The sequence below is a fragment of the Centruroides vittatus genome, unplaced genomic scaffold, assembly GCF_030686945.1.
Source record: "Centruroides vittatus isolate TY-2023 unplaced genomic scaffold, ASM3068694v2 contig_18, whole genome shotgun sequence".
NCBI classification, from domain to species: domain Eukaryota; kingdom Metazoa; phylum Arthropoda; class Arachnida; order Scorpiones; family Buthidae; genus Centruroides; species Centruroides vittatus.
The window spans coordinates 6,452,321-6,557,030 of NW_027121101.1; the positions used below are offsets into that span (position 1 = coordinate 6,452,321).

The following is a 104,710-nucleotide window of genomic DNA, read 5'->3' on the forward strand; positions in this document are numbered from 1 at the left end:
ATTGAAAAAAGGTCCGAGGTGTCGAATGAGTAATCACAAAACCAAAAGTCAAACAGTGTGGAATCGTTATCAAAAAGCGGCGAAAAATTGTAAACTAAACCAAAAACTCGGGCGTCTAATCGTTCTTAATTGGTCTTCTGATTTAGAGCGTGCCTTTTGTTTAGTCCCCGTCCAACACAATAACTACCCAGTTTCTGATTGAGATTGCAGAAGAAAGAGCAAAAAAGTAAAGGAAAAGTACGTCCACACAATGAGCTGCGTTATCCTTCAGACTGCTTGAATAGGGGTCTGCTTGAACACAAAAGACTTCCTATATGACGTCACTAGCCAATAGGTGATGACGTCAAACAATGGAAGTTCAAGTGGCAATTTCAAACGTGCTCTCTCTACTTCAGCTGCTGTTCTAAAGAGGCTAGGGAAAATTAAAAACGGTAGGAGACCAGAAAGGGGGTTGGAAGAGATTGACGGTGGCCATCTTTTTGTCTTTCGTTTCCTTCAAAATCTATTGTTCTTGCAAAAGCGGTTCGTTAATTTTGCTAAAGTTTTTTCTTCCGAAAATTAAATTGGATAACGCGTAAGAAGGCGAACCGGAAAGAGAATCGATACAAAGTAAAATGCGGATACGTAAACTCTCAGGTATCGAACGTAAACGTCCATTTTCAGCTAATTCATCTACGATTAAATTTTATTATTCTAATCGTATAACAAATCGGTGATAGGATCACTTCGGAGACACGATTTCTAAAAAAAAATATAACCGGGAACGTTCTACAATAATCGATATTTCTTAAACACTTTCTCTTAATCTACAAGTTTCCATCCATTTGGTAAATACTCTCCGAATGCCCTCTAAACACGCACGTCTCTCCCAAACCATCGAAACAGTCTCCTATAGGAAGAGGAATAGAGAAAGATGAAAAACTACTTAATGCTGTCTCCATGTCCAACTAATGGATGCGCCACAGGGAATGTGCTTGGGTATGGATGGGTTATTAAAGTTAAATCGCACAGATCCTACCGCGGATAGATATAAATGGATACTAAATACCCTTTCTACTCACCGGATCCTACATTCTACACAATATAATTATTACAAAAAAATAAAAAAATGATCGAAGACAAGATAAAAATGATTTATTATATATAACAAAACACATCCATGACGAATTTTGTTCATTTCTATCTTCGATAGTAAGTGGAATGGACGTTTGGGTACCGTGCACCAGCCGCTCCCTGCAAGAACAGAACGAGTTTAGGAAAGAAAATATGGCATAATTCAGCAATTATAAATGATTTACCGAATATGGTTGACGATGTTCGGGATATTGCTGATTTCTGGGATCCCAATGTGCCTGTGTCGAATAATAGGGACTGAACTGCTGACGATAAGGATCGGTCCACTGAGGCGAACCCCTACTGTAATAATAATAAAAAACAAAACCCTTTTACAGAGTTACAAATGAGATTTCTAACTTGCATCGCAGCTAAGTGGATTATTCGTAGCTTACTAACGAACCCACTTTTCAGGCTCTCCAAATCGCGATATGGTGAAAAACATCCTTTAACAAATCTAACTTACCTGGCTTCCGTAAGATAAGCCCAGGAATTTCTTGAGTGATTCGAGTATCTCGAATGCATGCTGTTATCTGAAAAAAAGGAAAGGGAAAAAATTGTTACTTATGGTACATAAGTCGAGTTCGTCATCAGAACCGCTTTAATTTCCGGACATTCGCGGACCTTATACACGTGTAAACAATGGTTGACCGCACACGTTATGACCGGTTGATATTCCGTATCGCGAGCCGTACTTTACGTTGAGTGTTCAGTAAACAGGTGTAACTGTAACATCACATAGTGTAGAGGTAAACGCACCTCTAGTTAACTTGTGATGGATGGAGAAGAGGGGTGGGAAGAGAAGCAATGGGGGGATACCAGTCCAGATGATGTGGACAGGGTACTGAGACCGTTGCTATGGTTACAAAAGACGGATCCACTTGAGGAAACAGTAGCCCGGACGGTTAGGACCCAAACCTAAAATGAATCATACAAATGAATGGGGTTGGTTGGGGATGCAGTGAGGGAGGAACCGTCTCAAGTGCTCTCGACATCTCTTTCTGGCTATGTTGTTGGGACAGTATGTACACGACAACCTGGAGTCTCTTCAGATCGAGGTTGGAGGGAGAGAATGAAAGAAAAGTATTTTTCTGTTTCTCAGTCAGGAGTTTGTGAGGGGGAGAGGAGAAAAGATGCGGAATTCATAAAATCAATTCTTGAAAATCAGAATACGGAAAACACCAGATTTTGAGGGGAATTCAACAACAATTCTGATAGAATGTAGCTTTTCCCCATAAATCCTTTGATTTAATCCTCGCATTTTTAATACTATTGTGTCGGCTGTCCCGCACCGAAACGGTAGGGAGTCTCGCTCTACAATCGAACGAACTACTTGTGGGTGAAGTGGGTCCTCGTCGACGAAATTTTCCACGCGGACAATGTGGACATCTGGGTGAAAGGGGACATATTTGATGACATGAATAAGTACTCGAATCGGAGGGTAAACAGGATCCTGTGGAGGATAGGACAATAAGGGCCAGCTGGCCACAGGATCCGCTTGTTAAAGACTAAACAAAATGACAAAAAGCTGTCACTGGTAATCCTTCGATACTGACTTTGACATTTCGGTTGGGTCAGGTATGTTCACGCCCATTTGCTAGCTGGCGTTGGCAATGATGAACTGCGTGGTCATCTGGCGTGGACGCAACCCTTCGTCATGGAAAGTAGAAGAGGGCACTTTCCTTACAATGCCTACACTGAACATGGGAGGATGGGGCGTGATCGCTTAATGGATTTAACCATTAAATTCGCTAATAGAACAAGTGATTATGGCCCACAAGATCATTAGGTAATTCCTTTAAAACCGAAAAAATAACTTTCGCTGCCATTACTGCTTGTCACTTATCATTTAATTATCAGTGTAACATTTAGTAATTATCATTTTCGTATTAACAGTATTTGATTAGTATTTGTCTACATTAAAACAGGTTCTGCATAACAAATTCGGAATTAGAAGGCAAAATAACGCATTAAGCTAGTCTGTAAAAGTATTTCAAATACGGTCTGTAAAAATTTATTAATAATTGATAAATAATTATAACATTTTCCAAGAAATTAACCACCACTATTTAATTATTCATAATTGATTTAACGAAGTTAAATTCTGTTAAATATAAAAATAAAATAAAGGAAAAGAAGCCACTTTATTGTCAGCTATTAAAATGCTTAAAACTTATATTCTGGAATTAATTTTATTAGTTGTAAATTACATAAAATATATTTAACAGCCCTTTATTTTTTGTCTAAGTTATATTATTGAAAACTGAAAGAAAAAACACATCTTCAAATAACTTGTTATTAGAATGTTTTAATAGTCTACAATATTAAACTTTCAAGTTTATAAAATAAATTCTGAAAAGAAAAAAAAAAATAAAATCCTAATTTTGATAAATTAAAACAGTAAATTTATGGAATGATATTCCATTTAACTAACAATGCACACACGTAGCATTACACAAATCACAGACAAGATACATTACAAGATATTTTAATGCTATGTCAGTGATGAAGTAAACATTTTGAATAGTCATATAAAAGATCCAAACAGACTTATTAACGATTTCTTAATTTTTTTTAAACTTTAACACAGCACGATCAATACTTCAAAATTACCCCAGAAAGCATAAGGTCACAGAGTAAATTTCATTATATACTTACATAATTAATTTATTGATTAATAAGAATATATTAATTATTTTATAAATTATTTTTATAAAATAAATTATTTATTATTTGCAGTTTTATGAAGAAAGTTGATCTTAACTTCTTGGCATTACCTTACTTTAAAGAATGTTCCAAATTCAAAAATAAAAAAACCTGTTAGACGTTTTGTTCCACATGAGTTAAAGACTACTAGTGATAATCATAGCAACAAAACAGCATTAGTGATTTTGATATAAAGAAGAATTTATAGAATCTTACATTCCTTCTGCAACCAGGAATGGAAAGGTGACACGTGTCCCATACAAGGTATTCGGACTCAAAATTTGAGAAATTCTTCTAACAGAAGGTTGCATTCAAAAAAAGAAAAGCGGGACAACGTACAGAGGGAAGCGGTCGCGTAGTCGGTGAAGTCTGATATTGGATCCCAACCACTTGAAGTACCACTCGTCCATGTAATGAAGTCGCAGTGAGATTATTAAATGGCTGCCGTGCAAGAAGACGGGTCTTGGTGCATGAACCCAATCTAGCGGCGTCGGATAGGCAAACATCCCAAAATCAATAGGAACTGTAGTAGAAATCGATTTGATCTTCATCTGTTGTTTGTGGAATGCAAAGACGGTTCGAATTGTGCAGTTTAAAAGAACCGAAGGAATCTGATTATACGCTCTGTATAGACAATACAGCCCGGATCCTCCAATTAAAAAAAGCTACCTTGGGAACGCGGCGCTAATGATGGGGGATCGGACAATGACTGGTACTGATGCTGTGGGTCTCCCGTATCAGATAACCGACAGATAAGTCACGAACCAACGATGTTAAGTAGCCCAATAGGATGCTACCAGCACATCCTCCTGGTCTGCTACAGACATGTTTGCACACAAACCATAGTCTCGACTTCGGTTAAGCGTCGAACAGAAGTGGATTAGTGAATCCAGAGAACACGGCCGATTGAGCTTCCGCCGGATGTAATTACGACTACGTAATTACCTTAAAACCGTTTGCTAATCCATCCACTTAAGAGTTAAGAGAGCCAATTAAATGAAAACCGCTCGGTGCGTATTGGAAACTGTTCTAACGTGCGCTATGTCATACGAAGTGTGTCTGACGTTTTTAATTACGGGAAGGCGACTGTAGTACTGTCGCCACTCGAACATTCGCTTGATGATTTGGGGGTCGTGTAACATCAGCGACGAGAGGTGAGAAGAGTCGTCTCAGTGACGGGATAAGAGCATCGGAAAGACCGTGGAGCCTTCCTGGTTATCGGGTGCACGAGTACCAGGCTGAGTACATCTTCACTTTTATGAACAACACTTGATTAAGACCGTCCGATCAGTCGTTTTACATCTCCGAGAACCTCGGGCGAAACCCTTACCTTTAGTAACTAGCGACATCTAGCGTCGCAAAAAAGAACTACGGATGCTGTACCCGGGATAGTCTATCGTACAGTACATCGTCCCACTGTCCTAACCAAAAATATAATTATTAATTAACAATGATCGACGCGAATGTGAATCGACTACTACTCTTCAAAGTATGGGCGCAGCAGAGCAGTTGGGGAAACGATAGGGAACCAAGTGACTCACGTTCTACAGACGATTCTTATGGGGGAGGAGACGGGTACATGATGTTGCTAGCCGTCCGATGAATGGACCTGCAGACGTCTGGTTAGCAACGGCATGTACGGAGGCTTTAGCCAGGTCCCCGGGTGCCGCTTGGAGTGGCCACTTGTGCCCGGCTCACGATCGATGAAGGCTAGGGACGATTGGTTCGACGAGGCACGTAGCCACAGCAGTGACTATTTTATGGAAACATCGTCGCAAATTAGCTGTATAAAGGGCAATTAAAGACTTCCCGGTGGATACTAATTGTCGCACACCCGCGGGATACTCGGGCAGAAGCTTCTTTTTTTCCCCTCTTTAATAATTGGATAGAATTCTTTATATGGAGAAACAGACATGGTCTATAATAAACAGAAGAATCCAGTCTAAATCCAACTGGGATGTTCGATTGCCAAAATAAACACGGGACTGACTAGGATAGTGACCTGTTCTGTCCTAAGTAACGGAACAATGGTTGGTGGACGGGTGAATGAAAGGAGAGAGTGTGAGCGCTGAACAAACACCCCCACTCCTTTCCCCCGCCAGTGGACGAGGTAAAGACAAACAGGTCAGTCCACGCTATGAAAGATCCTTATTTGTGTTCCGAGCCAATGACGGAGGTGGACCGTGAAGTACAGTGGGTTCTCTAGATTTTGTATATCATCCTAATAGAAAGAGCATTGAAGCAACACTTAAATAAATTATTCATTTGGATATATTAACTACAAATAATTTTTAGTGTTAATCAATCATTTAATTAAATATATTATAACAAAAATATAAAAGTTTAATTTTATTTAAACTAACTAAAATAAAAATAAAACATTAGCTAGGAGAAACATAATTTCAACTCAAATAAAATCATTTTAATACTGATTGCTGTTTATATCACTTTCTATAGAAGTTCATAAAAAAATTAATTTTTTAGATGTCTCAAGAATCCAATTATTTTGAGAAAAATAAAAAATTTCTTTCTAAACTCCAGGAGATAAACCAACCATTTTTATTAAAAGTAAATTGTTCTAAAAATAAAAAATGCCATTTTATTCAGTTCAATGGCTTCAATTATCTAAGAACAAAAAAGTACTTAAATACAGTAAGTTGGATCTAATTTGAATAATAAATACAGGCAAATAAGAAATGTTAACAACAAAAAAATAATGATAAAGTGAAAAAACAGTTATAAGTTTTAAATTTTCAAAGATATTTGTAACTTATTAACATATAAGTATTTATCAGAAAAATGATATAATTCAATTATTTCTACCAGTAAAAATTTAAAAAAATCATCTTTATAAAAAGAATTAATTCCATAATATATCAAATAAAAATTATATATGAAACTGACTGACTAAAATGAATTTCTAAAATGATTAATTTTGTATTATTTATTCTGTGAAATTATATTTAATCACGAGTTATTACATTTTAAAAATTAAATCAAAAATAATAAATTCTTCTGTTATTATTAGCATGCATTCATTTGAATTGTTATTGAAAAGTCTATAAGATATAATAATGCTGTCAAATACAAAAATACATAGCTACTTCTCTTTAAAAATATTCTGCCAGTATTGTGAACTAAATGAAAATGAATATGGAAAAAAACAAATTCTATTTTTAATATCTATTTTCCTCTATTTAATTAAAAATTTTTCAGTGATTTCATAACTGCTAATATTCATACATTGAATATTCAAATATACCCTTAAGGGGAAAATTTATGCTAATGATTTTAAATCAACATAAGTTTTGAACAATTTAGTTTAAATCAGTATAAACCATTGCTTTTAATTAAATTTGTACTGATTTAAATCAAATATAATAAAACTACAAAAATAACAATTAAATCAGTATATTTATTACATACGTTTGGGTAATCAAATATTAATCATTTAAACATTAATTATTTGATTACTCAAAAAAATAATTAAGTATTATTTATAATTTAACAAATTTTATGTAATCATTTTTAAAACACATTTAAAATATAACTTCTTTCTTCTTGTTTAATTAACAAAAGAAATTTTTTCCTTCAGTCAATAAGAAATTAAGTTTCTTCCCATTATCTATCAGCAAATAAAGAATCAAGTTAGGCTTCTCTTTATTATTGTTTTATGTGTATCTTAAAAATCAAAAACTTTCTACAAATTTAAAAAAAAGTACTAATAAACAAATAATGTTACAATACATTATTAATAAAGCTATTTTCTTCAATTTATAAAAATGTAATGTAAAAAACTAACAGATGTAATAAAACATAAACAATTTAAATATATATTAATTTAATTTAATCTACATTACACTGTAATTTTGTATTACATTAAGATTTCAATCTAGAATATCAAATTATTTCTTAAAAATAGTGCATGTATCACAAAGAAAATAATTTAATCAATAATTTAAGTTATTAATTTTCATAAGTTAAGTTTCTTTGAAAATGTTAGCATTAATGCAAACAATTTAATCAAGTTGATTAAATTATTTGTTCCATAATTTGTAATTTTTCAGGTCACATTTATGATATTCTGTTATATTTCATTCCATCAATTAAGTTACTTATTTAGAACACACAGTATTTACAATAAGATTAAATATTAACCCCCAATCAATATCTTTATTAGTGCCATCTATCATCGAATATTGTAAATATTAAATAAAAAAAATTATTTGTTATAAAATATTTAATAATAATATTTTATTTTTTAATACACTTGAATCCAAACCCTCTTAGACTCATTTTTATTTTTTAATCTTAATAATAAGAAAATGGTATTAAAACTACAAAAATTAAATCTGTATTATATATTCTATGTTGATTAAATCAGCAGCTGAAGTCATTAATTTCATACTTTTTTAATATTCATACATAGTATACTGAAAACATATGAATAATCATTTAAAAGAAAAATTTTAAACAACTAAATATAAATGATATTTTTCTAGCTAATCCTGATTATTTTAATTTAGAAACAACTTGGTTAATAAACCAGTTAATAACTAGAGAAACTTTCTGTTTGAAGTATCAGTAAATATGTCCCCAATATCTTATCTTATTGATCTTAATAATTAGGTAATTTAGTTTAATTTGATTAATAATTTAAAATTTAGAAAAAATTCCTATCTCCAGAATCTAAAAAGTCTGAAATTAAATCTGTAACATAAAAGCACATTGTTCAATTACACCATCTAGATGCTTCAAGATGACCTTTTTTCAAAAACATACAATCCTAGGCTGCATATTTTCAGTTCATAAAGGCTTATCAACTTTGCCAAATTTGAAACCATGTCTTCTTATTTATTTTATTTATTCAGCACAATGGAGTGCAATTGATAGGACACAAGGCATTTATTACATTATTTATTCATTGATATGCTTATTAACTTATTAACCTGAAAATTTTTTTATTGTGTCTAAACAAAATTTAGATGTTATTACTTTATTTTATTTTAAGCATAAGGTAAATTCATAGTGATTAGAATTCTTTAATATGTTTGCTTGTGATAATATATATGAAATTACGTAATATGGGCAGGATAATGAAGAAACCTAAGCCAAAAAGCACCTGTATGATTTGGAATTACATATTTAAAAATAATAAATTTATCCAATCAGTTCTCATTCTTTCTTAATGAATTAATTATGTCATGTTTAACACCAAAAACAATAATTGAAAGCAATAAGTCAATTCTGAGGTAAGATTTACATGTTATGAATGTTCTATATTAAAACTTATTATCCAATAAATTTTTCAATAATCATTATTTTTTTTAAAAATGTGGTTTTGAAATATTTTATTATAAATATTTATTGAAGAATTTTAATATTAAAATTGGCAGAACTGAAAATTTAATTTAAAATTATTGATATGTAGCACATAAATCAAATGCATCGATAAAAAAATTTTAATATTTATTAATATAAAGTTTTTTAAAGTCTTATATTAAATATTGAGAGCTTTCGCTTATGGTTTTCTTCAACACAATAATTAATAGAAGAAAGTTAAATAAAATTAAAGTACAGTACATAATCCAATTATACTTAAAAATAATTAAATTTCATGTTTTATGTTTAATATATAAAGTATTAATAAAGCATACATTATGTATGTTGTGTATTAAATATAAAATAAAAATGTTGATATATCTTAAAAAGTATTAAGATATTAAAAAAGATCTTAAAAGTAATCCTAATTCTAATGTTAATGTTTTTTATTTATTGTTTGATGATGCTTATGATGATAAAAGCAGATACAGTAGAGCATCGGTTATCCGACCCCCGATTAACCAACTTATCGGTTAACCGACCGCGTTCTAGTCGGCAAATTCAAATGTCCGCTAGTGATGTGGCACTACAATATTTGGTTATGTCTTGGCTACTTTAATATTATTTTTGTTAAATTTTTGCATGTTTTAGCTGGCAGCACTGGCTCGACCATGAAAGGGAGGCTAGTATTTAAACCAGGCCTAATACACTATACTAATAATGTATTTTTTCATACTTTTCGGTCATCCGACTTTTCAGTTATTCGACCAACCCCAGTCCCCAATTAAGTCGGATAATCGATGCTCTACTGCAGTGTTTCCCAACCTTTTTTGTGCTATGCCCCACCTAAGCCTTTCAAAAATTCTTATGCCCCCTAACATATACACAATTTTTAATATTCGAAAATTGAAATTGGTTTTAGGAAGAAATCACTAGGAAATTATTGAGAAAACACAGTAAGTAAATTTTCAAAACATATAATGGAGAACTGAAATTCAAGTACAGTGTACAAAATAATTTTAATGAAAGATTTTCTATAATATTTTAATTATTAGTAATTATTTATTATTTAAATTCAGTGAGACACTTGCTCTCAATGCTTGCTGCAGAGAGATTTTATGTCAGGTTCCAATTTAGTTAACTTTAGTCTCGAGTCTTCACGTTTAGTTATATCCGGCCGATTTCTTTTTTTTTTAGCAGCAAATCATTTATGGCACTAAATCCGCATTCGGATAAATATGAAGATGGAAAAGGTAACAATAGTTCTTTTGCACAATTGGTTGCATTTGGATATTTGTTTTCGGTTTCCTCACAAAGCCATGCCATTGCACCTTTTATATTAAATAATGTTTTAATTGACTCATTATTTTGCATTTCTGCGAGATCTTCTTGGTACTGCAAATTTGAAATATCAGACAAATCCACTAACATTGGCTGCATCATCCAAGTTGGGAAATCAATTTTTTTCAAATCGGAAAATCTTTCTTTTAAATCAGCCAATAAAATTTTCAGATGATCGACAATAACAAGTATAGCGGTATCAGTAACTTCACACTTTTGGAGCCAATGAAACTTATCAAAATTTTTGTTGTAAATATTTGTGACATAATTCAATAAAGGTAATGAAACCAAATATCTTCACTTTTGCATCGACAAGAATTTTGGTAAGTTATAAGTATGGCCTCACTGTCTCTCAAAGTCGATTCATCCATTTGCGCCAAGAATTGTCTTGATTTCAGCTTTTCGACAAGTTGTTTTTCAATATCCTCACTCATTTTGTCTATTCTTCTGCTAACAGTATTGTTACTTAGTGGCATAGCTTTAACATCTTTGTCATCTTTGTCCAGAACCGTTTTAAGAAATGCTGATATTGATGGTTTGATTAAATTCTTCCCTATAGTATGACTTTTCCCAGATTTAGTGATGAGTAATGAAATTTGATAACTAGCCTCCAGAGTACGATTGATAGTTTCTTTATGAGCAGCAAATAGGCATAGAGGCTTTAATGTTACTCTTTTTTCAAAATCTTTCTTCAAAATTTGAAAGTAATTTAAATCTGAATTAATATGAGCATTGTGTTTTGCCTTCAAATGTGCCTCAAGACGACCTCGTTTCATTGATTCGTTGGTCAAGCATCGTTGGCATAAAAGACAAAAAGGTGACCGTTCATCGTGGACAGCGGGTCATAAAACCAAATTTTAAATATTTCTCCGAATACTGATGAACTTTTTTTCTCGCTCGCACCACTTATTTCCTTATGGGCTAGAAAAATGTATATAAAATCAATTAGAAACTAAAAAAAGATAATATGATGTTGGATTCATGTGAAATGGTGTAGAGCTGTAGACCGACAAAAGAAACACGTTTCAAAGACTATGTGACAGTATGGTCAACAAAGTAATTTATTTTGCATAAATGTACAGGTTTTATTTTATATTCCAACTCCACGATATTATAAAATAAGTAACAATAGTACAGTGCAAACAACATATACCGTTTGCAACAATATAAAAACTATAACTAAAACTTATGTACTAACTTAAAACTAGCGATAGAAAAATTAGTAGGAAAAAGATAAGATAGGAAATAGAACATAGAAAAGATTGGAATACATGGGTTTTTTCTTGCTGAACTCTACAATCTCTGGGTAGGATACCACGTTGGACATTTTTGGAAGGTCTCTCGTTGTCGTGTTCGTTGAAGTTTCTCTTGCACTTTTCCGTCATTGCCAAATGTGACCTGGAACAACACAACTCGTGTCTGTCCACCTTGACGTCTGGCAAAGAATGTCCTTTCTCCTCTTTCACCAGCCTCGGGGCCTCGTTTATCTCTTTGTTCTCAGTGGTTCCCAGAATTGTTAATCCCACCCCAAGGGAAAAGGGTTATAAACGAAAGTTCTAGAAGGAAAGGGAAACAAAGAAGAAAGAAAACTAAAACTAACTTAAATCAATATTTACAATAAATATGGCGTACAGCAGCTATACGGTTAACTTAAACTCTAAACAAGTCCATTTTGAATTGCCCCCCTTAAAGATCAAATTGCCCCCTTGTGGGGCGAGGGCCCCACGTTGGGAAACACTGCTCTACTGTAATTAGATTTATAGAAAATCATATATTAGAATAAAAAATAGTTTTTATAATGGTTAATCTTTTTAACAAGCTACATGCAGTTGTGTTTGCTCAAAGAATTTGACAGCATATAAGGCAAATTTATATATATAAGAATAGTGATTGATAGAACTAGAGAACTAGAAATGACAATAGTCCGTCAGCGCTCACAACCGTCTTGATAGAGCAACAATGTTCCTCGTAACGTCTTTCGTCCTTTCTTACTTTTGCACCGTCACCAACTGTCGTTTTTTCTCACTTCTCCACTTACTAGTTCTCACTCCCTCGTTCTCCTCATCTCCTGCAACCCCTCATAAATCTTAACGGTTTAGGAATGTTACTCGTCCAAACCCCACATATATATATATAATTTGTGTCTTATATTGTCCTTGTTAAAACTGCCCTGTCTTACATATGAAGTTGTGATCTCCCATAGGCTAATGAATTTCTCAAACTGCCTTCAGTAAGCTACAGGTAGATATACTAAATTTTTGCTTTCTAAATATTTGTGCTGAAAGAGGGAACATTGTCTTATATGCCATAAAATATGGCAATTGGAAACATTTTAAATTAATTTCATTTTTTCACCATCAATTCACATTACACACAATATCTTTTGTATCTTTAAAACACTCTCTTTGACTTGGTTTCAAAGAATAAGAAACAGCCCAAAGATGATAGATTAGAGAAATAAAAATAAGAATTTAGTTTTGTAATCATGTGCTCTGCCAAAATCATAATTACTAATGTTGAATAAGGATGAACATTCCAAAACAGTAAGAATCAATTTATTTTTTCTGAAACTAAGAATTTATTTAGTGAATTATTTCATCAGGTGATTCAAAACAGCTGTATCATATTCCTTATTTATTATCTGACCTAGTAGAATAGTCTTCATAAATATTTCCTCTGCTTGCAAAGAGCACTATCAACCATCATCATTTTGAATTTTGAAGTCAAAATGTTTTGTTTTCAAAAACTTGATGGTTGTCATTCCTGATTTTATCATTGTTTAAAGATTATGTTTAAGATGCATTTTTACCCCAAAAGAAAATTTAAAATTTGTCTTTGTTCTATTATTAAAAATGACAATTTTCACATATATTTATTCAAACTGCTATTATATAGTGAATATGTATTAGCTTAAAAAACAGTTGTTTCAATATCTGGGATCATCCATAAATTACATAACACTACTTTAATACTTTTCAACTACCACACCACACCCTTGTAATGCTGTCACACATACCCATCTCCCAAAATTAAACATATATCCTCAAACAACCCTTTTAATTGTACTAAGAAATAATACACAATAAGCAGGTACTGAATGTTATATTATTAATTACACATATAACATAAATTAGTGGCATAAACAGTAAAGAACAAAAATAATTCATTCTGTTATCCAATGTCAATACCCTAGCATTACATATGTTTTTGTAAACACCATCAATCTTTGTAAAACATTGTAATAACAATTACCTGCACATCCACCCACAGCTTCATTATATAATTTAGGGACAACACCTCTTATTAATTACTGTATATACAGATTTTGAAATAATACGTAACAATTATATTATAATACTGAATTAATTTCAAACTCAAATTAAAATAATAGAAATATCTTCCTGTCAGGTAGATGAATTAGATAACATTTATATACCATATTTACTCACATATAGGACAAGGTGTGACTTTAAAGATAAAAATAAAGAAAATTAGTTATATTAATACAATTTAATTTTATTTTGTTTAATCACAAATAAAATGTCAAATGCATGTAAATGCACACATTGTTCCACAAAAATTACTGGAATTTTAAACTTTAAGGAAAAATCTTGTAAAATTGACAACATAATTTCTTCACGTAAAGCTCGACAATTGGGAACCTCTTTTGCTAATTCTTAACACTCTTCATCGATTACACTTATGAGTTTCTCCGAATTCTGATTTCCAAATAATCATTTGTTTTCATGTGGGAATGAATTAAAACTTATAATTTTAATCCTGTGTAATTTTGGAATTCAATTCAAAAGCTTTGCTTTTCCTATTGCTATTCATCTTTACTCCTGACAATGTACAAGAACGATTCAAACGACCCAGATAAAATACTTTTGTTTTTAAACACAGAAGGTGAGAATCTGGTAAAAAAATGCAAATACACAGTTCACAAAAATTATTTCAAAAATGAAAAGAATTCTTTGCTTGTGTGTGTAGGACGATCTAGTTTTTGAAGCAGTGAAAAATGAATAAAAACCTTGTCTTATATGCGAGTAAATATGAATATTTAATATTTCAGAATATTTATATATTCTGTATATTTATATATATTAGTATATATTTCAGAATTCCAATATATACAGTTTAACAAATATTTTTATAAAAATTAAAATGTTTTGTTAGTTCTCATATATCATTATCACTACCATCATATTCCCAATTAAAAAATATGAAATTTAAATTTTTTTGATATTATAATAAAAATTTAAAGTTTTATAACTGATAAAAAAATTACATTAGATACTTACTTGCATTATAACTATTATACATATTTCTGTCTTCTTCATAATAAGCAGAATGATAATGAGATCTAGAATTATTTCGATACTGATTCCTTCCTTGTGATCGAGAATCATATGAGGGAGGTACTGCATTATAAAACTGTGCTCCACTTTTTGGTAAATGCCAACTAAAGAATAAATAAAAGAATAAAAATTATCGAAAATAATCAACATTTATTTAAAATTTTGAAAACAAATTCATTCTTTTTACTAGAATCTCTATAAGAACTTCTAAACACAACAAAAGTTAAAAATGTTATTTGTATTTAAAATCCTAATCTTTGATATAATGATAAAGCCAAAGTTAAATATTTTATTTATTGAAAATAAAAAGAAGAAATATTAAGAAAATAACATCTTATCAGGTTAATTCTCATCATCATATGAAGGTATCTTAATTTTAATGATAATTTCATACAACTTTATAAATAAAGATTTATCACTAAAATTTTAGAAATCTTTCAATACAAATATTTTTCACATTATCTATTTTTACACCAAAACTTTTATTTTTAAACTAATCATCACAATAAAATCTTTCTATATATCTTATTTTAGCAAAATATTACCTTTTCCTACTTGTTTCAATTACAGCAATGGCTGTTTAAATAAATAACACACTATTTTAAAACAATCAAAAAATGTTGAAGAAAATGTATCTTGAGGGACCAGTAAGAATTTACAAAATTTTTGAAATAGAGGTTGATCACCAATTTTCAAATACAGTAACCTCCCACTAACTTAAACAAATTTTTTTTGAAAAATTACACAGTAATTTAAAATTTCTTAACAATAGAAAACTTATAATTAACAAGGATTTTTCAATATCTGGAAGTCTTTGGGATTTCAGGCATTATATTTTTCTAGTCAGTAAGTCACTAAAGACTGTATATTGCTGATACTGGATTCCAGTAACGTACAATCCACAACTAAAAACAATATATAATGCAATTGCAAAGAAAAAAGGAATTAGAATTGCATACAGAAGAAACTCTTCCATATACAGTTTATTGAGAAACGGAAAAGATGCCCATAACCTGAACAGACTTCTGGGAGTATATAGTATCCCTTTGAAAGACGACAGATGGCAGAGGCAATTATTGTACATAGGGTCCACCAAACATCCATTAACCACTAGGGTAAAGGAACATAAATCGGATATCACTCACAATAAATGTACCACAGTATTGTCCATGTATGCAACAAACCCAGACATAACACTGAATTTTAATGAGGCACGGGTTATCCACACCCCCCAACATCAAGAACATCTAAGAACTTTGGAAGCGATGGAAATTTTCAAGACCGATCGCAAATCAACCTGCATCAATTTTAAGGAGGAAATGAAACTCTCAGCAGCTTGGCAATTTTTATTAGAAGATAAATCATAAATTGTTAAACGATACATGTAGTTACTATAGGATGCGCACATCTATTTCCTAACGGTTTAAGAAAATTAAAGTCTGGAACGGCACGCGGTTTCATTACCTATTTGAACTTTAAGAAGCCAAACACATTATTATTTAAAAGCATTCGATTGCTGGAATCCAGTTACAGCAAATTTGGCCTGAAGAAGAGCCCAGGAGGGGCATCGAAAACATTTGCCAATTTATAGATAACTCATGCCAGATATTGGTTATAGAAGGTATATAATTTTGTTAAAATACTGTAATACTCAATTAGCAGCAGAACAAGATAACACAATTAATAAAATAATAATAAATTTTATTGATAATAAACATAAAGAAAATAACAATTTAAATACTGAAAGTGTAGTGTATAGATTCCAGTGCAGTTGTCCAAATCATAAATTTTAGGGAAACAAAAATAAAATTATACCAAAGAATAAAATAACATATACATATGCAATTAAAATTAATCAATCTATGTCAGCAGTTGCAAAACCAAAACACTGCAATAATACTGAACATGAAATTAATAAAAACAATATAAATAATTAAAAAGGAGAAAAATAAGATTAAAAGAAAAATGAGAAAATTAAACAATAAAATAAAATAAATAATGATCGTTTTGGAGTTTGTGTTAGATAGTATAAATTATTGTATAACAATAGGAGTAATAACAGGTGCATTTCATAAAAGTCAAATTACTGTTATGAAAATTTGAAAACAAACTGATAATAAATATTGTAAATTAAATTAGTAATGTGATGTAGATAGGTAATGTCTAAATAATAGTACAGTAGAGTCCCAGAAACTTTACATTTCATGTCATTCAAAAACAAAATAAATGTAATTTTTACATCTATAACTTAAACATGGGATCAAACAAGTTATTGTTCTTTGCCAGCAGCACTTGTTAATATCATCAATTCCATATTGATGCTATTATCAAGTGCTGCTGGCAAAGAACAATAACTCATTTGAACCTTGGTTTAAGTTATTGTAAGTTGGTGTTAACAAAGAATATAACCCCTTTTCCAAGGTGCCACTGCAAGATGTCATGATACAAACATCACTAACTCAGAAGTGTTCACTGAATAGCCAATATTTTTTAAAATTAAAATTTTAACTGCAAATAGAAATAGTCAATAATGGCACATAGTTGATACATATATGAATTTGCACATGTAATATATTTATGAAAATTCCACTATTTAGATTATCATCATAAGTTTCTCTCATTTTACTGTTAACACAGGAGTCTGCAAAACTCATCATTTTCAGTAACTCACCACCAGATGTTTAGAGTCCTACAAACTTGACTTAATGTGATTTGTAGGACTCTAAACATCTTTAAACACTACTGTAATGTTTGTTAATTAAGGAATATAATTTTGTTCAAACAGAAAGAAATTTGTATTATCTTGCAGATGATTAAAGTATATTAAATCTATAAAGTAAGTAATTGTAAAAGTGCCATAACAACAGTTATATTTTGATATGAGTGCAATGTTAATGATTTATAAATTTATGTAAAATAATTCTGAATAAATAAAGGAATTAGCACTATTATGTAAATAAATTACAAAAATGAAAACAGTACAAGCAGTTCCAAACTCATTATACATTTATAAACTGTAATTATTTTATTATTGCAAACTACAATATGTAAAAATATTTTGGATAGTAAAAATTTTTACTACTGTTTATCGATTACAAATACAGTATTATAAATTAAATACTAGTGTTGATGTTTTGGTTTATGTATTGATCCTTAAAAAATTGCTAACTGAAGAGGGATTTTAAATCTGAAATGCATTTTATCAAAAAATTTTTATTGTGTATTCATTTATGAGAAAAAAACAGAGAAAAATAAAAGACGATAAAATTTCATAATTGGTTACTAGCTGGTATGATAAAAATAAATATCTATAAATGAGAGCTTATCAATTTAATAAAAAGATACAAATATTTCAAATAATGATATTTTAAGTACCTTGAATACGCTTATATCTATAATGCCTATTAATTGGGAATAATTCCTGTTAATAATTTAAATGAAGACAGAATTGTAATTTTAAGTTTAAAATGATACTAAATAAAACTTCAAAGACTAAAAAATAATTAAAAATTATATTTTCTTAATATAACTTCTTCATTTAAAAAAAATCTAATTTACAATTCACAGTAAAGTTTTTTTTATTTTTTGAAATTAATTTTTATGCCATATGAAATTTGACTTTTCATAGTAACACTACCTTCACTACAATGTATTTTCAACATTTTAAGTACCGTATTAGGATAAGAGGTATTGATATTCAATGTTAAACTATTTATCATAACAACATTCTAAATGCGAACCTATTAAAGAATTTACCATAATTGTTATGATTTTAATAGAATAATGAAAGTGACTATTTAAACAAATGAAGTAAAATAATTACTTTAAGGCTTTTCTTCCTGATATATCCAGCGATGCTCTCTGATTCGCAGGCGACATGCCTATCTGAGGTCGCCATTCTCGATTACGTTCAAAATCTTCTGGTTTTAAGGTGGGTGGTGGTATTCTAAATAAAAATGCAAATGAAATATTACAATGTATAAAATAATACACAATATATTATGATCAATTTAATTTAATTTTAATATATACATACTTAGCATTTGGTAACAACACAGATTTGAAAATATAATCCTCTTCATAAAGTGGATTTCTAAATCTCATGCTATAACAAATACAAAGAAATAAAGAAATTATACTTTTACAATATTATTGTAAGTTTTTATTTATAAGAATAAAATTATTTACCTTAGAACCATATTATTAGGGATGTCCTCTACATTTTTAATTGGGGAATATACAGTACTGAAATATATTAAAATGTCAAGATTCTAAAATACAAGTAAATTTAATTACGATCTTAGCTTTAAAATGTTCATTATATAAAAATTAAACTTCATTAACTGACACACATTTAAATGTAAAAAAGACATATTTTCAATGTTTCAGAAAAATTCATAAAAAAAATTTATAATGTAGAACTTTGGAAGTCCAACTGTATCATACTAATTACATTAGATGAGAAGGGAATGTATACAAAGAATAAATAAAAGATAAATGTATATAGCATTAAAATAAGATTTTCTAGATAATTTTATAATGAATTATAATTACTTATAATAAAAGATATGATAAAATGATGTATATTTGTTGTTATTTAGAAGGGAAGATGAAATGTAATCTTACAGATCCAAATATATAATATAGTATATAACAATTATTTGATGCTCACAATATACAATGTACATCATGGAATGTTTGCTTAAAAAACTGTTTTGCAAATTAATTATTTCTACTGTCCCAAGACAAAAGATTCCAAGAAAATTTAAATCAAGTTGTGTACTTAGTATTGTACTTTATTAGGTTCCTTTATTGATACTGTATAATATCTAGCATGAAAAACATTCTATAATTACAGAATGTTTTTCATGCTAGATATTGTACGGTATAGATAAAGAATATTAATTGTAATGGCAGCTCCAGTATCATGATGGTACTGACTGGAAGTAGGTCACAACTTCTGATAGTAGGTCTAGGTAAATGCTTTAAAACATGTTATCATTCAGTGACAAGTTACTATCTCAACAATTTGAAATAACTTTCTATTAATTATATTTACCAATCATTAACTTTATATTTTTTTGCCAGTAAATAGGGTATTGCTAACGCATGTCTGTTTTCTATTGTAAGATATTTGTAATATCTTTTAAGTAGTGTAATGACTCAACTTTAGTGTATAATTTACATATAAATTATTTTTTAAATTCAAACTTACTCTCCAGGTCCAACAGCTTTTTCAAATAATAAAATTTTTCCACTCATTCCTTGAAATAACTGAGGCGATAAGTCATATTCCTATTAAAAATATATTTAAGATTTTATTTTTAAAACTTATTAATTATTATAAAAACTATAGATATCGATATAGTTAATATTTAAAATTCTACTCTCCTAATTTATGGCATATAAATTGAAATTACAGTGTATGCTTAATTAAATCAAATTATATCAAATATAAAATGAATTTATATTTATTGTAATTTGAAGAATAATGTATGTATCCCAAAATTATCCTCATAGTAATAAGAATTGCAGTAAGGTCATCATCATGGAACTGGAACAATTCTTGAATATCTTCCTAATCTATTTTAGGGTGCATTTACTTTTGTACTTAATAGTGCTACTTCTGAACACCGGAAGTAAAGTCATTAGCATGTGTATTCGTGCTTACATGTCCAATTCAAAAGTAAACGTGAACACTAACAAGAAATATGGAGGTTTCCTGCAAATAATATTGTCAAAGCTGCTATTTTAAATATTGCGATAGAACTACTTGATTCTGAATCAGACAAGAATGATATTATTGTGGATATAATTGTAGAAAAAATGAAAGAAGAAAAAAGAAAAGTAAGGTCAAATAAAAAAGACAAACTTTTATTGAAGAGACTGTACTTTTTTATAATCCAACCGATTTTAAACAGCACTTAGACTTACAAGAGAATCTTTTGAAAGTCTCCTTTATAAGAACTTATGTAGTTTTGGATTATTATTAATGCTGTTCATTTCTTTACGATTTATTTAATGCTCTGAACAACATTTCTGAAGATTCCAAATGTGTATAAGGTAAACTTCACTTTTAATCATAAACAATGAGCCAAACTTAATTTTTTTCACATCTGTTTATGAAAAGTCATCTAAAGCTATTGAACCTTACACAATAAAAAAATATCATTGTAAACATTTTATACAACAAATAATTGAAATTTATTAACAAAAATACTTTCTGCCATTTATTTTTCCAAAAATAATTCCATTTTCATTACTTTGTACAGAAAGTAATTTTTTCATGGGCGCAGCCATATCGAATTAGCACAAACCTTGACAATGAACTAGATAGCACTCCGAGCTTACCAATTTCACTAAACATGATGTCACATAGCTCTAAAGTATACGCCAATGAGCGTGGCGCTCGGACGAAAGAATACAGGCTGAGCGTGCTGAGAGTAAAATTAGCTCAGAAGTAAATGCACCATCACTTAACTCTAGATCCAATACAAGTTGCATAATTTCTTCTTCAATAATACTGTTAGTTCTGGAGTCAAATTCTTTGGAAATCATTTGCACATTCAGAAATAAATTTTTGCCAAACAGCTCTCACATTAGTAATTACAACAACTTCTTTTCCATTTCATCAATGTTTACAAGAGCATTTTTTATGCTAAAGTTTTCCTAAAACTCTAACAAAGATTTTTCTCCTGTTGTTTTTTCAATTGCCCGGTAAAATGAGGTGTTATGTAGGTAATGCACTTTATATGTTGAAATCATTACTCTGGTCCATAAGCTAAAGTAATGAAGTCATATCACACACTGAAAAATGAACAATATTTTGATTCAAATCATTAGGTTTTGTAGGGTGACCAGGAGCATCATCTAAAATTAACAAAATTATAAATTCAAGATTTATGTAGCAAAATGAATTGTACACTTTTTAAATTTACTTGATCAGAAAATTCATTTTTTGAATCAATTAGTTCAAACTAAGTGATCCAAAAATGTCTGGATGCTCACCCAGTATGTTTTAAAAAGCTGTTAATAAAATGTACAGGTAGAAATCACAAAAAATCGAGTAACTACTCAGGAACTCATGATAAATCTCAATGTATCACAAATATGCATTGTTGAAACCCTTTGTCATCTTGGAATGCCTGCAAAAAATGATTTTTGGGTTCTGCATGCCTTAAGTAAAAAACAAATTGGACTTAATGGAAAAATGTATCACACTGTAAAACTGCAATAACTCAAATTTTAAAACAATAACTGGAATTTTAGTATCAAATCACTAATCATAACAACTCAAAAACTGCATTAATTGAAACTGCAATAACTGGGGTTTCCTGTACTTCACAATTTTAAAATTTACATAAAAAAAAAAAAAAAAAATATTCTGCATCTATAATAATATAGTAACTATCCTTATTTAAATTTTAGTTCAGCAGCTATCACAGGACTTTTCATGATAATTACTGGAAAAATATGTATGTGTACTGAGTTAAAATGTAGTAAATTGGCCATTTCTTTACTTTACAATTTCAATGACTAAGATAATACAATAACTAGATAACAAAGATTTACACTTTAGTAGTTATATTTTTCTTTTGACACTTTCCTGTCTAGTCCTAAAACATTATTTTTCCAATCCAATAAATACTTTAGACAGTTTGTGGATCAAAGGTAGCTAAAACATAACATTCTATACACTCCTTCTAATGCCAGTAACTGAATTAATAGCAAGTTATTATTGTTCAAAGAAACACACATACATCTGTAGAAACTTTTTGAATTTAACAATTTTAAGAAAACATGTCTATAAAACTTATTATTATTTAAATTTATTAATACAGAGCAAATTAAAATAAATTAGTATTTTTAAATAAATGCATGTTTGAATTAGTCATTATTTATAACAAAAAATTTAAATGACAGTAAAACAACGACTTACTGTTTCATAATTTTCACACTCGTAAAAACCCTTCATATAATCATAGCCTAAATGATCTTTACTAGCATATATAACATCATCACCTTGAGTATTTCTTCTTTCTATATACAAAAATTTATATAATAAACAATTTAGTAAATATTTTAAAAATTAATTTTATTAATTAATGCTATTATGCTGTGTTTTTGTATTACACTTATATATACAGAATGAGCCAAAAGTCACTTTCTAAATTTTTCTGACAATAACTTTTCTAAAAATCAATAAAAACACAAACTAAAAATAAATTCTTTGTCAACTTAAGGGTTTTTTTTTTTTTTTTTTTGAGTTAAGTATATAAAATTAGGTCTGGCAAATAATTGTCTCAAAAATATTCACAAGTTCAGGTCCTTTCCATTACTGCCAAATACTTCCGAAACAAATTGTTTATTTATGTGAAAATATTAATAAACACAGAACTTTTGATATTAATGAGTATGTCCTGGATTTATATGTTATGTTTTTCTTGCTGATATAGAGAAAAGTCTAACTTTGATAATTGATTTTCCCATAAATTTCTGAAATGATTTATGCTAATTTTATGTGACATATTTTTCCATACTTCTCATTTTTCTGGAATATCAGCAGCAGTAGAGTAACTGATTGGTAATTACTGTTAAAGTGCAAGTTCTGTATATAAAGTTTTGTTGCTCTAAGAGAGTAACAAAAACAAAATCTTACTGATAGGAATATCTTTACTCAAATGGGTAAAATCTAAAAGTTATATAAGCTTACAAGTAATCTTACAATGCTAAAAGCATTGTAAGATTACTTGTAAGCTTATATAACTTTGTAAAGATTACTTGTAAGCTTTATATAACTAGCATTGTAAGATTCTAATCTTACAATGCTAAAAGCATTGTAAGATTAGAATCTGCAGTGCAAATAGGAAAGAAAGTAATTGTTTTATAAATGAAATAAAGTACTTCACATCTGGAGAAACTACCTTCCCGTACAGTATCTTATTGTAGCTATATGAAAAATTGACTGCACCTCTATATATATAAGTTAGTTGCTTTGTGACATAAAGCCATAATTACAACAGTTACTAACAGTCAGACAGATTTAGAAAGTTAAAGTACCAATCAGAGTTTGAGTTAAAGTATTCCTTCATATTTGAATTTTTTACAACAAATCTTGTGCAATCATTTATTCAAGTCTGAGTTTATTCAAAGTTTTTTGTATTTAATAAATTTACATCAGCTGTTATACTTTCTATATAATACACAGTTTTATTCAGTGCCTTGCTGATTCAATTATAATGCTGAAAGATTCCTTTTCATGTAAGTTGAAATTAAATACAAGAGAATTCCAACACAATATTGTGAAAAATAAGTATATTAAATACACTCATTTATCTATCAATAAAAGCTTAAAATTAAATAATTTATTGATGAAAACTAAAAATATCTGATAATTTGAAAATGATGTAATTGACAAAGCAGCATAAGAATATGAGTGGACTACTGTGTCTGGATAGCTTCCCTTTCCTGAATTCTTTATTCTGGATTAGGGTTATAAACTTTTTCATAAAATAAAATTACTCTTCACTCCGACACCGGGGATGAAATACTAAATACCGAACCTGTTACCGGTGTAATTTGCGTGAAAAAATCTTCTTTCCACAAACGTTTTCGAGCTTTCCAAACAGCTCTTCTTCAGGTAGAGAAAAAAGGTTCCGACGAAATACTTCGAAAAAAGACGAAAAAAGAACGTAGACATTTAAATAAAAACGGAATCTAAAAATAGAATGCAGATGTTTAAACAAAAATTACAGAACTCGCATATCAAACGAACATTAAGGTGGACATGCGCATTCGTGCGCCGATGTTGCTATTTATAGATCGTTGTTTATGAGGGCCTGCCACGCTATAGAAAGATTAATCTCATCCTTCCGATTTATACATGTGGTCCGATGGTTAGCCTTACAGATGGATATAGCTTCCCGCCATTTTAGTTGGTCCAGGTGGGGCGTAGTGTCGATGATGTCAGCTTTGTCGAACTCCGGTTCTATATCGGGATCAGATGCAAAGGTGGTTAGCAGTGGCGTGCCGTGACATTTGATGATAGGGAAGCTGTGTTTCTGTAAGAAGCCGACTTCCAGGGGCAATCAATTAATTGCGTGTCAGTAATGGTCTAGGGTCCATTCGTACATAGGTGGTGGCTGTAGAGACAAAGACGACAAGTATCTGACAAAAACCGTTTATTTTAACATAAAATAAACATACACTATGTACAAAATAGTTTGCTTTAGGACAATCGGCCGTTCGGACGTCCCGAGCGTCGATGTGGTTCTTTGATGGTCGATCGAAGGTGGCTCCGGGAAAGTGGCGTTGACGAGTCCGTAAGGCACGGGGAGGCTTTGTCCGTTGGAGTCGGGGACACGGTCTAAGTCCGAAGTGGTGCGGGTTACAGGTTGGCACAATAGACGAGAAATTGTTTTTTTTTTTTTTTTTTTTTTTGCGCGTTGACACACGGCGTTTTGGTTATTCGGAACGTTAACCGAGTGCCAGGTGTCCTCGATTGTCGGAAATTATATCAATCTCCGTTCTTTCTTTCATCCATTTTGATTGGTCGTTCTCCCTAAATCACGCTTCCCTAGTGGTGGGTCCCTGGTTACTAAACGTAACGAGACTCTTACCTGGAAAGTGAGAAAAGTCAAAATCGAAGATAAATTCGATCTTCCACCGATCATAGAACGATTCCTTCCGCGATTTATGGTTTCTGCCTGGCAGTTTGATATAAACAATGGGTGTCCGACTACAAGCGACTTTTACCTATGTTTTTTTAAACTAATTAATTTTTCTCTAAATTAACCATTTTTTCGCGTCTTTCGTGACGGGTCAGACCTGTCCGGTACATGACATTTCCATAAAAGTTTTAAACAAATACTAGAAATGACAAAAATAAACAATTTATGTATTTTAGTTCTAAAATACAAATAATACATACATAATACAAATTAATACGATAGAAAAACAATGATAGAAAAACTTTTTAAAATTTTTTTTAAACTAATGATATAAACAATGGGTGTCGGCGATTTTTTCCGAAAAGTCGTTAATTACTTTATCATAAAAGTCGCTGGTCGTCGACTCCATCGACGTATTTAAAAGCACTTTTTCTATTGAAAGCAACGCCAGCGATGACAATTTTTCCTCTGACCGAGTGTTCCTGGCCAATGTATGAATTTGCTTCGTGGTCGAAAAACTGCGCTCAGCAAACCCACCGGTAAATGGTACCGTAAACATTAATGATATTAAATCATATAATTATTTTATTACGTCTTTGTTCAGATCGACATTAATTATAATATGTTTTATGTTTAAGAGTTACTTGTCAATATAGTCTGGACACAAATATAATACTGCGATTCTCTACGTAATTTAGATAAATCAAAAAATTTCCCATAAAATTTACATAATTTAAAGAATTAAAACACGCTCGGAAAAATTGTTAATAATTTCAATATTATGAAAAACATCTAAGAGTGATAAAAATTTTAAAGATTTTGTCTGAAAATCTGTCAATATAATTATAATTTTCTTTTAATTATACTGTAATTAAATATAACTTTGCAATAAAACGTACATAATGTACAAATGTACAAAAATGTACATAAAAATAACATTGAATACTTTTTATTTTTTAAATCTTAAACAATTCACTTAGTCAGATAGCTCCCTACCCAGTGGCTAAGAGATAGAATCATTGGAAGCGTTACACGTGTGTAGTTTCCACCAGCTAAACCGGCTGAGGTTGGTGCTCTGTAAAGCGCATGCGCCAATGCCCTTTGGCTGCTTTACACCATTCAGTTATCCTCGCCTTGAAAGCTGTCTCGGAAGCGCTTCCATTCTGCCACTGACATTCGAATATACAATAGCAATCTTATCGTTTTTTTCACATATAGTATAAAATTTTTTAATAAGATACATAATGCAGTTATAACAAAATATTAATTTTAATTAATTCAAAGTATGTTAAAATATGAAAATTTATATTTTAGAAAATACAAGGGAAGGTCATTGGAAGGGGGATGCGGCGCTTCCACCGCTTCCGATGACGGCACGCCACTGGTGGTTAGGGCCGTGGTGTACCGCCCGTGCCAAAGGTCCGCCTGATGTTCTTGCACTCTGGTATTTAAAGATCGCTTGGTTGAGCCGATATATACAAGGCTCTCGTTACATCTGTTATCTTTCAGCGGGATAGAGTACACGCCAGGAAGCCTGCCACGGACTGGACTGCCTTTTTCATTTCTGAGGATGTCGTAGATTGTCGGGCCTCTTCTATAGGCTATTTGTAGTTGTTGTTTTCCAGCGATCTCAGCGTATATCGCTTTAACATATGGGTTAAAGGTGACTGGGAGGCGTGTACGTTCATCCTGGTCAGTGTTGGTCCTCGTACGCGTAGTGGGTGCGTATTGTGAGCGTTGAAGTCGCTCAATTAGACGGTGTGTCAGACCATGGTAACCGTGCTTGGCTGCTATCCTCTTGATATAATTCAATTCGGTGTTGAGGGCTTGCGTGGTGGACGAGTGGGAAAAGGCCCTTTTAATCAAAGTATTAAATGCTGCAGCCTTGTAGGTGAATGGGTCAGATGAACCTACCGGTATGTATATAGGGTCGGCATAAGGTTTACGGTATACCGACGTGACGATGGCGGATCCTTCTACTTTAATGTTTATATCCAAAAAATGGACCTCAGTATTGCTAGATTGTTCCATTTCCAGCGTTAGGCCGTAGGGATTATCGTTAACGGTTTGTACGAAGTTAGAGATGTCAGGTATTGTCCTCCACATGATGAGGATGTCGTCCACATACCTCCTATAGAGTAAGATGTTCGGGAGGAACAGCGGAAGTATTTTTTGTTCCAGTTGCCTAACGACCATTTCGCATAGGTCCCCAGATACTGGGCTACCCATGGGGACTCCTCTTTGTTGTTTGTAGACCTCTCCGTCGAACGCAAAGATAGAATTATAACAGATCAGATGGGCTAAGTCAATGACTTGGTGGTGTAATGCTTGATCTTGAGTCAAATTAAGCAAAATGTCCCTAAGGGAGCAAAAAGCTGGAGGGAGCTCCACCGACGGGTACATAGATTTAAAGTCTAGCACGGTAATATACTGCGGCGTCGAAGGCACAACCCGAAGGAGGTGGAGGAGCTCAACTGGGTTATCGATGGTGTATGGGTAGTCCTTGAGGTGGGGAGAAAGTAGGTTATGAATGGCTTTCTCCAATTTTCTTGTGGGAGCTCTGATTTTATCGACTATTGGACGTAATTGTTGGCCCATTTTGTGTGTTTTGGCAAATGCAAAAAGTCTTGGTGTGTCCGGGGAATCGACCACTACGCCTTGCATTGGCAACGTAGTGGTCGATTCCCCGGACACACCAAGACTTTTTGCATTTGCCAAAACACACAAAATGGGCCAACAATTACGTCCAATAGTCGATAAAATCAGAGCTCCCACAAGAAAATTGGAGAAAGCCATTCATAACCTACTTTCTCCCCACCTCAAGGACTACCCATACACCATCGATAACCCAGTTGAGCTCATCCACCTCCTTCGGGTTGTGCCTTCGACGCCGCAGTATATTACCGTGCTAGACTTTAAATCTATGTACCCGTCGGTGGAGCTCCCTCCAGCTTTTTGCTCCCTTAGGGACATTTTGCTTAATTTGACTCAAGATCAAGCATTACACCACCAAGTCATTGACTTAGCCCATCTGATCTGTTATAATTCTATCTTTGCGTTCGACGGAGAGGTCTACAAACAACAAAGAGGAGTCCCCATGGGTAGCCCAGTATCTGGGGACCTATGCGAAATGGTCGTTAGGCAACTGGAACAAAAAATACTTCCGCTGTTCCTCCCGAACATCTTACTCTATAGGAGGTATGTGGACGACATCCTCATCATGTGGAGGACAATACCTGACATCTCTAACTTCGTACAAACCGTTAACGATAATCCCTACGGCCTAACGCTGGAAATGGAACAATCTAGCAATACTGAGGTCCATTTTTTGGATATAAACATTAAAGTAGAAGGATCCGCCATCGTCACGTCGGTATACCGTAAACCTTATGCCGACCCTATATACATACCGGTAGGTTCATCTGACCCATTCACCTACAAGGCTGCAGCATTTAATACTTTGATTAAAAGGGCCTTTTCCCACTCGTCCACCACGCAAGCCCTCAACACCGAATTGAATTATATCAAGAGGATAGCAGCCAAGCACGGTTACCATGGTCTGACACACCGTCTAATTGAGCGACTTCAACGCTCACAATACGCACCCACTACGCGTACGAGGACCAACACTGACCAGGATGAACGTACACGCCTCCCAGTCACCTTTAACCCATATGTTAAAGCGATATACGCTGAGATCGCTGGAAAACAACAACTACAAATAGCCTATAGAAGAGGCCCGACAATCTACGACATCCTCAGAAATGAAAAAGGCAGTCCAGTCCGTGGCAGGCTTCCTGGCGTGTACTCTATCCCGCTGAAAGATAACAGATGTAACGAGAGCCTTGTATATATCGGCTCAACCAAGCGATCTTTAAATACCAGAGTGCAAGAACATCAGGCGGACCTTCGGCACGGGCGGTACACCACGGCCCTAACCACCTTTGCATCTGATCCCGATATAGAACCGGAGTTCGACAAAGCTGACATCATCGACACTACGCCCCACCTGGACCAACTAAAATGGCGGGAAGCTATATCCATCTGTAAGGCTAACCATCGGACCACATGTATAAATCGGAAGGATGAGATTAATCTTTCTATAGCGTGGCAGGCCCTCATAAACAACGATCTATAAATAGCAACATCGGCGCACGAATGCGCATGTCCACCTTAATGTTCGTTTGATATGCGAGTTCCGTAATTTTTTGTTTAAACATCTGCATTCTATTTTTAGATTCCGTTTTTATTTAAATGTCTACGTTCTTTTTTCGTCTTTTTTCGAAGTATTTCGTCGGAACCTTTTTTCTCTACCTGAAGAAGAGCTGTTTGGAAAGCTCGAAAACGTTTGTGGAAAGAAGATTTTTTCACGCAAATTACACCGGTAACAGGTTCGGTATTTAGTAAACTTTTTCATATCTAAATTTCAGATAATGGAAATGTAAAGATTTATTTGTAGGAAAAAGTAGTAATCAATATTTTTTCATGAAAACCTTCTTCAAAATAAGAAACAAAATGAACTATTTTTGAAGTTTTTAGGTGTAATATGTGCTACCAAACCTCAGAATGAAAAGTGAAATATGAGACCTATAAAAATCCTACAACAGATAATAATAATAGTAATAATAATAATAACAATAACTTCTTTTTCTGAAACATATATCATGCTTTTTTACTACATATTTTAAAATTAACATATAAATCTGGGTGTTAATACTAAGTGTTTATTTTTTAGATGATTATTTTTTTCATAATATTAATTCTATATTATGGAAAAAATATAGTAAAATTATATTGGTTTGTATGTAATTTTTTGCATTCTGATGCAACTCTCTCTGTCAATGCTGACGAAAAAATGACTATTTTTTTCACAGATTGTTGAATTAAAATGAATTGAATAATTTAATATATTCATAAATTATGTATTATTATTTAAATATAAATTAAATCAAACAGTTGTTTTTTCTTTTGAGATAGTCTGTTAAAATTTTTAGTTACAAATGAAATTAATTTGCAAACCTCTTTTATCATTCTTTTATTGCAAATTTTCAAAAAGTTAATGACTAATTATATAATATATTCAATTAATTTATTTTTCTTTATACATTAAAACTGAATAATAGTACTTGTTCTGTTTATTAAGAGTTTAATAGATAAAAAGTTTCTTACTTTCTTCTTCAGTAAGAAGTGAATTTACATTTTCCAGTGTTCTTAATAATCTTTCTTCATTAATAAATGGTAGTAAAGCAACACCTATAAGAATAAAAGTAATTAATAATTTATAGTTATTTTTAAAAATATGTAATTAAAAATTATAATTTATTTTTGTATAAAGTCAAATTTCAATTAAAATTATGAATTCCTTCATGTTAAACCTATTTTGATTCAATTGTAAGAGAAAAAATCACTCATACATAAAAGTCTATACATTTTATTACTAGAAATGTTTTCAAGTCATCCAGAATTGTCATGAGTTGGTTTAAGTACCAGTTGATGATCAATCAAAATAGTTTGGAAAATGTTTCTTGTAATAAAATATGAGCTTCTATATATGAGCCCATTTTTGATGTAATCATATAATTACGGAATCATTATTTCTTGCTTTAAGTGTATATCTTGATCTCATAACTATCAGGAAAGAAATACACATCAGTTGCATATATATTCCTATTCCCAGTACACCCTTCATTTCTTTGTAGGCTTGCTATCAATTAAATCTTCTATAAAAATAATAAATCATTCATAAATGATTTTCAGTAAACACAAAATTCATTTTTCACACTTTTCATTGACTTGCATAATTTTAATAAATTAGCATGTTTATTAACAATTATTATATTTTCTCAACTATTACTTGCTTTTTGACAAAAGTATGTATTGAATTTTTCATATAAAAATTTAAAGCAAAAAAGTACTTACTAAAATAGTTTTTAATTTCTGTCAAATTCAACAATTTCAAAAAAATCATACTTCAAACTCTTATCATATCAGGATTACTAGTCTTATATAATAAAATTACAAAAGACTTCAAAAAAATTATTATTTTAAATTAAAAAGAAGTTATTAAATAATAACAACATATTATAACAATCACAACCGACTTCTTCACAACATTAAAAGAAAAAAATAATAAAATATAGATAAAAACAATAGTTTTAATAACTGGCAATAGTATATTGTAATAAACTGTGAAAATTTTTTTATTAAAACACAAATTATGAAATGAATGACAATCATAAAATAACGCAACTATAATTGGGAACTATTAAAGAAACAACTAAATACATTGAATGTTCAATATATATCAATAATAGATGCTTCAACAACAATTATTTTAATAAAACTGTAAAAAGGATAGTAATGTAAATTTAAAATTTTCAAACTGAGAAAAAAAAAATCATCATCTGAGTAATGTAGATAGCATGTGGAATAAAGAATAGGAAATTGTAGTCCAGTCTAGGTGATAGCCAGAATAAACATATTAGATTTGAAATATCTGTGTGAGTTTTTCAATCAATTGTTAAATTGCCAAAATAAAAACCAATTTTTTATTACACTCTTAGCACGTCCTTATTTGTATTAATAAGTCATACTTAAATTTGAAAAACTGACCCATTTTAAACATTAACAGATCCACTTTAGCATTAACTATGTTCAAATTATTAAAATAACTTATTTTTTACTAGAAATTAAAATTTAACTATCATTTTTATTGACAGTACAAAACTTATAAATGAAAAATTAAATATTTGATTAATGCCAAATGAACTGTCAGATTATTAATCAGGCTATAACAAGGCTAATTTAATAATTCAATATAAAGCAATTTGGTTGAAGGTAGTCAGTTAGGCTGCCATCTAATAATAAATTTAATAATTAGAAATAAATTTAACTTTAATTCGAATCTAGAATATTTTGAAAGTAAAGATCAGCCCACAATGGGATTCAAATCCACAACTCTATAATAAAACTCAGAAAAATAAAAATTTGTTTACCTTGCCATGCAAATTTTTTCCCATTTAAGTCAACACTAAAATCTTCTGGATAAAAATCAATGATAGGACTTTCCTATAAAATGGAAAGTTCATAATCAAATTATTAAGAAATAAAATTGCAAAACTTGTATATAAAGTAATTTATAAATACAGGATCAATCATAAGTTCTGCCCAGGGTTCTGGAATATGTTGCCTACTTGCAGCGGGAAATACAGCCATTAGTTGTTCCAAAGGTCTGAACTAAAATTTGAAGGAAAAAAAACCACATATAAAACACAAAATAAAAATAAATAGAATTAGAAGAATCAATGCATTAAAGTAAATGTAAGGTTTTATAAATTACACAATTTATAAACAAAATAATTTACTTAAAATAGTAGTTTTTAAGAGAATTATCTGTCTAATTAATACAAATATATAAATAAAATTTATATTAATTTGATAAATGCAAAAGATTTAGTTATTATTGCTATCAATAATTAGATTTTCTATTTAATATATTGATATCAGTTTGTTTAACTAGCACAGTCAGACCTGCTTAAGGTAAACCATACTCTATAAAGTCAGACCCTCTTTTAAGCCACTCAGAATAATTGATTCCAATTTGGGTCCTGTAGAAACCATTAATACTAAAATCATACCATTGTAATGTCTAAGATCACAGTAATTTGCTAGCTCCACCTATACCATACAATGTTGTATGAAGTCACTTGATGAAGCAGTTAACATTATATGTATCAGATTTGGTTTTGTTTCCAAGACTGAAATTGTTGTGTTATTGTGACTATAGATACAATTTTAGCTATTTTCATTATATCACTATGCTACTATATTGCAGATATGAGGGGGGGAAAAACTAGAAGAATATATCATTATTAATTGAAAAAGCTTAGGTATGAGTTTTCAACAGGATGATGCTATTACTGACAAGCTAATTGTAAAAGATACAAATTAAGATTCAGAAAATTTGGATAAAGAAATAAAACTTTCTGCTAATCAAATGGATAAAGATAAATCAGAACTCACCCCAAAAATTTCATTTAATGAAGCAATGAAAGTTCAAGAAATATTAACAATTTCCAGCCAGTAATCAAAAGAATTATAATAAAGAAATTTTATCTTTATATAAAAAGTCAAAAATATAATTCAAATAATAACATTACAATTTAAAACACACATCAAAAAAAATTTTTCAGTAAACAGGTTCTATTTCATTTATTTTTTATTAAATTTACTTTTATATAATTTAATGTATGTTAAATGTTATTTTAATTATTATTAAATTGTACTTGGATGCAAGAAGAAAAAAATTTCACTTTTATCTACAAAGTCCCTATTTCTAAAGTCATACATCAAAAATTTTAGTCCCAAATTTGCTTAGAATACAACTTGGAATTTCTACATTGTCATACTGTAAAATTGAAGGAGGAATTTTACAGAGATTTATTTCAAATGGATCCTATTATGATAGTAAGATTATATAATTTCTTAACCAAATATTTTACCCTCCAAGAAGATTAGCAAAGAAACTAATGATATGGTCTGTTTGGCAGTTGTTAATCACCCTTTATATAATAGGGAAAGTTTATATTTATTTTCACAGAGTCAAACTTTAATTTATGAATTTCTTTATGTTTGTTATGACTCTGTTTAGAGTTCCCCCTGTAACAGGATTAATTCCTAAATATGCTAATAAATGATTTGATTTAATCTGAAAAGAGGTATAGCATATATTATCGGGTTGTTCGGAAAGTAATTTCATTTTTTCCATAGAAAAATAAATGCAATATTCTTATAATAAATAAATATTTTATTGAATTATATATTGACCATTTTGGTCAAATACCTGTCGTCATTGTTTCTGGTAGTAGCATGTTTCACATTCATAAAAATTTTGATCGTTGTTTACAAAAAACTGATCCAAGTGATCTTTGACATTGTCATTTCAAGTAAATGTTTTAGTTAAAAAAAATTTGTATAGACCGGAACAAGTAATAATCTGAGTGTGCCCGATCTGGCAGATATGGTTGGTGTGATAACACATCCCATCTAAGCTATAACAGTTTCTGACCAGTTACCAAACTTGTGTGAAATTTGGCATTATCATGGTAAAACACTACACTTTGTTTGTTGATCAATTCTGGCCTTTTCTGTTTGATGATATTACTCAATTTGTTTACTCAATGGCAGTACACTTTCAAATCAATTGTTAAATTGTCTGGTAAAAGCTCGAAACAAATTTCTTTAAAATCCCACCGTAGAGAGCATCTCTTGTTAATAACATGTGGAACCCATATATCGAGCTTTAAAACGAAACCAATTCGTTTTAAGTAATAATAAATGGTTCAATTTAACAGATTTAATCTCAGTGATTTCACATGTTGTTATACAACAGATTGCTTCAATCAGTACCTTTATTTTGTTTTCATTGGCTTCAAATGGCCATCCAGAATGAGGTGTATCTTCGATATTAAAATTGCCAGAACGCAATTTTGTAAACCAGTTTTGGCACTGTCTTTCTCTCAACACATCTCCAAACATGTACCACAATTTTTTTCTTGTTTGAACAGCATTTTGGTTTTTTAGTTATAAAAAAGCAAAATATGCCTAAAATGATGCTTTCGATTTTCCATATTTGATGGGTCACCGAAAAAAAAAAACAATTGTACAGAATCAAACAAAATTTTTTACAAATAAGCCTTAAAATGTCAGCTGTCGAAGTATATAATGAAAATGTGGTTTAAAATAAAATTGGCTGGTAAAAATACATCTAATTCCTCTAGTAATAAAAAAACGAAATTACTTTCTGAACAACCCAATATATTATATAAGATAGCATTATATACATTTAAAGAAAAAAAAAAGAAGATTGCACATTTTCAGAATATGATATAGCATATTTTTTCTACAATATTATTGAATAACTAATTAAATGTGTATAAGCACACAGTACATGAGCAATATTACACAGTATTAACGTTATACAAATTAAATATAAATTAACTTACAGGTTTAGTATTCTTTGGGAAAATAATACTTTCATCACCAATATTTATGAAATCAGAAGCAAATGGAGCATAATGATATGGGAAAAACCATGTCCATGATGGGCAGCCCTAAAATGATAAAACAAAATTCAAAACAGTTTTACTTTCAATTTAAAATATTTATACAACTTCAATAATCTAATTATTAATTTAATTTACCTTTAAATTACTGACAATAAATATAAAAAGAAACATACAAAATGTATAACTTATGAAAATTTAAAACAATCTATAAATTCTTAATTACATTTTAAACAAATATAGAAATAAAAAAATATTTATAAATTTTGCAATATTATGTATAAATATTACCGAAAAATGCACTTTTAATTCTAAATTTTTCTAAAATATAAATTCTTATATGCAATCACCATAACTAATGTTAAAGTGAATGTTTAGACCAGGCCATTTCCAGTATTATGTTCTTAAGCTATAGTTTCTTATGATACAAAGAAGTCTCCTTTTACAAAAATTTATATCATATTTTATTGTAATAAATTTTTCTTTCACTTGTATGCTAGTTTCATAAATTGAGGATGCTTGATTAGATAAAAAGTCAATTTATCAAAAATTCTATTACATTTATTTAATAAATGTAATAGAATTTTTTCTATTTGTGTAGTAAAATAATCTAAAAATAACTGTTTAAAAATGGTTTAAAATGCTCATTTGTATATGCAAATGTTAGAAGAATATTAATGTACTTTTTTAAACGGTAATTAATACAACAGTATTATATATACAAAATACAATATCATAAGTGAAAAAGTTTCTCTGCTCTTAATAAAAATTTCTAGAATTTTTAATGTCATTAAAAAATACAGCATAACAAATAAAAGGTACCATCTGTTTCAGTTTTTACATAATACTGTTTTCATAAAATATTCTTGTACTGCTGAGTGTGCACAATAAACTTTTATTACTATACATTTGAAATAGTTTTTACCTGATAATAATATTTTAACACCCAACAAAGTCCTTTAACATATTCTTGAGCCTAAAAAAAATTTATTATTATTATTATTATTATTTAAAATAATATAACATAATAAAAGTTTGTTAGATATTTTATATGAAATAAGTCTTATAAAATAATCATTACATAACAAAATAAATTTTGAAATTTCATTATATAATTATCTGCTTGGAGATATGTAGACAATTTTTAACTACAGAAGAATCTTGTTTTAACAAATTGCTCAGGCCATCAAAAATTATCCATTGTTCTGTAAATCCATTAAATTGCGAACAACAGATTTCCCCATACACCAGGAAAATATCCATTATTCGAAAAAATTTCTGTTTTTTAACACCTGTATATAAGAAATACAAGTACTTGAAATTATTCAGTCTCTTGAGATCTCTATTCTTTATCCTATAGAAACACATGTTTGTAACATATGTGTATATTATGCCATATATGATTGTACAAGGTAGCATCTTCACAACTTAAAAATACTTGATGGCCTCACTAAATTTTGCCACTACACTTGAGCCAGCAACAGTGTTCACTAGGTGACTCCTCCTCAATCATATGAGCTTGTGATTCTTCAATTGTACATATCCCAAATGTAACAAGTATATCATCAAACTCTACAAATTTCCAGAAACACCCAAATATTAACTAAACATTGAAAAAATGCAAAGTTTTCAATAGATTTGGGGTATAAAAAATCCGTTATTCCGAGAAATCCATTGTGTTACGGTCCGTTAAAACGAGATTCTACTGTATAAGGCATTTGTTCTCAACAATAATGTATGTTTTCTTAAATGATAAATGCTTCTCTAATTTATATTTACATCAAAAATTTCATTACCAAATAAAACAACTATACTTTATGTCAGATTATTAACTACATCAAGGACTTTGAAATCTATTTGTAATTTTATCTTACAAATTTAAAAGTAACAAATCATATTAAAGTAAATGTTTGTTTAAATATAATTGTTGCATTTCATACTAACAACAATATAGAATTATAAAATTTTTAACTGTTACTAAATATTTGACATAAAGTGTATATATATATTTACAGTAAGACCCTGCTTAATGTGGGGGATGTGTTCCTAGATGACAAAGCACTAAACAAAACACCATTAAACGAGATCGTTTTAACATAGAGTAAATAGGGATAGAGGAACATGCGACTAAAAATAAACAAATTTAAAGTTATTTTTATATTAATTTGTATAATAATTTATGTTAAATAACACAAACATATGCACACACAAATGTAAAGTTCATTTTTTGTGATGAAGGTCCTGACCTTTCTAAAATTCTTGCTTTTTTGCAATAAAGTCGTGTGAAGTTTCATTTGTCACCATTTTCTTTCCTTAAGCAAATGTTGGTAGCAGAAGATTGCATCCAAAATGCCTTGTTTTGCTTTTGCACTCCTTTCAAAATCTGGATCATTCGCTACAATTTCATCAACAATTTCGGTTATCATTACCAAATTTTTACTAAGGAAATATGTAGAGAAATTTTTTAGTTTCTTCATTTTCAGAATCACTGTTTTCCAGTTCTACATGAATTCCTTGTTATGCCAGTTCTTGAAGGTTGTCATTAGTAAGACTCTTGCCAGAAACCTGTGGTAACTCAATATCCTGCTTGTCTACATCTCCTACTTAATGATACAGTGATAGCTCTTCTCATTGAGAATTCTTGGATACCTTCAACCATAACTTCTTTCACACTTTGTTTGAGCATTTATCAGTTAATTCTTGCCAAGTGTAACTGATATTGTCTATGGCATCCATGATGTTATATTTTTTCCAAAATTACACCAAACAAACATAGATTTAAAGAAAGTACACCTTTTTGCCACTTTTTGCTGATCAGATTGTGTCGTAAATAATCGTATTATATATATGAATCAATAAAATGCCGTGATAATTTAAATCAGCGTAAATTTTGAGCTTTTTTTAAGGCTTCAAGCAGACCACATTATATCGAATCAGTGTTAAGCGAAGCAGCATTAAGCAGAGTTTTATTGTATATATAAGGTGTTTCAAATTTACACAGACACAAAAAAATTAAAGTGAAACCCAAATTTGCTGCATTAAGTGACAAATACTTTATTAAAAATAATGTGGATTTACATATTTCCACACTGCAAAATAAGAATTTTAATCAAACATTTTGTCACTGAAAATAATATTTTTGAAAATTTTGTACAAAAAAACTGTTACATATTTATCTGGACAGGTTTCAAATTGCAAAGTTTTCTTACAATTTAATGGCCAGTGTAACCACAATTTAATTTAATCACATTAAATACTCAATTAGGCATTGTTTCAATTAGATTCTGAAGGAATTCAATCTTAAGTTTATCCCAAGCATTTGAAATTGCTGCCTTCAAATCATGAATTGTGGAAAACTGCTTTCCATTGGCATAAACTGTATGAACCATCATCCCCGAAAGATTTTCCATTGGATTCAGGTCAGGGCTTCTAGCAGGCCATGTATCAGATTAATATTTTTACGTTTAAACCACATTTTTGTTGATTTAGAGGTATTGTCTTGTTGAAAGATCCAATTTGGTCCAGCGTCCAATAAATGATCTTCAAGCATGCCTTGATACTTCTCTGAACTCATTCTTTTAGTTATAAATGCTAAATATGTGGTTCCATTGAATCCAAACACACCCCACACCATTATTGATCCTCCACCCATTGGTGTTTTGAAAATATTTGTTTTTGGTTCTTAAATCGTGCCAATAATACTTTCAACTGTCTGGACCATCTAAGTTGAATTTTTTTCATCACTGAACAAACTTCAAGCCATTCTTTGGACCATGTCATGTGTTTTTGTGCCCAATCAAGTCTGTCACTTTTGTGCTTTAATGAAAGTGGTGGAATTACAGTTTTTTTTCTGAATTTTAACATTGGAGATTTATTTAAAACTTTCCACACTGTTGTGCTGCTACAAGGCAAGTCTAATTCCTGTTTTATTTTTCTTACTGATGTTTGTTTTGTGGAGCAAACCTTGATGATTTGTCTACAATCTCGAGGTGTAAGCTTGGGTTTTGGACCTGTCTTGAATTTTGGTACATCCTTGCCATGTCTTTTTGATAAATAATCACCAACAGTTGATTTTCGACAATTTATATATGCTGCAATTTCTCTTATTGACTTGCCTTGTGATTTATAGGCATCAATCTGCCCTTTTTCATAATCAGATAAATTCTTTGTTCTACCCATTTTAGAGCTTTGAACAATATAAAGAATTTGTATTACAATTAGATAGGAAGCTAATTTGCATATTTCAATGATTGAAACTAAATAATATTCAATTCAAGTTATGAAATGAGTGCCTGTCCAGATAAATATGTAACAGTTTTTTTGTACAAAATTTTCAAAAATATTATTTTCAGTGACAAAATGTTAATGTTTGATTAAAATTCTTATTTTGCAGTGTGGAAACATGCAAATCCATGTTACTTTTAATAAAACATTTGTCACTTAATGCAGCAAATTTGGATTTCACTTTAATTTTTTCGTGTCCGTATAAATTTGAAATGCACTTTAATTCTTGTTCAATTGATTTTGAATAATCTTAAAACTGATTTTTATATTAATTTTCATACAAAATTACATCTCAGTTCTTTGACATAATGAACCAAAATTAACTTCAACATCCCTGCATCTATTTGATATTGAAAAATAATCCTTTGGTCTATCTCTAAGTTCAAGTTTGTAGCAGCATTCAGAAATGAAAATTTTAAGTGAAATAGATAAATTATTTACAGTTCTAATTAGTCAATCTAAATAAATTATAGGCGATTTAATTATAATAATGGAAAACTTTACCACATCCTGACGGAATTTTATATTTTCAGGAGAAACTTGAAATTTTTGTGAATAATATCTGTCTTTCCAACCGGGTTCCCATAATCTATAAAACAAAAATTTTTTTTGTTTAATTCTTAATATAAACTAAAAATTACATAGAAAATATTAAACAAACAATAAATTTAAAAAATTTAATAATAATTTAAAATAATAATAATAAATTTTAAAAATTTATTATCATAAGCTGCCATTCATTTGGCAGCTTTTGTATCACATCCAGAAGTAATATAGAATGGTAGCAGGCTAAAATAATACATTTGCAGGGCTTAAAGCAGTCATGGCAATAAAAAAAAGTGAGAAAAGAGAGTTCACACTGAAAAAAAGCTAAAAAAGCTAATAGTGTTAAAATGAACGAAAACAGGCGTTATTAAAAAAACACACAAACGAACACATATTTTGTATCAATAACATTGCATATGATATTAGATTGATTATTAAGTGGACTGATAAGATTAAATATGAAAATAGTTAGGCTGAGTTTATACTCCAGAAAAGTGACCAGTAAGACTGCATTAAGCCAGAATAGGCCCGCATTAAGTTTTCATGTGCCCCGTACAGAATTCCCACCGTTACACAGCAAAGCAAATGGAATAGTAACATAACTACCAGAATGTGTTTCCATATAACATGTCAAATTTCAAATGCCATTTATTTCAAGGTACATTTTTTGATTTCTTCATAAAAAAAATGTAATTAAAGAAGAAAAAAACAACTTCTGGCAGAATCAGTGGGTTGCATGTTCATTATATAGCAGGGGTGGGCAAGCAAAAGTGGGAGCTGAAATGTAGGTTTTGCAAAATGCATGGGAGCCGCAGTTCTGTACTTTTTTATTCTGTACTGCAGTTCTGTACCTGGATTTTATTATATAATATAGAACAAGTATTGAATTTTTTTAATAAACATATTTTCACAAAATTGTGGAAATAAAACTGTAAAAATAATAATAAAAAGCAGAAATTAACACTTTCAGCAAGAGCCACATAAAATTCAAAAAGAGCCGCATGCGGCTCTCGGAGTCTCATTTGCCCACATCTGTTATATAGCAATACCACTAGTAATTGTGACCCAATCATTTATTTGGTAATTTTATCAATATTTTTTAAATGATTAAAAATAAAATTACAGCATTCATTACTGGTAATACTAGTCTCCAAATCTATTCCCCTGAATACAATAAAACAATTTGTTAGTCATTCCACCCACAACTGACAGAGAAGAGAGTTTATGAAAACAATGTAATTAAACATTTAGCAGTTTGTTGTCCTTCACAGTGGGGAACCGGCAGAGTCTATTACTTTCACGGGAGAAAATATACAAAGCTTTCTACTACCCTCAAGTTGAAAAATAATACAATCCCATGAAATTTAACAAATCTGACTTTAATAAGTAAATGATGAAATTATTCACAGAGAGTTGATATTTGATAAGTTTAGTTTTTTGCTCTTATAGATCAAATTACAGAAATTATAAATGAAAATCTCATTTTTTAAAAATTAAAATCATAAAATTTCGCTTACAAAAGATCGAGATGGAACGCACACTTTTCATTTTTATAATCGCTTTGTTTTATTAGACACAGATATTATTCCTATATAGATTTATTAATTATAATAAACATACATTATGTATAAAATTACATTAAAATAACACTGTAATTAATGTCTGAAATGAAAAAGTAATTGAATCGAGTCTTGCCTCCATATTAATTAACGTGTTGTTATGGGGGCCTAGTAGAAGCTGTAATTTTCTGGGGAAGGGCACCAAGTTAACTGCATGGGGGCCAGGCTGTAATTTTCTGGGGAGGGGCACCAGGTTAACTGGGGGGGTGCCCACCCATGCCCTTTCCTGGCTACGCCCATGTTAACACGCCACAGTAATTAATTGATTACGTTGCATCAAATTAAATAATTTATAAAAATTGAAATAATAAATACGTTTATAAAATAATTGGCTGTATCTGTTCGCAATGATAATGTAAAACACACTGTACTTATAGTTTAGCATTTCCGATATTTAATTTATTTTTGAATTTTAAAATATAAGAAAAACAATTTTTTAAATAAAGTTTTACGCATCTATATCTGCAACTTTAGATAATACAAAGATATAAGAATCCATCAAAAAAGTTAATTAATAATAATTAAAATCAAGAAAAAATATGTTTCTTTCGAGGTAAGGAAACTTGTAAAAAGTCAGGTATGCGATCACATGATGCCCGTCTCCCCACTTTGCGTAACCAAATGGTCGAGGTTGAAATAAAACCCCAGCAGAAGTAAAAACAAACATTGGCGCGTGTATAGAACAATAAACTTGAACGGGAGCGAAGATGAGACATGACACCATGTAATTTATGCTAATTACTTTCTAATATTAAAATATTAAAATCTTCAATAAATTATAATTAAATTAATTTTTTGACTGAGTTCGACTAAAAGCATATCGTAAAGCTAGATTAAAGTGAAAATAGCAGTTTTTCGATGCTAAATATTTACAAATTAATTTTTTAATTTGGTGCCGGATTGACCGCAGCTGTTCGAATGCGCACGTGCATGAAGAGTTTTATAGTTTGTCGAAATGGAAAATGAAGGACACCGTTAGAATGCAGAAAACCATGGTGCATGCCAAATATATAAGCACCCACTTAAAACCAAACTTTTGTCTTTGTCTAAAGATTGTCTCTACAGAAGTTATTAATATTTAGGATATTAGTTTAAAATCTTGTATTTCCTGGCACGAGATTCGCTCGATCTTTAATTTTACAGAGTGCTAGAAAGATACAAGCTTTGAAACGAGTGTCCTACAACGTTTTATTTAATAATAACAGTAGAAATCAAATTTATTATCGCTCAACAATTATTTTTTCGGTTTTTCTACGGTAGTCAAAAACGAGTAAATGTCATCGTTTAAGCTAAAGAATAGCAGGCGGTTGGGAAGAAGTTTGCTTAGCAACTTACTTCAGAAAGTATTGGGTTCTATACGATTTTCCGTTGCTAAAACATGAGTTTCTACTGTTAGTATTAAATAAAATCTATTTCTTTCTTTTGTCCACTGCACTTAAATAAATACAAATGCTAAAAATAATGCTGTATAAAAATCACTCTTAACTCAAACTAGAAGTGTACTTGACTTAATGCAGCGTGATTATATCGAAGTGCTGTGGAGATTGGTATTTCACAAGGATACAAGCAAGAAGAACCCACGTGCAAATTCCTACAGCATGTGCAGAGTATCAAGCTTTGGGAAGCTCCTCGTTTTGTTAGTCTATATAAATGCAGTACACTACATGTGTATACAACAGTGCCTTAACATGTCGCGCATGGTCCATAAGGCATACGGGGAAGTGCTGGTTGCTATTTCGCTCCTGAGCGCATTTACGAAAAAAAATTTCACATGGGAAGTGAAAAAAGCTAAAAAAAGTGCGTTTTTCTCAGAAAAAGCTAAAAAAGAGAGGAGCTATGAAAAAAAGCTAAAAAAGAGAGTCACTTTAAGCCCTGCATTTGGTACTGTACATGACACAAGGACAAAACTTTGGAGATGCAAGAAATATACAAGTTTGTTAGGCAGGAGAAATCAATTTTTATGATGCTGAGAATATTTCTAAGCTATGGATGTCAGTATTTGAAGTGGTGAAAGGAAAAACAGAACATATGGTGAGTCTATGCTCATTAATGCTGATTAGGTTTAGCTTTGTTCTTGTTAAAAAATTTTTTGTCTTATATTTTTATATGAATTTAATTTAAAATTCTGTATTATCCTATATAATTTTAGAGATGGTTTGTTCTTATTTTTGAATTCATGAATGTGTGTTCTTCTTTACACATTCTATATATATTGATACATTATTTTTAATTGTATGGTTTGATTCACCTAATGATGGTCAGTTAAATTCATTTAAAACATTAGTCTGTTATTAAAGCTGTTTATTGCAAAAAGTTTATATTGATATATTTTAAAACCATAAATTTGACATATCCAATATTATTTTAAAAATTTCCAAGATAATGTTAAACAATTTCAACACAATAACTAAAAAAATCAAATCATGTGTTTTTCTTAATTGGAATTTATATTTTTAAATCCAAACATATTACATATTTTCATCAAAATTTCAATTTTGAGATTAATTTTTGCATTAAATCTTTACATTTCAGAATCGTGGCTAAATTAAGTTTTAAGCACAAAACTTTTAATTTACAATTTAATAAGATTTATACATTAAAAAGACAATCAAATCTTGACTCTGAAATACACATCAGATCCAATTTTAAATGTATATTCTATTTATGGAACTGACATTCTTTATATGAATTACTTAAAAAACTAGACTAATGCTTACCTTACGGGATCGTAAGGTACTTCCTCTTCATCACTATCATCATCTGGTTTTTTCCTCTTTACGCCTTTAGATGTAGATAAACTATCATCAGACTTTTTGCTATCATCTGGCTCGTCCTATATTATTTTTTAAAAAATTATATCTAGTAAAGTAATATAAAGTAACTATAGCCAATTGAAAACTTACCGATTTTAACATTTCTTTTAGAGCTTTTGCAGCATCTTTGTTATCCAAACTACTTCCTTGACTATCAGTTGAATATTGATTATATTGCATACCTTGTACTCTCATTTTATATGCTTCTTGACGAGCATTTTGAATTGGCAAGGGAGATTTATTAATAGGCTAAAAAATTATAATTATTATTTCATTTCTAAAACCACATATAATTTTTAATATTAAGTACAATTTAATTTTACATACATTTGGTGCAAACTGTCCTTGAGGTGTCCAAGAAGGACGATCCTGCATCTATAATAATATATTTGACATTTGTTATTATTTAACTGTTAACAAGTAGTAATTTAAAAAAATATAATGAATAAATAAATGTACATAATATATATGTGGAAGCTGGTATCTATCTATCTATAAATATCAAAGAAAACAAAAATAGCTTAAACAGAAAACAGTTAGCAGTTTTAAAAACAAGAATATTTATTTGTATTATGAAGGATGAAGGCCGGTTCATGTTCAATAAATGATATATCATCTGAATCAAATTCTTTGAACACATATCTAAAAAATTAAGGCCAGTAATGCTAAAAGAAGTATTTAAAATGTCCAACAGATCATTTTTTTATTCAACAAATCATCATCAGGTTCCATTGTTACAAATTGCCACCTGTACTCCTTAAAAACTTGTTTTAACATTACTGAACTTCACTTTATAACTTTGAGTTGATCATCATAAAGAACTAGCTAAAAAATAGTAGCAAGCAAATAAATTTTTCCACAAAAGAATTTTTACTAAAACATTCAATGTAATACTGAAAGTTTTAATTAATAATTTTCAAAGAAAAGAAAAAAAAATATATGTTAAATTTTTTTATAAACTGTAATTAATTTCTAAAAAATTTATAACAAAATCAACTTCATATTACAAACTAAGAATTATAAGCATAAGTTTACCAGTTTTTTTCTTTTATTTTCTTGTTTTCTTCTTGCTCGAAACATTTCCTAAAAAGTACAATTAACAAATCTTAATTTAAAATTTTTATGCGAAGAAATTCTATAATTATTATTACAAACAGTTTCACACACACAAATTCAAGCATATTTATATTTGGTTACTGTAATCATTTTTTAAAAATTATCTTACTACATCACTTTTTACAGTAATTGTTCTATAAGTGATCTTTTAACATTCAATAATTTTTTAGGCTATCAACTATCAATTTATATCACTATACATTTTCTAAAATTTTAATGATTTTCAATTTGTATAGTTATTTTCTTTCTTATTAAAATATGTTAGCTTAATTGTTTCTGATTATGAATTTAATAAATTTATAAAATATTTTACATTACATTAAATTATCATTAAGTGCCTCATTAATACATCAATTTCTACAGTAATTTTTATTTTTTAGTAAATAATAATAAATTGAAAAAAATCAATATTCCTTAAGATGTACTCATCAGATATGATTTATATATGAAAGTTAATTAATTAATTTATTTATTAAAAAGATATCTAATGCACCGTTTAATTGAGCAGCATCACTGCTTGCAACGTATACCCACCACGAATGCAAGGGCCAGCATTGATCCTAATGGTCTAACATGTGTCCCGATCACATTTAACCCATATATTAAGGCGGTGTACACAGATTGCCAACAAACTTACATCATATGCAGATAGCATCCAGGAGATGTCCAACGATCTTCAACATCCTCCGAAATGGAAAAGACACTCCAGATTGTAACAGACTTCCCAGTGTCTACTTCCCGCTTAAAGACAACACATGGGACAAGGACCTGATATATATTGGTTTCACCAAATGGTCTTTAAATACCTGAATAAGAGAACACCGAGCAGATCTTCAGCATGGGTGACTCACTACTGCCCTTGCCATGTATGCATCAGATCCAGACATCAAGGCAGAGTTTGACAAGGCTGAGATCCTCATCAGTACACCCCACCAGGAGCATCATAAATGGCTGGAAGCCATAGCCATTCACAGAGCTAGCCACAAGATCACCTGTGTCAACTGGAAGGAGGAGCTTAATCTATCGGTAGCCTGGCAGGCCCTCATAGATGCCGACCCTTAATTACCACTATCCACACATGAATGTGCATGCCTGTCTCAATGGATTCTGTGAAACAGGCATTTGATTTGTCTTTTTTTTTTTTTTTTTGGAATATTCATGATCCATTTTGAAGCGTTCCATTGGATTTCACCTGAAGAAGAATGGTTTTAAAGTTCAAAAGCATTTGTGATAACTCTGTAATTTCATGAAACACACTGGTAACAGGCTCCAGAAGAAGTGCTGATTTCACCTTGGTGTTCAGGTGACGTTGAACTTTGTATTTATTAAAAAGATAATGCCATGAGCAAGAAGTACCACCCCCAATTAACATTACAACACCCCTTTAAAATTATATAAAAATACAAATAATAAAAATATTATACGTTACAACAGTGGTTCTCAACAGGGGTCCATGTAACATTACTGGGGGACCACAGGAAAAAAAATACCGAATTGGGTGTTCACGGTGATATTTTAGTGGTCTATAGCAGGGGTGGCCAACTTTTGTGCACATAAGATCTACTTTTTATCGTAAAAATGTGTCGCGATCAACTTGTTGTCATAGGCATAGTCTAAGTGGGGAGGGGGAGTGTGAAATACATACTATGTTTATACACTGTGTTTCAGTACGAAGTGCACTCACTGCTTATGAGTCGAGTCATAACTGCATGCATACAGTTGCGTTCGGTTACAAATATAATACATTAAGTCAAGACATCGCTTGCGATCGACCAAAATTGGCTTGGCGATCGACCGGTCGATCGCGATCGACTTGTTGGCCACCCCTGGTCTATAGGGTAATTTTACTTCAGAAAAATTGTTTTACTGAGAATTAAATTTCTACAGTATATATATTGTCAATTTCTTTATTACTCATTTCTTGCATAAGGGTTAAAATATAAATTATTTAAAAATTGAATATGTATATGACATATATATCTCATTGACAAAGGTCAAAGAGAGATTATAAAGCCGGGGTTTGTTAGGAGAATCTTATACCATCAGCGTCAGGTCACTTGACAGTGACATTTCTAAAAGTTTTCCTTTCTTTTTTTATTAGTGATAAATATAAGGTTTTTTTTTCTATGCCATGTCTATGGGGGTCCACAAAAAAAATTAAGAGGAAAAGAGGTCCATGGGTAAAAAAGGTTGAGAACCACTGTGTTACAACATATAAAAAACAAGTATTACTACAGTGTAATGAATAAATACAGAACATATTAAAATACAAGGTAAATTTACAAGAATACTATGTGTAGAAATAAGCAATAATTTAAAATACATGTTTTTAAAATATAACTTAAAATGTAGATTGCACAAAATATTAAAAAAGCCTAAAAATAATAAAAACAAAAAAGTCTTACATCATATAAAATTATATATTCATTGTTTACAAATACTCATAATTCTTAAAGTCTATATGTAAAATATATCCATTATTGCTCATATTATCAAGAATTCTAAAAAAATAAAATCAACAGGAAATGTCATGCTAACTGTATATAAACAAGATTAATTGCAGATTTAGCAATGGGAACACACAAGTATATATTATCTAGGACAAGTATTCCATTAAAATATTTGAAAAATAAAATGCATTTCAAAATATACAATTCTCTCATTGAATTTAGGCAATTCTAGTCTAGCCCTTTCCAAGTTACTGAAACTAGTGGCAAGTAAATTACTCAGTTCATTAATCAATAAATAAACTTTAGATAAAGCTAAATCTACTTTATTCAAAAGTGATGGGGCTGTTAATGTCCATATTGAGAAATGACAGTCAACAATGAATTAGAAATTAATAAAAAAAATTGATCTGAAACAGTTTTCAATGACTTGGTTTGACAATGTCGCCATAACATTCTCCACTGAATGGTTAATTGTTTAACTATCTTATCTATATAGAGCTTCTATATATAGAAATATATATTAATTTGCTGTTTGGAACACATTAACATATATTATAAATTGTAAGGTTCCATTAAGATTCCATTATTCTATGCCTGAAGAAGACAATCTATAATTTGTCAAAAGTATTTGTAGTAATATTTCAAGTAAAAAATAATAATGCCAATAGACAGTATTAATATTTTTCTTATAATTGCTGAATTATTAAAATTAAAATGTATTATTAGAATTCTGTTATTAATCCATTACCATAAATCTATATGGCTTTGAAAAAAAGAAAAAAACAATTATTTTTTATTATTCATTAACAAATTCTATATAATCCATGTACAGAAGTATATATTTATTAAATTTATCTCTTAATAAATTTCCTGAACTTTATAAAATATTAATAAACAGGAAGAAAAATCAGGAAGAGTTTTGTTATGCAATCAAACTTATTAAAATGAAAAATGATAAATATTACCATTCAAATTATTTATCATTGTGTGTGCCAAGGAAGCAAATTTGCTGACTTTTTGACAATTTTTAACAAATTCCCTAACATTCCATGACTTTTTATGAACACTAATGAAAATCCCTGACTTCCCAGATGTGTAGGAACCCTGAATGTATTTACAGGCAACAGTCTTGAGATAATAGATTTTTGGTTATAATGAAATATATACAGCTCAAAGATTTTTAGCAATGTGGATGTTATAGTTATTGGCCAAAAAGTATTAATATTTGATTGCCTTTTTTGGAATAGGCTATAATATAGACCAAGGGTGGGCAACCTTTTTTATAACATAGGCCAGAATAAATTTTATGTTTCTTTCGCAGGCCGTAGTAGTTAATTGACGCCTTCTTGTGACCTGTAATGTTTTAGTCTGCAAATATAAAATAAATAAATAAAAAATTAATTACTACATTTATTTCTCTTATCATTTTCGAAAAATTACAAAGAATTGGAAAAATACCAATTAATAGTTATTTTTCCAATTTAATAATCTATTAAAGTTCTCACAGGCCGGATAGAAACTTTTCGTGGGCCAGCTACGGCCCATGGGCCTGGGGTTGCCCACCGTTGATATAGACATCAATCATTGAAAAGGGGTAAAACTGTACTTGAAGAATTTTGGAGAAAATATGTAAAAAATTCAGCAATGAGTTGCATAACTGTCCTGGCAAAAAGATTAAAATTGTGTGTGCTGCCATCTGTTATGAGATTTTATTTTATTATATTATATATTTGTTTCTGTATTAAAGTGAAGTAATTAAACTAAATTTAATTATAATAATGACATAACAAATGTTAAAAATTAACCTACTTCTGTTTGTTGTCTTTTCTTAAATATTTCATCTTCAACTTCACCAAGATCTAGAAAAAGAATTTATTTTTTACTATGATTACTAAGCAATAACACTGACTGAAATGTTGGGGTAAAATTCTTTGTTATATTACACCTGTTAGAGGTTAACTATAGCCTGCCAAAGGCCATTTAGGAAATTCATTAGCCTATGAAAGATTGCAACTTTGCAATATAAGACACATGGTAATTTTTGAGCCTTTTTTTGTGACAGAAGTCACTTCTTATATGCCATAAAATATGGTAAGTTTTAAAATATCTATCTATATTTATATACTTACTTGTCATTATAAGTTGCACTCTACTGAGATTTACTTCACCACTGTTTGTTAAAAATCCCTAATTGTAAAAAAATGATATTAGTACAAGGAAAAATTATTTTTTAATTACAATTTTAACACATCAAATTCTGTAGATTCGATATTTTAATGAGAGTACTAAAATGCATAATTGTCACTACTTTTTTGACATTGTGCTAGAAATCCTTTTATAAATACTAATATGCTAACACAATACAGTAAGACTCCACTTAATGCGGGGGATATGTTTCTAGATAACAAAGCACTAAACGAAACAGCATTAAACGAGGTCATTTTAACATAGAGTAAATAGGGAAACATGTGACCAAAAATAAACAGATTTTACTTTAATTTTAAGTTATTTTTATATTAATTTGCATAATAATATATGTTAAATAACATATGCACACAGAAATGTAAAGTTCCTTTTTTGTGATGAAGGTCCTGGTTTTTCTGAAATTTTTGTTTAATTTTGTTTTTTCTTTCCTTAAGCAAATGTTGGTAGCAGACGATCACATCCAAAACATTTCGTTTTGCTTTTGTACTCCTTTTAAAATCTAGATCATTCACTACAATTTGATCAATTTTTTCTGTTATCATTATCAAACTTTTACTAAGGAAATCTGTGGAGAAATTTTTTGGGTTCTTTGTTTTCAGAATTACTATTTTCCAGTTCTACATGAATTCCTTTTTCTGCCAGTTCTTGAAGGTCGCTGTTGGTAAGGCTCTCACCACAAACCCTGCAGTAACTCAAGTACTTACTTGTCATTATAAGTTGCACTCTACCTGCTTGTCTACATCTAGTCCTGCTTTTCCATTTTTTTTTTTTTTTTTTTTTTAACTCTTTCCGTCCTGTGGGCACTAAGAGGGCCTCTTTTAGCAAGCCCATTATGGGTTCAGTCAGGCCCCCAATGGGGCGGCCAGGTGGTGAGGAATGGGACTCACCATATCTGAAAAATTCCTGGGAATTTCTTGACTCGTCTGGATTTAATCCCGGGTCACCCAGAGTGGTAGGCTGCCACTCGGCTGTCTTCCCAGTCCTGCTGTATAGGTTAGGTTGACAATTTGGTCAACTTAACAATACAGTGATAGGCTTTTCTCATTCAGAATTCTTGGATACCTTCAGCCATAACTTCTTCCACACTTTGTTCATGCATTTATCAGTTAATTCTTGCCAAGCGAAGTCGATATTTCCTATGGCATTCTTGATATATTTTTTCCAAAATTGCACAAAACAAACAGATTTAAGAGAAGTACAGTGCTATGACGAATTGCCACCTTTTGCTGATTGGTTCGTATTTGTAAATAATTGTATTATATACAAATCATTGAAATGTCGTGATAATTTGAATCGGCATAAATTTTGAGCTTGTTTTAGGCTTTCAAGCAGACCACATTATATCGAATCAGTGTTAAGTGGGATCTTACTGTATTAAAAAATCTTTGGAGAATACTACTTGCAATAACAATACCACAGTTTGAAACGAGTGATCTGTATCATCTACATAATGATAATATTTTAATGAAATAAATATACAGAAGTACTATTATAAATACTTAAAATAAATCTCTCAACAGATAAATTGTAAACATTTCAATATCCTATAATCTAATTACATTTTTTCATTTATATGATGAAACCATTACAATATCAATTATTAAAACTTAATCATTAGTGAATATTTTTTAATCAATAAAACATTAGCAGTATGAAAATATAACTGATTACAAACTTTTATAATTATATGTAATTTCAAAATGGTGTTATAAAATAATACAGTTACAAAATACATTATATGTTGTGTATAGCTACACAACTTATTTCTGCCAACAACAAACATTTACAAATTAAAAAGGAAATACTTTAACAAAAATTACTCTTTTGTATATGGTTCAATTATTCAAAATACTTTTACTCAATATTTCAGTCATTTCTTACTTCAACATAATATAAATATATTTTTCAGTACTTGATTAAGAAAATTAATACTTAAGCTATTAAATTATAAATATAAAGAGTTTATTTCTAAATATTAAACTGTTAAGTTATTAAAGACCCTGAATTTTATCATATTCTAATTGACAAAATTACAAATAAGATGAAATTAGCTATAAATATAGAAAACATACACTAAAGAATAAAAAATAAATTGATACTATTCAAATAAATGATGAAAACAACTTCAAATTATTCAAATAACAACAAAAATCTGCTTTATTGAAGCTCATTTAAATTAAATAATAGTCTCTCTAGTACTTTTGAATAATCAAGCACATTATCAGGAGATAAACAAGTGAATCAAGCTTGATGACTAAATCATCTAAATTTGTTTACAAAACATCTCAATGTTACATAAACTACTGACTTTACATTGACAATGATAACAATAAAACAAGAACAGTGAATATAATTAGGTGAGAATAAGTAAATATAAATAAAATAACCACAAGTATTTGTTCACTTTATATTTATATCAGTTGTAACTGTCTTTTCAAATGTTTACAATGCATTCAATTTTTAAATTATTTTTCAATGTTAGCTGATGGTGACTTGTAAAGCAAATTAAAAAATGTTAGTTTTGAGATTTTGAGGATAAATGTTTCAAATTAAGATGCTACTGCTATTTCTATTATTATTTTCACATGTGACAACATTTCATGTAATATGTTCTATAAAAACTATATATATATATAAAATTTAAGAATTATTATTTATAGATATATTAATTGTATATAACTATTGTATATCAATGTATAACTATAATAATTACTACTAAAGACAATTTTCAAATGTTTAATTAATATTTTAAATTAGTTTACATATACTATATTTACTCACATATAAGATGAGGTTTTTATTCTTTTATCACAGCTTCAAATTCGTAGGTTGTCCTATATGCATGAGCGAAAGATTCTTTGCATTTTTGCAAATAATTTTTGTGAACCACGTATTTGCATTTTTTACCGGATGCTTACCCTCTTGTATTTAAAAACATAAGTATTTTATCTGGGTCATTTGAATTGTTCTTGTATATTGTCAAGAGTAAAGATGAATTGGATTGAATTCCAGATTGAAATTCCAAAATCATACAGGAGCCTGATATAAGTTTTAATCTATTCCCATGTGTAAACAGATGATTATTTGAAAATCAGAATTTAGAGAAACTCATAAGTGTAATCAACAGAAAGTGGATTCAACTGTTAAAAATTGACAAAAAAGGTTTCCAATTGTCCAGCTTTATATGAACAAATTATGTTGTTGATTTTACAAGATTTTTCCTTAAAGTTTAAAATGCCAGTAATTTTTGCAGGACAATGTGTGCATTTATGTTCATTTGGTATTTTACTTCTGATTAAACAAAATGAAATTAGAATTGTATTAATAAATCTAATTTTCTTTATTTTGATCTTTAAAATCACACCTCATCCTATATGAGAGGTCGTCTTATATGAGAGTAAATACGGTATTTAATATGACAAATCTTGTCATAATATGAATCAATTGCCACTGTCTATTCGAGGACAATAAAACAAATTGGAGACAATAAAAAAATGCCTTTATTTAACAATATTCTCTTTTATAAATTATCATATGCAAATTAATTTAATAAATATATGTAAACTAATTTAAAATATATTAGCCACCCTGTAAATATAAGGCAACTTTATTTGTCTTATTTATTCTAGTTTAATTAATATTTTAAATGACATTTGTGAAATAACATTTGAATAATATATTATATATAAAAATTTAAGCAAAATATTTGATTAAAATATAATAAATGGAAGAAAAACTAATGAATTGTTATCAAAACTTACCCCTGTTTTATAAACTGTATCTTTGTAAAGTGACACAAGCCTGTCAATAGCTCCTTCTCTAAAGATTTCAATATAATAAAATAACATTTGAATTTTCAGAAACTTAAATATTATTATAATATGTAGTGTGTCCGAAAAGTAAAGATACATTGCATAAATAAGTAGAAAGCTAATATTTTAGTGTGCATATCGACAACAGTTGATTTGACCTTGAACCTTTCACACTCTTTTTACAGTTGTTTATCATTGCTATGCTGAGTCTGATTTGAGTAGCATGTGTTTACAATGGCTGTGCTGCAGAATCCTGCTAAATGTGAAGTGTGCTCTGTCACATTTTCTCAATGCAAAAGGTGAGTGCCCAATAAATATCCACAAACAAATTTTTCCGCTTATGGGAACATTATGAATTGACAAAATGTAAGAAAGTGGTACTGTGCATTCTTTGGAGGCAGGACTGATGTTCATGATGAACAAACACTGAAGTGGTAGGCCACCTGTGCTCTCTGATGAACTTCTTCAAAGAATTGAAAAAACAATTCGTGCAAATTAGCATCTTACATTAAGAGAATTGCATGAAATCATTCCAGATAGTCCATGCTGCATGAAACTGTGACTGTAACATTAGGTTATAGGAAATTGTGTGTGTGCTGGGCAGTGGCGTAGCAAGGGGGGCAAGGGGGTGTATCATGCACCGGGTGCCACTCGCAGAGTGGCACCCAAATGGACCCCAAGACAAACTATTTGTGTTTCTGGAGGGGGAGGGGCTCCAATAAAGTGTCGTGCCCCGGGCACCAGTTATGTTCGCTATGCCACTGGTGCTGGGTACCCAAAATATTAATGGATGAATACAAAATGGAATACATGGGTTTTGCATTCGACTTCCTCACACACTACGCACATGCAGGACATGAGTTTCTCTATCACATTGTGATGGGTGATTCTGGGACAGAAAAAGCATTCTTCTGACTGACTTCATGCATCCCATCACCACAATTAATACAGCTGCATATTGCCAAACTTTGCAATGCCTTTGATGAGCCATTCAAAACAAACAAAGGGGAATGTTGACAACTGGTTTCCACCTGCTTCATGACAATGCTTGGGCTCACATAGCAACTGTCACCAAAATGCTTCTCAAACAATTCAAGTGGGAAGTTTCGACCAGCCACCATACAGTCCAGACCTTGCTCCCAGTGACTTCCACTTATTTCTCTATCTAAAGAAAATCTTGCAGAACAACAATTCCTTTATGATGAGATCAAAAATTAAATTAAAATGTGGTTCTGGCAGCAAGTGGCAGAATTCTATGATTGGTATACAGAACCTAATACCCAGATTGAAAAAATGTTTGGACAAAGGCAGCAGTTATGTAGAAAAATAATGCGTGTACCAGTAAATAAAATGTAGTGGACATTTGGTCAAATAAAATGTTTTGAATGATACTAGCCATCTTTACTTTTCAAACACACTTCATAAATATAAAAACAAATTAACAAAGAACAATTATTAAACTTTAAAATAAAAACAAAAAACTATGAAATGAAAATATCACAGTACATAGTAAAAGTGAAAAAATGTAAATAATATTAAACAACTAATATAATTTTTTTTTTAAATTAATAATTTATATATTTATTTGTAAAATATTAAAAATATAGCTGATATAGCTTGTTGATAAAATTTAGTTTATTAAAATAATTTATTGTGTATTGTGCAATTAATATATATATATATAAAATCCTGGTCATAGTTAAGATATAAATCACTAAAGCAAAAGTTATCATTAAAAATCATATTTCTTATTCATGATGACAGTTTCATATTAACATAACAAGTAAAACAATTCCAATCTACTCTGTATTACATTTTATAATTTACTAATGTTACAGCAACATGAAAAATTAATATTTAATATTACCTGATTTCTAATGAAGGGAGATGTGGTAAAAAATCATTTCCAACAAAAAAACACATGAATACCCAATCATCCACAGCTCTCTATATATAAATATTTATGTTAAGAATGTTCTATTTAATAAATAATCAGGTAATTAAATTAATTTTAAATAATTTTATTTAAGATTCTCACCTCAAAGTCATATTCAAAAGGAAGATTTGGCATTCTCAGTTCTCTTGTTAAATATTCTCGTAATACAGTAAGACGAATAAAAATAAATTCAGTTTCTGGTGCAATTGGCTTTTCTAATTCATCAAACTAAAACAATTTATTGTAGTCATTAATAGAGTAAGGTATAATTTAATCTTTATATTTTACTATCAGCTACATTTATTATAAATTATAAATATATTTATCATGATAAATAATAATAATAATTATTAATGATAAGCTTATATTTTAGAATGATTATTAGTTTATATCAAAACATCCTAAACTAAAAGTTTAGGATCTAACTTAGAATTAAAATAAAATTCCACATTCATCATTCTAAAATAATGTTTTAATATAATTAAAGATAATGTTTTAAACATATACCATTTTCCAAACTAACTCCTAACTGAACTAATTACTGCACCATGATGGGATATTTGAAGAATGCTAAGCTAATTTTTGAAAAAAGCTTTAGTGTTCTTAAAAATCAATTGGTAAACATGCAGTAATTAGTCCAGTTCTCAGTTATCTCAGTGGCTAGTATGTCATTGTCACTAACTCTTAATCTTGGTTTTATCATAAAAATCAGTTCCATTAAAATTCAATTCCATTCATTGGTAACTAGTTTTGTTAGATAAATATTTGTTGATATTTTTGTAATAATGCATCATAAAAATATATAACTGATAATGTAAATTAGAAAAATAATTCTTATAAAAAAATATCATTCTTGGAAAATTGGAATTGATATATTCAATATTTTATACAAATCAATTTCTAATAAAACATACAGTGTACCTGGAAGGCTCTGAGAATAATTCAATAAAAAAATGTATTTTTTGGACTGCAATTTTCAAACTGCAGATCTATACATTCCCAATGTTGTCCATCTGTGTCTGTCTTTCATTAGAAAGAAGTTGGATAGATGAAAATTAAGACCAGATGTGGAAAGCTTAGGGGACTGTGGCCCCAACTAACCATACACAAACTTCTGGTCTGAACCAAAAATCACACAATTTTTTTTTTTAAATTAAAAGATGATTAAAAATTGCAGCATGGCAATGTGATGACATCACAATAAATAATTGCTTGTTTTATATAGAAAAATGTTATTGATTTAAATTTTTAATATCTTTCCTTTCCTTTCAATATATAGCTTGTATCATTGGAATACCCTGATGAAGTCCTTTTTTACTATGATTCTCAAGTAATTGAATACTGCCTTTTAAATTTCAAGAATAGATCTATAGAATATCCCTTCAGGGAAGTCATTGAGTTTAATTAACTTTCACATTAAAGTAACATATAAAAACAATCAAAAATGTAAAATTTGAAGATTATTATTATTATTATTATTTATTAATTAATAGTAATTCATTCAGTGTTGCCTGACTGCTGGATTTTGCCGTACCATCTTTAACAACAGCTAACATGTACTGTACTTGAAGTACAAAATTCCAGAAATTTGAAGTACAGGAATACCTTTAGTGTGACTTCATTTAGTATAAAATTTACACTGCTAGACCAATGTATATAAGAAAATTTTATAACTATAGTTTTAAAAAATAAATTTTAACAAAAAAAGGGCATAAATGTAGGTGATAACAACTGCATAGAAATTCATACTTATGTATATGTACTGTACCTATATTGTGATAAAAATTTTAAAGAAAGGAAATATTATATTACACAATGCTAGAGGTAACACTGCCAATTTAAATGAGAAAAATTGGTAAAATGGCTAACAGAATTCAATCTAGTTGCTCATCCCTCATTTTCTACTTGCTACCTTTTGGTGCCACACAATTTGGACATTTTTCATGCTTACTTTAAAAGATCCTAGTTTCTGGCATAATTTGGAAAAATACAATAATTTCTAGTGTTTCCTAAGCCAAACAATTAAAATTAAATTATGTGAATGTTTCTATTGTACAAGATGAATACAGAAAATGTCTGCAATCATTTTCAAGCATTTAATGCATTGTAAATTGATGCAGTGCATAAATAATTATATACAAACGAAAAAATCTTAAAAAGTTTTGATTTGTAATTTGAAATGATATTTAATGCAATATATTTAATATCAAGTGTTGCCATAGTGTATAACCAGTATGAGAGGGAGAAAGCCAAGGCTGTAGTCCTGGGCTTGGACCGGTATAAAGGACCTAAGGCCAGAATCTGTATAATAAAATTTTAATATAAAGTCTAGAAAATCAATTTATGTAATTTCAGGTGCATAAAGAGAAAAAAAATGAAATGTAATAAACTGAGAGCTTTACATCAGAAGAATAGATACAGAGGTCCTGAAGACATTAATCTCAAAGTCCATCATCATTCTCTATATACAACATTCTAACATGGAAAGAGATTGGCGATATCAGATATTCAAACTTTCTTGTTACTTGAGTAATATATTTAACCACAAACAAAATTTATTTTATTTACTTTTTATTCTAATTTATTTTACTGGCCATACTGAAATAAAATTAAATCATGACAAGCTAGTGTAAAGAATTGAAAATTTTTCAGAATATGTTATAAAATAAACTGATTATTAGAATTTTTCAGATATTTAGATGCTATATAATAAAGATTTATTCTATAAAAATATTTATTTATAAACATTATACTAATGTAAAATATCCTAAATTCCAAAAACTTTCAAAAATTTTGAAAAATTTCAAACGATGCATTAATTAATTACTTCAGACTTAATTATTACTAAAAAGTAAAATGTAATTTTAAAAAAGGAGAGGGAAAAAATTTCTATAATTAACACTCGATTTACCTCTCCAGTTTTCTCTTTAGGTAATCCAATACACTCTTTCATTTCATGACCTATCAAAAAAGAAAAGAAAAAATAATTACAATATAGTATTTAAAATCTATGCAATATAAAAAACTATCCTACATTTTTGTATGACAAATTTTACTTATTTAATTAATAATAATCATAAAAAATGAAATATTTTCAGTTAAAATATAAAGTAAGTTTTTATTAACAGTTATTATATAACAGATACAAACAACAGTCTTAGTTTCAACATGCAAAATCTTAAGAGTTCTGTTTCATTTAATACATGCCAACTAATTTCAGATGATATTTGAGCATATAGTATAAATCACTTTCATCTAATACAAGTCGAAAAGTCCGATGCAGGCATCGGGGCATACTAAATTACAAATAAAAATAATAATATACTGAATATTATTATACTGTAAAAATATAAAATAATTTATATTGTTAATTTAAATAATAGCTAGGGGTGCTCTTAGTGGCCGTTTTTGGTATAACCGTGACAGAAAGAAAGAGACTGCCCATTTTTTCAGCTTTATATAGTAGATATATTAAGTTGTCATATGTTTTACATAAAATTATAATTTAATTCACAATTATTATATATTTTATTTATTTAATTTATATATTTAATAGATAAAATATATAACATTATTATAATTAAAATAAATGTATATACATATATAAATATGGCTAAACAATTTTTTCCATAATTTAAAAATTATCTTCAAAAAGTTATAATTCTGTGAAACAGTATTTTATGTTCAGAATTTATTTAGCCCTATTTATAAACAAAAAAGTTAAATTTTAATCAACAAATTAACTATACATATTCTGTGTATGACATGATGTAGGATAAGAACAAAATCACAAAATACAAATTCTAAGGTGTTTTTGATCACTTATTAAATTCTCTATAAAAAAATACAAACTATATACACAAAACAGTTTTATCAGAATGTCTTACAAAATTATATAAGATCAAAATTATTTAAACAAATAATTGCCTTAAAATTTCTACTTCTATGATTTCCATTCTTACAATATTCCATCAATTTATCAGTTACAAGACATATTTGATTAACATTTTCATTTAACATTAGTGGTAAATTGTAAAACTAAATTATCTATCATCAATGTAGTTTGTTGTGACAGCAATTAATTTTTTAAATTTAGAAGCTTTTTATAATTATTGTACTTAAAAACAATATAAAAAAAATTTTTTTAACTTCAATTCCTACTTAGGTCAACAAAGAAAAATTTTATTCTAGTTACTTTTTATTAAATAATTACAATTAATATAAATATGTATATACATATGCTAAATATCTTATATAAGAGAAATTTTTTTCTCCCATATAAAACTAAAATTAATTAATTAAATTTAATTAATGAATTAATATTTGAAAAAAACTGTATTAACATCAAGTGTCATCCACTACAAGTTTAAAAAAATGAGTGGATGAATAAAAAGTATTTTATTAATGATTGAAAATTTGAACAAGATATATAAATATATATAGGGAGAGTGTGAACTAATAGTAGGAATTTAAAAAAATAATTATGTTGTTAAAGTGTACTTTAGTATAGTAAATAAAAACATTAACATTTATTAACAAATTTAAAGAACATGACAACTGTTTATTTAAAAAAAAAAAAAAACTCAATTCAAATTACTCTGTAAAAAATGTGAGATAATGATTAATTCCATCAACATTTCAACTAATATTTTATCCTTTTTTTGTATTAAATAATATATTTAATTATAACAAAATTATGAAATAAAATCTAAGAAATTAAAATAATAAAAATAAATACTTCTAAATTAAATTAATTACTATACTGGGAAAAACTCAGTCTAACTATTCAAAATCAAATTTTGTGCTTTATTTGACAATAAAATAGGAATTCATTTGAACTAAAAGCAATATTAAAATTAGTGATAAGAGGATTAATCAGAATCAGAATAAGAAATTGGAAAAATTCGGCATTTTCCAAATATTGGAATCAGAATAGAGAAAAATCTTGTCACGATTTCTGATTCTTAAAAATAATTCTTCCGTATTTTATAAGAAATATAATTATTTGTTTCAGTCAAAGATTAAAAATTTTAAAAATTAAGATATTAACAATTAAATATTAGTTTATTGGAAACTTTCACGTCGACAAGCAGACAGTACATAACACACCATACATGAGGTGACATCTGTCATGGTAGACTTTTCTTTTGTATAGTCAGTGATGAGAGATTGCACTTGGTCAGTATTAACTGTCCCCATTTTAGATGAGATAGAGTGACTTTAGGGTTTCCATCTGGTTGGCATTGGGCCAGCTTGACTGGCAAATTGTATTCTATATCTACTGTATATTCTATCTGTATATCTTGTCTATATATTAAAAGCAAAATGTCATAAATAACATAAATATAAAAATTAATTTGATTTACAATTTGAAATTTCAAAATAACTTTAATATGGTTTTTAAAAACATTGTTTTAATTTTCAATTGATTTGATTTTTATTTTTAGTTTTGGTGTAAAGGCCAGAGTTTTAATTATTATTTTTAATAATTTTTCCTGCAATCTTGAATCCTTAATTACAATTTTTTAAATTAATTGCAACTCTTTTTTTCTTTTATGACATAAGTTTAGAAATTGTTTTAGAGTTGTTTTGCACAAAAGATTACTAAAAAATTAAAATAAATTTAAATTTGATTATTTCTTTAATTTCTATTATTTAATTATTTCATTTCATAAATTTGCTGGTTTTTTAAAAATTTTAATTATAATTGAGTTAACATTAATTGAACTATCGGGCTATCTAGTTTCAAATCAAAGATGGTGGTCAGCAAACTACTTTAAAATGTAAGTAAAATTATGTTTTAATTTAAAAATATAAAACTATTTTAAATATTTAGTATGTTCACTTATAATAATAATAATAATAAAATGTTCACTTATAATAATCATTATTGTAATTATGAAAGTGTTTGTTATGATTCACAGATGATCCTTTAATACATTAAATTTTCAAATGCAATTCATGTGATTCTGAGTAAAAATAATTGATAAGTTTGATGCTGTTTTGAGTTTTAAAAATTAATTTTTTAAGATGAGTCTGTCTAGATATTTGTGGCTTGAATGAATTCAAAAATTGGTTAACTTGTGATGATGATATTTGTTTGGCTCTGCATCATTTGCCAAACCTCATTTAGTATTAAATATGATGGAGTTAAATCATTTACAAGACATGCCCATTGCGAGAAGCATGAAAAAAGTGCATATTCTCATTTACCTTCCTCCCGGTCATTGTGTTGGCCAATGAAGCAGTTTCCAAAGATAGTGACCCTACATGACATGATGGGATAGTTTGTTGAGTAAAAGGGAATTAGCTGCAACTTCTTTGGGATAGTGTTGCAATATTAACTTTATCTGAAATAAGATTACAAATTTATTTTATAGTACACAGTAAAAGCATGTGTACCCACATATAAATGGAGATTTTTCATGTTTCTTTCGAAACATTGATTCTGCATTTCCCAATCATTTTCCATTCTTAAGCCTGATGTTTATTAATTAACAAATATACCGTGCTCATAATCCAAATTATTAATTTTTCTAAAACTAAAATAAACTTTAGAAAGTTTTCAAAAGAATCAAAATCAAGAGAAACTTTGGTATCGTCCCATCACTAACTAAAATATTAGAAAAACAAAGTTAAAATAAAAATCAAAGTAAAATTGAACCTGATTGTAATGAGTCCAATTACAAGTTCATGGTTATTCTGAGCAAATCTTCATTTTGTTTTCAGTTGGGACATATTTTCATGTAAATATTCATTGTTATAACAAGTTTATTTCAGAGCTATAAAGAGCAACTATTTGTCCTGTATAGTATTTTTGTCACATGAGTAGAAAAATCATTATTGCCTAAGCATACTGTCGAGTTGCCAAAATATAATCCCTTCTATAACTCCCTTCTAAAAATTTTTATATTTTTCCTTCCATTTTCAGTCTTCTTTCACAATAAACATATTATCTAATGAAAGTGCCTCTCAATTCATAAAAAAATTGAAATCATTTGAGAATTAAAAAATAGATTGAAAAATGTGAAAGTGTAAATCATCAACATTAGAATTTACTAGTGAAAGATAATGAAATGTAATTAATTCAAGTATATAAGTTTTTTAAAAATAATATCAAGTATGCTGCTTTAATATTTAATAGTACAGTATAGTCCTGTACAATGCAGGAGATGCATTACAGGAAATCGCGTTATCGAAACCTGCATTATCACATGATTTATGAAGTTTAAACCTTGACCTATAAGTTGAGAAAAAACATATACCTCTGATCGACAAAATTCAAGGGTTGTTGTTTGCTTTATTTGTGCATTGTATGGGACTCTACTGTACATCTAATATATATAACTAGTAGCCCGAGATGCCCCCTAGTGGGCATTCTAGCAGCAGCAGTCATTCCATGGTATAAATAATAAATTCCTATTACAAATAAAAATAATAATATATACTATTAATAAATAAATTATACCATTAATTTAAATAATAGATGAAAATCATCGCTACAGATGCTCCCTAGTGCATGTTCTAGGCATTCCGTGACAGATATACAAACAGTGGGATCAATGGCTTATATAAGTAGATAATTTTTTAATATTATATATACTATACTGTATCTTGTCTACTGCATTTAGTTATATTATGAATACAACAAAAATTTGCAATGGATGAATTTTTATTTATTGTCTATTCCCGCATTAATCTATTACTATAATAGTATCATTTATGAAATGACAATAAGTGAATTTTACTAATCACAGATATTACAATTGTATTAAAAAGCCAGATAGTGATAATGGTTATTTTTTTAAGAAAAGGGGGAAATAGCATAATATTTTGAATGACAGTAAAAGAGCTAGAAAGTTTCTTTGTTTTATTTTAAAATTTTATTGTATTGAGTTAAATAAATAAATAAAGAGGCTTTGATAAAAAGTATAAGTTACATATACAGTAGTCATAGACTGCTACTATATCCGCTGTTAATAATATACAGTAAACCACTAAAAATGGATAAGTAACAATTACAATGAACAAATGCACTTATTTCCTTTGTGCACATTACAACCAAGTTTTACTGTATATCATATAATAATTACAATTAAAAATATACTGAAAACTTGATTTCATACAAAGCAAATATCTATATAGAAGAAAATGTAATTTATGAATTAAAGTGATAATTATAAAAACTATTGAAAAATTAATCCAGAGTTTCTAAGATTGGCCAAATTAAGAATTCTGAAAAAATTTAATAATGGATATAAAGCATTCAATTATAAATAAACTGAGTAGAATAAAGTTTAGAGTGAATGAGATTATAAGAATTTTTGAAATTATATAAAAGCATTGATTAAACTAATCAAAACATCTGATTGGAATAAAATAAATAAAACAACAATGTAAAACTAATCATGGAAATTATTTAATTTTTTTCATTTGACAGTTTGTTTGACATTGCTTTCCTTTGCATCAAACTGCATATACTGATGTGCTTCATTGTGTAAGAATTGAGAAAATAAATATGCTAAATGAAAAATATTAAATTAAAGAACACTAATAAACTTTCAAATTTCAGCCCAAACAAATATAACAACTATAAAGTTCTCACAACTTAAATGTTAATTGTTGATATTGAAGGACTAATGTTTGTAAACAGGATTATTTGTTGTATTGTCTGTAAGTACCCTGCCTCTGGGCATAAGAATTTTCCCTTTGTGCTAATAAAGTTAATAAACAACAACAACAACAACAATAATAAATAAAAAATTAATACAAGCACATGGCCGGCGTTATTCACATTTAATAAATACGACTTTACAAAAGTAAAACTTTGCATTTTGTCTTTCCTTTCCGCCGTTCACACCATCAGCAGTCTTTAAAACATTCATAAAGTTTCGGAGGCAACCTTTCTTTTGAGGCTACTGCCTCCACAAAAACATGTAAAACAGGTAAAGCGAAAGGAAGGACAAAATGCAAAGTTTTACCTTTGTAAAGTCGTATTTATATTTATTAAACAATAATAATTGTTAATATTTAGATATAAATGTATTCATAACTATTATATTAGAATTATTACTTTCTGTGATTAATAAAGGCATATTTTTTATTATTATATATCTTTTATTATATATTTTTTGTTATATAGTGGGCGATTGGTTAATGAGCATAATCCGTTCCAAGACTTTGTTCACTATCTGAATTGTTCATTAACTGATTATCGATTTACCATTGGTTTTTATGGGAAATTTGATTAATTTGTTCTGGAGACCCAAAAAATAAAAAATATATACTTTCTTACTACATTTATTTATATGTAATAATAAAAGTACCTATATACACAGTCTTGCATTTTTATTAGTCATGTTTTTTCCGTTTGTGGGGTTAAAGAATCTGTCTAATGTCGATTGCTTTTCTTTCTTTAGGATATTTCAGAAGTAATTAATAGCATTGTAATTGTAAAGATCCCCAAGCCTATTAACCTCAACCTGGTTTAGATGCCATTCTAAGACTATTGTTCTGATATCCTCCCACTTCTTCAAAAGATGTTTAAGAGCAGATATCGGCATTAATCCTCTTTTTCAGAAGAAAATATATTTTGCCGAGTTTCTTGGTGTTCTGTCATCAGATCAGTTTCAGGTTCCATTATGAGCTCTTCAATATTCTTTATTTCTCAGATGTGATTTTTGTTACTCCTTTAACTGCTTGAGTCTTCTTGATTATACAGTATCTTCCTTAGATAAGATTGAACTGTGAGGTGTTCATTGTCCGAACATAAAAATCTTTTGTGAAAGTGTTCGTTATCCGATTTGTTCATTAACCGATCATCCACTTATATAATTTAATATTCAAACAACAACAATAGCAAAAATTTTGTTGTTACCTAACTGCCAAATTTAGTTTCATAAATTAAACAAAAGAAATTAATAATTAAAAATTTTTAATGCACAGAAGTATTGCAAAAGTGTCTTCTTTAATTTGAACATCCTTTTACACACTTCAGGAACAAACAGTCTTTACAGCAGAGTCAATCTTCCTTTATAGACTACTTTCTCCACCTCAATATGTAAAAACAGTAATAAAATATTCCCAAGCTACAGCACAATCATATAAATTAATTTACATTTAAACATTAATTAAAAATAATTAAAACTTGCCAGGACAAAATTAATACATTACAAATTTTTGATGCACAGAATGTTAGAGACACAGGACTATTTGTCTCCGAAGTGTGCAAAAGGATGTTTGAATTAAAGAACACACTTTCATGATAGTTCTGTGCATTAAAAATTTGTAATGTATTAATTTCATCCTGGCATGTTTTAATTAATGTTTTAAATAGAAACTAATCAATTCAAACTAAATGATCAGAGAATCAAAGATAATTTAAACAATATAGAAACACAACACAAAACATTTCTCGTCTCTCCATAATTGTCAACACACAACATTCTTATTATTTTCAAACATCATACCAAAACATTATTATTATTTCAAAAATATAAGCTTTGACAAAATATCTACAATTTTTTCTAGATATTTTGTCTTTCAAAAATTCTAGGTTATTTTTAACATTAAATTACATATTTTGTTTATATCACACAATGAAGTGCAGTATAAAATAGAAAGACAGACATGGTTTCAAATTAAGAAGATTACATAATTTTATAGTTTCTAATAAATTTTTCATATAAAATAATACACTAATTATTTTACTAATTTTAAATTTTATTTAAAAACTGATAATTCTAATTCATGTTTTTGATTAAACCATATTAAATATATTTTATATAAATAATGAACATTTCTTCAGCAACTAATTAAACATTATACATTTAATTTCTTTATAAATATTAGAATATATTTTATTTTACAAATTCTTTGAAGATATATCTACATTTACAATGCTTATTTAATGTTTATTATAAAAATTTTCAATTACCATATTTTATAACATATAAGATGCAATTTTTGTCCATAAAAAACCTTTGCCTTACATGTAAAACTGCAATCTCCCACAGGCTAATGAATTTCCCAAAAGACCTTCAGTAGGCTATAGTAACCTCTACCTAAACTAACTCTTGAATAAAAATGTTATTGTTTAATTAAAAACATTATTATTAACTATTTGCTACAGCTAAGCAGATTTTGCATGTTTTCATATAGAATAATACTTTAACTGTAAATGACTTCTTTAATCTTCTTTTTTTCTCTGATAAATGAAAGTGTGCATTTCTAATTTTACTTTTTTAACCAGAATAGAGTAAAAAAAAATTAGGGTCGAGTGCCAAAGGCACCAGATAATTTAAATATACTAAATACTTTATCCTAAATATTCTGCACTGAAATGGAGGTGCATCTTATTTGCCATAAAATATGATAATTTAGAGTCTTATTACTTTTCTAGTTTAGTTTTATCTTGGATACTACAATTCTCCAGTTTTCAATTATTTTAAAAACATTTTGAATTTCCATTAAATTCAATTTATTCATATAATAAGTTCATTCAAAACAATTTTAATTAATTTTAATAATGGATATTCTCATTTTGAACACACATACTTTTAATTTTTGCTATTAACTATTGAATAAAATATACCATTTACATTGATAGCTTTTAAATCTTCCTTTCAAGACATTTAACTACCTATTGCTTAATCATACTCTTAAAGATTAAATTGAAGACAAAATTAAACTCAGTTAGTAAAGATAAATACAAACTAAAATTTTAATTATTATTAAGATAAAAAATGATAAAAAATTTATTACTATGTTGATGAAATTTATCATTTTCTTCAAGTTCATACAGTTTTATAAGATTAAAAATTAGTCTATCATTATTACTCTGTAATATTGATTAAATTTATTCAAAATGAATTTGGTTAATGTACAAAAAATATCTTGTAGATGTATAAGCTTTCCAAATTTAAACTGTGTATTTTTGAAATTTAATGTTGAAAAGTGATATTAACTAAAAAATCTATTTTAACAGAGTATGTTGTTTTTAAAAAATGTAAAATTCATCTATACAAAAGTTATTTAATGTATATTTGCCTATCTTTATGGAAAAAAAATCAAATTTTGAATTAATTGTTAATATTGGAAAAAGTAATGTACTTTGTAGCCAATACATTAATGAAATATTGCATTTCATCAACTATGAATATATTTTATTACTTTTTACCTTAAATATTTAAAGTACATTGTAAAAATTTAAGTTTTCTTCTGTTAGAGAAACTTGTCATCATTTTCAAGTTAGCTTCTCTAATTGTACTAAAAATAATACATTTCATTAATAATTACGAAATATATTTTAATAAACTTGTATCTTTAAAATAAAATAAATGAAGAAAACAGTACTGTCTAAATTAATAAAATAGAAAAGTTTAATTATAATAAATTATTGCTTATTTTTATGAATATCATTATAATCTATTTGCAAATTCAACTTTTGTTCATTTATTTAATATATGATCAAGAAAAACAACAGTATAAATTTAATGATACAAAAAAAAAAATAAGTTTTTTTCACTCCTAAAAGAAACGCTGTTTCTCTTCACTGAAATTCGATTTTTCATTTATTTAACATTTCTCATTATTAATAAATAGCATAACATATATAGATTTTCCATGACCCTATCATTTTTGCATTAAATTTTTCAAACAATAGTCCTAAAACACATTAAAATTAATTTAATAATTTTAACATTTTAAAAATTCCATCCATACTTCAAAATAAATTCCTAAATTTTAAAATGGGCATTTTTATTTTTTCCTAAATAGATGCAAAAAATTATTTATACATCAAAAAACTGACAGTACAATTTATAGAACATTGTCCAAAATTATTCTATTAACTGTACACAAAATTAATTTAATCAACTAGTAAAAACATCTTTTATATCTGTCTATATATAACTAATATTCTCCAAACACAAAAAGAGAAGGACAGTTACTCAATAGAAGAATTGAAGTCGTAAAAATTATTTGTTGCGTAAATAATTCAATTTTGTTTTTAAAGGTGCAAATTACAATTTTATAAGAAATTCCATTTGTTCACCTCTTTCATCAATATTTCTTTAATGAAAAAGATGAACAAATTAACCAATTAAGTAAATGATTAAGTCAGTTCTTCTTTTGCACATTCAATGGAGTGTATTTTATCAGTTTTTCATATAATGTTGATCAGTTTTTATTTTCAGTCTGTGAACTGTTTTGAATATTGGAAGTTCATATCTCTTTGAAACTTCTATATATAAATTAAATAACAAAAAAAAATAAAATTCTATATCCTTTCAATTAGAAATTTATTATAAGTTCTTTTATTATATCCAATGATAAGAAATACTGTTTAAGTCACATATCATCTAAGTCTATGTAGAAGTAAATATCAGACCATTTAGGAAATTATTCTATTCAATAAAATTTAGAAAAATATTTTCATAATGATGTTATAATAAATAAGCTGAAGTATTAAGAAAATTCATAAATATCAAATTTATAAATACAGTAGAGACTTGTAAATCGGCACCCCAGTAATCAGAATCGCCAGTAATTGGCACGATTTTCAGTCGGACTGTGTTGTGCTGAATCGAACGTTTTTGATACTAAATTTACTTCTAAAGTATAATTTTCATGTTTTTTATATTCTTCAATATATTTATTTTGTTTGTACAAAATGCAGAAATAATTTTTAACAATACGATAGCCTTGATTATTATTATAAAAATTTTCATTAGGCTTAAAATTGACGAAAATTCAACATGAAGTGACACGCAATGGAGGAAAATTCAACAGGAAGCGACACGCAATGGAGAAAAATTTGAACATCGGACAGGTTAATATATTTTTTCGTACATAAACCGTAATTGGAACAAATCCCTAATCTGAACAACCCCAGTCCCCAATTGATTCCGATTTTCGGTTCACTACTGTATTTTATACATCCAATATTTTTTCATAAATTTAAAAAATATTCTTTAGAATGATCATTTACTATAAAAATTATAATTTTGTCATTTCAATATAGAAAATAATTTTCACAATAATTAATTTGATATTGAAACAAGCATGAAATTATAATTCTATGAAAAAAACTTAATTCATAGAATTAAAACAATAACATTAAAATATCAAAAACATGGATTATGAAAACATTAAATTTGCATTAGGAATGTGAAAATACCAAAAAGTACACATAGCATATATAATTACTACATATACAGTATATTATTTATCCTCAGATAAATAATATATAAGGATAAAAAATATCTCAATAAGAATTTCAGAAGAATTATGTATCTGTGCTTTAAGTCAACACTGTTATATTAATATATAAGATGCATCTGAAATTAACAATGCTTAAGTATGATTATTAAATTCCTTCAATTTCTTTTTTTTGAATTGAAGGCTAAAAATATAAAATAAATAATAATAATAATAGTAATTTATAGGTTGAATGCAAAATTATGTAATAACAGAAAAAATCAAACTTATATAAAATAATAGTTTAAATTTAAATAATAAAAATATAGTAACTTTACCTAACTGTCCACAAATGTCACATGGCCTTGGTTGATTAGGTTTGAATTCTTCACGAATAATTGTAAAATTTGGTTCATGTGTAGCTAAACCTAAAAATACCAAAAATATATATTTAAAACAATAAATATAAAATATGCTATTGAAATACAAATGCTTATAATTTAAAAAATTTATTTTACTATAATTATTTGAGTATTTTAATTTGAGTTTTGTTATAACAATTTTAGCTGTATTCAGTTATTTGATTGCATCATTCTAAGCTATTATATAAGTTATATTTCATATTTAAACAACATTCCACAAAAACTCATGTACTCATTAGAAAAGCTAGCTTTTGCTATTTGCCAACAACCTTCTTTACAAAAGTTACTTAACAATCAAAGAAATCTTTTATCATTATTTAAAAAGTTGGAAGTTTACAAAGTTCTCCTTTATAACCACCTTCTACACACAGTTAAAGGATCACCAAATGGAGTTGTTTATATCAAAACAGATTTACCAAAACTAATTCAGCTAAGCATTCTGCATGCTTAGTATGCCTAATGCCTAACTGAATTAGTTTTGGTAAATCTGTTTTGATATAAACAATTCAATTTTAAATAGAATATAAAATTCAAAAGACAAATGCATGAACAACTGTAGGAGTCAGATGTATGTATGAATAAAACATTTTTCAAGATCTTTCATCTCAGCTTCATATCCCCAACCATAGTCTATTCTACAAGTAAAAGTGAGCCAACCTGTCTCACCCTTCACATGTGGTTGAAATAATGTTTCTTCTTTTTTAATTAAAAATCTACAAGTGACAATTACATTATGACTTCTTCCTAGCTCCAGAAAATACCATCAGTGAACAGATTAAATAAATAAATAGTGACAATATACACAAATTAGAATAACTACAAAGCATATTATAGGAGATACAGTACTGTACATATTTAGACATGTTTAACAATATACAGTAGTATATTAAAGAAACTACAAATATTATTGCTAATTGGTATATATTGTAAAGTAGCTCTACATAAAAAAAATGTTAGAAAATTAGTTGTTGGACAATTAACTAATATAAACAAAATGAAATTATGGAATGAATAGCTCATAGTAAGAAGACCAACAGTATTATCTGTACATAATCTTGTGGGTTTTATATTCTAAACTATCAGTCTATCATCTCTTGTTTGCCATATTGAGGATACAATAGTAATTACACCTTTATTATAATATTAAAAATAAATTAAAAAAATAGGTCTAATGGATCTAATATTATGATTTATTTAGGCAATTAAAACAAATTAACTTAAACTTACCTAACATAATTAGATCAGCTGAAATGTAAAATGAATAAAATTAATAAAGTAAAATGCTACAAAGATATTAGATAAATTTTTTATAACTATAATTACTTACTGTTTTTATAAAAGTATTTTTAAAAGAAAATAAAATAACAAAATGAACAAATAATGAATGCTGAAGATATAATTTTACAATAATCATTTTTTTTATATTTAAATGAGTTCATATTTATAACTAAACATGATCATTTATAATAAAATTACAGTTTACATCTCGTTTTAACCTTAGAATATATTTTCTCTCCCCCACCCCTTCTTTTGCGTATCTGTATGGCCACCATATTGAGGTGATCTAGACCAGTGATTCTTAACAGGGGGCCGTGGCCCCCTGGGAATCCGTAAGAAGATTGCCGGGGGCCGCCAAATTATGCAAAATTTCCTTCATAATATAATAAAAAGAAAATTGATGTATAACCGAATATCATATTGAAAAGTGAAATAAGAAAGATAAAGTTTTCCTATTTAGTTTTTTTTATTTATTTCTTATTTCTTTCTACATACAACTTTGTTAGTACATAAGAAATAAATGCAAATATGCTACTACACCCCAGTATTTATTTCTTTTATTCTAAAGTAATTCCAAGAAACTATTAATACTTAAAATTTTAAAAATAATTAGGAAAAATAGTAGGCTTAGTAGTAGGCTTTGAAAATTTAAATACTTTTGCAAAAGATATGCAAAATCTTTACAACAAGTTGTGGGTGTTTTAGTTTAGTTTTAGCATTGACTTTGGATCAATTTATCGACATGTTTCTTATTTTATTTTCTGTTAAAAATTAATGAGTTTTTATGTTTAATTGTGAAGTTCGAATGTTATTTAAATAGATAACGAAATAATAAAGTTATGATTAACATTTATTATATAAAAAATAAAGCAATAATAAAAAATCAATTATTATAGATAATTTAGCAAATACACTCATGTTTGTGAAAGTTGCAACACCATGAAGGAATTGTCAGAAATTAATGAAATTTATTCCACATATTACTGATAGTGGTACAAATAAATGATCAAATTTACAAGACAAAAAAACAAAAAGATCGTCGGAAATCAGTACTTTGTGTGTCCGCCACGCTGAGCGATGAGAGCTTGTACACGTCATGGCGTTGAATCATAGAGGTTCCGAATGTAATCCTTGGGAATGGCATTCCAGGTGGCTTCGACTTGACGCCAAAGTTCAGTCTTATTATGTGCCCCACCAGCTGTAAGAGCGAGTTGCCGACCAATGAATATGCTCGATGGGCGCCATATCCAGGGAATAAGCAGGCCATAGAAGAAGCAAAACCTGTTGTGCACTGAAGAAGGCTTGTGCAGTCTGAGAAACATGTGCACAGGCATTATCCCGCTGAAATACAGCACCCGGATTGCATCAGAAAAGGGGGAGGACCTCCACAATTTCCCATATGTAGCGATCACTGTTGAGGTTGCCCGCAGTGTGCACTAGATGGGATCGACAATTATACCCAATAGCTCCCCACACCATGATGCCAGGCATTTGTGCGGTATGATGCTGTATAACACACTGTGGGAGCAGATGTTCTCCTCTGTAACGTCTGACACGTACTCTTCCCATCATTGTACTGCAGGTTGTAGCGAGATTCATTGGAAAAAACAACTTGTTGCCACTGGGCACGCCACGTGCTATGTTGCTGAGCCCACTGAAGTCGAAGGTGTCTGTGAATCAGCGAGAGGGGAATCCTGCGTAGAGGAACCCTTGCACGCAGTTCATGCTGCAGCAGACGGCGACGAACTGTGGAGCTAGACAACAAAACACCTGTAGCTGTGCTCCAACGTTGTGCTAACACACGAGAGGATGCTGTACGGTCTGTCACAGCCATGCGAATAAGGTGTCTGTTGTCCCATGCTGTTGTGCTATTGCTTGCCCCACTGCCAGGTTTTCGCCTTATTTGGTTCTCCTCTGTCCATTTCTTCCAAACACACATCACTGTTGTGGCATTATACTGTGCGCGGGCTGCGATTTCTCGACATGAAAATCCACCCTCTTGCATACCGACGATGCAGCCTCGTACGAACTCCATTAGTTGTTGGTATGGCTTCCTCCGCTTTTGACGAGGCATATTGACCACCAATGAAACGTTTACCACAGACAGAGGAAGATAAATGGATTTCAATGCCATCTTTACAGTCCTTTATATACCTGGAACAAGCAGCTGATAAGGAGCCGTTTCTCGTTCCACGCATGCACAATTGCTTTGTAATTCTAATCATTTGCATGTCTTACCTCACTTTACATTTCCTGTAAGTTTGGTTCAATTTGCACAATTCCTTCATGGTGTTGCAATTTTCACAAACATGAGTGTATAAATTATTAAAAAAATGGGGGTCACAAAAAAATTATGAAATATTTGGTGGGCCGCGAGTATAAAAAGGTTAAGAACAACTGATCTAGACAATGGACCTGGATTAGTTTCTATCCCCAAAATAAACAATAGATATAATATCAATAGCAGGGACAGTCTATTTTTGTAGATCCATTTCAATTGAGGTTGCATATTCACCTGAGAACAAACCACTATTACACAAAGTAGTATCGATATCGATAATTGGAAGAAATACCTAGAGGAATCTTCTATTACCTATAAAAATAAATACAAACAGCAGAAACTACAATGTATTATGACTACGATTCAACCACTAACAGAAATATTCAATATAGAAAATTTACATAGATGTATTAAAAAATTAAGAGAGAAAACGGCTCCTGGTGCTGACTCTATTACCAACTTAATAATCAAATATTTTTCAATAAAGATATTCATGTATTGGCTAACCTATATAATAATTTTTATTACACAAGTACAATACCTAAAGATTGGAATAAAGTCATTTTTCAAATGATATTTAAAAAAAGGGGTAAGAAACTGCCCAGCCAATTATCAGCCTATCGCCCTTCTGTCTGGGTTCTGTAAACTCTTTACAGCAGTATTAATGGAAAAGTTTAATGACTTCAGACTTCTTGAACAGTATATCTCATCTGTTCTGTTCAAGTTGAAGTAACACATTTCTTAAAGCACTTTATAACTGTGTCTTCACCAACAATCTTTTATAATTCTACTACTGTTCTAACTTTTACAAAAAATATGTAAAATTTTCATTACTTTTTATCTATGTGATTATGAAAATTAGTTATGTTCAATTCCATTTCTATTACTTTAGTTAAAAATATATTTTTAAAAACTTTTATCTACAAATATCTGGGTGAAAATAAATTTCTGATTGTTTTCTTAGTGATTTTTACAAATTGCATTTAAATCATACCTAACTGATTAGAAAATTGTACTTAAACTGTTTGTTTTATAGAAAGAAATATATGCATTGGGCAACTAAGTTATAGGTAACAAATTGTAACTTATTGCTATTTTTGTTGATATCAATAAGAAATAAATAAGTTACAGAGTAAAACTGAGACAATGTCCTATATGCTGGTTAATAGGCTGCTTGGAATATGCAGTACATTACACCAATAGGCTTTCCTGCATATTTCATATCTATTCTGTAAAGTATACTTTCAATAATGCCAAACATTTAATTCCCATACATGACCTGTCTTGCTGCAGCCCACAGCAGGACAGGTCACAAGTTGGCTGACTTTTAACATCGTTAAGCAATTGATGTCTAAAAATTTAGCATCAGTTTAATTTTGTATGATGTGTATCATAAACAGTTATTATCAAAATCAAAACAAAGTAATCAGACTTGAATATAAGTCAAGATTTTTTTCCAGTTTTAAAAGGACAAAACTAGAAAAAAAAATCAACCAATAATCAGGGCAATACTATAATTATCCCACTTAATGTTATCAATTGGTTATCATCATCAGTATAGTAAGTCTCAAAGTGATTATTAATACAATAAGATTTTACCATATAATTTATTGTGCATATAAAAAAATTTAAGTATTCTATCTATAAATGTAAAAAACTCTTTCTATTCAAATTTAATTTTTTTTATTTTTTCAAGATTTGTTCACACATTCTTAAATTAATTATTTTTTATTTTTAAAGAATAATGAGAATACATACCATCAGCTCCACACAAACAATGATGTGTATTTGGATCATAGTCAGGATTATCTAAATATAAAAACAAAGTTCAGTTATAATTTTGATTATCATCATAAAAAAATGCTAACAAAATATTTTTTATTATATATACACAACTCTTAGTTATATAATAATCTTAGTATTTTGAGAGATCAAGGGGGAAAAGTATCAAGATTAAAAGCTGATCCTAATCTTTTTCATAAGCATTTCAGTTTAAATGTTAAGTTGAAAAGATACAAAAGTGTATGCACATACTTTTATGTACTAATTTAAAAATAATTTTATTTTATAAATTAATATAATAATTTTCTTACTTCTCTGTTTTCGAATATAATCCATAATTTTATGTTCACCTTCTCCTGGAACACTTGCATCAGATAAAATTACATTAATTTTCTTCCAGCCTGGATCATTATTTAAACGATCATGAATATAATAATGAAGGCATGTTGCTAATCTATCCATAAACGGTGTACCCTAAAAATATATTTTCAATGATTTATTGCTTTAATTATAACAGTATAAACAATTATAATATTTATATGACAATAAAATAATACTGTTTTGGATTATATTGTGAAATTGCAATATTCTTTAAAACACAAGCAATATAATACATATTTGAATTCCTTCATTACTGTTGTAATTGTTAAAGTCAGAATTCTTCATATTTTAATAAATATACAGTACTGTCATACCAAGAGTATTGGAACATGCCTCTAATTTGCTGAAAAAGTAGTTATATATGGTAATATTCAAATGATATATGCTTTAAAAATGTGCAGGTAATAAACTGGATGCAGTGTCTTCTTATCACTAATGGCAAACACAATATTGTCCCGAGTATAACTACTGCATCACAATCAAGGCCATCAAACACTTATATGAGGCCTAGAGATAAATCAAGTTTCCCTTTTGCCATTTTTTAGAATGTTTCTTTATTAATAAAATTCAGTCTTAAAGATTTTAGTTTTTGTTGGTAAAAAACATTAATTTATAGGGGAAGTAACCACTGTGGGCCCACAGTTTTCTCCAGGTCCATAAAAAATCCCCAACTCTCCTTCCCTTTCAATGACCCTGATCATGATCACAATTACATTCACATATAAATTCAGCAAAGGTGCTTCTCTGGCAATTCACCCACTGACCACTGAGGCCAGAAAACCATGCCAACAAACAAACAAAAAAAAAAAAAAAAAAAAAAAATTCATCAATCTGCATATACTACATCATTACAAAACTCAAAACAGAAAATAACTAAATGGCAAATTCACACAAAAATACCCCATACTCAATGCACAGAATAAATAATTGTTGATCAAAAAAGAACAATAACAGGCACTTCATACTCAATGACTGGGTTTTGTTCTTGTGACTAGGTCTTTAAGAAAACTGGCCATTAAATGAACAGATTTATCCTTTTTATTTATTCTGGATAAAGAAAAGATCTAAAGGAAATTCCAATTGAAACTTTGTTTTAATTTGCATCTCTTACATATTATAGAACTTAAAAGTACAATCAGCAAAAATTATAAAAATGATGTACAAATACATTAAAGTTCATTCATAAAAAAAGACATTCAGATTAATATTTTAGTAATCAAATCCTTCAAATGTACAATAAAGCACAAATTTATAAACAAAACTAGCTGTTACCCGCAATTTCACCCGTGCGGATTTTGCAAGCAAACACCATTTATCATTCAGTACTTCAATAACTATAGTAATTGTTATAGAACACCTACCCACTGAGAATGATGATATTGCTGAAAATCAAACAAACTGTTTTCAATTTGATCAATTTTCTGGAACGTTTACAATCATTCTATAATCGAACCAACATGCAATAACAAATTCGAATTTAAAACGGTTCGAACATTTGGTTAAAAAATCAAAGTATATAAAAATATTTATAACAATGTCATCAATTTAATACACCTAAGTACTCAAATAAAGACTAAATGTAGTTGAAAACAAAAAAAATCGCATCTAAAATAGTACAGTAGAAGCCATTCTTCCGGTTAAGCCTTAATGCTCTCCCTCTTCCCTGCGAGGGAATTTCGAAAAATCCCTTCTTAGTGTGTGTTTCCATGATGTACCTTAACTGTGTATCAAATTTCACCTCTTTAGGTTCAGCAGTTTGTTCTGGACAATGATGAATCAACCAATCAGTTAGGACAAGTAATTTTATATATTTAAATATGTAGTCTTGGAGATTGCAAACACTTTGTGTAGTGAATACTGACCAAATGCAAGAACTAGACTGAGGTTAAGAAAGATTCCCCACACTGGAAAGCTGATCTTAAGTCCAAACAGGCAGGTTGTTAAGTGAGGAGTGGTCGTATATGTAATCTTATTCCACAAACACTTAGACATATCAAACAAGTTACAGAGTAAATATACAAACACTATCATCACACTGAAGATCAGATACTCCAAAAATAGCTGTTAACAAAAACATATACAGAATATCAGCAACACAACTGATGACATTACAGACACAGAATTAATTAACATACAAATTTATACTATTTTATGATATATCAGATGCACTTCCATTTCAGCACAGAATATTTAGAAAAAAGTATTTAGTGTATTAAAGTCATCCTGCATAATAAGATAACTGTGGCAAGAATACAATATAAATAGATAGTAACATGTACTGATACAGGTATTGAGAAAAGGTTACTGCTTAACTTTGAAGAGTTGGATGCACATGATAAATGATTGAATGATTGATAATCATCTTACAATTATCTAATATTTACAATAATTTTCATTTTATAATAATTAAAATTAGAAATAAAAATATTATTATAATTAAATATATTATATTGTTATTATATATTTAATTAAACAATAACTTTTTCATTCAAGAGTTGAGCTAAGTAGAGGCTACATTGTAACCTACTGAAGGTTGTTTGGAAAATTCATCAGTCTACAGGATATGGCAACTTCACATATCAGATGCAGGGAAATTTTTTTAAGCATTTTTGAATAAATGTTGCATCATATAAGTCATAATATAATAAATACATCAAAATAATAAGAAAAACCTTACACATATCTAAAATACACATACAGTTTAGGACTCCCATTAATCTAGCCATTTCTTGGCACAAAGAGGTGCCAGAATTACTTAGTGTATAGGTCTAAAGACAATGAATGATGTGTCCTTTACCCTACAGTATTGATTTTTTGGAGGCAGGAGGGCAAATAATATGGTGCAGAGACATGCAAGACTATGCAAAAAAAATAAAACTGAGTAAACAGGAAAACAGGATGTGTTACATGACTAACATTTTCTTAGGTGATCATATTGCAAGGTATGCTGGATAACTGAAGTCAGATTAGCAACACACTGCTGTATTATCAAATAAGAGGGCTGTTCTGAGACTGATATTTTTTCTCAGGTGGTATTTATCATTGGTTAACACGAACATGGTTCTTTTCAAAGTAGTCCCCATCAAGTGCAATGTACTTGTGCATACATTTTTGCCAACCTTCAAACACACAGTGGAAGCCATTTTTGAACAACCCTTTCAGAATTGTCTCTGATTGCTTTGACACAGTAGCAGAGTTTGAAAATCAGTGCCTGCACTCCCCTCTGTTCAAAGCATAACTATGCTTTGAACAGAGGGGAGAAAAGTCACACAGGGTGAGATCAGTGCTGTAAATATAATGTAAAACACAAGAGATATTTTTAGGGGCCAAAATTCCATCACAACTCTTGCCACAAGACCTTACATTATCATAGTACAGTTTCTATCCATATAGATGCAGGTGCAGTCTTTTCTTCACAATATATTTCTGGAGAACATCAAGAACTGACATGTCAGTACTGTCTGGTAACAGTACTGTTCAATGGTAATGCATGCTGATACCAAAATGATAAAAAAAGTAATCACCATAATTTTCCAGAGGATGGCATGACTTTAGTCTTTTTTGGGAGTGGCAATGAGAAGTTATTTTAAAAAGGCAGTTGACTTGTTTGCCTTCTTCAAACTCTTTAAAACTACCAGAAGTCATTGAACAAGGCAGTGTACTGTCACCTTATGCTTGCTGCAGCATTGTGTATGTCAAATTGATTACCTGGTTCTTAACACAGGTAATCAGATATATATATAATAATATATAAAACTCAAAAAAATGACAAAACTAAAGACCTTACACAATCAAACCAATTACTGGCCTTACATATATTCTAACAAAATCCTTATATCATGTATTACAAAGAAAATATCCCAGGACATTGAACAACATCATTTATACAGAACACAAAAAAAGCTGTTGTAGAAACCACGGTTAAAGTATACCTAGGGAACCCCAATGGCCGCACTTCCGGTATATTCTCGACGGCAGGCGATGTTAGAAATTCGGTGTAGATGGCGCAATTTTTAAATAACGCTATCGTATGCAAATTTTTTGTTTTTTGTGACGGCTTGACTGCTGCGAGTGGTTTTTTGACCAGTTAAACATTTTTGTAGAAAAAGTGTTAATTTTTGTTATTTTTTACAGTAAATAGGTAAGTTTCTATTCCCTCTAGTTTTAATTGTGCAATGTGTTGCAAATTTAATAATTTTATCATATTCATATTTGTTGTCGGAAGTTTTTCTTTTTTGGTGAGATAATGGCTACCGCAGACATAAATTCGGAAAATTTTTGGAAGAATTGTACCACTGGACAATTCTTTCGACTAATGTACTCTGGTTTCGATGATTTGGCGATAGATAAGAAGATACCGAGTGATGTGAAATTTGCAATATTCTTGAATTTGCAACATGTAGAAGAAGTATGCAATAAATGTGGAAAACGTCGTAAATTAATGTATAGAGCAGATAAAAACTCTGTATCGATGCGATGTAATGTTTGCAAGACAAATTATTCAGCATTCCAAGGAACCTTTAAAGGAAAATGTGGTCGTTTGTCATGGGAGAGTATTTTGTCATTTATCTGGCACCTATTGTGTTTAGAGTGTTCGCTAACTGTTGCTGCTGGAGCTTCAGGAATCTCCAAAAAAACAGCAGTTGATTGGGCAAACTTTTTACGTTTTGTTATGATGGTTTCTATTAATAACCTATGTACTTTTAAGATTGGCGGGATAAATAAAGTTGTGGAAATAGACGAAACAGTAATTGCAAAGAGAAAATATGAGAAAGGTAGAAAATTGAAGGGGACGAGGTGGGTTGTAGGAGGTGTATGTAGAGAAGATGATACCTGTTTTATATGCCAAGTAAACAACAGAAATGAATATACTCTGAATTGGGTGATTTCAAAGTTTGTTAATTCAGGTAGCACAGTGATAACAGATGAGTGGAAAGGTTACAACAATATAAATGATTTAGAAGGTTTGGATATAGATCATTTAACTGTAAACCATTCGAAAAATTTCGTGGATCCAAAAACAGGAGCCAACACTCAGAAAATCGAAAGATTGTGGGGATTTTTAAAAAACAGGAAACATCTTCCGGTACATTATACGGAGGAATTGTCAGAATCCTATCTGTATTCTTTTATGTATAAAAAATATCACAAATGGCAATTGAAATCTGCAGGGGAACGTTTTCAAATTTTTATAAAACATTTGAGCTTTATTTATCCCGGGTCTGGAATTGAGCCGAAATGGAAAGAACCAGAGTCTGTTCCAGCTGCTCCACAAAACGACGAGTGTAAGAAGGTTAAAAAAACTAAGGCACATTCGTGTGGTGAAACTAAAAAATGTGTAAAAATATCAAGTAAAAAGAGAAAAAACAGCGATAAGGATCATAAATCAAACAAAAGTGAGAAAAAACGAAAAGGAAATGTATGACAGAGCGTCAAACACTGTGAGTAAAGATTTGTTTTATTTTATAGTTAGTGAAACTTGTAAAATAATCTTGAAACATTTATTATTTACTAATGTGATAATTATTTTTTCAATAAATTCTAAATACTAACTAATTTGCATAAGTTTTTGAACATAGTACGCGTGCGTAGTACAGTAAACAAAATGGCGACCGGAAGCGCGGCCATTGGGGTTCCCTAGGTAAACCTTTAACCGAAACACTTTTGAGGCAAAAAACACACAATATAGAAGCCTAAATGTGGCATATGTAGATTACAGTAAAAGTACTCAACAGTATCTGATATTAATGATTACTAAACATACTGTATATATGAATGTATGTACAGTACAGTAGAGCATCGATTATCCGACTCAATTGGGGACTGAGGTTCGGTCGGATAACTGAAAAAACGGATAACCAAAAAGTATGAAAAAATACATTAGTATAGTGTATTAGTATATCCCATGTAATAAGCATATTAGTATATTGCTATTAACTTACTTCACGTTGAATTTTCATTGATGTTAAGCCTAACAAAATTTTTTTTAAAATAATAATCATCATTAAATTATTTCTGTATTTATTTTGTGCAAAATAAAGAAAAAATAGAAAATTAAACCTGGTTTAAATACTGGCCTCCCTTTCATGGTCAAGCCAGTGTTTCCAGCTAAAACACGCAAAAATTTAACAAAAATAATATTAAAATAGCCAAGACATAACCAAATATTGTAGCGCCACATCACTAGCTGCACATTTGAATTTGCCGACTAGAATGTGGTCGGTTAACCAATGTGACGGTTGATCGGGGGTTGGATAATCGATGCTCTACTGTATATACAAAATACATATAATCCAACACTCATTGCATTCCCAGAAAGCACCATGCAACACTGGAGAACAATACTATACTTCAGACTTTATGACATATACATTAAAACAAGCACATACAGCATAATTGATACTACTACTGTAGTTGGTAGTTATCAAAAAAATCCTAACAAATCTGGTTTCTTCTGTTTTTAGAATTCTCTGCAATTTTATTATTATTTAACATAGATTTTTCACTTAATTATTAATTAGATTAGTAATTGATCTTGTCATTCAATCAGAACAAATCAAAATCAGTTTGAAATCCCCTAAAACCTTGGCTACAGGCCATTGCCTATACAAGAAATTATATTTGTAAAATTCATTGTGTGTAGCCTATGCATAAGGGTGATTAATATATGAAAAAATGAAAAACCTGATTACTGATAAAAACTGTAACTACTGTAAAAAAAAAAAAAAAAAAAAAAAAAAAATGCAGTAAAATATAAAAATGCAATGCTATACCAGTAATAATTTTAAAGCATTCATAAAAATTGACTAAAATGACCAACAAAATGGCATACAATTAACTCTAGTGCAGTACATAATGTTATTTCTCACACTGTTCCTTTCCTAATAGTTTTTATTCTAGAGTCATATCTAATGTCACCCCTGTATAGAAGTCATGGTATATATGTTACCGGCAAAACCCGATTTTACGCCAAACTAGTTTGGCATAAGCAAGTCAGGCCAAACTAGTTTAGAATTATTATTCAAGTATATTAATGGTTAAAATAAAATTAAAAGGCAATCAATTAGATGAACAATATTTATTCAAACATAGTCTACTTAATTGTAAAAAACAGGGTTAATGTTACCCTAGATATCGAAGGTGGCAGCTCATCTCCAATTCCAGCGATCAGAAGACAGGGAACAGTGGGGACGCACATTCTAACCTAACCTAACCTATTCTAATAAATTACCATAATTATTAGCAACCAAATTATTAGAATAGGTTAGGTTAGGTTAGTTCCCCACTGTTCCCTGTCTTCTGATCGCTAGAATCAGAGAGGAGCCGCCATCTTCGATACCTAGGGTAACATTAACCAAAAACGGTATTGATTAGAAGTGACACAACACTTGCACAAAACTATAAAATAAAAATAAGCTAATCAGTACTTATCAGTTTGTATTTTTTTTTTTTTTTTTTATTAATCCATGCACTTTTAAAGGTAATTAACTTTCGAAAATATATTCAAAAATTCAAAGGAAATAATAAAAATAACTTTTAAAATCAAACTAAAATTAAAAATGAACTTATTTGTGTTTTATGATGAACTTAAATTAACCATTAATATATTTAACCATTAATATACTTGAATAATAATTCTAAACTAGTTTGGCCTGACATGCTTACGCCAAACTAGTTTGGCATAAAATCAGGTTTTGCCGGTAACATATATACAAAAGTGACTTATCCATAAAAAAGTTTACATTCCTTTACAACTTTTGATTTTGCAGCTTATATATGAGGAGAGCCTATAGTCAAGTTTTAGAGTATTATTTCTTTATCTTATTATTTTAGTTTTGGTTAAATGATATAATTATTATATTTCTTCACATCTGCACATTAATTATTTAATTATTAAGTAATTCCTTATCAGATCATTTCATTTACATTGATATTCCTGTTACACTGTTTTAAGTTTTGAGACTATTATATTATTGTCTTCAATTATTAAATAAGGAATAAAAAATTTACCATGTCATATTTTATAAAAGTTGTTTTGAATAGATTATTATTATTAAACAAACTTACTGGTGTAATGCAATTACTATCAAAATGTTGTTCTTTCTTTTTTGCTTCAGGTAATTTAGCTCCCTTTTTTTCTAACTCTTCTCTAATTGTTTTAATTTCTTCAGCTTTCTCAATACTTTCCTTTGCAGCACGGAAACGACGTGATCTCTGCTGATTCATTTTTGCTCGAGGTGCCTAAAAGAGAAAATATTATAACAAATAACAAGTTTTTATTTAATCCAAAATATTTAATTTTATGAGAATTTCTTTCTAAACTTTTACTTTCTGCAAATAACATAACTGTCATACTATTTATATATCATTCTTATATCTCTTGATTTGTAGATATGAGCATTTTCATATTTTATTTGTTAAAGATTTTTTTTATCTTTATAACAATTTTTCAAATAGTAAATTCATTAAGAAAATAAGACATTAGACAAGAGATGAAATTTGTCTATCATTATCACTACAAAGTTTCGTCATTTTATATCCATTCCTATTTAAGTAAAATAAATGATATAAAATGTGAACAAAATTTGTTTATAGAAATTAGTCTTAATAATTTTATTTATAATCAATCTCTATGAAATTCATCATTTATGTTATCAATCTGTGAAAACAATAACAATATAATAATTACAACATTTGTTTGCTGGGAAAGAATTTATCTATCTAAGAATTTAAAAATGACAGATTGTTATTTGAATTTCATGAGAAATTATTTTCTCATAATGCCTAATAACTTTCCCTCAATAATTAAAAAATTTATTTTATTAAATGTGAGAAAGTATAGATATTTCAGCTTGCTGGTAATATTGTACTGTTATTATGATTTAACATGACTAAGTAGTACAGGTATCCCTCATATAACACAGCAGTTATGTTCCAAAAAGGTGTTGTGTTATGAGAATCCATGCTTTATACAAAACAAAGGACTAATGCAAAACATAGGGGCAAGTTCCAGAAGTTAGCAAAAGTTAAAAAATTTTTTTTGTTACTAAGAGAAATATGTTTATTAAGGCAACCAATAATTTCTAAACAACAATTAATTAACAATAACAATGCATAATACAATACTTTTGTATTGTATTATGCATTGTATTGTATTGTATTAATGCATAATACAATACTTTTGTATTGTATTATGCATTAATATCAATTTTAGTTAAACGAGTAAATAGTTATTCTAAACTGTCGTTTAGCTTAATTTAATGCCTAACTCCATCATCAACCTACATATTTCAACTAACCAATGAAACCAATGTTGTTAACATTAAAGACAAATCCTCCTGATATTTGGTCAAGTTATTATATCTTCAGCCACTCAGAAGATAATTAAATTCATTGCATCTTAGTCCACAAACTCGACTAAGTGGTGTCAGGACAGACAAAGAAAGATCTACTAATTTTCTTTAATTTTAATATTTACCATCCTGTATCTGGAAAAGGGATTAACCCAGAATCCCCATTCTCACACTTATTTATCAATAAAAGAAATTTAAGAATGAAAACATTCTCAACTTATAGTATTACACAACCCAAATAACTTATTCAAAAATTATGCAATAGTGGAACAAATATCTTTTATACATACATAAATCACATCATTACTTACCACACCATCTATTGCCATATAAAGTAAACGACGAGGTCTTACTATAGTAAATATTCGATCTATGTATGCAAAAATTGCAACCATCATCTCATCTTCATTCTCAGGTGCAGGTCTGAAATAGATTCATAATAATTAATTTTAATTTAAAATATACAGTAATTGTTAAAAATAATTATGTTAACAACATCTGCAATTAACTTTTACAAACAGTAATAACATTCAATTTTATTAACTTAAATAAAAATTTTAAAAAATATATGTTTTAAATATAAATGAAATAAATTTATTAAAAAACTGCAAGCAATGAGATTATTTTAACTTATGATGCCATCTTCAGTTTTACATGGAAAAAAATTCAATAATTTTTAGAATATTACACTGAAATAGTATATAATATTTAGAGTCAATGTATTCCTACTAATTTAAAATAATGAATTTCATAAAATAAACTCTTAGTTCATTTATCTTGAAGAAAAAAGTATGAAAAACGTTACATTTTGTGAATTTTCTATTCTAAATTTTAATACAAAAAGTACACTTCTCAAGACAATTTTCTCCTTTTATATGCAAAAAACTATGATATATTCAACTTCTGCATAATGAAATTTAAAGTGAAAAATCAATTCAATACAGTTCAATTAAATTCAATAAAGTTAATACATTAGAAAGAAATCTATTATAATGGTTTCCATTTGTATTATTATTTATTAATATGAGATTGCAACTGGGGGTAGGGAATAACGTTATGATTCTTCTACCACTTAATCGGAAAACTTTTACTTTTTAACAAGTTCTTAGTTGTCAAAATGCAACGGCTTCCTAGATTTAGTTGAACAAGGGTCTGCAAGGATCCCCTGTAAGTTGTTTTCCTGACACCAGTTAACCAAAGTATTTTTATAGTAAGTTAACGCGCTAATATTTATCTCGCAGAATTTTGAGTGGGAGGGAACGCAAGTAAGTTGGAACAGATGCAGGTGGATATTGAGTCAGATAGTACTCCAATTTAACAACAACAAAATAAATTTGATTAAAACAAAAATAAATGCTACAAATTAAAGTACATATAATAGATCTGGATTACAGATATCGATTAAGCTATACTTAAATTCAAATCTTCCTACCTTACGTCTATTATCTATCACGTAGAGTTATGCGCGAGCGAATAAGGATAATAACCAAAATCTAACTTACATACTAACATCTATCTTACAGGCTACACATGCGAGAGAGTTTACACATGAGATTAATTGACATACGACCTCTATACTTTGGTGGACTCATTGCCTTCAATCAAAGTTCGGAAAGTTCTGTATTTCGCTTATATGCTAAGTTGATAAACTTGAAGAGAGAAGACTCACTTTTCCTTTTGGAGTTTGTAGATCTCTATGTAGTTTATGGCATGCCTTTATGTGAATTCATCTTCACCTGAACAGATATCTGAGAACCCTACTAGTCTTCTTGAGAGAGACAGATGCTTCGGTGATATCTAGGTGAACTCTCAGAATGGAGAAGTCTTTTAACATGTACTCTTTCTCTCTGGTACTTGTGGCTAACTCCAACCCAAATATATGTGGAGTACTTCTAGTTTACATCCTTCTATGGGTGAAAGCTTACAGCGAACTCCTAGAGAAGCTGGTTGATACGTACTCTTTCTCTGGGAGGCTTGTGGCTAACTCTGGGATTTAGGTGCACATTTTGATAATATTCTCCATCTGTATCCAATCGAATCTTGGTAATTTTCATACATCATTTGTTTGGAACGAGTAAAAAAAGTGGTTAAATCCCTCCGATGACATTAAGATTTGGAAATAAAGACTCAGCAGAAAGGAAAGTTAATTTCCTTTTAAAAGGAAGGGGGTGAAATTCCTTCCCTTCTTTCTCTCAAAGTTGATTGACTTAATTCAGTGTTTCTCCAGCTCATTTCTTACATATTTTGGAACATATAAAGGCTCTATACAGAGAGGGTCATTTATTTTACAACAGTATTCTATTTAAAGCCAACAACGACATTAATTCACGTAGGGAGTATGAAAATGAAAGGTCAATCAAACTTCCCTTTCTAATTGACAAGAAACTTCCAAACAGAAACATCCACAGCAACATTTGAAAAAGTTAAACAAATTATTAAATTGTAAAAATATTATATTTGATTTAAATAAAAGGGGGTGAAGGGGGCAAAGGAGGTAAAGGGGGATTCTCACACCAACAATTATTATTCTCTGAGTTACACTGCAATCTTCTTAAGTTTTCTTCAAAGCAAAATTGAATTTATTAATAAAACGAAAATATAAAATTATGACTCAAAAAATAATGATTCATGTAAATTCCACACTTTTTTTTTAATAAAAAAATAATGATTTGTACTAAAACAGATATTTGAAATAAATAAGACAGAAAATTCATACCTTCCTCACAATTCAATAAGTTTAAAATAATTGCAATATGTTACAAAAAATGAAATTTATCTTGTTAAAAATATGCATCTGATCTAGAATGTCATAGGTTATTTTCCATATTCTGATTGTTTTAATTCTAGATGATTACTTTCAATTGCTGTTTTGTTAGTTATTGATAAATTTCATCAAAACTTCATCAATGCAATAATCACATACCACTTATATTAGAAAAATCAGAGTATTCTTACAAATACATCAGTTTAATTTTCTTTTCATGTAGAAGTCTTTGAAGAATAAAACAAAATAGATTGTTATTGATAACACAGTTTACAAATTATTCATAAACTGGTATAAATAAACAGTCGATTCCATTTAATTGGGCCACTGGTTAATTGGAGAGGCTGCTTTATTGGGCCAAATTTCAAAAGAACAGAAACCAAACTAATAAATTAATACATAATTTAAACACTTAATTGGGGCAACTTTTTGCTTAATAGGGACAGTAGCAGAAAAGGAATTTAGCAATTTTTGATATTTTTTATGGATCTTCTAAAAATATGTCAACACTACATACATTAATGTTGTGTAGGCCTAACGATTAGCGGAGACAAAGCAATTTTGTCTTTTGCTCAGGCAGCTTGATTTTTCTGGAGGGGGTCAGTATAATGGGATGTATCACACTGGGATCCTGTCTGAGACAGACCTGAATGCATGCTACTGACCCTTCTCCGAATTGGACCGGACGATCCCCTTAAAAGCAAAGGGACCAAACCCCCCCAGACAATTTTTTGAGGTCTCTACCAAGTTGGAAGACAGCTAGAGTTCCCTTGGAAGGTGTTATGGGCATGTTTATGTCTAGACTCGAACAGCAGCCATCCAATCATTGGGACCAGCATCCAGAACTGCCAGATTCTACAAATGCTCCCACCAAAGTGGCCCATCTCCAAGTAAAAGAAACTGTGCTCAAAGAAAGGCTGTGAGGTGACTTTTGGACAGACCCAGACACATTCTAACTAAAAAGGGAAAAAAGAAAAGATTGTTCAATCAGGAATGGATTGAATGGTCAACCCTTGTGTATGTCATTACTAATATTTGGTAACACGAGCATGATGCAAATCAGTTATCTATCGTCATGAGTCTGGAAAATTTATAGTACAAATATTTTCTGTATTTTGGTTTAATAAAGCATTAAAATAGGTACCTAAATATTATTTTTTACCTACTTATTTATTTAACTATGTATTACATATTTTGTTTTAGAATTTATTATTAGTTTGTTTAATTGGGGCAGCCGCTTAATTGGGCCAAAATGGATTAGTCCCAATGTGTCCCAATTAAGCAGAATTGACTGTACTAGAAATTTCCACATCAAGCATGATGGAATATTTTTTATGAGAAAGCAGAGATTGAAGAATTGAGAAGAGTACAGATTTCAAGAAATTCAAGAGTTGTTAATATTTTTACAAATTTAGTAGTTTATACTATCTGTTGTAACATAAAGGGCAACAAAACAAAATTTCACCTGAAGTGGACAAAAAAAGTAGAGTTATAGAAAATTCACTTACACACACAAACAGATTTAGACCTTTATATAAAAATATTAAAATCTTTCTTTATAAAATTACTTTATACACTAAATTCTGAGTAAACACTCTATTGTCTTTGAAAAGATCTTCCTTTAGTAATAGACACCTTAATATTGTTTTGGCAATTGACGTTGTGATGCTGTTTCTGCAGCCTTGATAAAGCCATTTCTTAATTCCACATTGATAAATCATATGTACAGGTACAGTAGTTAGAAAAGCAATAACATTTTCTAAATAATGGGCTCGTTAGATTGTTACTTTCGAATGGATAATAGAACATCACATGATCACTATGGAAAGATTTTTTAAAAATTTTTATAAAAGTGACATGATGAGGCTACCTTTTATAAAGTTTAAATTTAATGAAGTATGTTTAAAATGTCATTTGCCAAAATATTTAAAAATGCAACTTAAGGGGAATTTCCTTGTTAAGCATGAACGTCACTGCAACATAAGTGCAATCACTGATCCGAAATCAATAAAATGTTTATTTTATAGCTAATATTTTTGCAAAATAAGTAGCCTATACTTTCCATCAGATCATAAAACAAATATAACCAAAATTTCATATGAATTAGATAAAAATTGTCAGAGTTATAAGGAATTCACACATACACACACAGATGACAGCTTTTTTATTAGTACTATATATATTTATAACAGTTTATGAATATATGATGAATATTCCAACAAAAACTTAAGAATGAACTAATTATCATAAATGTATTTTTTAAAAATAATATAAATAAATTAAAATCTATCTATTAATTTTAAAATAACTATTATTAACAAATATAATTGTATTCAGGAAAAATATTTAGAAGTTTATTACCTCTAATTTCATTCTATGCAAGAAACATTTAGAATTTAATTTTTATCAATGATTTATGAATGGAACAGATAGTAAACATGTAAAACTTATAACTAGATTTCTGAATGAAATGCTACTAAAATCTTGCCAATGAAATATAATTCATATAAAATTAAAAACATTTTAAAAATAATAAATATATAGATGACAGTTCTGTAATAATCAAAAAATATCTTAAAAACATCAAAACTCCTTTTTAATTTCAAATACATAAATGTAAGATTAAAATAAATAAAATCATTAGATAATACCCTTAAAATGAAGTAATTGATACAATTATTTTGTTATCTTGAATTACAATTACAATTATCTTAAACAATTTCATTTAGAATATTTTAAGGCCTCTTTCATTCCCATAAATCAGAATAAAAATTTTTCCATAAAATTCAACACCTATGAATTCATGTTTAAATTATTTTGTATAATAACTAATTTTTTATATACAATTCAATTAAAAATATATTAAACAAACGAAAACTTGAATACACTGAGAGAAATTGAAATCCCAACACCAAGGAGGAGTTATACTAAATGAACAAAAATTACACAGAATATTTACGCACAGATTCATGAACACCTCATATCATAAGTTATGACAAAATTCATACATTGCCAGATGCATAGCACAAAGCACATCATAAGCTATGATATTGTAAAAAGCCTCATAAACACTACGATGTCTAATAGCTCTCATAAGCCAATATAATGGGAAAGGTGGTGTCTGAGTATTTGGCTCTGTCAATAAATAATAGAGTCAATTGCTTTTCCCAATTGTTTCCTTCAAATATTTCTGATTCAAAACTTCTAAGATGTTATATGTCAAAAAAATTGAGAGGCTTCCTCATGGTGGAATTAAATTTTTTTATAAAATGTCACATGAAAAAATTTCATTTATTATAATTTAATGTTATCTTTCTTTTTTTTTAACTAAAAAACTATTAGTTTGTCATTTTCTTTAAAATTTCTTCAATATTTCTCCAGTATCAATTTTGAGTAATTTTGTTCCACACCTAGATTGGCTACAGTTTTCAGTACTATCTATACTATTACACATAGAAGTAATTTACCTAAGAATAATCCCTACCTGTTTTAATTCTAACAAAATAAAATGTTATTTTCTTCAGATATTGCAAGCAAGTGATGCAAGAAAATTCTGAAAATATGTCACTAACAAACATCCTCCTATTGGTTCTATTAAAACAGAAGTGGTCATTTGTGATGTCATAAGACATGTTCTTGTTACCAATCGCTTCTGTTTTATCATAACATATTTTGTGAATATCAAATGTATAATATTGTTAGTTTCTGGTAACTTTAAGTTATTGGAGAGATATTATGTTGTATCTTACAAGACATTCATGAATCTGAGCTACGATTTATTACTTTAATATCAGTTTCTATCTCACAAGTCACAAATTGCATATTCAATATCATAGTAATAGGAAATTAGATACGTCTGAAGTTGTTTCTAAGCATTAGTGTCACTGAAAAGCTATGGTGATATTAGCTACAATATACAGAATGCCTCAAAGACAACAATGAAGTACAGTACATATCAGCAATTAACCCCATTTGAATGAGGTCATGTGTTAGGTCTTCAAGAGTATAGATTTTCATTTAGAAAAAATTAGTCAAAATGTGTCCACTGTGTACCGCTATTGGCATCAATGGTCCAGGGAAGGTACTACTCCTAGGGGACTGGACTTTGGTAAGAGAAGATCAGCACATATGCAGGATATCCATGGTGGATTGGAAGGCACCTACAGTGGAAATTCAAGCAGCAGTGGCATCACAAGAACTGAAAGGTGGCTTCTGCTCCAGGCATCCTATAGCATGTTTGCCACTTACTCCTGCTCACCTTCAGATGCATCTTCAATGATGATGCACAAAAGCCCATTGGGGAGCATAATAGAATTCTGTGGTACTCACAGATGAGAACTCTTTCTGCCTTAGTACTAGTAATGGACTTACACAGATCAAGAGAAGGCCTAAGAATATCTGTTGGCAAGTAGCATCCATAGTTGGCATACCAATCCAACCCTAGGCATTATGATCTGGGGAGAGATTTCTTATGACAATGGACCCCTGTTATAATGTTTGAGATAACCACCACCCTGGTGGTTATTCCAAACACCATGACAGCAAATATTTACATCAGAATGGTGATCGATCTTCTGCCATTCATGAACATTATTAAAGAGAGTATGTTTCAACAGAATAATGCTTGTTCCCATACTGCAGCTGCAACCCAACATGTTCTTTGAGATATCAATATGTTATCTTGGCTGGCAACATCACATGATAGAGCATATGTGGGAGATGATTGAATGATGGATCCAGGATCATCTGCAATCAGCAACAACAACTGCTGATCTAACCATACAAGTGCAGCAGATGTGGAATGCCATCCACAGGGTAATGATCATTCAACACTTCTATAATCAAATGTATGCATCTGTGGACATATGCATTCAACATAGCAGTGACTACAGTGGGTATTGTGATGGATGACATTCAACTTTCTGCTGCACATGCATTTTATAAGTTGTACTCTTGAAATCCACATCAATGTAATAAATCGTGTAGATAAATATTATGGGAAATTTTCATTTACCTAGTATAACTCCTTCCTGGTGCTGGGAATTCAATTTTCACCAGTATTTGTTCATTTCTAACATTGATATATAATTCTATATATCACTACTACTATACCTTTAATAATATTCAGTATTTAGAAAATTATTGTAAATAAAATTAAAAGAATTCAAATATAATTTTAATTTTTTATATACTTATTTTCTGGATGACAACATGGATGTATAATGCCATTTAAATCTAGATACAGGTTGTCAAATTCTATTCGATTGGGATTTTCTTTCGAATTATCCACTGGTATTGTTGTATTATTTATAACTTGAGGCTATTGAAAAATAAAAGTCAATTTATTAGTCAAATAATTAACCTATTTCAAGACTTTTAATCCTACAATTTATTAAACTCAATTTTTTTTATTTTAAATTAATTATTAATTCAAATTCATATGTTACAAATTTAAAAAAACTATTACAAAAATCACTCAAAATGTTATAATTGAAAAAATTACTGTCTTTATGCTCATATGTTGTTAGCTTGTTCTTTCTAGAAGCATTAGATTTATTACAATATCAGTTTTTCCCATACTAATGTTTTTCAAAATTCAACATTCAATCACAGTAGACGCTTACTAATCTGAGGAATGCTGGATTACCGAGAGATAAAAAATGTCAATTTAAATTTAATGTTATATATTTACTGTCTGTAGTACACATGTATTTAAAAAACAAATAAGAGACAAGTATTCATATACAGTAAAAAAAATTTAAAATGTAATACAGCACAATTGAAATGTTGCATCTTCACGTAACACTTTATGAACATTACATCAATACTGAATGTGTCTGGTTGTTGAATTATGTACTTCAGGAAAATGTCAGCAGCTTTGGCACCAGCAATCTGAGAAAACTTCATTTTCTCTGCCTCTGTGGTGTCCTATTCCTTGTCACTTAAATTCTGCACACTTTTGATGATTTCTTTATCTGTTAAAGCCTGATCTATTCCACAATATTCCTCATTCAACCAATTAGTAATGTCTTCTTCATCAACTTCTCTTCCTGAAAGCTTGTACAACATATTAATGAACACAGTGTTTAGAAATGATTCTGAATTGACTACTCAGTATCACTCGATGCAGACTCCAACTCGGTGTCAACTGAAGACCATGCTTCTTTCCAACACTTCACTATTGTAGTACTCTCCACAATATCCCATGCTTCTGCTGTTTGGAAAACATCAGGCATATTGATTGCTTTCCATGCCTTCAGCATAGCTTCAGTAGAATAGTTTCACATTCATTCAATAGGAACGTAAGAATTGCATGTCAATAGCAATGCTTAATTGATTCCAAAACTCTAATCAATCCATAGGTTGGATTAGAGTTGTCACATTTGGTGGGAGAAAGACAGCTTGTACATCACCTGATTTCAGAGACAAGTTAGAGGAATGACTGGGAGCATTATCAATTAGGAGGATAGCTTTAAGTGGAAGTTTCTTTTTCTTCGGTTCTTCCTTCACAGCTGGTACAAATTTATCATGGAACCACAGAGAAAATTCTGGATCCAAAAAAAAACAATTTTCTTTTTATTATATTCTGAAGGAAATTTTGCATAATTTGGCAGCCCCTGGCAAACTTCTTATGGAACCCAGGGGCCCCAGCCCCTCTGTTAAGAATCACTGCCTTAGATTGTCGTAGAAAAAAACAACACTCAAAATATACTAACATGGTACCTTAATCACAGGTGAAACAATTCATCATCAACGAATGTGAAGTTCAAATGTTATTTAAATAGATAATGAAATAATAAAGTTATGATTTACATTTATTATATAAAAAATAAAGCAATAATAAAAAAATCAATTTATTATAGATAATTTAACAAATATAAATTATTATTAAAAAAATAGGGTCACAAAAAAATTATGAAATATTTGGTGGGCTGCGAGTATAAAAAGGTTAAGAACCACTGATCTAATGCATGTATCTGTAGTATGATTCCTGGCTGTATAATAGTTTGTGTTTGTGTGCAAGCTTTTGATACATTATATTTGCTATTTAATAATATCACTATAAGTAGTCAGTACATTTCCTGTACTTATGACCTGGTCTTGTATGACAATCACGAAGCCTTTCATCTTTCCAAAGAGATATTCATGAGTAAGCTAGCAGTTTGACACAGTTCTGTCAATATGATCATGATTGAGATTGTTGAGGTGTCTACTGTGGAGCTCTTTCCAAGCCCAAGACTGCCTGATGGTGTCTATGCATTTTGTAGATCCAGGTCAACATTGTGTAAGTTTAATGGTGTACTGTTTTTGTCTGCAAGAGTTACAGCTTTTTGTAATTGTAATATTCCTCATTTTCTGTAGAAAAGTTCTCACAGTATCTGTATTTGTAGTGCACTTTACTATATATATGTGAGGCCTCATCCTCCCTATTCATGAACAAGAGTCAGCCTTTTTTTTAATCATCATACAAAAACAAACAATGAAGTTTACCTTTTCCTCATAGCAATGAGTGATAATTCCTGGATATTTTTTACTCAACCATCGGAAGAAAGCTGGGACACCCATACCTAAAAATTCAAAATTATATAAGTATATATATAGAGGCATATAGAGGCATATGTAAACATGAAGTATAATTCATTTCATTTTATTATTTTTATTTTTCATCTTAACGTTATTTTTTCTATATATATAATGAAAAAATAATGTTAAGATAAAAAATAAAAATAATAAAATGAAATGAATTACACTTCATGCCTACATTCAACTATGTAAAATAAATACACTTAAGTGTTGTTACTATTTGCAACTATTTAGAGCATAAAGGTGCTCACTAGTACTTTCAGTAGCCTAAAGATACCTTCAGGCAAATATCGAATACAAAAATTGCCACAACACTTAGGTGTATTTATTTTACGTAAAAAATAAAAAGTTTTAAAATTTCACATTTAGTCATCTAAATAACATCTAGTGTTTTCTTTTGACAATTCTTTCTAATATAGTAGAGATCAAATATGCTTTTTTCAGTGAGTATAGTCTCTAAATAATGAAGTTCATCGTCAGTCCTAATTCTTTTTGCAATGCTTGGCATTTTATTTCCAATCAAACAACCAATGACACACTCACTTTTTACAAGCAAAACCCAATTATTCAATAGAATGGAATATACAAACAATGTATTTTCAAAATATGTAATGTAATTTAGTTTAGTCATCTGATGGTTTTTCATAGCAGTGAATAATAAAGCATTTCATCCAATCAATCTACGTCAGATATTCTGTTATTGTATTATCTAATTACATTTGGTTTTTATCTAAATTATGAAGTTATCTTACAGTTGGCCCATATAAAGTTTTATATATACACACAACACACACACAAACTATGAAATAACTTCCATAGCTATTTACAAGTAAATGTTGTAAAGTAAGTATTCAATATATAAATAACAAAATGTCAAATTCAGAAAATGGCATTAAGGAGAAATTCACTCAATTACAAATCAGCAGTTAATATGTTAAAATATAATATTCATCATTTTCACACAAAAATGTAGGAAAGCATTTTCGATACAGTGGCAGATTACCCAATAGACTCACTAGGCTTGTGTCTAAGGCCTCATCATCTCAAACGACTAAAAAATTAATTGCAAGAAGATCATACGCTTCTAAATATTTAGTGAATGTTTAAAAAAACTTCTTTTTAGATAAGGAATCGGTAAATAAAATTAAGAGAGAGAAAACATTGGTGTATCACTTAAAAGTAATTACCAAGACATCTATTGTCTTTTTAATATCAAAAAACACTTTTACATAAAAGACCTTATCACAAAATTGAAGCTAGGGCAACACAAAAGAACGTAATCTGTTACTGCCTTGATGTAGAATTTCTTTAATTTAGTAATTCATTTCTTTATAAAGCGTGCAGTATTATCAGTTCTCATTCAATCGAAAAACAGGTGGCACAAACAAAACTGACAAATCACGCTTACTTATTAAAATAAACCTGATCCGTCAATCGAAAATATCGATTAAAGTATGTTTTCTTCCTCTATTGGCGAGTTCGTAAATATTGCTTTAATTAATTCGCTTCATTTAACTACAAAAATTATTACTACGATTTATATAAATTACGTCATTCGATTTATTAATTTAAGAGATCGAAGCGATATTACGTATCAAAAAACACGATTTACCTTTTATATTTTAATTAAATTTTTTAACAAAAAAAACATCTACCTTATTTAAGAATTGTTAACAAAGACACTTCAATACGATTATAGTCCTAATGTACTATACAATTTTTCTAGTCAGTGATTGAAGCCGCCATTTTAACCTTTCCAACAGTGTTGCCAGGACTGTACATAAATAAAATTAATTTATATACTGTAATTATAAAAAAGTGGAGTATTTATTCATAAATAAATATAGAATTTAATTCATATTTATAAAAATTAAACATAAATGAACTTTATATTAAAATGTAATTTTTTTTCTTCTAAACAATAAAACGACGATATCACATTTCAATAAAAAAATTCAACTTCAAACTTTCTTCAAAAATGGATTTTCTATAATTTTTATAATGTTATGAGATTGTTTTAAGTAATTTCTAATATTAAATTTTACAATAATTTTAAAATTAATGTACTTTGTGTTTTACAGAGTATCATCAATATCATAAATCCATTTTTGATATTAATATCCACTTGTACAATGTTTTTAAACAAATACTAGTTGAAATTTTTAATTTCTGCTATTTGGGTCCATAAATCATAAGTATTATTAGGAGCTTCATCAAATTTTAAATAAAGTTTAATTTTTTTGTATTCATTTTCAAGTATGTGGACATTAAAATTAATGTCAATTTTCATAATTTCAATGATTGGTTTTAAATTGTATATATTATTGGCATTAAAAGTATTGTTTTTATTCAAAAAATTTAAATTTTTATTTAAAAAAAGGTTTCCAATTGGAAGTCTTAAACGCTTCACTAACTGCTTTTTGGTAAAAGTTTAGACATTTCAAAATAAATAATTTATTGTCAGTTTTACTTAAATAATTAATTAGTGCTCTTTTGGTTACCCCAACATTAATTTTTAACAATTTGAAAAATTTCCCGGGCAGATTTATTTTTGTTACAAAATATTACTTTTACAGATTTTTAGCTTTGTACACTGTAGAAAAATCTAGAATTACAGTTTTGTTTATCGTAATAATATTAGTCATTGCCAGAGAGCGCTATAAAGTAGAGAAAAGTCTGTAAATTTGAAAACTATAAAAATAAATTTATATTTGTAAAAAAAAAAAAAAAAAAAAAAAAAAAAAAATTTCAAAAGTCGCAATTTTTGGCTGATTTGTTTGCAGTCGCCGCTACGTCCCTCTAAAAGTCGCTATTGTGGCGACAAGTCGTATCGGTTGGGAACACTGAGTTAGACGAACACGAAATCCGAAAATGTATTCGTACAAACAATGATGTTGAGAAAGAGATATGGTAAAACATGAATTATTATTCTGGCAATAGGGATAACCAGATAGATGACATTTCACACTTCAATATATTGATACGAAATACTACCGCAACTAATGCAACAGTGAACTTGATTTATCATCACCAGTCGAAAATGTTAGATGCAAGATGACTTCCACTAAATCTAGATATTTCTCCAGTTCAAAAATATAGGCGATTTCTTTCCATAATTTGTAAAAGATATTCCTGGAGTAGTTGGTTGTCTTTTCAATATTTCTTTAACATGCTGGTTAATATTAAGGTGACCCAACTTTTTATAATGAAAAGGAGGACACATAAGTTGAAGGAAAAAATATTGTAAATAAAAGAAACATTTTATTCACTGCAATAATAATACACTACAATAATCTCTACTGCATGCGCAGTAGCGTAGCTAGCATGGGTGACACCTGGAGCGGATATCCTTTTTTTTTTTTTTTTGTAACTCTTTCCGCCCAGTGGGCACTAAGAGGGCCTCTTATAGCAAGCCCATTATGGGTTCGGCCAGGCCCACAATGGGCGGCCGGGTGGTGAGGTACGGGGACCGACATATCCGGACGGACCACCCCCCGAAAAATTCCTGGGGATTTCTCGACCCGTCCGGATTCGATCCCGGGTCCTCCAGGGCGGTAGGCTGCTAACCTTAACCGCTCGGCCATCCGGCCGCTACAGGGCGGATATCCTGGTGTCACCCTTCTTAACTGTTTTATAAAACAGTATTAGATTATTGAATTGTAATATGCCCACACTCGAGCAAACTTGAACGCTATATCGAATAAGCGATATCATTGCATAGGTTTATATTGCCTAGCATGAATCCGTTGACCTTTTTTTGTCATTGGTTGTTGAGTCGGTCGAACTTTCCATTACCATGACTTAATGTTTTTTTTTTTTAACTCTTTCCGCCCTGTGGGCACTAAGAGGGCCTCTTTTAGAAGGCCCATTATGGGTTTGGCCAGGCCCACAATGGGGCGACCGGGTGGTGAGGGACGGGGCTGACATATCCGAACGGACCACCCCCGAAAAATTCTTGGGGATTATTCGACCCGTTCGGATTCGATCCCTGGTCCCCAAAGTGGTAGGCTGCCACCTTGACCGCTCGGCCATACGGCCGTCCCATGACTTAATGTTAAAGTGCATTGTCAAGGTTTATTTCGCGACTTATTTTTTCACACTCGGGTGTCGAGGGAGGACAGAACTTACAAAAGGAGGACGGTTGGTCACCTTATTATTACCTTAGGTAGCCAAGGTGGCAGCTCGTCTCTAATTCCAGCAAGGAAACAGTGGGACGCACGTTCTAACCTAACCTCAAGGTTCTAGAATATAAGGTTAGCTCATAGAGAAGAAACGCTTCTCATTGGTTGCTTATTTGACGTCACTCCTAGTCGAAAACGAAATATTTCACTATATCCTTATGGTAAAAACATTACCGATCAGAGGCTCGTAGCTTTAATTACACGCTAATATTTTATTAATTACGATTTATATTTTATTAAATGTAAATAAAAATGGATTATAAATAAGAAAAATCTGGAATATTGAGCAAATCTTCGTAATTTTTACGTGTAAAGTTGAAATTAAAATGCGCTTTTCTGCTTTGTAAATGAAATCGATTTTATCTATTTTACGATATTATAACAATAACAGTTTCTTAAAAGATTAATTTTGGTAAATCCTACGTTGGTGATTTATATATAAATGAATTAATTTAATTTATATGGTCAAATGACTTTTTTTAAAACTAAAAATTATATTGGTCTATTTTTTTAATTTTTAATATTCGTGTACCAAAAACGATATTATTCACTCGTACAGTACATATACAAAAATAACTGTCAAAAGAACAATTTTTATGTTATAAACATATTATTGATATCAATATATACAAATTAAGTGTTTTTTTTTTTTTTTTTAACTCTTTCCGCCCTGTGGGCACTAAGAGGGCCTCTTTTAGTAGGCCCATTATGGGTTCGGCCAGGCCCACAATGGGGCGACCGGGTGGTGAGGGACGGGCCCGACATATCCGAACGGACCACCCCCCGAAAAATTCCTGGGGATTATTCGACCCGTTCGGATTCGATCCCGGGTCCCCCAGAGCGGTAGGCTGCCACCTTTACCGCTCGGCCATCCGGCCGTCACAAATTAAGTGTTATGTAAAAACAATTAAATCGGGTATAAACTTTTTTAAATTTCCTATTGTTATTACAATTTACTCTTCTTTTCGCAGCAGAACGATATTTAATTAAATTGTAGAACGTGCGTCCCACTGTTTCCTTGCTGGAATCAGAGACGAGCCGCCATCTTGGCACCAAGGGTAACATTAACCCCATCTTGTTACGGGTCCAGCTTATTATTTGTAGTCGTTGTTTCATCGTGCAGATACTATTTTTATACACGCAGAAAACTATTCTTAGTATTTTGGTAATAAATATATTTTATCCGTAACCATGTTCTGTAATTTCTACAGAACGAAGAGTAAAGACAACAGAAAATCAAACTGTTCTAGGAACACTTTTGTTACTTCCGTACAATTTTTATCGATATAATTATGTTTAATAATAGTAATAACGATAGATACATTTACCTTCGAAGATTATGAGTCTAAAAACGCTGCACAAAGTAACAAAAATAGTGAAATTCCAAAATTTTCTTCCCTCGCTTACTGTGGTGAAGCAGTCGCTCGACCACGGATCGACTATGGATGACGTATATCCGAAATCTGGCAGGAAGTGGCTAAATCGGCTGTATGAGCTAACCTTATATTCTAGGACCTTGACCTAACCTAACCTATTCTAATAATTTGGTTGCTAATAATTATAGTAATTTATTAGAATAGGTTAGGTTAGGTTAGGTTAGGACGTGCGTCCCACTGTTTCCTTGCTGGAATTAGAGACGAACCGCCATCTTGGCTACCTAAGGTAACATTAACCAAAATGTTTAATCGTAAGTGCGTGCCTTTCTTCGATTTCGAATTTCAGCACCAATAGAAGAAACTGCAGCACTCATTTTCCTCTCGTTAAAATATATCTTTTAAAAAAAATGTTAAAAGACAATTCTTTGTTTTTACAATTTTTTAATATTGTATAAGATGCATAAGATTTTTATACATTTATAGATTTCAACTTGGTAAAAACGAAAAAAAAAAAAACACCAAAAAAATTCCATCTCGTCAATTTTTTTTGTTACACTCAAGTTTTAGTTTGTATTTAGCGTAAAATTCCTAGTTAACTTAAAATTTAGTATTCTTTTTTTTTATTTAATTAAAAATGGCCTTAAAACAAAGACTTCTCACATTAATTCTATCAATTATAGCTGGACTTAACAATAAATTTCATGCATTGTGCCACACACAAAAACACTACGGAAAGGATGTTGATCAGTTGTTCTCTAAAAAAAATTAATTTCAAATTTCCATAAGCTTTCAATTTATTAAATTCAATTTGAAATAAGGGTTTCAGCTAAACAACCATCTTTCACATTTAATTTAAAAAAAATCCAACATATAAGTACTGTACATATGTTACAAATATTATGTATATACAGAGTGGGCCAACAAAAACAAAACGGCAGAGTTTTTGGATATAGGATTTGTATTTAAGGAAATCGCTCGGACAGGTCGATTTTATTCTCGAGAGGGACATCTTTTGCAATAAAGTTTTTGCGATTCTGAATACAACAGTCAACGAAAAATTTTAAAAACTCATTTATTTTTTATTAACTAAACAAACATTTATTTCAGTAAAAAAGTAACACAAACAAAAAAAAGTTATCTATTCAATAAATGTTCGAATTGAGCACCACTAGCCTCCACACAATAATACAAGTTTTGCTCAAAACGGTTTCTTACACTTTGGAAAGTTTCGGTGTTAATTTTTTGTCATAATTCTTCAAGAGATTCTGGTTCAGTTGCATAGATCTTACTTTTTAAATGTCCCAAAAGAAAAAAATCAAGAGGACTAAGATCTGGGAATCTAGCCGACCATTCCAAAGGACCTCTACGTCCGATCCAATGCCTAGGAAAAGCCATGTTCAAAAACTCTGTAACTGGTCTTGCATAATGCGGGGGGCTCCATCTTGTTGGAAAGTAAGGCGGTCTTCTAAGTATCGGTCATGTTTGACGATATCAACAAGTAATGGATGTACAACATTTTCAATTAAATCTAAATAACTTTCTCCCATTAGATTACATCTAGGAAAATAAGGCCAAGTACTCGATCTCCAAAGATTCCGACCCACACATTTAGCTTTTGTGGAGTTTGGCTATGAACTTCATGAAATATGCTTGGGTTATTATCTGACCAATATGGACAATTATGATGATTAACCGTTGAGTTTAAAAAAAACGTGCACTTGTTGGAAAAACAAATGTTAAAAAGATAATCCACATCAATTCTTAACCTCTGTCATAATTTCAAAAAATTGCTGTTGCCAATCAAAATCATCTTCATTTAATTGGTGAACTAAATTAATTTTGTATGGATGAAACTTGTGAACTTTGAGGATCCAGTGAATAGATGTTCTGCTAATGCTAGTCACAGCCTCCAGCTTCCTTGTACTTAAAGTTGGGTCCACAGCAACTTGCCCCAAAATCCCAATCCCTGTCCCTTTGTTTCTTACTGAGCATTCACGTCTGGGGTCGCATCTTTTGTTAGCCACAGAACCCGTTAACCGAAACTTTTGAACCAACTCCAGAACGTATCTTGCATTACAATGTTTGTTTGGATAGCGTTGATTAAATAAATTTGCAGTAAGATGTGCATTCTCACCATTTCTGAAATGAAGAGTTACTATTTCCACCCTTTCAACAATTGTGTAAATCATAACGATTATGTTGTACAAAATTCACAATAAACAAATAATAATCTTAAATTCTGATTGAATCACTAAGTGGTCAAGCTTAATGTGAACACTACAAAAAAGAACATCTGCAAACAGATAACACATTATCAGCCTTAATTTTATGATCAATTTTTTTTCCTTGCATGATTTCCGAGATGTCCTCCTTGAGAATAAAATTGACCTGTCCAAGCGATTTGATTGAATACAAATCCAACTATTCAAAAACTCTGCCGTTTTGTTTTCATTGGCCCACCCTGTATGTATTTTTTCGTATACTGAAACACCAATGTGTTGATGGGCTGATAATCTTATTCAACAAAATACAAATGATGGTATTGCAATTTAATGTTTGGATTAAAGTAATTAATATCAAGTTGTGTCTTGATCTATCTCTTATTTAGTATTAGATGCTATCATAAGCAATACTTTAATTTAAATAAGCAAGTAATAAGTCTCTGCACATATTGGGCTATATAATTTAATAGACATAATAAAAATTTTTGTGTCATTTTACTCAATCTTCTACTCCTTTAAAAATATGCACAAC

At 29.5% G+C, this 104,710-nt stretch overlaps 1 protein-coding gene across 1 annotated transcript; it reads right to left on the minus strand.

Moving 5' to 3' along the window:
* Positions 1–1,117: 1,117 nt before the first annotated feature.
* Rat1 (5'-3' exoribonuclease 2 Rat1) lies at positions 1,118–98,169 on the minus strand. The gene is made up of 34 exons (XM_067263905.1): positions 98,055–98,169; positions 96,307–96,383; positions 94,008–94,135; positions 86,363–86,474; positions 84,766–84,939; positions 76,629–76,791; positions 76,294–76,344; positions 72,204–72,221; positions 70,893–70,982; positions 59,267–59,316; positions 56,458–56,583; positions 56,287–56,366; positions 54,369–54,426; positions 50,532–50,589; positions 50,212–50,261; positions 45,872–45,919; positions 45,164–45,211; positions 44,927–45,085; positions 44,741–44,856; positions 40,363–40,447; positions 36,500–36,550; positions 35,515–35,622; positions 32,657–32,746; positions 32,506–32,578; positions 30,680–30,763; positions 22,780–22,880; positions 20,056–20,135; positions 19,029–19,085; positions 18,877–18,945; positions 18,664–18,786; positions 14,784–14,944; positions 1,580–1,646; positions 1,299–1,416; positions 1,118–1,233 (listed from the first exon to the last, which is right to left on the minus strand). The coding sequence occupies exons 2-34, from the start codon at positions 96,379–96,381 to the stop codon at positions 1,180–1,182; spliced, it is 2,925 nt and encodes a 974-aa protein (XP_067120006.1). The 5' UTR covers positions 96,382–96,383; positions 98,055–98,169; the 3' UTR covers positions 1,118–1,179.
* Between the last annotated feature and the right edge of the window lie 6,541 nt (positions 98,170–104,710).

Coding starts and splice junctions, on each gene's coding strand:
- Rat1 (XM_067263905.1), bottom strand. CDS start 96,381: ATGGGTGTCCCAGCTTTCTTCCGATGGTTGAGTAAAAAATATCCAGGA. Junction 45,920..50,211: donor AGAAAAGACAACAAACAGAA/GTAGGTTAATTT, acceptor TGTACTTTTTAG/GAAATGTTTCGAGCAAGAAG. Junction 35,623..36,499: donor TGTTAAAATATTATTATCAG/GTAAAAACTATT, acceptor TTATCATTTTAG/GGCTGCCCATCATGGACATG.